Genomic DNA, 140,513 nt, shown 5'->3' with positions numbered 1-140,513 from the left:
ACGATTGGGATAGCCCTGACACACACTTCCCACAGTGAGGAGCCTGGAGTCACTGTGGAGAGAAGGGCATGGGAATTGTTTGGGTTCCAAGCTGGCTGTGCTTTCCCAGAACAGCAACTCGCTGCCAGGGTCTCCTGAGGCCAAGGGTAGAAAAACAATCCCAGGCTCCCAGGGTCAGGTGGAGGAGTGTGTGGAGCTTGGGAGGCTACAGCCATTCTCCAGGAGACTTTAATTTGTTCAGAGTCTCACTATGTAGTCCTGGTGGCCTGAATCTGCTACATAGCCCAGGCTGGCTTACAACAGTGCCTTTTAAGTTTATAAGCAACATAATTAACTATACTTTAATTCTGAGCTAGGACTATGTAGCCCAGGCTGATTTCACCTTTGTGGTGATCCTCCTGCCTCCCCACTGCTGAATGCTGTGAATATAGGAGTGTGCTACCATACAAGACTAAAACCAACCATTTTATTTTGTGTCTTTTTCCTTTTTATTTTTAGTACTGGGGATAAGACTTAGGTCCATGTGCATGCTAGGCACATTTTTCTTTGACTGAACCCTCCCCCCAAGCCACAGAGCCTCCCTCTTTATGCTGAACTAAGCCCTGGGACAGAAAGATGAGCAAGACAGATCTGACTTGAAGGCCCTTCTGGGCTGCAGTGGGGGTGAAATCCAAAAATAACATCTTTGAGAATCAAGACCAAATGAGCTACAAGGGGGGAGAACGACGGAGGGCAGAATAACCCAGAGGCCAGTTCTGCAGGTGGAGTGAGAGGTAGAAGGAAGGCCCTTCTACTCAATAGAGCATAGGGAGCTATGCGTACAGATTGGCCTAGTGAGAACTGGGAGGAGGGGTTTCCAGGAGAGGTGAGCAAGGATAGAGGCTGGGGTGGAACAGAATCTTCCCTGGGGAAGAGGCCTAGTGTCACTAGAGTATGAGAGCAGTGTGGTGGACAATCCAGAAAGACAATAGCCAGGTCGCCTAGGGATCAGTTCAGAAAATACAGAACTGGGTGGAGCTGCTCATACCTTTAATCCCAGCACTTGGGAGGGAAAAGAAAGCAGATCTCTGTGAGTTTGAAGCCAGCCTGGTCCACATATTGAATTCCCATAGTCAAGGATACATAGAGAAACCCTGTCTCAAAAAAGAAAACAAACAAACAAATAACAACAACTGCAACAACAACAAAAACAAAGGAGAGGGTCTGGAGAGACAGCTCAGTGGTTAAAAGCATTGAGTGCTTTTCCAGAAGACCTGGGTTCAGTTCTCAGCACCCAGATGGCAGCTCACAACTGTCTGTAACTCCAAGATCTGACACCTTCAGATTTAATTTAATGAGATTGCAAAACAGCAATGCTCATTTAAAAAACAAACAAACAAGCAAACAAACAATAACAATAAAAAAACAAAAGTAGGCTGCCACTATACTGGTGTGTGTTATTTGTGTGTGTGTAATGTACTTAATATAGGAGAATAGCACTCAACAGTTTTCAAGATAGGTTCGCACTATGTAGCTCTGGCTACATGCTATGTAGACCAGGCTGGCCTTGAACTCACAGAGATCCACCAGTCTCTTCCTCCTTAGTCCTGTATGTGCCACCACATCCACACCAGTTACTTTTTTTTTTAAAGGTAGCCTAGGGTGGCCTTGAACTCAAGGCTGTTCTACTTCAGTCTTCTGAACACTGGAAATGTATAGGTATACATCACCAAATCTGTCTTGTACAGTTGTGTTTACATTTTACTTAAGCATTTCTCAAATTTGAATGTATAGGAGTCTTTTTTTTTTTAACATTTATTTATTTATTACATGTAAGTACACTGTAGCTGTCTTCAGACACTCCAGAAGAGGGAGTCAGATCTCATTACAGGTGGTTGTGAGCCACCATGTGGTTGCTGGGATTTGAACTTTGGACCTTCGGAAAAGCAGTAGGGTGCTATTACCCACTGAGCCATCTCACCAGCCCTGTATAGGAGTCTTACTGAAACAAGATTAGGGGTTAGGCTGGGCTTGATGGCATACACCTTTAATCCTAGATCTTGGGAGGAAGAGGAAGGTGGATTTGTAGCTCAAGACCAGCTTGAACTACAGAGAAAGTTCCAGGTCAGCCACAGTTACATAGTAAGACCCTGTCATAAAACAAACAAAATGTCAGGTGATGGTGACACACGCCTTTAATCCTAGCACCTAGCACTTGGGAGGCAGAAGCAGGAGGATCTCTGAGTTTGAGTCCAGCCTGGTCTACCGATTGAGTTCCAGAACTACCAGGGCTACACAGAGAGCTCCTGTCTTTAAAAAACAAAAATAAAACCAAACCAAAACCAAATCAAATCACACCAAACAAACAAACCAAATAACCAAACCAAACCTAGTCCGGGCTGGGAGAGCAGCTACTCAGTAGAGCATTGGCCAGGTATATGCAGGCCCTGGGTTTATACCCTAGCACCAGAAAACAACAAAACAAACAAAATTCTAGATGCAGGCCTGAGACTCTGCATTTCAAACAGGCTTTATCATGCTATTAAAGCTGGATCGATAGCTCAGAGGTTGCACTTCCAGAGGACACAGATTTTATTCCTAGTACATACTGGAAGCTCACAATCATTTGTAACTCCAGGTCTAGGATATCTGATGCCTTCTTCACGGGCCCCAGAAATGCATATAAGCAAAACCCACAGACATACCCATCCCTTTAGATCTTAATTACACTCACATATAAATTCTATGTGTGTCGGCTTGAGGACCACACTGAGTAGCAGGGCTTTAGCTAAGTCAGTGTAGAAAGGCAAGTCTTGTCGGCAGGCTTCTGTGAGAGGGAGGAGGTGTCCAGTAGCCCAAGAGAATTGTGGGAGTCTGGATACAGCAGGTGTCCTTACAAAGAAAGGAAGCCAAGCTGGTATCATACAGGATGGATGAGGGCAGCTACAGATGAGAGGCCAAGGCTAATCGCTCATTATTCTAGCCTGAACACTTTTGGGGGGGGGGGCAGGGGGGAGTCAAGATAGGGTTTTTCTGTGTAGACCTGGCACTTGTTCTGTAGACCAACCTGGCCTCGTACTCACAGAAATCTGCTTGCTTCTGCTTCTCTAGTGCTTTTAAAGTCATGTGTCACCACTGTCTGGCTCATATCTTTTGCAATCATATTTTAAAATACTTTTTGAGACACTTGGGCCCGGCTGGCCTCAAACTTGCCATGTAGCGAGGATGACCTTGAACTCCTGATCTTCCTTCTTCCAACTGGCAAGGGCTGGGATGGCAGACCTGTACTACCATGCAAGAACTGTATCACACTGGAGCTAGTTATGCACCTCTGGGCAGGTGCTAGGGATTGAACCCAGGTCCTCTAGAAAAGCAGCCAGTTAACGCTCTTAACTGCTGAACCATCAGCTACTTTCTTACTGCTCCTGTCTGGGTAGAGCTGGGGCAAGCATTCTGTGATTTGCAAGGTTTAAGATGGGGAAGCAAGAGGCCTGTATTCTGGGCTTAGACTGCTTTCACTATTTTGTGATGGAGCCAGCAGCCACACAGTGTGATCCAAAGACGCCTGGTGGAGGGAAACCAGAGGCGGCTTCAGGGGGAGTCTCCCCTGCTGCAGGCCCTGATCCGTGGCCATGACAGCAGCAGGACCAGTTCGACACAGGTTCCAGCTCTGCTTGTCAACTGCAAGGTAAGAAGACTCCCAGTGCACTTCTGACTGTCACTTACCTGCTGAGCCTGCTCACTTCACAAGCGTCCCCTTCTGCTGGGCTGTCGGCAAGAGATGGAGAGAAGGCGTTTCTCTCCTTTTCTGGACCAGCATCTACTTTTCTGTCTTGTCTGTCTCCTCTGTGTACTGCCAGATGTCCACACCGTTGTAGTACTATGCCCCCATGCTTTTTTTTTTTTTTTTTTCCTTTTTTCGAGATAGGGTTTCTCTTTATAGCTCTGGCTGTCCTGGAGCTCACTTTGTAGACCAGGCTGGCCTCGAACTCAGAAACCCGCCTGCCTCTGCCTCCCGAGTGCTGGGATTAAAGGCGTGAGCCACCACGCCCGGCTTGCCCCCCTGCTTTTATCAAATTATATTTAAATGTTCCTTTTTGGTACTGTACACATTGGAAAGGTATGCCTGTGTACAAAAGGCTCACGTTCCAAGGTGAAGAAAAATCTCAGGCTATGTATGTTTGTAATGTCATGTGCCTGTGTGTACATGTGTGCGTACAGTGGCCAAAAGAGGCTGCTGTATCCTTTGGTATTGTGAGCTGCCCAATCTAGGGACTGAACTCAGGTACTCTTGAAGAGTGGCAGATGTTGTTAACCACTGAGCCATCTCTGTGGTCCCTGGGCTCCTCATCTCTAGAGCCACTAGAGCACCCACTTGCTGGTGGACAATCCCAGTAAATGCCCACTGCCTCTTTGCCCAGAAATCTTACTTCCTAATCTCCAACCATCCCTTGTCCACATTCTATTTTTTAAGGCCCACCTCTGATGCGGCCTCCTCCTTGAGCTTTCCTCTGTCCAGCGAGAACAGCTCCCTGTCCCCCCAGGCGCACTATTCATGGTCCTTTTATAGACCTTACAATGTTCTACCATGGAGTGAAGTCACACTTCATCTCCAACACTGCTAAGGAATGGTACTCATTGAAGTATCTACTAGCCATTCACCTTACATAGTAGATACTCAATAAATGTTTGGAACAGGAAAACTGATTTTTGTGTGTGTGTGTGTATGTATCTAGGTGTTTACCTTGATGCCTATCAATATCCCAAGGCATTCTTCCCTGTCTTCCTGTTTCCATTCTTGGTCACCCACATCTGAGTGTCCACAGAAGAGGTTTGTCTTTTTAGCCCTCTCCTTAGATTGCAGCTCTTTGACTAGAAGGCCTCAAGGTTCCTCTAAACAAGTAGCTCTGGCCCTGAGCTTTCTCAATGGACTCACCATGTGGAAATGTGGAGTATGACTTCCTTGATTGGTTTCTGAAAACTCATTCATCCCCTTCATCTCTTAAGGAGGCCAGCATGTTGAGAGTTCCAGCCCAGTCCTCCTGGGGACTTATTAACTCATCACAATCCTTCTTTCTTAGTGCCAGGACCAGATGCTTCGAGTGGCTGTGGACACAGGGACCCAGCACAACCAGATATCTGCTGGATGCCTCAGGCGCTTGGGGTAAGAGCGCAGCCTAAGCCAGTGCACAGTGGACGCGTTTCCTCCCCTCCCCCACCCCCTCTTTGTTTTTTGATATAGAGTTTCCCTGTGTAGCCCATGTTGGCCTCAAATTCAACGACCTTTTGATCTCAGCCTCCTGCATGTGGTCTTGACACTACAGGCCATATTGGGTTTGGGGGGGGGGTTTCCTTTGGGGGTGATGAAATATCTTCAAAGTATCTATTGAAGATGGCTGTCAGTGGCTCCTGTCTGGAAACCTAGCATCTCAGGGTAAAGAGCTAGGAATCCAAGGTCAGCCAAGGTCAGCCTTGGCTACCTAAGATATCTGAGACAGCCTAGGCTCCACAAGACTGTTTCAAAAACCACAGCCTCCCGGCACCAACCCAAACAAAACCAACAACTGAGTGAACCTGATGGCACAAGCTATATCTCAGCACAGCTATTGTGTCGTCTTTAACTGGGGGGAGGTTGGTTGGGCAGCTCTGGCAGGAAACAGCCGGACCTTACCTGGCTCAAGGACTGGAAAGACAGCCTAGATCAGTATTAGCATTTTGTTTTTGAGACAGGGTTTCTCTGTGTAATAGCCCTGGACTCATTTTGTAGACTGGCCTGGCTTCCAAAGCAAGTGATCTGTCTGTTTCCCAAGTGCTGGAATTAAAGGCCCACACCACTATACCTGGACTTTTTTTTTTTTTTTTTTTTTGGTTACATTGGCTTTGTAACTTGGGGTTGTGGGGGAAGGGGCTGGAATTGGAGACTGTTGTGGCTATAACCCTTGCTTTCATTTCTAACCACAGGTTAGGAAAGAGGGTCCCAAAAGCCCCCGGTAGGGATGTGGCACCTGAGCCACCAAGTCAGGTAGAACAGCTGGAGTTAGAGCTGGGGCAGGAGACTGTGGAATGCTCGGCCCAGGTGGTGGGTAAGTCCCCTCACCTCTTCTACCTCTCTTCTGAGTGGTTTCGGCTCCTGTCAGCGCATGCTCCCAGGACTCGCATATTGTTACCCATTCTGCTGATCTCAGCTGCAAGGGGGGGGGGGGGGTGAGTGGGAGGGAGGGGTGGACTGGACCGGAGAGGGGCTAGTGCTCAGAGGAGGGTGGCAGTGGTCATACAGCCGACCTTGTTTTCCAATGGTTCCTGCAGATGTGGACAGCCCTGAATTTTGCCTGGGACTGCAGACCCTGCTCTCCCTCAAGGTAAGACTTGGGCCTGACCCAAAAATGCTAGGACAGGTAGAAGGCTCAGGGTGGAAGCCCGGATCAGGCTGGCAAGACTGAGAGAGTTGTTGAAAACTCAAAACTTGCTTAATTATCCCCCAAAGGAAAACGAAATGGGTTCCCTCCCTGAAGGGGCAGGGGCATGGGAGCAGCGGGAGGCAGAAAGAAGGGAGCAGGTATGAGCTGGCAGGGAGGTGACCACACATTCACGGTCCCCACGGCAGTGCTGCATTGACCTGGACCGTGGAGTGCTTCGGCTGAAAGCCCCCTTCTCGGAGCTGCCCTTCCTGCCTCTGTACCAAGAGCCTGGCCAGTGACCACTGTCTCAGCCAGTCCCTAGGGTGACACCGTGCCTTAGGGAAGAATGTGTGGAGTGGGTATTACCTGAGCAGGGCATCTGGAGACCACTGCATTAATTTCTTTTCTCACCACCCTGACCCCGCAGTTGTCCACCCCCTCTCTGCTTCTCCATTGCTGCCCTCTACCCTAGGAATTCCTACCGAGAGTATCTGTGACTCTGAGGTCCTGGCTCCCCCATTCTCTCTTATCTCTTCCCAAGTGCACAACCAAGTCACTTACAGAAAAGGACCTCCAGCAAATGGGCTCTAGACTTCACCCTGGCTGTAGAGGTCAAAGTTACCTGCTGCCTCCACCGGCCTAAAGCCCACTCCAACCTGGCCTTCCTCACACATGCCCCTTTAATCCTGTACCCATCTGCTTACAGCTGGGTGGGGGTGACTTGCTCTACAAGGTACAGCCCCTGAGCTGAGGGCCTGCGGTCAGTAACCTTTCTGGGTGGCAGATGTCTGGGTGTCTTTCTGACTGGTCAGCCTCTCAAATCGTGGTTAGGGGAAGAGAGACAATGATATGTCTAACCCAAACCAGGGAACTTAATACAAGTCCCTTACATGGGAACTAAATACAAAGCCTATAAGCCTATGGTAGACCAAAGAGGAACCAGCATACAAAGTGTCACTTTCTTCACTTTCAAGAGACTCTGGGTGTGGGGTTCCTGGTCTCAATCCTGACTCCTCCCTCACTGCAGCGCTTTGAGACAAGCTCCCTCCCAGTCTGCCTCCTACTGCTCCATTAATGGCGGACCAGCCCAGGGCAGGCCCTTAGCCTGCTTCTGCATTTGAATAAACACAGTTTCTATGCAGGTGTTCTGCCTTGGTCTCTTCCTCCTTACCCCCAGGAGCTCACAGTGCCGCTGCCCTCAGGGGCATAGGACACCCAAGCTGGAACACAGGCCTGTGAAGTACACTTTACACTGTTGTGCTGTACAGATATACAAGCAGTTGTAACAAGTAAGCGTTACCTCCACTGTGAGGTAAATCCTGGACTCTGACATTCTTTGTTCCTTTACTCTATTCATTTAGTTCAAAGCCCCGAGGGCTGGGGAGACAGCTTAGTGGGTTGGAGCATTTGCCATGCAAGCGTGAGAGCCTGAATCTGAGACTTAACACCCAGCATCACACCTGTCTGTCTGTAACTCCAGTTCCAGGGCTTCGACACCCTTACACAGTCATAAATACAGTCAACACACACAGGTGTGCGCACACTATGGTTGGTCTGAAACTACACAGACCCACCTACCTTGAACTCAGAGATCCAGCCGCCTGCCTCACTTACAGTCCAGATTGGAGAGCTGCACCAGATTGTTAACGCCTTTTTGTTTTGTTTATTTGAGATCAGATCTCCAAATGTGACCCACGCTGGTCTCAAACTTGCTATGGAGCCTTGGCTGGCTTTGGACTCATGATCTTTCTCTCAAGAACTGGGAGTACATTGGTGCACCATCATGTAAGACAAACTGTGAGTGCCTAGTTTCCGATAGGCAGTCATGTTTGGGAAGCAGGTGGGTGAGGCTCTCAAGCAGCATGGTACTTTAGAGCACGGCAGTGCTGGGTGCAGCTGAATGGCAGAGCGCTTGGCTGATGTGTGAAAGGCCCGGGTTCCACCTCTGCACACAGAGACATTCAGAACAAAACCAACAAACAAAAACAAAACCAGAGCAGATTATGACAAAATGAGAAAGCCCTGACCTAGTTGCTTCGGTAAATAGAAGAACACAGGAAGAGGAGACAGGAAAATACCCTAAAAGAATAAATACTCTGCCGTTCCTGCAATAACTGCGAGTGTCTGCTGCCTGGAGCTCTGCTGTGAAAGTTGGCACTCAGCAGGGGGGAGGGGGGATCACCCCATGCTCCCTCAGTTCCTCAGGCCTGAAGCCTTTCCGGTGTTGGAACATGGCAAAGGTTTGCTGCCTTGTCTCACACACAAGTTGGTTTCCTGCAATGAGAGCAGGGAGCATGAGAAGGAGCCACGAGCAGAGGGGCAACCGATAGATCTCTTCATCCCAGGCTCTCAGGGGGCCACATCCACCCTCGCTGAGAACCCAGTCCTACTCCTTCCTCTGTAATACACACTCCCCATCCTGCCAAGGTCATGGATCACTCTGGGGTAGGGTTGGGGGTTCAGAAGGATCCTTCAGCAGCTAAGTGGTCGAGCCTAGCTAGGTGGGGTCCTGGAAGCTTGAGGGGGTACACTGTAGTGGCTGGTCCGGATGGTAGAGAGTCTGATGAAGCAGGGTACAGACTGCAGGGAGATCTTCAGGATCTGCAGGCCAAGCAGAGACTGGTGAGAGGCTGTCAGGCCCCCAGGCGCAGGCCCGCTGGCTCTGTTGACACTCACCCACACGCAGCTCCTGCAGTAGGCGGTGGTACTCGGGCTCAGCCTCCAGCAGCTTCAGAAGGTTAGTGGACTCCATGCGCTCCAGCTGCACCTCCCAGTACACGTAGATCTTCTGATTGAAGGTGACATATACCAAGCAGGGACTGTTGCGGCCCTCTTTGCAGGCGTACTGGCCTGGGAGACGGGGGCAAGAAGAGAAAGACCAAGGCTTAGTCCTGGTGTCAGGAGGAGGCCAGGAAGAAGACATCAAAGTCTTCTCATCTTAGTGATGCTCTGGAATAAAGGAGGCAGCTATGTGAAGGCACGGGGTAGGTAACAGAGTGATCAGAGAGGAAGGCTGTTCCTGGCCTGTTCCTTTCTCCCAAGGCACACATCAACCTTTCAGGTAACTGCCTGTTTTCCAACTCCTTCCATGTATTGTGGGGTCCTGGGGTCCGAGCCCACAGCTTTGTACATGCCAGCTCTACCACCGAGCAACACCCTCAGCCCATCGTCACTTTAGTGGCCAGATACACCCAAATAGCCACTGCTGCTTTTCAAAGTCCGAAGCTGAGGACTGCGGGGAATACACTGGAAGCGTTTTCCTCAGCTTGGCATGCTCGGGTGGAAATGTTTTCCCAGTCATCCCATTCTCTATGTATTTAAAGATGGAGGCCACACTGCGCTTTACTTCGTATTCCAAACTACCATGCTAGGGCTGGAGAGATGGCTCTGTACACTGGCTGCTCTTCCAGAGACTGGGGTTCAATTCCTAACTAGCATCTACATGGTAGCTAGCCATTGTCTGTAATTCTAGTCTTGGGATATGGTGCCCTCTTCTGGCCTCTGTGGGTACTGCACAGACACGGCACATATACATTCAGGCAAATACTCATACAGGTAAGAATAAATAAAAATTTCCTCCTAACAAACTGTCAAGATGGCAGCACGGCACCCACCCATCCCCACTAGTGGCAGCTAAGGAGCCCATTCATGTGTGAAGACATCTATCAAGGGCGACACTGAACAGGAGCGAGTCAACCACTTTCTGGCACATTTACTAAGCCGGAGTAGCTGAGCTTAGAGGCCACCATCCCACCTGCACAGAAGGCACGGATATTTTCATCCACTTGGAAGCGCACGACGGTGCGGTTGTGATCGATGATATATGTCTGTCCATCCCAGGCACACGCTACCACCTCCTCAAGCCCGTTGCCCTGAAAAAGGTCAAAGACAGGATGCCATTTTAATGAGAGACTAGTCAGATGTAGTGTCATACACCTGTAATGACAGTGCTGCAGAGGCCAGAGGCAGAAGCCAGCTTGTGCTACATAGCACATAGCAAGATCCTGTGTCAGAAAAAAAAAAGAAACGAGAAAAAAGATCTGATGGTGGAGTGGAAGCCATGAGACGTAAAGGACCATGAACTTGACGCTGGGTGGCAAACTATAAATTAGGGTATTTCTCCATGTGCCAAGGGGGCAACAGGCAAACAATGACTTACTCTGCCTAATATTCAAAGCAACGCTATGATGATGTCAACATTATTCTCAGTTTTATCTGGGAAATTTCTGCTAAGAGGGATAAAGTCACGTGTCAGGATCATAACCCAAGTACAGGTCTGTTCTGGTCAAAGCCACCCAGCTTGCACCATGGTAGTATAATCAGTGTGGGCCCATCTGGCAAACGAGGGGCCACAGTGATATCACACAGACTCATGGACAAGGAGAAACAGCACAGACCACGCAGCTGTATTCATGACTAATAACCCACGGCTAGACCAAGTGCCTGTTCTCTGTTAGCGCTGCTATTTGGGCTGATAGGCCTGGAAATGATTTTCTAGTAGTCTCGTAGAGAAGAACTAAATTGTGTGCTATGAGGGCACACTAGAGAGTAACAGACGCACTCATCTCAGGTCCGAGAAAAAGGCTCAGTGTTGGCTGGGATGTGAGAAGAGCTGATTTAAATGTCTACTCCTGGGGTAGGCTGGAATGATGGCTCAGCGATTAAGAACACTGGCTTTTCTCCCAGAGCACCAGGGTTTGACTCCCGGCACCCACAAGGTGGCCAACAACTATCTGTAAATCCACTTCTAGGGGGTCTGATGGTCTCTTCTGGCCTCCATGGGTACTAGGCACACATGTGGCACACAGACATATATGCAGGCAAAACCTCCACATACATGAACATAATTAAACGAATGAATCTCAAAAAACGGCAGAAGTCCACTCACCGTGACATCCAGCTTCTCTAGGGCAAAAAGCTGGTGATCCACCTGCACAGACCACAGCAACTTGTCTGCTTCCTGCATCAGCTTCAGTGTCCCTAGAGGAAGAGAGGTGAGGTGTGTGTGTGTGTGTGTGTGTGTGTGTGTGACAGTATGTAAATGTCGCTGAGAGTATGTGTGTGAGTGTGTGTGTGTGTGTGCATGTGTAAGTGTGCGTGTGTGCAGACCCCTCGGCAGATCCCCACCTCACCCAGCCGAGGACCGCTCACCATCCAGGGTACAAAGGGCGAAGAGGCCTGCGTTACCGCCTTCAGGGTTATGACCTACGTGGGGAATGGAGGCAGGAATGAGGGCAGGTCCTGGGTCTCCTTTCTCCCAGCACTGCTTGGTTCCCTCAGCTCTTCCCTCCTTTACCTTGTCGGATGTTGCCGATTAGGTGAGTGGACACGTTCTTGTTGTGGATCCGGCCAGATGTCTGGTGCAGGACGACATCTCGGGCGGCTGGGGTCTCCCTGTGGGTGAAAGAGAGACTAGGCCAACAGAAAGCCAAGGGAGCCGAGCTCCTCTCTGCAGGAGCTTCCCCAACTCCAGAAGCCCACCCGACTCTTTCAGACCCATGGAGCAAATGGATGGGGCTGCCGGAAGGAGTCCTGAGACCTGACTGAATGGTTCAAGATGCTCGCATGCTCTAAGGTTAAAGGCCAGGACTCCTGCTCCTAAACAGCCTTTTCTAATGGGCTGGGCTGGGGACTTAGATGGTGGAGCCCTGGCACCTACAGATCTGTTTTACCACCACGTCCTTATACTGACTTACCAGCCACCCATCCCCTTACCTACTATCTCCTGTGGCCTCCTCAGAGGCAGGAGGGGAGCCAGTGTCCTTGTTCCAGGTGCACAGCAGAACTGCATAAGCACACCCTGGCTGCGACACAACCAACTCAGGCACACCCAGAGGCCCTGGGGTCACAGAGAGACTGTCTACCTGCACCAGAGAACAAAGTCTTAATGGGAACAAAGCAGGAAGGAAGGAAGGGAGGGAGGGAGGGAGGGAGGGAGGGAGGGAGAGAGAGAGAGAGAGAGACTCGGCCACCAGGAACAGGGGAGACAAAGGCAGGGCTTCTCAGAATTGCCCCCCAGCTTTGACAGGGACAGGAGTTCTACGGTTCATGAATGCCTGCCTGGTACCATCCCCTCCACAGTCAATCTGCTTTCCGCTGGGTACCCAGTGGCTCTGACCTGGTTCACACCATACACCTCACACACTGAATTCTCAGTCCACCATTCCTTGCACTCTAGACCTGTCACTAGAACCCCACTGGGACCTTGTCAAAAATGACGGGGATCTCTCTCAGCAAGGACATCTTCCTTGCTTCCCTGATGGCCCCGCTTCCCGTAAGCCTTTTCTGTTCACCGTTCTCACCTGACCCTCCAGCATCCATTTCTTGAGGGACACCAACTGCCCTGCCAGGTGTTCAGGCCCCTCAGCCAGTTCTTCCCAGCGGAAGGCCCGCACCACACGGTCTGTGTATCCTACCACCAGCTCGTAACACCCATCTCCATCTGTAAGCACAGAAACACAAAGGGTTTGGAGCCAAACCTCAACTGGTCAGCTTCAGCCCATGGCTGCCTTTACACAGCCTGCATGCACTCCTGGCACTTTCAATTGAGAGCAGCTTCATGTCCAGACTTCTGAGCCATTCGCCATACCTTAGGGCTGCTATGGTTGCTGCCCACCCCCGCCTGGCCTTGGGCTCATGCAGCTTCTCATTGAACCGCTCTGCGGGCCCCATCATCTCAGCCCCCAGCTTCTAGATCCATGCCACGGCCCCTTGGCCCATTCCGCACACCTCCTCCCTACACAGCATCTGGCCCATCAGCAGCCCCATGTCTCCACCACTCACTCTCCTGCCACTTTCAGCTCTTTATCAAATGCTACCTTCCAGCAAGAATGTCTGAGGTGGGCTGGAGAGATGGCTCAGTGGTTAAGAGCACCCACTGCTCTTCCAGAGGTCCTGAGTTCAATTCCCAGCAACCACATGGTGGCTCACAACCATCTGTAATGGGATCCATTGCCCTCTTCTGCTTTGAGGAGTGCAAAGGCGTACTCATATACATTAAATAAATAAATAAATAAATAAATAAATAAATAAATAAATCTTTAAGGAAAAAAAAAAGAAGTATTAAGAATGTCTGTGGCAACTCCATTTAAGTTTGCCACTTTTCAGGCCTGGCTCAGAAGTCAGGAGTACTGTTGTCCTTCCAGAGGACCCCAGTTGGGGTCCTAATACCCATGTCAAGTGGCCTACAACCTCCTGAAACTCCAGCTACAGGAGATTTGACTTTTCACTTATGTCTGCATAATTAAATACAAACAAATCTTTAAAATTGCTGTCTCGGGCTGGAGAGATGGCTCAGCAGGTAAGAGCACCGACTGCTCTTCCAAAGGTCCTGAGTTCAAATCCCAGCAAGCACATGGTGGCTCACAACCATCTGCAATGAGATCTGACACCCTCTTCTGGTACATCTGAAGCTACAGTGTACTTATTTACAATACTAAATAAATCTTTGGGCCGGAGCAAGCAGGGTTTACCAGAGCAAGCAGGATTGATCTGAGTGGGTGGGGCTGACTGGAGCGAGCAGAGGTCCTAAAGTCAATTCCCAACAGATGATGAAGGCTCACAACTAGCCATACAGCTACAGCGCACTCATATACATAAAATAAACAAATAAATCTTTAAAAAGTTGCTGTCTCTATCTTGACACCTTTAGTCCTGTGATCTATTTTGTCCACAGCACTTACTACCCTCTAATATAGTATTGATTTTTTTGGCAGTGTTCTAATCCTGAGCCAAATTCCCAGCCTCATTATTTAATTTTCTTACAGAATTTGTTCTGTCTATTCTTAGATATTGTGATTTTTTTTGCTTGCTTCATTCATTTTTGTAATTCTAGAACCTAGAACAGTTCCTGGCTTGTAACAGGAGCTCAGTAGCTATGCATTAAACATACAAGTGAGGAGAAAGTAAAACAAAATTCAAAGAGAGAAGGTAAACACTGTACATGTGCACGATGGTGCCAACTCTCCACACCCTAGGGTTGCTATGGCAACAACTCTCCATCTTGGCCCAGTCCCCTGGGGTCTGCCCGGGAACCTGCTTGCCCCTGTGCCTTGGCTGCTCATGCCCACCGATGTCGCTGATCAGCATGACCTTTGTGTTGGCCGGGATGTGCTGCTTGAAGACAGGTCGCTGCTCCTCTCCAAGTGTCTCGTGGTGCCCAGAGGCATCCAGAGCCTTGGTGGGTGTCAGGTCAAACAAGTGCAGCCAGCCTTCTGCGCTGACTGCTACTACCAGGTTCTGGGAGAGAGAGAGGCACAGGAGAGACACTCGGGTTGGGGAGAGCTTATCAGAGGCTGACTCTGGGAGTCCCTGGGAGTCCCAATGGAGGCAAGGGCCCGGAGCTCCACCCTTACTGGCGTGCTTACCTTCCCTTTATTACAGACATCTCCGACCCCAACACAAGTCAACTGCAAGAGAGAAAGGGAACCTGAGAGAGGTACCAAGAGAGAACATTCATCTCGAAACTTCCAAAGCATTCATGAAAGCTTGTGTCATGTGACCTCCATAAATTGTCTTTATTAATAAACAGACACACTGAGCTGTACAGTTTGGTTTGTCCATACAGCAAAATGGATACTTAAGGAGGTAAAAATCTCAGATTTAGGGAAAGAAATTAAAAAAGAAAAAATTTTCCAATGTATGGTGCACACCTGTACCCCCTCTAACACTCATAAGGCCGAGGCAGAAGGACTGGTGTGAATCTTAGGCCAACCAGGGTCATATGGCAGGAACCTGTCTTATAAGCCACCACCCCCACAAAAAAAAAAAAAAAACAAACACCCAATTATCACATTTCTAGATTATTCCACATTTCTAGATTATTCCAATTATTACTCTCATTTTTTATTATATAGTCACATACTATATGAGGACATTTTAGTTAACAGCCTATCGCATATATGGTGATGGACCTATAAGTTCCTATCACATAGCTGGGTGTCAATGAAAAGGCTGAGGCAGGAGGACTGAGAGCTTGAAGCCAGCCTGAGCTACGAAGCAAGACCCTGCCTCACAAAACTAAGGTAACACAGTAGCTGTCTTAGTTTATATAAATGCTGCCGTCACCTGATGATCAAAGAACCCAGCAATGCATTTCTCAGACCATGTCCTTGCTGTTAAGCAATGCATGGCTGCACTGCCTACTATCAGACAATAATCAGGCAGCCTCCATACAGTAGCAAGCTCACTCTACAACATAAGGACAATTTAGTTATTTATTTATTTTTCTGTCAAATTGAGGCAAGCTAGAGTTATATGGGAAGAGAAAGCTCAACTAAGAACATGCCTCCATCAGAGTGCTTGTAGGTAACTTCTGGATTAATGACTCATGTCGGCAGGCAGAGCCCTGGGCAGGTGGTTCTGGGTGCTATAAGAAAACAGGCCAGTAAGTACCCCAATGTTTTCTACATGAATTGGTGCTTCCAGGTTCCTGCCTTGAGATCCTGCCCTGTTTTCAGATTTTGCAACAGACTATAAACCGTGAGCTGTAATATACCCCTTCCTTCCTGAGTTGTTTTTGGTCATGGCCTTTATCCTGGCAACAGAAAGCCAACTCCCACAGACTAGTCTTGTGGGAGAGTTGAAAGGGGAGCAGAGCAAGTGAGAACAATCCCCAGAGTTAAGCCCCCTCACTCCCAGTGAGACAAACCCTGAAGCAGTGGTCTAGTGAGTCGCCTGGGGATTCACTGTGGAATCACCTTGGCATCCAACACAAAGGCATCCTCTCTCCTCCCCAAGACCAGCAGGGATGAGTACTGACCATTCCCTGGCACATGCAGGTAAGCCATGGCCGGCTGTCGTCATTCTTATACACAGACAGTTTCCCGCTGGTGTCTCCCACAACTAGCTCATTTAACTGCAAATGGAGAGAGGGGCGTTAGGAAGGGATCTCAGCTCAGCCATCTCTGGAAAAACCATAACAGTTACATTTGAATATGAGTAACTTTATTAAACAGCCTTTGATGGGCTGCAGGTGTAGCTCAGTTGGTAGTGTGCTTTGCCAAATGTGCATGAGGGTGCATGAGGCCCGGGGCTCCATCTCTAGCCCCACAGGAGCCAGGCATGGTTGCTGGGTATGGTGGTAACCCTTTAATCCCCACCACTCCAAAAGACAAGGCAGGAAGATCACTGTGAGTTCAAGGCCAGTCTGGTCTACAGACTGTTTCAGGACAGTTAGGGATATACAGTGTCGCAAAAAAACCAAAACACCAACAAGGAAAAATAGGCTCCAAGATACATACCAGTCATCTCAGCACTGGAGGTGAGGGCAAGGTGTCAGAAGTGCAAGGACATTTAAAGTTACATAGCAAATTTAAGCCAGCCTTTACATTAAGGCTTTGAGAGCTACAGCAGATCCGCCTGCGATCCCAGCACTCAGAAGACCGAGGCCAGAGGATAGCAAGTTCAAGGCCAGACTGAGTTACACAGCAAGAACAAGCCTGTGGCTCAGTAGCAGGGCACTTGTCTGGCACAGGTGAAGAAGGAAAGGGAGACAACAACAAACAGATCTTTTGGAAGCAACTCGGACATAGTTTTCCAGAACTTACTTGTCTGTGTGAGTGTGTGTGTGTGTGTGTGTGTGTGTGTGTAAGCAGTGATTCAGGTAAGGCAGCCGTCCGCACAGCTCTGCCCACGTGCCTAGCCTCGGCTATTCTCACTTACTCATTACAAATGGGGAACATTTTGAAAACAGCGCAATAGTGAACTTCTGAAGAATATCACCTCAGATGTCATATTTTGTCAGAGGTCAAAGTACAACGCCAGTTCCCAGTCTCTTCCTACAAGATCCCTCCGTTTTAATGATTTTCATGTGTACAGGAACACAGAGGAAGGGCCTCGCCTGTGGGACAAGGCCTGAAGGTATTGTTGGCATCAGCATCCTGGCTCTGGGCCTGGGAGGGCCCCTTAGGGAGCTTCTCCCCCACCATCCACCATGAATCCAACAGCTATCCATCTGAGGAGCTCTCATGATAATTGGGTGGCTCCAAACCCTACAGTTTCTACAGTTTCCTGGTCTTCTCTGGAAAAGAAGACAATGTTTCCCATAAAGAGAGGAAATGAAAGTTAGATTATTTATTTATTTATTTATTTTGGTTTTTCCGAGACAGGGTTTCCCTGTATAGCCCTGGATGTCCTGGAACTCACTCTGTAGACCAGGCTGGCCTCGAACTCAGAAATTCACCTGCCTCTGCCTCCTGAGTGCTGGGATTAAAAGCTTATGCCACCACTGCCCGACTGAGGAAAGCCTTAAAGACAAATGTAAGGAATCCTGAAAATACTTTTTATAAGCCCAAAGTGTTGAAGAAAGCTTAGAGCTTAGAGCAGACTGAAATGGACATTTCTGGAAAGCAATGAAAAGTTGCACTTTTCTGAATAATCCAGAAAAGAAGGAAGATTTACAACCCTACATGGATATGGCCCATAAGTTTCTGCCTTAACATTTTTAGGAAAAATGTAATCAAGGTTGGAGATATCGCTTGGTGCTTTAGAGTGTTGGCTGCTCTTCTAGAGGACTCCAGTTTGATTCTTAGCACCCAGGGCCTCACAATTGTCTCTAACTCCAGTTCCAGGGCTCTGAGGACACCAGGCATGCACATGGTGCACAGACATACACGCAGGCAAAACACTCTCATAGAGAAAATAAAGATAAGTCATCTCTTTTGAGGGGGAAGGGGGTCCAGTGTGGTGGCGCACGCCTTTAATCCCAGCACTCGGGAGGCAGAGGCATATATATGCTGCATGGTTTGTGTGTGTGTGTGTGTGTGTGTACAGGACAATTGTAAGAATCAGCTCTCTTCTTCCATCCTGTGGATCCTAAGAGACCAACTCAGATCCCCAGGCTCGGTGATAAGCCCTTTTATCTGCTGTACCTGCTTGTTTTTTTTAAGTATAAAATGCTGAAAGGACCCTGCAAGAGTGTACATGCCTACAATCCCAGCACCCTGAGGTTGAGGAAGGACTCGAGGGCTACAAATTCCAGCTCAGCCTGGGGTAAGTACATTGTGAGACTTTATCAAAGAAAGAAAGATTAGAAATGAAAGAAAATGCTCAGCCAGTCCTCCAGTTTCCAGGCAGCTGTCTTGTTGAGAAGGATTTCTCAGCTTTGCAGAGCCACAGAAACAGGAAAAGAATCATAAAACACTATGGGATGTACACTGAGCAAGCAGATATGACTCAGCTAGGCAGTTTGAGGCAACAATGTGGGAGCGGACATTTCAAGGCAGCCTTCTAGCACTTGAATGCTTCTTATCAGACCTGCTGCTCTGACAGAGCTTGGCTCTGGTCTCACCCCGTCACACAGTGATGGTAAGGACCCTCACAGAGAAGGTGAGCCATGTTTAAGGAGTGCTGAAGGAGAAAGGCGCCCTCTTTCTGTGATCTGCTTCAGTCTCTGGAAGACTTGCGGTGCTGCATCCAGCCAGGGTTCTGTGGGCAGTCCGAAAGCAAGTTTCATTCCTGGCTTCTCCCTCTGCCTCAGCAGGAAGTAAATCACCTTCAAAGAACTTTAGGCTAAGGGTTTATCAAATTGAAAACAGTCTTTGTCTCCATTCCCAAAGCTCCAATTGTCTGGGGACTACTAATCATGTTTTATTGGTAGGGTTGAGACAGTGTTTCACTCTGTAGCCTTGGGTGGCTTAGAATCTGCTGTGTAGAGCAGGCTGAACTCACAGTGACACTCCTGCCTCTGCCTCTTTAGTGCTGGGATTACAGACATGTACCACCATGCTTAGCTACAATCCCCACAACAACCCCTCTTTGAGAATGGCTGTGGGGAAAGAAGGCAAGGCCGCACACATTCTAGATTAGTGCCCTTCCACTGGGCTACACTCTCAGACTATAACTGCAGTCATATGGACCATGTGGTACAACTGATCACTTGTTAACTAGTCAATTTTCTCAACCTCTTCCATGCCCCCAACCCCATGCAAAGCTCTTCAGGTGGCTTTGAAACAATCACATTTGCTTTGTCTTTTAAAATAGCACTGGATCGACACCTCAACTATACCATATTTTGCTTTTCACACTTGCCTTTAATAACAAGTTTAAATTAAAAGCCCAAGTTTGATCCCTGGACAGAATCCATGTGGTTGGTGGATGAGAGAACCAACTCCTGCAAATTGTCCTTTGACCTCTACACCTGTCCCGTGGCTGTGTGCGTGTGTATGCATGTGTGTGTGCTTGCCCTGTCACTTTAACATGCAAATAAAGCAAGTGTAATTTACAAATTATTGAGTATGGGGGACGAAGCGGTTTAGAGGGGGGCTTAGTGGTTTAGAACTCTTACTAGTTTGCTTCCCAGCATCCACATGACAGCTCACAGCCATGTGTGCCTTCAGAGTTCCCAATTAGACAAGCAAAATAAGGACAGCACACATGACAGTTGAACCTCTCTCTCTATCTGTGGGGCATTGATCATAGGAACTCTGTGAATACTCAAATCAAGTGTCTTATATCAAACCATACAGTAGCATTTACACATTATCTCAACTACATTTTAGTTCTTTTTTTTTTCTTTTTTGTTTTTTCAAGACATGGTTTCTGGGTAGCTCTGGCTGTCCTAGAACTGGCTCTGTAGATGAGGCTAGACTAGAACTCAGATGTCTGCCTGCCCTTGCTTTCCGAATGCTGGGACAAAAGACATGCATCATCCTATCCAGCTTAATTCTAATTACTTTATTTATTTTTGTGGTACTGAGAATTCAATCCAGGGCTTTGTTCATGGTCAGGCAAGTGCTTGGTAGCTACATCCCCAGGCTGCTACCATATACTTTAAATCGTCTCAAGGGCTAAATACAGACCCATACTGCATATACTTTGGTCAGTAGTGGGCTCCATATATCAGGATAAATACAAAAGTAACCCAATAATGCATTCCTCAAAGTATCCACTCCGTTAGGTTATGCAGGACTGAAGCTGCTGTGCTGTACTGTTTAGGTAATGGTGTCAAGAAATGAAATCTGAAAGCCAGGTGTGGTGGCACACACCTTTAATCCCAGCACTTGGGAGGCAGAGGCAGGCGGATTTCTGAGTACAAGGCCAGCCTGATCTACATACAAAATGAGTTCCAGGACAGCCAGGGCCATACAGAGAAACCCTGTCTTGAAAAACCAAAAAAAAAAAAAAAAAAAGAAATCTGAACATACTAGGTACAGTCCTTTTTTTTTTAAAATATTTCCTATGGTAGGCCTGGTGGCGGGAGGGGGGGTGGGGTGGGGGGTGGGTGGCTAATACTGTTAACACTAACAGTTTCAGAGCCTTAACTGTGTGCCTGTCATCGTTCTACCTGCTTAATGTGCATTTATTTATTTGAATGATGAGAAAAGCATCAACTGCCTAGGAAAGAAAAAAAGTAGGTAGAAATTGCTTTTTATTTCAACGAAGAGGTAGCACTACAAAGTCGCCAGACACCTGAGTCAATTCTGGGTAGGCACAGTAGAAGCCCGGCATGGTCAACACTGATTATGGAGTATCTGCGGTAGGTTGGAGGCAGCAGAGATATCTACCGGTTGATTCCAGTGCAGGAGCAATACAACAGTGTAGCAATAGCAGCCAAGATTGTGGGTAAGCATGGTAGCATGGGGGGCGGGGGGGGGGGCAAAGGCAGAGGTAGAGGGATATTATTAAATGCAATTTACAGGTTAAAAAAAAATGGGCTTTGAAATGTAAAGATGTTTGCAAGGGAATTGAGGCTACGAAAGGAAATAACGCAGGAAACAGGCTTTTACAACCTCCTATCCTGACAAGTCACTGAACTGTGCAAGAGAACCAACAACCTATCCTCTTAAAATTAATGATAATAAAAATAAAATATGGCTGGAGAGATGACTCAGCGATAGGACATTGGCTTTTCCAGAGGAATAGGGTTTAATCCCCAGCAGTGGCAGCTCACAAGTGTCTCTACCTCCCAGCGTTCCTCTTCTGGCTTCTACGGGCACTGCTCACACTCGGTATATAGACACACATGCAAGCAAAACACTCTACACATAAATTTTAAAGTTAAAACAAAAAATAACTACTAGAGGCTCTGGCCCAACTAAGCCGCCTGCAGTGACGGTCTGAGAGCGATAGTGTCAATCAAAATTTTCTGTTCCGTACGCCATGTTGACTCCAGTGCGCAAGCGCACAACACGCCATCGTCTCCCCCCTCCCCCATCTCGCCCCGCCCAAATGCAGTAGTTTGCACTGCGCATGCACTCACCGCGTCGTTATCCACGTCTCCGAGGCAGATGGCGTGCGGGAAGAGACTCCCGCTGAAATCCAGCGCCACGCGCTGCACATAACTAACCGACCTCATGGCACTTTGGAGGGCTGAGGTGCCGGGCCACCGCACCAAAACGACCCCCGAGCCCTCAGGACAGCCGTGCACGCGTGTCAGGCCACCGAACCGGAAGTCTACGTCACCGCTTAAGCCTTGAGTTCCGGCTTTCTTCCCCTAACCTTTGGTGAGGAGGCGGGCCTTCCGTCCCAGGAGCTGACTTGATACCTGGGGCTTGACCTTTTTCTCTGAGGGGGATTCAGACCATCCCTCGGGTCATAGTAATAGCTGTCTTAATTAACAGCTTTGTTTTCCAACAATTTTTATGAAATTCCCTAATGGAGTTGTCAACGCAATGTAGTGGATTACAACCCACGTTAAAAAAACAAAAACAAAACTTAAATTGGCCAAAAATAGAGCTCAGCAATTAAGAGCATTGGCTGCTTGCTCTTGTAGAGAAGGGGGGGGGGGGGAGGAGATTCCTATCCCCGACATGGTGCTCAACCCATCCATCTGTAATTCCAGTTCTAAGAAATCCGACGCCAGACAACCTCTTCTGGCTTCCCAGGCACCTAGGTGATGCACAGGAAAGCCACCACAAAGATTTTAAAAATATGAAAACAGACAAAGAGAAAAAGATCTAAGTAGTAAATAGTGTTATTTTGTTAATGCCTGCCTTGTTTTGGATATATATATATATATCCTGGATTATAATGAAAAAAATTATGCTGTGTACTTTATGGGCAGCAGTTTGAAAAATACCTATTGCAAAGCACACCTTACATGTATTATTTAACCAGCAAAATTATGTAAGCTTTATTGTTTCTTCAGATGAGGAAAACATGTTCATCAAGATTGAGTAACTTTGCAGAAAGTGGTAGACGTGAGATTCAAACCAAGATGTCTGATGTAAAATGTTAGAGCTCTTTTGTCACTATTGCAGTTCCCATGGAAGTGAAGGCTGCTGGGATTCTGGACCTGAGGCATGATGTAGCCCCACCCCAGCACAAAGAGACCTGTTTCTAGTGGCCTTACTCTAGTTTAGGTGGGGCCATTACTCTCATGACTGGGGCTGCTTGGGATACTTTCCCTATGAACCAGGTTCTGCCTTTCTTCTGAGATGTGACATCAAGGCAATAGGAGTGTTAGTGAAGCTACATGTGGTAGTGCTCGCCTGTAATTCCAGCACCTGGGAGGCAGAGGCAGGAGGATCAAGAAATCAGTATCAGCCTTGGCTGTGTAATTCTATGTCAGCTTTGGTTACATGAGACCCCATCTCCAACAAAAAGCCAATAAAAACAAAAGGCACTCGATAGAAATTCCTGTAGTCCTGGCGCTAGGGAGGCAGAGGCAGGAGTTCAGGATTATCGTCAATCACATGCAGTCTGAGGGAAGCCTGAAACACACTGAGACTCTCTTAAGGAGGAAAACCCTTTAGTTTTAAATGTGCAAGCTAATCTACACTTGGCTTCTCAGGGGATGCTGGACCAGAGATGTCCTACGTTCTACGTCAAAGGTGGTGGAGGAAGACTGAGATGAGAGACCTTTCTACCCTAGAGGAGAGGAAAGGATGGATTTGGTCTTTGTGGCTCTGACAGCTCAAAGTAGAAAGGAAAAGGCACTGCAGATCCATTCCCAGTTACCAGTCCCTGTTACTGGTGGTGAGCTGTGGGGATGGCTACATTCTGTGGGGATGGTGACTTAGAAGGTCTAAGTCACCTGGGTATACCCGGTGCTATAAATTCACCTGCTGTCATCTCGTTGTCCTATTTGGGAGAAAACAGAACCAAACTTAAAAGTGTTTGTGCTTGAATATAACCAGCAATTTGTTTCGTTGTACTTAGCTGCTTTCTCTTTTTAGCTTTCTGAATACAGCTGTAAGATAAATACTTAATTCTTTGGAGTAGAGAATAGCCACTTCTCTCACTGTCCACTCTGCTCTGACCCAAGTCTTTGAAATCACATCCTGACCCAGAACTCCACAATGCCTTTCTTTCTTTTCTTTTTTTTTTTTTTTTTTTTTTTTGGTTCGTCTTTTGAGACAGGGTTTCTCTGTGTAATCCTGGAATTAGCTCTGGGGAACAGGCTGGCCTTGAACTCACAAAGATCTGCCTGCCTCTGCTTCCCAGGCTCTGGACATACACCACCACTGCCCTGCACAGTACTTTAATCAATCTTCATCACTTGGGGTCCTTGTTCTGGAATTTTCAGGGGCAGTGTCCGGTTTTGTTTCGTACAGTTGTGTATCTCGAAGGCTGTGTCACTTCAATCACAACTTCTGTCAGTCAAGAGAGCCAAATAACGTTAAAAAGAAGACCCAATAGGGCATAAACTAAGTATTATGTGTGTTGTCTGCACACTTGTGTGAGTGTGCTTATGTGAAAATCAGAGGTTGATGTTATGTCTTCTACAACTGCTTCTCCATCTCATTGAGACATGGCTTCTCCCTGAACCTGGAGCACCATTTCAGCTGGTCTGCTTGGCCAGTGAGTGAACTGTTGAACTGTGTTGCCTCCTTGCTCCCTGCTTTCATGTTATTAAAAAAAAAAAAAAAAAAAAAAAAAAAAAAAGACTGCTCCTCGCATAGCTATATGGCTGGATCTCTTTTTCTAGCAATGATTACTTGTAAGAATATTTTCTCTAAGCCAGGCAGTGGTGGCCCATGCCTTTAATCCTAGCACTTGGGAGACAGAGGCAAATGGATCTGAGTTTGAGGCCAGCCTGGTCTACAGAGTGAACTCCAGGACAGCCAGGGCTACACAGAGAAACCCTGTCCAAAAAGAAAGGAAGGAAGGAAGGAAGGAAGGAAGGAAGGAAGGAAGGAAGGAAAAGAGAGAGAGAGAGAAAGAGAAAATTTTCTCTAGTTCTTAGTGTTGTTGCTATACACACAACTCATCTGCAGGTGCCCTGAAGTATGCACTGAAGTAGGCATGGTAAGTGGCATCAGACCTTGCAGGCTTTGTGGGACAATGTGTTTAAGTGGGATCTAAGTGCCTGTGGTAAGAGGTCAGAGGTGAACAGTGATGTGGGAACTGGTGGAGGTGGGTATGTAGGGGGAGAAACATCTCATAGGTTGAAGAGATTGGAAGTATTTTAGTGGCATAATATACAGAAGAAGCCGGATGGTGGCGGTGCACTCCTTTGATCCCAGCACTTGGGGGGCAGAGGCAGGATTTCTGAGTTCGAGGCCAGCCTGGTCTACAGAGTGAGTTCCAGGACAGCCAGGGCTATACAGAGAAACCCTGTGTCGAAAAACAAACAAACAAATAATAATACTATACAGAAGAAACCTACATTAATAGCCCAGAACACCTGTTGCTGGACTTTCTCATCTGAGCACGTTCCCTCCATAAATGCTCAAGTGTGGCCGAGCAAGGTGCAAGTGCCTAAAACAACGTAAGCAGAGACACAGCAGAGTTCAGTATGTGGCAGGAGTATTTTTAGCCATGAAGATCTAGCGACTTTATGAAAGGATCTTCACTAGATAGTTTTAATGTTACAATAAACTAGGACCTTTCCATCTCCAGGGCTCTATAAAGAGTTGTCAAATTTAAGTTCTTAGAATCCCAAGGAGAACTCAAGAGATGAACAAGATTTTAGGATGCTTTTTATCCATGCATCATAGATGAAAAGAGGCTTAAGACTTGCTGCGAATCACATGGCCTCATAGTAGTTTGGGTTAGTTCATAGACCTTCAAGGAGAAATTTGTTTGACATTTACAAACTGTTGTTGTTTGAAATAGGGCATTACATAAGCTCAGGCTGACCTTGAACCTTTAACTTTGGTAGCTGAGGATAACTCTGGATCCCACTGCCTATACCTCCTGAATGCTGAGATTACAAACACGCACCACCATGTATCTACTGTTCATGTGGTGACTGGAACCTGACCCAGTGCTTCATGCTTCATCAAGATTTACTCATGTGTAACGTCTGAGTGTGGGCAATGGGTGACAATGAAAACCAGAAGAGGGCATTGGATGTCCTGGAGCTGGCGGCTGGGAGTACTTGCTCTTAAGAGAGGACCTGGGTTCAGTTCCTGGGCAACAAGGGTGGCTCACAATTAACTCCAACTCTAGTTCCTGGGACTAACACCCTCTCCTGCCACCCACGGGCACTGTACACAGATACATGCAAGTAATTCACATCTACACTTGGCTTTTAAAAGTCTGTGTCACTGAGTAGCCCTAGAATCTCTATGTAGACCAGGCTGGACTTGAACTCAGGGACTCCCCTTGCCTTTGACTTCTGAGTGTTGGGTTACAAGTATGTGCTACTATGCTTGGCATAAAAATAACTCTTTAAAAGAAAATAAAGATGTGTGTGAATACCTGAGTCTTCATATGTGCACCATGTGCAGTGCCTGTGGAGAACACAAGAGGTTACAGGATCCTTTGGGACTAATTACATAGACTTGAGCTGCCTGGTTGGGGCTTGGGAACCAACTGAAGGGCTTCTCTAAGAGCAAGTGTTGCTAACTAAGATGCTGTCTCTCCAGGCCCAGCACCCAGCTTTTGACATGGTGCTGGGGATCTGAACCAGGCCCACACTTGGGCAGTAAGTAGTCTAGTGACTGAGCGGTTTCTCAAGCTTTGGTTGTTTCATTTGTAAAATGGCCATGCCTTTCTTAGGAATGGTTGGATCAACATTGTATCATGAATCCTTGGTACAGGTCAAAGCTTACACTGTTAATTGCTTAGCAATTTAGCAAGGGCTTGGTATTATCACTGAGAGCAAAAGCAAGAATCTAAGTTAGAAACTACATAAAACTCAAGCCCAAGCCTGGACTTAACACACCCAATAAGGGAACTAGCAGATACAGTGCTAGTCATGTTGAAGAACTGAGACTTTTTCCATAGAAACCCATCCTCTACAATGTCAAGAGCTATAGAGGAATGCAGACTGCCCCACTCCCATTTGGGGAGTATGGACACAGTGACCTCTGACCTGTAGGATAATCAGGAGTGAGTGTAATTAACAAGGCCCCCCCCCCCCTGGCTTCTTGTAAAGGTCAAAGGTTGGGTGTGACCAGTTCTCTTCACCAGTACATTATGTAAAAGATATCTGACCTAACAAGAGCCAGCAGCACTGGAGGCTTTTCTTTCTTTTTTGGTTTGAGACAGGGTTCTCTGTGCAGCAGATCCCTGGCTGTCCTGGACTCATTCTGTAGACCAGACCTGACCCTAACTCCAGTGTGCTGGTATTAAAGATGGGTGATACAGGTCCAGCCTAGGCTGGGGTTTTTCTTTGATTGAGGACCTAGGTGTGATTCCAGGCATCCAACTTGTGACTCACAATTCTTTTTTTTTTTTTTTTTTTTTGGTTTTTTCGAGACAGTGTTTCTCTGTATAGCCCTGGCTGTCCAGGAACTCTGTAGACCAGGCTGTCCTGGAACTCAGAAATCCACCTACCTCTGCCTCCCAAGTGCTGGGACTAAAGGCATGCACCTTTCCTCTTCTTGTTTGGGGGAAACCACCCCAGTATTCTGCTGGGCTGCTGCAGTCTACAATGGAGCTCAGGGTGTTTGAGCAGAGGGACTGTTTCCTGCCTTGCCATAGTCTGCATCATACACCACACTTAGGTTGGACCAAAACAGGACCTCATTCATCCTGCTCCACCCACATTCTCTACATGCCCCACCTGAGAACTCAACATAAAGGGTTGCCTGACACCCAGGTTTTGTTGTTTCCACTTTATTGCTCAAGCACAGGACTTGAGGTGTGCCTGGACCTTCAGCGTGCATTAAAGAGGCTGAGGGGATGGGGACAGGACAGGAACAACCTGGATGAGAGGAGCAGAGGTACTGGTAGGGGCTGTCTAGAGGTGATCACTGTGATACCAGAGGGCGTTATCAGGAATACCAACTCAGGAGAGCAAGGTAAGAGAGGCAATGGACGCAACAGCAATGTTCCCATGCCCCTAGCACCTGCACGGAGACACAGGCTTGGAAACCACCGAGGGAAGAGATGGGAAAATGGCTGCCCAGGAGTTTTCTTCTCCACCCTGGCTCATCAGACCCCATCCCTATCACGTACCCCCTTCTACCATGTGAAAATGGAGCTAACAGAGGGAGCAAAATAAATTAACATTCTGATGTATGTGTGAAAGGATATACACTTGTGTGTAATGGGGGAAGGAAAGTAGGGTTGACACCATCTAAAACTACCCCCCATTTCACCCTCAGCCTTCTCTTCTCCCTTCTCCCCCAAAGCCATCATCCAAACAGATAGAAAAATAAAGGTCTAATTCACTCAAAATTCTTCAGTTTTTACAAAACTAACAGGGTGGAGTAAGAAGGGAGCAGGGAGCAGCTGCAGAGGTGGGCAGCGGAGAGGCAGGCTATGCTTCTGTCTCCACCTGAGACTGGTTCTCGGCCACATTGTTCCGCTCACCCTTCATCTCAGCATCAGTAGGATGGTCTCCTGCTGCCACTTCTGCCTTCACCTGTAAGATGAGCAAGAGGCAGAGGCTGAATTCCTAAGCAAGACAATTCCCAACACAAGAAATTGCATCGGCACAGCAATCCTGCACCTGTTTACAGCACCTGTACACACATGCACATTCTGAACTGACGAGTCCATTCAACACACTTCTGCTGAATGCCAGAGATTTCAGATGTCCTAAACTATTTTCTCTTTGTGCTTCTGGGACTGACCTGAGGGTCTTGAGCGTGCTTGGCAAGCACTCTACTATTGTGCTATATCCTAGAGCAATCAACCATGTTCTTTAATGTTGACCCCATGTTTCTACAGTGGTACTGAAACTTAAGGATTTATCAGCACAGCCCTGCCCAGCAAGGACACAGAGCACAAAGTTCTGAGGTTTTCTGTACCCATTTCTTTATATGCTAACCAAAATCTTTTTTTCTTTTTGGTTTTTCGAGACAGGGTTTTTCTGTGTAGCCCTGGCTATCCTGGAACTCACTCTGTAGACCAGGCTGGCCTCAAACTCAGAAATCCGCCTGCCTCTGCCTCCCAAGTGCTGGGATTAAAGGCGTGCGCCACCACCGCCCGGCCAAAATCTTTTAAAAAACTATAAAGAACATATTAAATCACTATTCAATTTCACCTTTTTTATGTGGCTACAAAAAGTTCGTATGCTTTGTAACCTATTTCTCTTGGACGGCATTAGGGACACTGAAGCAATGGGTACTGTAAGATATGCTATGTATGTGAGGCAGCAATGCACAACAGCAAGACTTTGACAGCTCTCTTAAGTAGTATGTAAAATAAACCTCCACACATTAACACGCCGGGAAAATGCACAACAGCACGGTGAGACAGAACTGGCAGGATCCTGTGCCTCTGCATGCTCAGTATACACTCTGTTAGTTCTGAGTATGGGTGAGAGACAGGCAGATATCTGAGTTCCAGGCCAGCCCGGTCTGCTTTGTGAATTTTAGGCAAGTTGTCTTGAACACAACGCACATCAGAACTGTGGCCTGGTGTGTCGGAGCACTTCTGGTGATGTCAGCCCCATTGGTGGGGTAGATACTGAGAACTTACACTCCTTTACTGGAAGAGACTAACCTTTGGCTCATTCAACTGCCATGGGCAAGCACAGGCAGTGGCCACACCTGAGGTGCTCAAGAGGTTAAGAAACCCACTGCAGCCACTTCCACCCTGTGGTGGTTAGAATGAGAATGGCCCGAGGCTCATATATTTGGATGCTTGGTTCCTGGTTGGTGGAACTCTTTGGGGAAGGACTAGGAGGTATGGCCTTATGGAGGAGGTGTGTCTGCTAAGGGGCTTTGGGGTACCAAAAGCCCTGTGCTGACTCTGCCTTGTGCTTACAGTCCCTGCCATGGTGGTCTCAGACTCCAACCCTCTAGAGTGGTGATCCCTCCATCAACTCTCCTGTGAGCTCTCTTGGTTGTAGTGTCTCTTCCCACAGCCATGGAGAAGTAGGTAGGACACCCCGCCCCCGCCCCCAACCCTTACCTTGTGCTCTTCCTCAGCCAGCCTCTCAAACATGTTGGCATAGAGCTTCTTTTCCCGGGCGAGCTGCCTGCGGGTCCGCTGCTGGCACACAGCCAGCTGGGTCTTGGCGGCTTTGTTGCTGGGATAGAGCTGCAGGACCTTTTGGAAGTCAGCTCGTGCCAGGTCAAAGTCATTCACGGCCAGGTGTGCCTCTCCCCGGCGAAACAGGCCCTTCTCATTGTTGCTGTCCAGCTCCAAGGCCTAAGAGCACAAGAAAGGAAGCAGCGGGGACATCAGACTCTGCAGCATCAGCTGCATTCCCAAGGGACCCCTCAGGAGGATAAGGCTCAGTGGAAATGGCTGATGCCAAGTCAGAAAAAAAGTAGACAAAGACATTAAATGGGAAGGGTCATGGCCCAGGAAGAAATTCATGCAATGTGAGAAGAAAAAAGGAAATTCAGGTCTTCAGATGCAGGAAGAACACGATATTACTTTCCCAGATACAGAAAAGGACAAAACCCAAACCCCAGCCCTTCTGCCTCCCCCCAAGCAAGGCCTGCTCAGAGTCTGTATCTATTTTCCCACCATCAAAGCATTTGCTCCTTCCAACCTCAAGGCCTGGAACTCAGGATTCTCACGGATACATCCTACTAACTCCACCCAACAACTGCCTGTAAATGCTGTTCTGTCCTCTGAGGGATCTTACCTTGTTGCAGCTTTCGATGGCAGCTGAGAAGGCCTGCAGTTTCAGGTGACACATGGCCAGATTGAGGTGTGAGGCCAGTCGGAGTGCATGGACCTTTTGCATTTCCTCACTGGAGAAGCTAGACTCGTATTCTAGCCAAGACACGATCTTCTTGTACTGCAGTAACGCCTGCTTGTACTTGCCTTCCTAGAATGGGAGGGAAGCTGAGGCACCAGTGCAGGTTCAGCAGCCCAGGCTGTCTTACCTGGTAGGCACGAGTGACTCCTAGATAGAGCCTCCCACTCCTTCCCGTCCCAGACCAAATGTACTAAGACACACTAGGTAACAACCTCAGGGGATGTCCACACTGGGGCAGAGCGTCATCTGGACAGCCCTCCCTGGGGTGTCAGCCCTCCCTGGGGTGTCAGCCCTCCCTGGGGTGTCAGCCCTCCCTGGGACGCCTTGTCTGTGGCTCACCTTGAAGTACGCAGTGCCCCTCTCTTTCACTATGTTGCTCTGCTCCAGCTTCTCCGCGGAGCTCATCTCCCAAGACTCCTTGGCCTGTTGTACCCCAAAGGAGAGACACAGTGGACACCTTCCCCAGAGTCACCTGCAGACCAGGCACCAGGGGAGGAGGAGCGCCTCAGGCAGACTCCGACGCCAGGGGAGGCGTGCCTGAGGCAGACTCACCTTCTCAAAACTCTTCAGATGCACTTCATACCTCAGCTCAGCATGCGGTGGGATCTGGAACCTTTCCTTCCCCACACTGCCAAAAGCATAGCTGCAGGGGTGAAGAACGCACGCCTAGGTCACCTCACAGCCCTGACTGAAAGGCTTCCTGTTTGTTTCCTGGAAAGTACCCTCCCATCTCGAGACCTGGTTCAAATACTTCCCGTCGGGCAAACATTTCCCTAACCTCTTCATGACACATTTAGGTGGTCCTTCAGCACTCACGACTTCTGGCTCCTAACCCTTAACTATACACTCTTCAGACGAACTCAAAGAGACAATGAAGCAAGAACCAGGGGGAAGCCCTAGAGACTCCAGCATGTGTGGCACACAGGAGGTGTCTCAACAAATGTTAGTGACTGAATAAATTAATGGCATATGAAAAATCTTGATGTTGGCAGGTAAGGGATCTGAATAAGGCGTGAATGCAAGGAAATGTGGACAACTGCGGGCCACACTTCAGATCCAATCAAGAGCTCAAGATGCTCTCAGCATCCTTAGGGCAGTGCAGGGGCGTGGCTCCGGTTCGCTTTCAGTCGTGCCCGCGTCTCACCTAGGTTTGAGGTACACGATGGACCGCTCCCCTTTCTCCATGCGCTGAATGGCCTCCTCCAGCCCACAGGGCAGATCTAGAGTTTCCCCTTCCCCGATCTCAAAGCAGAGCTCCCGCTGGTCAAAGAGGCGGTCCTTATGGTAGCCTTCCAGCGCCACTGACATGAAAGAGAAGGATTGCCTGGGCGGGCAGGCGGGCGTGAGAGGGCAGCACACCGAGGAAGCTGCCACAGGTCCTCACATCTCCACATTATGGCTTAGACCCAAGATAACCACTGTGGCTCAGACGTGAAAGGATGCTAAGGCTGTGTGGTCTAACTCCTCATTTTAAGGATGAGACAAAAGGCTTATAGAAAGGAAGTGACTTGGTCCACACTGCCCAAGGCCCTAAGTCTCTGAGCCAGGAATCAAAGGCAACTCTAGATTTTTCTTCCCACACCAGACTGTACTTTCTCACCTTCCACCATAGCACCATCGTTGGGCCTGGCATAGCCTTCACCCCGAGTCCGTATTCTGCGGATGATCCCACCATCTTCTTCTTCTGTAAGGTCTTCTCCTTTGAACTCAAACAGCTCCACCTGCGTGATGAGACATAAGGTGACCAACTCCCTTCTCCATGATGAGACATAAGGTGACCAACTCCCTTCTCCATCAACTTTGTTTGTTTGTTTGTTTTGAGACAGGGTTTCTCTGTGTAGCCCTGGCTGACCTCGAACTCAGAAATCTGCCAGCCTCTGCCTCCCAAGTGCTGGGATTAAAGGCGTGCGCCACCACCGCCTGCTTCATCAACTTAACAGTTGAAACTGCCTCTTTTCTACTCAGAAAAGTCACCAGTCAAGGGCAGACCTTATCTAGCAAGAAGGATACATAGACTTTACTTGGCTTCAGAAAGATGAGCCTTCTATCATCCTGTTCCATTTTATAAGGACACAAGATTGTTCCATCCGGCAGGCATCGTAAGTGACCTACCATCTCAATGGCCTTGTGAATATTCTCCCTATGTCCACTGATTGGTTTTCTGCTTTCAGACTCAACAGCCTTAGTTCTTTCCCTCAGTGGGTTCTGCCTCAACCACTGACATCATATAGGAAGGTATCTCCCCCTCCTGAGCTCCAGGGTGCCAATATGCTAAATTGCACTTTACAACCCAGACGCTTCCTGACCCCAGACCCCCTTCAGTTGAGAAGGGCAGTTGGAATCCCTCTTCTAACCTGAAGCCTCTATTCCTGGTCACTCTGGTGGCAGCAGAGCCAGCTAACCTTTCCACCTTGCCTCCTAAAAGCTAGGCCCTCAGGCTTAGCTACATTGTCTTCAAGAGACAGGAAGGGCTGAAGGGCAGCCAAGCACTGGGGTGAGATAAAGGCTGGCTCTCTGCCCAGGAGATCTGTGGCCAGCACTCACCTCAAATACAAGTGTGGCGTTGGGGGGGATCTTTGGAGGGCTGCCTGCTGCACCATAGGCATATTCTGGCTTGCAGGTGATGTGGCACACTTCCCCCGCTTTCATGGTTGCCACAGCAATATCCCAAGCCTTGATGACCTCCCCTGTAGATAGAGGAAAAAAAGACCCACTTAGCAGGGGTGTCACTCTAGGCTCAGTGTCCCCAAAGATAGGCGCTGCACTACATCCAGGCAGAATCTGAACACCTCTACAAATAGGACCAGGAGACAAGCAGGGCAGTGTTGTTCTCAGGACATTAAAAGATCGCTCAACCCTGCAACACAGTTCAAGAAGCAAGACTATCCATCCCAGAGCAAGGGAAGCGCTGGCTCCATGAGGTGGTTAAAGAGGAACTGGCCTGTCCCACAAAAGTAGAAGGAAACACGGAATGGGTAACATATGGGTTCTTGGCCATTCCTTCTTGGTTTTTTTTTTTTTTTTTTTTTTTTGGTTTTTCGAGACAGGGTTTCTCTGTATAGCCCTGGCTGTCCTGGAACTCACTCTGTAGACCAGGCTGACCTCGAACTCAGAAATCTGCCTGCCTCTGCCTCCTGAGTGCTGGGATAAAAGGCATGCGCCACCACGCCTGGCTTTGGCCATTCCTTCTTAAGCTTCCTTCTGGTAGCCTTTTCTTTTGTGAGGGCTAGTTTGTGCTATTTTGCCAAGGCTGGCTTGAACTACTGGCTCAAGGCTTGCCTCAGCCTCTGGTTGCTGGAAACATAGGTAAGCAGTGCTGAGCCCAGCTCCAGCTTGGCTGGGAACGTCACTTTTGCTTGTGACAGCTGCTATCAACTTTGGAGCCTATCTATCCTGCCAACCCGCTAACCAAGCCTACCTTTTCCCAGGTCAAAGGAGAATTTGTCCTTGCGGTCCAGACTGGAGTCAAACTTTGTGCCATCTAGCAGCCAGCCAGTGTAGTGGACAAAGACCCGGTCCCCAATCATGGGTGTCTCTGTGCCTGTACCCTCTCTCTTGATGACCTGGGGGTAGGGTGGGGGGAGAAGGTGAGTACCTAAGAATGTGGGCAGAAGGGCCCCAACTGCCCATAAGCCCCCCAAAGACACATACTGGATGGACTCAGCTGCACCCACTGCCCCCTGCTTCTTTTCCGCAGGTCCAAGAGCTTGGTCTTCAAATGACGGATACCAGTGATTAGCTTATATTCAACTAACCTCCCCAGCCATCTCACTCCAGGTCTTGCTTTGGAGAACTGCATATAATATAATTTGGGTTCAAGTTTTGTCTATAGTTTTGGACAAGTTGCTAAACTATCCAGAACTTGTCGGTCAGGCATTGAGGACAACCCCTATCCTCCAGAGGTGTTTGGGGGGAAAAACAAAACAAAACAAAAAACCTGATAGGAAGTAGTGGGTCACCAGATCAGGGTCTGGTTTGAATAGAAAGGAACAGGAGTAATGAAAAGAACAGATCCGCTCAAAACTGGGAAAAGGAAGGACTAGATTACAGCCGAGCACAAAGGCTCTGTATCAGGCGCTGGGAATTAGACGTGGGAAGGGAAACTACCTGACTGGCAAGCCAAAGAGTCTTTTTATCTCTTCTGCGTGTATAGGCAGGCATCTATTTCTGTTTAACATTTTTATATATGGTGACCCCATGGGAGAGCCAATAGGTAGATATGGAACCCATCCTCTACGGCTTCCTTGATAAGAATGTACAGGGCCCGGCGAAGGAATGGAGGATAAAAGAGGAACAGACCCCGTCTGGGAATCAGAACCTAGCGCAAAGGAGAAAGGGCCACATGTTCACGGGGAGCAGCAAGAGCTGAGGTAAAAAGCCAGGAGCATTTCTGGACCAACGAGGCTCCCAAAGGTCTCTGGTTTGTACAAGCCACACACACTAGAAGCTGAGCAATGGGACTCACGGAAGAGAAACAATGGATGCAGGGAGACATGCAATGCAGGTTAGGATTTCACCGTCCTGGACTGCTGGCAGAACCTGCTCTGAAACAGCGTCCATTGTCCCGACCCGGGTCAGGGCGCCCTCCCCCTCGCTCCTCCGGCTATTTGCAATCAGGAGATTAGTGAGCCGCTGACTCTAAGGCAGTGCACCTCCCCCCCATGGCCAGCACCCAGGACCCCCAACTCAGAAAGACTCAGGAGGGGCAGGCGAGGAACTACAGGTCCCGGCATGCATCGCTCTCGCTCTCCCCGGGCCGAGAAAGGGGGCACAGCATGGCCGAGCCCGTGACCTCGCTGGATCTCGGCGATTGCAAAAGGGGCGCAGAAAGGCACAAAGGGCTTTGGGCCAGGAACCTGCTCCCGGGAGCCGTTTCAGGTCTTAGCTAATGTTTAACTTTCAAGTGGGCGAGCCCTGGCGCACCTTCGTCCAGGTGGACGGCGCACGCTGCAGCCGAGGGGTTCCCGGGAGGCGAGGCCTGAGTCCCTCGGCGCGCCCGGGCCTCGTGCACCCCGCCCGGGCCCCCCGGCAGCGGCTCTCGCGCTCCGCTCCGCCCCTCTCAGCCGCACAGTGCAGCCGGATCGAGTTGGCGTTGCAGTGGGGGCTCCTTCCCGGACCCGGGCCGCACCCTCCGGAGCGTGCAGCCGCCGTGCCGTTTTCAGGGCTGCAGCCCGCGCAGGGAAGACGAATCCCCCCCATCCTCCGGCCGCAGTACCCCCAAGGCCCATGAGCCTGCAGCCGAGGACTCCGCGGCCCCTCACCTTGAGCACGCCCTCGTCCTGTTTGGGGCTGATGTCCACTCCTTCGAGAGGCAGGGGCGCCGACTGCGCCCCGTTCTCCGCCGCCTTCATCTCCTCGGCGGTCATGGCCGCTGGGCGCACCGTTGGCTGCGAGAGTGGGGCGGCAAGCGCGAGCACGGCACTCTGGCCGCCGACCGGGGTGAGCGACGGGGTGGCGTGCGGCGGAAGGCGGCGCTGCCCACCTCGAACCGCGCTCCAGGCTCGCGCACCCGGCTCGCGCACCCGGCTATCCGCGCGCTCGCCGCCGGCGGCCGAGTGGGGTGACGCCGAGGGGCGGGCCCGGCGCGGCCCGGCCCGCAATTGGTCCCATCCGCCTCGGGGGCGGGGCAGGGAGGAGCGGCACGAGCGGGCTGCAAAGGGGCGGGAGCGGAGAACTTTCTAGAGAAGCGGTTAAACGGGTTGAGGCTCTTGGACTGAGGGTACTGGAGTGGTTTGGTTTTTTTGTTTGTGTCGTTTTTGTTAAGATTTGCTTTTCTGGTTGATGGCCCCTAGGAGTGCCCTCCTCTCCTACACCAGGACCTCTGGGATCACAATCTTCCCTATGTCGTCCCGCCCCACCCCCACCCCCTCCCTTACCCCACCCCTCCGCCCGCGTCTAAGCGATTTTTCCAGATCCTTCTCTATCCTCAGGACTCCCAAGTCCGGGCCTGCCTGGTGGCCGGCCCTGCTCACCCAGGCCCACAGAGTAATAGCTGGAGACAGGCAGTCGGATGTGAAGTGGCAAAGATCGGCCTCCCGTGATTGTGCCACAGATGCCCATGGTCCCAGGTGTGGGCACCTGAGCAGTGTGGGAAAGAGAGGTCGAGGGAGTGAAAGTGTGGGCCCAGGGGGGACAGTTTCAGCCCAGGTGTACAGATCGGACACAACTTTGCCCTCCCTGCAGCCTGGCAGGCCCACCGCAAAAATGCCATGAGCAGATTTATAAGAGCCAAAGACTTATAAGTGGAGGTACATGTATTAAAACACCTTTTCTCCCACCATACTAATCAGCCTTTTTTGGTTAGTACTGGCACACAAAATGGTTTCAGCTCACGCGAAAAAAAAATTTTTTCCCCTTCCCCCTCTTTACTAAAGGTGAATACGCAGGAAGGTTTTCTCAACCCGCTCGCTGCTCCTATGAGATGCCTGTGGAGTTCCGAGTCTGTGTGGCTAAAACCATGAAGTTCTAATTACTGGAACAGTGCTGGCTTGATCTGCTGCTGGTTTGATGGAAGATCTGTCTGGAGAGGTCCTGACTCTGCCCAACAGATTAGATTAGTACTCCAGTTATACAGTCTGGTGAGTGCTATCAGATCTACCTATTGTATTATTGGCTTTTCAAGTTTTCATTCCAGTGTAATGAACTTTTTGTCTCAGTGTGCTCAGCATGGTGCTGTTCGTGGTCCTACGCCAGTGATGGCGTTTAAGTAGGCAATAGGCTATTTATTATATGGTGCCTGCGAGATGGCTCAGTGGATGTTGGTGCTTTTGAAAGTCTTCAGACTTGGGTTTGATCCCTAACATCCTAACAGCAGTATTGAGAAAACCCCTTCAAAGTTGTCTTTTGACATCCACACTTGTACCCTATTATCCCTCCTAAAGAAGTGAAATAATAATCACCCTTATTATGATGGTTTAAGTATATTAGGTATTTTATTGTAGTCCCTTCTGATGGAACCAAACAAACAGGTTGTAGAAGTAAGCTACTCTTTCCAGCAATTTATAGTCTCATGAGTTTAACCATGGTCTGACTTCTTAGGTGGCTAGAGACACTGCCAGAGAATATGGGGGCGGGGGGCGGGGGTGGGGGGGAGGTGTGTGGCTACTCTGGTAGTGAAGGCTCTTGGTAGTGAATGGAGGCTTTGTATACCACTGCCTTGCACGTGGTACTTATCTTTCTGGTGCTCACAAAGGTACCTGCTGATTGTGCGAGAGACTCTGGTAGGCCTTTGGGTGTTATCTGGCACAGCAAGTTGTGATGGAGAAAGTATTAGCAGTGAGTTTATTGTGTCTCTTCCCTGAGAATAGCGCTGTTGGAGGCCTAACTCCTTTGATCTCATGCAGCACCTCCCAGCGGAGCACTTGGCACCAGCACTCAGTGCCTGCAGACTGCGGGCACAAAGTTACCTAAGGTTATGATAGACAGTGCTTATTGGTTAGCAATAAGCAAAGGGTTGGCTCACCTTACAGTATAGCTCTCAAAACTGGGGCAGGTTTTGTCTGTGAGTCCTGTCAATTGGGTGACCCAGTGGTTACAAAGGAGGGAATGTTCCGGTGTGTCTAGTGCAGCGCTTGGCTTCCAGTGGTAAGTGGATAGGTGATGGCCACTGCTATAATGTGATGTGTGTGGGGATGGCGGGGAGCATGAAACACTGTAATAAGAGCATGGAGCACTGCAGTAAGAGCATGGAGCACTGCAGTAAGGGCATGGAGCACTGCAATAAGGGCATGGAGCACTGCAGTAGGAGCATGGAGCACTGCAGTAGGAGCATGGAGCACTGCAGTAAGCGCATGGAGCACTGCAGTAAGGGCATGGAGCACTGCAGTAGGAGCATGGAGCACTGCAGTAGGAGCATGGAGCACTGCAGTAGGAGCATGGAGCACTGCAGTAGGAGCATGGAGCACTGCAGTAGGAGCATGGAGCACTGCAGTAGGAGCATGGAGCACTGCAGTAGGAGCATGGAGCACTGCAGTAGGAGCATGGAACACTGCACTAAGAGGGAAGGTGTCCTGCAAGGACATGAGGACAGGTCTCCAGTGAGAGGGCTCACCCTCAGTGATGCAGCTGTGGATGGAGGCCAACAGACAGGGACTGAGGTCTGGAATCTCAGCGCAGGGCTATGTGCATCTGGAATTTTTCCTTGTTGTGTATGTCACTTTTTTTTTTCTTGAAAAAAATTTTAAGTTTTTTTTTCCTAACCTTTTTACATGTATGGGTTTTTTGCCTGTATGTTTGTCTGGGCACTATGTGCATTGCCCATGAGGCCTAGAGAGGGCACTGGATCCCCCAGGGTGGCATTAGATCAGTCAGTGTGCTATCATGTAAAGCTGGGAATTGAACCCAGGTCTTCTGGAGGAATGACCAGCCTGAACCTTCCTTATGTGCACTCCTTAGGAGGTATCTTGGTCTCCTCCTCCTCCACCCTACTCATTTAAATAATACTGTCACTGTGCCAGTAAGTGTGCACCCATCCGTATATGGTATTCTTCTCTAGCTCTTTCTACCTAAAAGAACGTATTTTCTGTTATGGTACTGTATGGTTGGTGTGTGTGTGCGTGTGCGTGTGCGTGTTTCAGCATGGACATTCCACAGCATGACTGGAGGTCAGAAAACAACTTTGTGGAGTCAGCTCTTACCTTCCACCTTGTCGTGGACTCCTGAGAGAGAACTCAGGACATCAGGTTTGCACTGCAAAGTGCTCTCAGTGGATGAGTCCGCCACCCTCCCCCCAGGCAGTGTTTCTCTCGAAACCCCTAAGACACCTCCACCTCAAGACAGGGTCTCTCTATGTAGTCCTGGCTGTCTGCTGTCCTGGAGCTCACTCTGTAGACCTCTGTAGGCATCGAACTCACAGAGACCCACTTGCCTCTGCCTCCCCAGGGCTGGGATTAAAGGCAAGCGCCTGGTTCTCAGTCCATCCACCTTTTGAGACAAGGTTTGACATCGAGCCCAGCACTTGCTGATTGGCTGGTTGGAGAGCTCTTAATCCTCTGGTTTCTTCTCAAACAAGAAGTCCCTACCCTTTAAAGCAACAGGTTTCTTGTTTTCCTCCCCCAACCCTGTTTTCTCGATAGGATTTTTGTCTGTTGTAGATTTCTTACTTAGAGGATGATGCTTTTTAAATGTCTTGCATTAAAATTGTAATTTTATGTTTTTGAAGAACGGCGGAGGCACAGGAGAGAGAGGAACAATTGAAAACAAAAGAAAAGGATTCTTCAGAGAAGAAACAGGCCGGGCAGTGGTGGCGCACGCCATTAATTCCAGCACTTGGGAGGCAGAGGCAGGCGGATTTCTGAGTTCGAGGCCAGCCTGGTCTACAGAGTGAGTTCCAGGACAGCCAGGAGCTGTCCAGTTCAGTGAGCTGTCCAGTTCAGCTGTCCAGTGGCTGTGAAGCCTACACAGAGAAACCCTTTTTCGAAAACCAAAAAAAAAACAAAAAAACAAAAAAACAAAAAAACCCAGAGATGAAACAGAAATGGAAACTAGAACATGTAGGACAGATTTTTCCCAGAACGCAAACAAAGATACTGCTAAAGATGATGAAAACAAACAAACAATGAAGCACATGCAGGGTCGGCTGGGAGGACCGGCCTGCTGTGCCGCCTGCTGCTGCAACACTGAGCAGTGGGTTTTGTACTTTCCAGGTTGGAAGTCCTGCTTGCCTTCGGGTTTTTCAGTCCTCATGCAAAGTGATGGGTTTCATTATGGCCTTTCATATATAGATGTCACTCTCCTTTGTTCTTGTCCCCTGTTCTCTCCTACCCCTCTCCCCATTCTGTTTGCCCAAGTGATCTCCCTTTCCCCAAGTGGTCTCTCTTTCTGTTTTCATCTCCGATATACACATTTGATGCATTTAGATCCCACACGTGAGGAAACATATTTATTCAAGTCTGGCTTATTTTGCTTAGCATGATCTTTGGTTCTATCCTTTCTGTGTGGCTGAGTAGCATTTCACTGGGCATATATACCACATTTTAAAACTCACTTGTCGCTGGACTCCTCAGCTTCTCCACAGTCAGTGGCTGTGAAGCCTGCAGCAGTGGGGCAGAAGCCCCATGGCCACTTCATGAGACTTAGCCCTAGGTCCTTTTGTTTGCTGTTGCTTTAAATGTCTCCAAAGCTCTTCTGTTACTGCTGGTACATAGCATGCATTTTACAAATTGGAGAGATGTTTCAGCCCTTAGTTAGGCTCACAACCAAAACGTCAAAATGCATTTTGCTTGCTATTTTCATAGCTAGACTTCCTGTGTAACCCTTATTGCTGTTTTTATGTTTTGGAAGTGAGATCTCACCATGTATCCCACAGTGGCCTCAGTCCTTGAGCCTCTGCTTTCCAAATGCTTGGATTAAAAGCCTGGCCGGGCAGTGGTGGCGCTCGCCTTTAATCCCAGCACTTGGGAGGCAGAGGCAGAGGCAGAGGCAGAGGCCGGCGGATTTCTGAGTTCGAGGCCAGCCTGGTCTAAAGGGTGAGTTCCAGGACAGCCAGGGCTTCACAGAGAAACCCTGTCTCGAAAAAAACAAAAAACAAACAAAAAAGCCTGTGCTACCATGGCAAGCTCCCCACCCCCCGCCCCCGCCCCCGGCCCTTTCCAACTGGGCAGTTCAGTGGCTTTAAATATAATGTAATGTTGTGCAACCACACAACGTTGATTTTGTGTTTGTTTTGTTACAGTCTCCTATAGCCTAGGCTGGCCTTGACTGCTATGTGGCCAAGGGTGACCTTGAATTCTGATTCCCCTGCTTCTACCTCCCAGCTTCTGGGATTATGATTCTGCATCATCATAGTTGGCTTCTTGTTGTTTTGCCATAGAGTCTTGTTGATCTCAAAATCATGACCCCCCTCCCTTCACCCGCTAATGCTGGTATTCTGAGCACCCGGTACCACATTTCTTGTTCTAAGCAACAAGTTTGTCGTAATTTGCTGTACCTGTTGTATGTCCAGTGCTCAGTGTTCAGCAAAGAATGTAGACTGAGTTCTTGCGATTTAGTCCATGTTGATTAGTTCTACCATAGAGTCTGCAGCAGAAGGGAGCCGGGGTGTTGCAAGTGCTGGGACAGCAGGAAAGTCACCCCAGGATGTACTGAGCATCTGTGTACATCTGTGGAAGAGGCATAGATGAATCCAGTCCTGGCCGGGCAGTGGTGGCACATGCCTTTAATCCCAGTACTTGGGAGGCAGAGGCAGGTGAATTTCTAAGTTCCAGGTCAGCCTGGTATACAGAGTGAGTTCCAGGACATCCAGGGCTACACAGAGAAACCCTGTCACGAAAAAACCAGAGAGAGAGAGAGAGAGAGAGAGAAAGAGAAAGAAAGAGAGAAAGAAAGCGAGAAAGCAAGAAAGCAAGCAAGCAAGCAAGCAAGCAAGAAAGAAAGAAAGAAAGAAAGAAAGGAAAGAAAAAGAATATCCAGTCCTGTAAGAGTTGTAGGCGTGAGAATCTTGAGGTGGAGCCTGATGAATTCTGGGAGCCAAGAAACTGGCCTCCAAGACACTTAGGTTATATCAAGTGGCTGGATGGGGAGGAAAGGGACACTGAGGAAGATTCTCGTTCCCCCTTCAGCTCCTTCTCCTCAGTTGTGCAGGGCAAGCAAATGGTCCCACCTGTTCCAAATGAGCCACACTGATGCTGTCAGCAAGGGAGTGGGAATCTGGTAGGCCAAAGCCACCACCTTCCTGGGCTCTCCAGCTCATTTGATTGCTCAGTGTGTTCACCTCCCACCCCTAGGGCTTGCTCACTGGTACTATAAGAAGATGGCGTGGGTAAGCGTGTGACTTAGTCTTATCAATATTTTACCTTATGCTGTATCCTGAAACGACAGGGACCTAGTGTTGGAGTGAGATTGGGGTCAGGACTGTAGCACAAGATTCCAGAATACACTGCTGTGCAGAACCTGGAACAGTATACAGTTGTCCTCTATATCACCCCAGTCCTGGTGGCACACTGCCCGACAGTGGGGCTGTGGGCTGCATGGTTGGTTACTCATGTCCTTTTGCTTCAGCACCAGGACTTCAAGATGCCTCTAGGCCAGTGGTGACTTTCCTGTTTTTTTCCTTCTATCTTCCTTTGGGTAGCTCAGAATCAAGTCTTTGAGGACTGCTTCCCTGATCGCTCCTCCTGAGTGAGAAGAGTTCTTTTCTTCATTGCATTTGTCTGCTGTTCAGTGACTGTCACTGCATTTCAGTTTATCCTGGGGACCCGTCTCACAGTTCTTCAATTGTCGTAGTTATAGGTGGGGCGCATGTCTTGCTTTGGAATAAAATTACCAACTTCTGGGCTCAAACTGGAGATGCCTGGGGCTTGGGACAGTTAGGATCCTCTGCTATGTGGAGCAGGCTTTCTGTGGAGCAGGGAGGGTTGCTGCGTGTAAGTGACCCATCCCATCAGCAGGCGCTCCTCTGCTCATCACTTGTTCTCCCTTCATCTGTCTGGCCACTTAGCAAACATCTACTGTTTACTGAACTCCCCATGTGAGCGGTAGAGCATTCAAAGGTAGCTGGGGGTCTCCCTGTTATGGTTGTCCTGAGCATTTAGTTGTTCAGGCTCTTTCCCTGCCTCCTTGAACTTCTTTTGAGTTTGGTTTCAAACCAAACTCATTAGGCTGAGATGCCTATTAACATCCTATTAACATAATAAAAGCAGATGCTGGCGGCCAGGTTCTCCTAGCGTCCCTCAGTCCCTACCTGTTTGAGGTCCTCCTGGCTGGCATACCCCACCTCCTACCCTGAGTTCTCCAGCCCAAGTACTGGTCTGGGCTCCCCACCTCCCAGCTCCTCTGGTCCCTGTATAAATCACCAATTTTGGTTACACCTGTCTCTTGACCCCGGCCGACCCTCTAGGTCTTCGGCTCCTCTCTTCCTGTCCTTCTCCACTTCTTGTCACATGGCCCGGCTCAGTCTGGCCACTTTCACTCTGGACTCTCACAGATGTCTCCATCTCTACCTGTTTTCTCCCTTATATCTATAATAAAGGCCTCAGCCCCTTAGGAGCAGTCATGTTCTCCTTTTATTTCTTTTTTTTTTCATTCAGTTTACAGATGTGCCTCCAATCACAAGCTTCTCCCTAATCCATTGTCTCTGTTAGATGTTAGGCAAATTTCTAGACAATTAGACCTGCCCTAGGAGCTGAGGCTTTGCTGCTTCTTACCAGAAGGGGGCATGTGACATCACATGACTTGCTGAGGCTGGGAGATCCTAATTGGAATCTGGATTTCAGTCAAAAGGCTGAAAACCCAGAAGACTAAAGACTCCCCATCTTACCAGAGGGGGTGAGTTTAAATTAAAAGTTGCTAGTGGTTAAGGTTGGGGTCTTAATGTATGAGCAAAAATCACAGTGAACAGTGACTGCCTTCCTTGTTAAAGCAGTAGAGGCAGTAACAGTGACAACAGGGAAGAGAGAGGAACAAGGAATTCAAAGTCTGCTCTTTCCTTGGACAGGGTCTCCAACAATTGCTGACACCCTAAACACAGGAACAGTGATCTGACAAAACTGGGAGGCCAACCACTTAGCCCAACTTGTCTCCAACAGTTGCTCCAATACCGATGTCACAAGCTGAGGGAAAACCCAAACATTCCTAAATGGCTCTTGGATCTCTCCACAGCTGCTCTTCTTTAGTCCAAAGGTAGACAGTGTGCAGGCTGAGAGGCAGAGACGAGGAGGCGGGGTAGTACTTGAGTCTAGAAGGACAGAGAGATGCTCTGCCCCGTCTTCACCTAATTTTTGAGTTAGTTGCTTAGTATGATAGGTTTCCTCTTTCAAATTTGTCTTAAAAATATATTCAATGTTCTGCTTTCAAAAGAACAAAACCAGCCGGGCGTGGTGGCACACGCCTTTAATCCCAGCACTCGGGAGGCAGAGGCAGGCGGATTTCTGAGTTCAAGGCCAGCCTGGTCTACAAAGTGAGCTCCAGGACAGCCAGGGCTATACAGAGAAACCCTGTCTCGGAAAAAAAAAAAAAAAAAAAAAAAAGAGAGAACAAAACCAAAAATATTCAGTCTTTCTTTGCCATTGATACCCCTATTTGTTGTCTCCAAATCTTGTTGGAAAGCTTAAATTTAAGTGCAATAGTAAACTGAGTAGGGTTTGTAGCTCTTAGGAGGTTGAGACTCATTTATGGTAGTCACTGCCTAGTCCTAGTCCTTAACAGCCACGTGACCACAGTGTGCTTTTGTTGTATGAACGCCTTTGTAAGAACAGAAGGAAACCTCCTGTGTCTGTGGTCAGTTGGTTTAGATGGCCTTGTTTCCTTGAACCTGGGGGCCGTGGGGCAGACAGCAGCTGCTGACTCTTGTCGACATCATCTGCTAACAGCAGTGAATGTCAACACTAGAAAGGAAGGCTGACTATGTGAGGGGAGTGTAAATCCACCCAAGTATGAGCATTCCTAGTTCCTGTGGGAAGAAATTGCCTTCTTCATTCTCTATGTTGCAATAATCAGACCCAGCGTTTCGTCGGGGATGATAACCTGTATGATGGTGACGTCTTCGCTCATCAGTTTCCCACAGAGTACTGCACGTATGTCACAGGTGGTATTATTGTCAGTGAACTGGGAAAACTCGGTGTAGATCAAGGTACCATACACTGAGTGTGATCCACTTCTGTTGCTCAGCACTCAAGGTCTCAAAGGCCTGTCCGCCATTGCTGACTTAGCTAGCCTTCTGGCTGTGTTACAGTCTGAAGCTGGTAGATAGCACATGGGTTGTGAATATTCATTGGAGGCTTTTCTGAGTTAGGCCCCAGCAGCCTCTGGGTCTGGTCCCACCTTGTTAAACTCTTGCACAATTTTTAATCACTCTTTTTCCAGCTCCTGGTTCTGGATCATCTCCTCAAAGGCATAGAACTGTTTCTGTGTCACCAGTGTGGCTTTTGCTCTCTGTCCCCGGTGCTTGCAGGATGGCCATGTGCTAGGAGCATTCCGACTCTCCCATCTTCTCTTTATAGTTTCCTTCTTCTTTCATATGTTTCTCCAAACCTGCCTTGGGCTAGTTTCGTTCTTTCATATGTTTCTCTAAACCGGGCTCGGGGCCCTCTGCCTAGGAACAGCAAGTCCAGTAACTTGTTGACTGTTGGGAACGACGGCTACTTTTGATCCTGCTCTCCAGGGACTTGGCTCATGAAGGACTTGATGTACTTGCTGTAGAGGATAAAGGCATGTTCAAGGTTGCTTGCTCGAGTAAGCAGATGCCGTGTAGATGACTTGCTCCGGAGTGGGTGTACTGACAGGGTGGAGTATTGAATTCCACTGCCTTCTCAAGCTGGGGAAGGAACTTTACCCTGTCTTTGGGTGGAAGGGTGATATTTCCATGGTTAGGCATGAGACCCAAAAGCCTCTGATTCAGAAATCTGCCTTCAGAATATAACCACATTGGAAGAATCTGTTGTTCTAAGATCCATCTTGTTTGAATACAGGCATCTTCTGACACAGAGAAGAGGTAGTAATGTCAGTCACAGCTACAGGGGATTAAGAATGCAGTAATATGGTTTGTCTGGGTTGCTGATGCTCAATACCATATGTATCCAATATGGAGACTAGTCACTGGTCACTTGGGATTATCCGATTTATTTATGGACGATTCCGTGGAAGCTCCCAACGTTCTAATGGGTGCTGGTAGATTTGGAGGGGGAATGGTGTCATAAAGCAGGCAGTAGCTTATAGGAAGGCCAGATATCTAGCCAGGAGATGGGGTTGGGTGGAGAGAATGGTGGGGAGAGCTACAGCAACCCTGGCTGGCTGAGTCTAGGCAGGGGAGAGCCTGTAAGGCAGGCATGACAATACTTTCCTCTGGCTCCTAACTTAGGGAGATCATCTCAGTGTGTCTTATAAGTGTTCATTAACAATGTTACCTATAATTTGCAGGTGATATTTTCATGTGGGTTCCCAAATAAGGAGGATCATAAGGAACAGCCATAGGAACCCAGTGCCAAGTGTGGGCTAAGGTGCTAAGGCAGGAGATCCTTCAGGGAACTGTGATACCCTAAGAAGAGTAGGAAAGGAGGTACTTGAACTGAGGCTTGGGAGATGATAGGTGTTTCCCAGTGCACAAGTGTCCTGCGCTTTTGTTTCTCGCCCGCGAAAAACATGCACAGAACACAAGACCTTTCCGTGGTTACACTTTATTCATAATCGTGAGGTAGAACAAAGAAGGCTCAGAAACGTGTGAGGCTTAAATACCCTAATGTGACATGTCTTAACTAAGGCTGATAGCATCACCCACGGTCTCATACACCCCAGGGATTGGTTAATGCCCCAGGGGATGGACTTGTGTCTTGGGAAGTGGACTGGTGACTTTGGCGGGCTTTTGCTCCTGTACATGCGCACAATGGAGCTTAGCGCCATCTAGTGACGGCAAATGTTATCACGGCTTCCCACACACAAGGCCAGGAAGGGCATCCCAGGTAAGCCAGAGCACAGCGTTATATATGCTTGGCTATTTAAAGAAACAGGAAAGTTTGTCCTGCTCCAAAGTGAAAAAATGTCTTCACTCTCCTCTCTCCTTTGAATCGGATTCTCTTTATTTTCAGAATCAAAGACTATTGCTCTTTTAAGTCTGAAACTTAGGAAGGCTTCTACAGGCTTCCTTCCACTTTCTGATTGGATTTGAGGCCCATTCCACAGAAGGGAATCCACATTTAATATTGCAAACCTGGCCCGAAACTCACGGCTGAGGAGATCATAGACATGAGTGGGGGAAGTTACTTCTGATGTTTGAATGTGATGTGCCCACCAAATGCTTTCCATATGTTGTGGCCTTGCCCGTGGCCCCATGCTGTTGTTTGCTCTGCTCCGAGAACCTTCTCCTTGCTCTGAGCAGCACTTAATAAAGAGGCTCTTACGTAACTAGTCAAGACTCAGAAATGATTTGAGGTGCTTGGTCTTAAATGGGACATCTCTATCACTCCTTCCAAGGCTCATGGAAGAGGGGGCAGGAAGAATGTGTGAGTCAGAGGAAGGGTTAGAGTGATGTGGGACACTGTTGCCTTCTGGGCATTACATGGCTGTTACCCTTTCTGACTTCCAGCAGCTTTGATTGCCTACACAAAACCAGTGTAAGATTTGGCTCACCAACATTCTGTCACAGAGCAAGGAGTGTCTCATGAGGCTCTGCCACTCTGGGAGGACTTGTAGGCAGTTAAAGGTTGCTAGGAGAGAGGGTCTCGAAGGCACAACCTTTCCCTGAGAATCTGTGGGCAGTTAGTGGGATCTGGGGAGAGTTAGAAATACTTTGTTTAGTGGTGTGGCTACTGGTAAGTTGTCCTGCTCCTTCAATCGATTCACCAAGGGGAAAAGTGGGAGGGGCCAAGAGGGGCCATGGGGATGAATGGGCCCAGCAGTGGGAGGGGCCAAGAGGGGGCCATGGGGATGAATGAGGTCAAAGTGTATTGTATGCATGAACAAAGTAGCAAAGTGAAACCCACTGCTTTGTTATTAGCATTTTAATAATATGTTACTAAGATGAAACTAAACTAGCAAGCAAACAACTTGGTGTATTAAGAGAGTACCTGTAGGGCTCAGTCCTTTCAATATTGGAGGAATCTATTAAAATAGGAATATGTTACTAGGGATGTAGCTCAGTGAGAGAATGTTTATCTAACATGTACAAACCTGAGGACGGCCTCAGAACTGTAAATAATTGCTTTAAGCGGCAGATCTGGTAACATGTTTCATCTAGACTAAAATGTACAGCAAAGTCCTTGGGAGAACATGAACATTGTCACATCGTCTGCTACACCGTCTGGATGTGTTATTTTTTGATGTCTCTCTTTATTTGCACATGTATGTATTCATTCACAGCGATAAATGAATGTATGTGTAATTTATATATATATATATATATATATATATATATACACACACACACACACTCTGTATATATTTATGTGACTGTGACTTTATGTACACATATATATCCACATGTGGTTAAGATGTATACAATTATATACATGTCTTACACTTTTATTTTTCAAATGCATGTTTTATTGTTACTTAAAATTTTTTTGAGTATTTTGCCTGCAAGAGTGTCTCTGTATCACATATATGCAGTGCCTGCAGGAGCCAGAAGAGCAATGGAGACCCTTGAACCGAAGTTATGAATGGTTGTGAGCCACCATGTGAGCGCTGAGAATTGACTTCAGTCCTTTACAAGAGCTGATAGTGCCATTAAACATCATGCCATTATCTCTGTAACCTTGTATGCGTTCTTTATTAACACACAATTAGGAGGTTCATTTAAAATAAGCAAGTTAATTAACCAACTTGGTATTTTCTAAAATAAAAAAAACAAACAAACAAGAATTATATCCCAAGTCTGAAACCCAAAGGAAAAATGATAGCACAGCCAACTCTGGTAGATGCCACTCCAGACATGGAACAAAGCTCTGGGCCTGGGCTCAGGGGCCAGTGGTTCTCCTTGAATAAAGGTTGTGTTGAGTTCCAAACTGTGAACAGAGTCTTGCAGCAGCAGTAGACCCAGGAGCAGGCTTTCTGCTTTCTGTAAACACTGCTGCCTGGCTTCATTTGGCTGCTCCTTAGGCTTCAGTGTTGTACATGGTAACTTAAATAAGATCTCCTCTGTAGTATTGGCATTCGAATTCTTAATCCCTAGCTGGTGGCACTGCTTGGGTAGGTTTGGGAGGTGTGGCCTTCTTGGAGGAAGTGTGTCACTGGGGGAAGGCTTTCAGAGCTTCAGACAGGATGCTGCATCCAGTGTACTTTCTACGTTTACGTTGAGCTTGTGATTCAAGATGTGAGCCTTCAGCTCCCTGCTCTTGCCATCACACCCTCCCTCACTCAGCCATCATGGACTCACTCTTGTAAACTGTCAGACTCTTCCTTCTGTAAGTCGCCATGCCCAGGGTGCTTATCACAGCTGTAGGAGGTAACTAGAACCCGACAGTAATGAGCTTGTACATTTTGTTTCCATTTTGGTGATGTATTCTCTTATTTTTGTGATTCTGCTTTATTTGAAGCTTGGAGGGGGTATTTAGAAAGTTCAGAGAGAATTGTGTGATTTTCTGTGGTATGCAGCCAGGTAACTGTTGGGCAGAGCCTAGAAGGGATGCTAACCACAGGTCCTCTGCTGGAAGAGCAGAGCAGCAAGTGGGCTTTTAACCACTGAGCCATCTCTTCAGCTGATGCTACCAAAAATTTCTTGAGTTTCTGCTGTTGTCTTTCCTCAGAGACAGTTCAGTACTAACTGGTCTGTTGCCCCCAAAGGTTATTAGGGTTTTGGGGTCCTTTTGTGGTTACCAGTCAATACTGGTAAAATCAGGCTCCCCTTTTGGAGTTCTTAGTCTCATTAATAGAAGAATTTAAGAGTGGACTCACATGGAAATTTGAGGACAATTTTATTACAGTTTAAAAGAAACCCATCCCACGGCAGTAGGGCAGGCAAGCCTTAACCTCATCTGCTGCTGGGGGAGGAAAGTGGAGGAGAGAGGAGAAAACCCAGGCTATGTAAGCCAGCATGGAGGTCAGGCGCCTGGCAGAGAGGCAGTCACGTGGTGGGAGGGGGCTTGAGGGAAAGAATAAGAATAAGCCCACAGTGTTAGGGAGAAGCCCAGAGAGTTTAAAACAAATGCTTAGAAAAGAGAAGAAAAGGAAAAGTTGTGCTTTCTGAATAATTCAGAAAAGAGGGGGTAGACTCAGGACTCCAATGGCTGCAGCTGCTTGTGAGCTTCTGATGCTTTGCTTTGCTTTTTTTAAAAAACACATTAATCTGTGTTTGTGTGAGTATATGCATGGGCTCACATGCCAGAGCGCACACGTGGAGGCCAGAGAAGAACCCACAGGACACAGTTCTCTTCTTCCATCACGTGGGTTCTGGGGATTTAACTCAAGCTGACAGGCTTGGAAGCGAGTTCCTTTACCTGCCGAGCCAACTTGTTTTGAGACAGGGTCCTATGTAGCCCAGGATGGACCTTACCTTGCTATGTAGCCAAGGATGTCTACATTTCTGAGTCTCCTGATTCCACCCTCCAAGCGCTGGAAGTCGAGGATGGACTAACACGCCCAGGTTATGTGGTGCTAGAGACCGAGTGCAGGGCCCTGTGCATGATACACCGACATTCTACCAGCTGACCTCACCTCCGGCCTCCTCTGCTCTTTAAAACCATAATGCAGCATCTATTCTTTCATGTTAATTAATACTATTTTACAAATTGTTCTTATTGGCTACACAGTGTCTTATATATCTGAACTATAAATAAGCATTTATGTATTGTTAAAAGTATTTTGAACTTTTTTATATGCAAATTTCACAATAAGCACTGGTGCATGTAAATGCTATGTACATTTCTGGTTAAAACAAATATATATATATTTTAAGATTTATTTATTTATTCATTATATGTAAGTACACTGTAGCTGTCTTCAGACACACCAGAAGAGGGAGTCAGATCTCGTTACGGATGGTTGTGAGCCACCATGTGGTTGCTGGGATTTGAACTCCGGACCTTCAGAAGAGCAGTCGGGTGCTCTTACCCACTGAGCCATCTCACCAGCCCAAAACAAATATTTTTTTAAAATATTTTTCCAAGTATTTAATGTTTTTAACTAAATCGAAGTACTGTCAATGAGCAAGGATGTTAAAGGTAGAAAGCTTGACATCCCATGCCCCAGAAGGACAGACAGACAAACAGACAGACAGACATTTTACCCTGAGCCTTGTGCACATTGATTCTGGACTCTATATTTTTTGTCTGCCTTTTATGCAGCTTCATCTTGCTCATCCTTAAAAAAGCATCTAGGATATGTGCATAAATGTGGGGGCATGCATGCCATGGCCCGTGTGTGGAGATCAGAAGACAACTTTTGGGGGGATGTTTTCTCTCTCTTCCTGTGGAACCCAGGGATTGAACTCAGATCTCCAGGTTCGCACCACTGGGTCAAGAGCCCACCTCGATCATCTTAGTGGTGTGATATATCTGATGTTTCAGGTGCAGCACAGCTTCCATCCCTCAGATTGTGCAGCAAGTGCTTAAATTTAACAGGCACTCAGAGACCTCACAGGAGACAAGTTACATACCAGGATTAGCATGGCTCACATCCTGTGCATAAATTAACTATGAAAGTCGTGAGTGGGATTTAGAAGTCCACAAGAGTGAACCATGCTGGAACTGGTCAAATCAGAGCTTGTCACTTATAGGCATAAGGGTTTTGGGTGGGTCCGGAGCAGACTTGGCACTTGGAAGGAACGTTGTGTATGGGAGCAGAGCAGAATGACAGCAGCTTTGGGGCTGTTTGTCCCATCAAGGTTCAGCTGACAGTGGGAACCAGGAGACTACTGTGTGTGCTCTGAACTCAGTATCTTCCCTGTCTGCAGTGAACTATTAGAGCTTCTCATGGGAAAGCCAAAGACCAGGGAATCCTGTGCTGGAATTCACACTCCCTGGCTTCCCAAGCCTTCTGTAGAGTGAAGAGGGTACAGGAAAGATCTGGGGAGACTCAGCACATTGCATATTTCACTCAGTGTGCATAGTGAGTGCTATTCCCCTTCCCTGTTTCCTGAGTCCTTTTTTGTTTGTTTGTTTTAAAGGCAGGCTCTCACTATGTATGTCTGCATAGCCTGGAACTTGCTATGTAGATTGGGCTGGCCTCAAACACAGAGATCCTCCTGTCAGTGTAGGCTTTAAATAATAAATTCCTCAGTAGATATGAAATCCTTTATTTCCCCCTCTTTTTAAGTCTTTTAAAATTATACTTATTTATAGTATGGGACGTACTCAATCTTGTTAATTTGCTGCAGTTTTTGCAGCGAGGAGACAAACATCAGCAACAACGAAGACAGAACTCTTCTTAACTTCTGTTGGTTTTTTTTTTTTTTTGTCACATCGATGAAAAGAATAATAGGTCAGAAAACGGATGCTGAGAACGGAGTCGCCGCCAAGCTCAGCACCATCATCATTTAGTTCTCAGGTCACTGGACCTGGTTTTCAGGAGGAATGTAGACAGTGGAAGCCTGGCTTATGCTGTTTCTGAGGGGGACTGAGAACTATTGAAACTGAGTCTGGAAGAATGTCGGAGCTGGAGAGCAGGGAGGAAGGGTGGGAAACGAGGCTCCACTTGTAACTGACGATCTAGTGGCAGTCGATGGATACTGGGGCAATGGGAATTGTTTTTCCCAGGTATGCCTGATGATGGGTTGCTCATACTGTGGTGGATGGCTCCACACAGAGGTGCATGCAGACAGCATTCAGTAGGCTCAGCGGGTTATTAAAAATGGAAAGAGGATGTGAGGGGCGAGCGGGGGATGGGTGGAGGGGTCTTGGAGGAGTGCCATGGGAGAGTTGGATATGGATATGTTGAAGATACATTGTATACATGCATGAAATTGTCAACAAGTATAAAAGTTATCATTATTAAAGAGAAAGCAACCCAGTGAAAACAGTCTGCAGAATGGAAGGAAACGTTTGATAAGTTCATGTGACAGGATTAAAGAACTCAAGAAACCCAAAATATCAATGGCTAATCAATACATAGGCTAACGAGATGAACACAGTTCTTAAAAGATCATGTACAGATGGCCAATAGACACATAGAGGAATGCTTAACATCACTACCCATCAGGGAAATACAAATAAAAACTACATTGAGATTACATTTCACCACAGTCAGAATAACAATCTTTTTTATGGTACAAATTTAAAAATTATATTTAGCTTTAAAAATTATTTATTTACATTCCAGCTGTTGCCCCCTGCCTCCAGTTCTCCCCTCTCACAGTTCCACATCCCACTCCTCCTCCCCCTGGCCTCCAAGAGGGTGATCTTAAGAAACAAAGATCAGGCATAGTGGTGAGTGCCTTCAATCCCTGCACCAGGGAGGTAGAGGCAGGCAGGTCTCTGAGGCCAGTGTCTACATACTGAGTTCCCAGCCTGTGAGGATGGCATAATGAGAAACCAAACAAAACACAAATGCTGGAGAGGATGTGGAGAAAGGGAACCCTTAGGTACTGATGACAGAAGAGCCATCAGCTTCAAGTAGCAGCAGCAGCAGCAGCAGCAGCAGCAGCATTGATCCACAATCCGACCCAGCTGGACCACTCCTGGGTGTTAACCTGGACTCTAAGTCAAGATAGCACCGATACTTGCACATAGGTGATTATTGTAGCACCTTTCACAAACAGTTAAGTTACAGAAACAACCTAGGTATCCACCATTAGAGGATGGTTAAAGAAAATGTGGCAGATGTGCACAGTGGAATATTATTCAGCCAAGAAGACTGTGGTGTTTTCTGGTAAATGGATGTAAATGGGAATAAAACATACTAAGTGCATAAGATCGGACTCAAAGGCAAATAGCTCATGTTTTCTCTCATTGGTGGAGCCTAGATTTTATCAAGCTACGTAAAATATGGGTGCATATATGACACAGAAGAATAGCAGAACCAAGGGAACCAATGAGAGAGGAGAGGAGAGGGCAGGTGAATCATGAATATCCTGTACTTGCAGGAAAATGTCCTGTAACCCAGCACTCTGTACAATAAATACCTGGCAACAAGGGCAGCAAAATGCTTTATAAACGTTGAAAGGGGAAGATGATGGGCTGGAGAGATGGCTCAGCAGTGAAGAGCACCCGGGTTTGGTTCCCAGCACCCAGTGCTGATTCACAGTTGTAACTCCATTTTTAAGGGGAATCCCGTGGCCTCGGCTCTGTGGGCAGCACGCAGCAAGCGCGGTGCACATGCGCACATGCAGCCAAAACAGTCATGCACATAAACGAAAAGTAAATCTTAAGAAAAATGGAGGGGCTGGGGAAATGGCTCAGCAGCTAAGAGTACTGGCTGCTCTTCCAGAGATCATGAGTTCAATTCCCAGCTACCACATGGTAGCTCACAACCATCTATAGGGAGATCTGATGCCCTCTTCAGGCAGGCAGATGTATGTGCTGCAGAGCACACAGATATTAAATAAATGAAGAAAAAAAAAAGAATAGAAAAAAATGGAGACGGTTATGAAAAGGAGCTGAGTGTCTTTGAACTGAAGTTCCTTGCGGACTTCTCTGGATAGTCAAGCCTTCTCTACTGTTTGGGCACAAGTTGGTTCCATCCACCTCTCCTCCACTGAATTTGACTACTGGGGGTAGGACTTGGGAGTCAGTTCACCTTAGGGATTTACATCCTTGTCCTTTACCTCTTCTTGGGATTGTGAACAGTCAGCACATTTGTCAATAGAATGTTTCAACCCAAGGCCAGCTTGCTTCCGTCCCAGTTGATTTAAAAAAAAAAAAAAAGATTTATTTATTTTATGTATGTGAGTACACTGTAGCTGTACAGATGGTTGTTAGCCTTGATGTGGTTGTTGGGTGTTGAATTTTTAGGACTTCTGCTTGCTCTCAACTCTGCTCCTTAGTCCCTGCTCACTTTGGTCCAAAGATTTATTTATTAAAATACATAAGTACACTGTAGCTGTCTTCAGACTTCATCATAGATGGTTGTGGGCCACCATGTGGTTGCTGTGATTTGAGCAGTCAGTGCTCGCTGAGCCATCTCGACAGCTCTAGTCATCATTTTTTTGACTCCTCTACCTATGTGGGATAGACACTCCTAGACCTGACATGCGCCCTTTCTGTCACTCAAGAGCGTGACCCCATTAACTGTTTTAGGGTTACCTGGTTTACCCCACTTAACTAGATGACTCAAGCGTTCTGACACAGCAAGAATGTCTTCTGGGCAGCCGTGACTCCTAGTGAGGCCTTGAGCATTCGGGGCACTGATAGAGGCAGTTAGGTTGTTGCTCAAACCTCTGAGAGAGTGAACACTAACTCTGAACTGAATTCCATAAACCTCACTAGGAGCTCCACTCCCACCTCCCCCCTTGCTGAGTCCATGTAGGCAGAAGGCCCGTCTCTTCCTGCCCACCCACAAGCTGCTGAGTCCCTCTGTGAGTAAACTCTTCTCGAAAATGTGTGTTTTCCTCACCCTGGCATCGACCGACCACTTCTTCTCTTTGAAGTACAGCCAGGCACATGCTGGAATGGTTTGAAGAACTCCTTATCAGAAGCATCTCTGATACTGCTTTGGGGGCAGCCTCCAGCTTCAGATTTGTCAGGGAGAAACCAAGGATTAAAATTTCTTTAGTGTTTCTGTGAGTCAGGAATCTGGACTCTGTGATGGCTTTTGGGGTGTGTCAGCGTGGTGTGGCTGAGACCTTTTCCTCAGAATTCCCTCCCTACACGTTTCCAGGCAGAGTGGGTGTCTACAGAACATGCTGTTGGAGAGAGCTGGAGGACCGGGGGGGGGGGGGGGGGCAGCAGCTCCTTTTTTCCCAAACGCCCACCATTCAGCAAACACAAACTTTGCTTAGTTCTGGGTTTCAGGAACCCACTTCCAGCTTCCTGTGGTGGTTTTCTTGTCTGCAATACTCCCTAACATCTGGGGCTGGAGAGATGATTCTGTGGCTAAGAATCACTGCTCTCGTAGAGAACCAAGTTCCATTCCTAGCACCCACATCTTACACCTCATAACTACCTGTAATTTGAGATCCTTGGGATCTGTCATCCTCTCTGACTCCCTCAGACACCTGCATGGATGCTGGATGTGGCACACATACATAAACTCAGGCACACACATACACATAAAATAAGAACAGCAAAATCTTTGACAACCATGTGTTTGTCTAGAATAGAGAATGTTTCCTGGGCTCCTTTACATCACCAGGTAGTAAGGTCCGACCAAGCAGATGTAAGACAAGATAAAGTCTGTGCAGAAAAATAATAATAATTTTTTTTTCAAGACAGGGCTTCTCTGTGTAGCCCTGGCTGTCCTGGAATTCGCTTTGTAGACTAGGCTGGCCTTGAGTTTACAGAGATCAGCAGGGATTACTGATGTTGCCGCCATGCCTGGCTATGCAGGAAAGTATTGATAAAGGGCATGGGAGCTTCCATCCTTGTCCCAGACATCTTGGTAACTAGGATGCTAACCAGTGGTTGCGGGGGGGGGGGGGGGAAGAAGTATCTTAGGCTGCTGAACAATGTCTCTCCATTGTCACTGGTCGGAGGGAGGGTGGGGGCGGAGCGGGGCTGGGCTATGTGGATTTCAGGTCACAGACACAGTCAGGCCTGGGGATTTACTTCATCTTTCAGGATTGCTAGGAAAAGTAGAGAAAAGTGATATGAAGCGCTGAGCGGATCAGTGTGAAGACAATGACCGTTTTTCCAAGTATTTAAGGCATTGGAACTTGGCTGTGAGAGCCCCACTCCCCAGCGCACACATGCACACAAAATTATTTACTTTGGCTCTGAGACAGAGTCTACTGTAGCTGGCGATGGCTTCCTTCTTGCTTCAGCTTCAACAAGTTCTGGGATTTCCATTTTGAAAATGGAATCTTACTGTTTATTTATTTTAATTAATTCGTTAATTAATTTTTTTACATTCCATATTTTATCCCCTCCTCCGTCCACTCTCCGACTGTCCACATCCCACCCCCACCCCCCATCTCCACGTGGATGTCCCCACCCCATCTGACCTTTAAACTCCTTGGGGCCTCCAATCTCTTGAGGGTTAGGTGCATCATCTCTGAATGAACACAGACCCAGAAGTCCTCTACTGTTTGTGTGTTTGGGGCCTCCTATCAGCTGGTGTATGCTGTCTGTTTGGTGGTCCAGTGTTTGAGAGATCTTGGGGTCCAGATTAATTGAGACTGCTGGTCCTCCTACAGGATCACCCTTCTCCTCAGCTTCTTTCAGTCTTCTCTAATTCAACAGGGGTCAGCTGCTTCTGTCCGTTGGTTGGGTGCAACTATCAGCCTCTGACTCTTTCAGCTGCTTGTTGGGTCTTTCGGAGGGCAGTCAAGATAGATCCCTTTTTGTGAGTGCTCCATAACCTCAGTAATAGTGTCAGGCCTTGGGACCTCCCCTTGAGTTGAATTCCAGTTTGGGCCTGTCGCTGGACCTTCTTTTCCTCGGGCTTCTCTCCAATTCCTTCCCTGCAGTTCTTTCAGACAGGAACAATTATAGGTTAGAGTTGTGACTGTGGGATGGCCCCCCTCTCCCTCATTTGATGCCCTGTCTCCCTGCTGCAGGTGGGTTCTATAAGTTCCCTCTCCCTACTGTTGGGCATTTCATCTAACTTCACTCCCTTTGAGTCCTGAGAGTTTCTCACCTCCCAGGTCTCTGGTACATTCTGGAGGGTCCCCCAACCTCCTATCTCCTGAGGTTGCCTATTTCCAGCTTCAGTCCTTTTCTCACCCAATACCAGATCAGGTTCTCCTCCCCCTGCTCCGACCCCCACACTCCCCCCATGTTTATTTTTAAAGCTGGTGTTCGACTATGTTTCTCCAGGGTGGTCTTGAACTCCAGAGCACCTGGCTTGGTTTTTGAGCACCTTGAGAAATGAGGGAGATGGGGGGATTGGTTTCCACTTGCTTAGAACTGTCTGAAGTTGGCAGTGATCCACATGCCCCTCCCCCAGGACAAGGTCTTACTGTGTTCCCTGGCTGGCCTGGAACTCATTATGTAGACCAGGCTGGCCTACAGAGAGATGCCTGCCTCTGTCCCCCAAGTTCTGGAATTAAAGGTGTCTGCCACCCTGCCTGGCCCAAGATTCTAGATTTGCACATTTTCAGATTAAATCATCCTGAATCATTGGTTTTGCATAGTTAAAAACGAGAATATTTACTTATGTTGTAGGGTTTACAAGATTAATTAAAATGGGCTGTGTATTGGGAGTGTATGTGGTGAATAGAGGGAAGGAACTATGTGCTGGTTATGTTGTCAGCCAGCTTGACAAAGCTGCAGTGCCCAGATAGTTGGTCCGATTTTTTTCCCTGGTTTCTGGGAAGGTGTTATTAAATGAGTGTAACACTAAACTTGGCTGATTTTAAGTAAAGCAAACGAAGGGGGGCATTTAATAGGACAAAGTCTGACAGAGAAGAAAAAGCCAGCAGTATTCATGAACTACAAATTCGATCCTCTGTGTTCTCCACCTGATAGCCTCACCTGAAGAAGTTAGACTATATACACATTTACATGCACATGTACACAAGCACGCATGCACCCAGCTGCTTCTGTTTTCCTGGAGAAGCCGGGCTGATGCTTGTGGTATGATAACTTGAGTGTTTATGATTTCAGAAATTCCTGGTGGGATTCCTAACACTCAAAGCAAGGGGATGAAGAGCTGCAAGCTTCAGGTGGCGATTGCTCTGTGAAGACACAGCACTCAGGAATGGACATCAAATCTGATTTGACTTTGGACTTGAGACCTGTGGAAACTTAATGCCAAGGACCAGCCTTGACTTGGAGAGGGGTTCTGAGAGAAGGGGTATCAGGGAGCAGCAAAAACAAAAGGTTCAAAGTCAAATCGTGGGTCCAAGCTGGTGGTGGCCTGGCCTGTTCTGCTGGAGGCAGCTGTTCTCTCTGTTCTGCATTCTCTCTCCCTCTTCCTCTCTCTCTCCCCCTCCCCCTCCCCATCTGCTCTTTCTCTATGATCTGCTCTCTCTGGAGATCTCTAGGCAGTTCTCTTACTATATTCTGCTTGAGACAGTTCTCCAAGCATCTCTCTATATATATTCTAAAAAATTCTCTGGATAGCTCATCTCCTGCAGATCATAAGCCCAGTCTTTTATTTTTCATATCAATCCAGTCATTTACTTCAGTTTTCCTTTAGATTATCCCATGAATCAGCATCCAGTGACCCCAGTCCCTTAACTCCTGGGAAACTGCAAGCACACATTTTCTTTTTAACTTTGCAAAAGAATTCAGAGATCTCCCTGCCTCTGTTAAACACAGGTAATAATAAACTAGCTGGGTGAGACCCCGCCCTGAAATTACCATTTCTACCACACCTGAGCCTAACCTGTCCAGGCTGACCTTGAACTCAGGAATCTGCCTGCCTTTTTATCTGCCTGCCTCTGTATCTTTCTAACAAGCTGGCTCGTTAATACTGCTGCCTTTGTTCTTTTAGATTCATGAAGCCCCTCATAATTCATATGCATCCTTATTTTTTGAATAGCTGAGAAATTATATATTTTAAAAATAGCGTTTTTAGAGTTCTTTCCACAGCTTTAAGGGCTGTCCTGAAGGTCCCAGAGTTTACCATTTTGCTGAGACATTAGCCACACTTTCGCCTCCTGGACTCACGTCTCTGATTATCATGGAGTCATTAACAGGGAAGACATTCCTTAAAGGAGGAATGCAAATTGACTTTGCCTGGGAACAAGCCTATGCACACGGCAACCATCAACGACGCTTATGGAGGCCCATGTCTGCCAGCCCTGTCCCAGCAGCAGGAACTATGTCATTCTGACACCAAGGCCATGCCGGAACCAGCAACTTAATATGTCATTGTTTATAAATCATCAAGTGTGTGATCATTTCTTTTCTTTTTGTTTTGTTTTTCTTTTTCTTTCTTTCTTTTCTTTTCTTTTCTTTTTTTTTTTTTTTTTTTTGGTTTTTTGAGACAGGGTTTCTCTGTGTAGCCCTGGCGGTCCTGGAACTCACTTTGGCCTCGAACTCAGAGATCCACCTGCCTCTGCCTCCCGAGTGCTGGGATTAAAGGCGTGGGCCATCACGCCCAGCTTGTTTTGTTTTTCAAGACAGGTTTTCTTTGCGTAGCCCTACAGAGTGGACCTCACTCTGTAGACGAGGCTGGATTTGAACTCAGATCCACCCTCCTCTCCCTCTTGACTCCTGGAGCACCACCACCATTCTATAGGATCTAGAATTACTAAGGAAGTCTGTGAAGAGGTTATTTAGGTTTAGTTGAAGTGGAAAGACCCGTCCTATGTACGGTATCATTCTGTGGGTTGTGAAGTCTTGGGATGAATAGCAAAGAGGAAGTAATGAATACTACCATTCCCCCATGCTTCCTGCTGTGGTCACAGTGTGACCAGCCACCTCAAGCTCCCCACACCATGGGTTCCCCGCCATGATGGATTGTGGCCTCAAACTGAGAGATAATATAAACCCTCTCTTCCTTAAGTTGGCTTTGCCTGGGAATCTTGCAACAGTAGAAACAAGTACTGCAGAAAATTGCCCCTGAGACATAATATTGTTCCAGTCCGTGTTACAGAGTGGAAGGAGCTAGGTGACGTTTTATGTACTCACTTATTTAGATAGTTTAATATGTGTACAATGAATTTTAGTTTTATATCTTTAAATAATGATTTTATATTTACATGCTTATGACTCTTGGATTTTTATTTATTTACATAATCAACTCATATAGTAAATTTTTTCATTTATACAATGAACTTCACCCTCCATCCCCCTTTTTAATTCCCTTGTGGCGGTTTGACTAGGTATGGCTCCCATAGACTCCTGTATTTGAATACTTGGCCCAGGGGGTGTGGCACTAATAGGAAATATGGCCTTGTTGAAGTAAGTGTGTCACTGTGGTAGGCTTTGAGGTCTCTTATGCTCACCTCACGCTCTGTCTAGTGTGGAATCCAGTATTCTGGCTTATGGGAGGCCTTCCCTAGCATGGAGAGGAGAGTCTGAGAGTCTTTGCTGATAGGGCAGCCCATAGGGGAGAGTGAGCCACACATGATGGTCAGGGGAATCTTGCTAGCAGCCAGGCCGTTCCTGCTGCTCTGCCTAATGACCAACCAGGAGCTTCTTTATTGATACAAGTCTCACAGAACAAAGACAGACAGTGATTATCTAAGTGGTACAGAATATATGTTTGATTTTTTCTTACATGCCCAGAGTTACAAGATCAGTTACAATTAGAAAATACAATCAGAAAGGATATTATCTTTTTATTATCAGCCCTATAACTCCAATTTAAAGAATATAAAGAATGTCTCCTTCAAAGCATACACAATTACTATATGGTGGCCTGCTTTTAGGGTGGCAGTGTGTGTAGTTTGAAAGCACTCCAGACAAACAGAAACTATCTGAACTGGGTTTTTTATGAATAGCAAATACTAATACCTAACTTCTACTGTATGTTTCATCATCTATGCTATAAAGTAGGAAAACTTTATTTTAGTTTATCTTATTTACTGAGTTTTACTCCTCCAGGAGTGTAACCTGTATGACCGACCCCCTCCCCCCTCTTTAAATTACATTTTCAGAGAGCTCTAAGCCTATAATAAAAAGAGACCTTGAATCTGTAACCTATGCTCCTGGCCTGTCAGAGTTTGTCAACTGTCTCTGTTTGTCCTTCATCAAATATGCAGTTTGAGTTATCTCAGGGGCAGACACCCCCCAAGCAGGTTCCTGGAGTAATGGCCTCATCTAGCTATGTGCTTATCTGTGCTTAAGGATCTCCAGGGCATACAGAAGACTTCCAAATAGTGACCAGATAAAGTTAATTTTAGGATTTTCCTAAAAAGACTGAGAAATAATTTTCTCAGGAAAAGGCACACAGTGCTTTACAGTGCAGAAAGTCCCCAAGGATGCAACACTCAGAGATCATAACCCAAAAGTTAGAGATAGACGGACAGCGACTGCAGCAATTGCTTAGCTTTGCTGGAATCGTGTCTAGCAGCTGTGCTGACGTCATGACTCTCGCTGCTTCTGGTGTGCCACTGGCTGCCTGCAGAAGACAGTCTCCTCCTGACTGCCTTCAGATCAGATGCAGAACTTCGCTGCCTTGCTTCCTGTCACAATGAGAATGGACTAAAACCTCCGAACTGTAAGCCAACCACCTTTGTAAGAGTTGCTGTGGTCATGGTGTCTTTTCACTGCACTAAAACCTTAACTGAGACATCCTTCCTCTCTCATTGGAACCTCTCTGCTCAGCAAGCCCTGTTCTGATTCTGATGCCTTTTGTGTGTGACCCACTGGATTTAGAGCAGTGTAGGGGAGGTTATTGACTGGCTTAAGGGCAGCTTGCCAGAGGCTACACCACTGAAGAAAGTGACGCCCCTCCCTCAGCAAGCATTTACTGTCCTGCATGCCCCCCCCCACCATGCAGAAATGGCCATGGCCCCAGTCTTATGCACATACGCACAGCTGCAGTGAATACAGGTGGAGTGGCAGCGTCACGCCCAGAAGTTGTCTTTCTGCAGCACAGTTTTGTGTTGTTTTTTTTTTTTCCACTCTATCTTCCATGAAGCTCACTTACTTTGGGTAGGAATGATACCATTGTCCCCATTCAGGTCGGGCATTCAACCCTGATGGGTTCTCAACTCTTTGGGTAGTTATGAGTTTCTGTTGAAGGGCCTCAACTTGACAAGACAGACTCCATCTTGTAACCAGGCCTCCATTTTATACACTTAAGGCCTGTCCTCAGGTTAAATTTGAATTTCTGGGAAAACCACAAACTGTTCCAGGAAGGAAGCACCCTGGACATGGGCCACCAGCAGGAAAATACCAAACGTTCCAGAGCCTATAGATAGATTGTAAGAGTTGCTGTGGTCATGGTGTCTTTTCACTGCACTAAAACCTTAACTGAGACATCCTTCCTCTCTCATTGGAACCTCTCTGCTCAGCAAGCCCTGTTCTGATTCTGATGCATTTTGTGTGTATAGATAGATTGCTTAAGCCGACTAAAATCATTGTTAACCAGTCATGTAACTGACAAGTTGATAAGCCCCTTCCTGCTGTAACCGAAATAAAAAGGCAGAACCTTAGGGCCTTCTGCACTACCCTGCTTCGTCAGAGGGGTCTGAGGGCCAAGCTTGAGCTTGAATAAAGACTCGTTGCTTTTGCACCTGAGTTCGTCTCCAGGTGGTCTTTGGGGACCCTCAGATCTGGGGAATAACACTGTTTTGTTTTTTTTTTTTTTTTGTTTTGTTTTTTTTTGTTTTGTTTTGTTTTTTGGTTTTTTGAGATAGGGTTTCTCTGTGTAGCCCTGGCTGTCCTGGAACTCACTCTGTAGACCAGGCTGGCCTCGAACTCAGAAATCTGCCTGCCTCTGCCTCCCAAGTGCTGGGATTAAAGGCCTAAGGCACCACGCCCGGCTGGGATAACACTGTTAACTGCTGCCCACTGCATTGAGAAGCCTCTCTGAGGAAGGCTGTATGGTAGTGGTAGTGGCAGTGGCAGTGGCAGTGGCAGCAGTGAGGTAGACCAAGTCTCAAACAAGGTAGACGAACTTGTTAGTGAGAGATGAGAAGCCAGAGACGCAGAAGAAGCTGGAGCCTCCCCTTGGATCTCTTTTCATCTGGATTGGTTGCTGGAAGTCTGCTCATAGACATCTCAGTCAACTTGATTGCAGATGCAGTCAAGTTGACAACCAAGATTAGCCATTACAGGATAGCCTCTAGGTATCTCTATGAAGGATTATCTAAATTAGGTCAATTGAAATGGAAAGATTTTTCTTTTGAGACAAGGTCTCACTATATAGTTTTGGTTGGCCTGAAACTCACTCTGTAGACCAGGCTGACCTCAGACACATAAAGATCCACTTTCCTGTCTCCCGAGCGCCGGGATTGAAGTTCTGTACCACAGTGCCTGTCCCACCAGCCTGGAGTCCTAGGCTGAATAAGAAGGTTACAGTGATCTGAGCTTTGGCATCCATGACTCTGTTTCCTGGCTGCAGATGCAAGCGTGAGCAGCTGCCTTAGGCTCCTGCTACTGTGATGTTCCTGTCTTTTCTTGCCTGGACTTGTGAGCTGAAACAAAAACCCCAAACAAAGCCCCAACCCCCCAAACCTCCACTTCCTTCCTTAATTTGCTTCTGTCACATATTTTGTCATGGTGATGAGTCAAGCAGCCAATAGAGTCACTGAGCCCCATTTATAATTTTTGAAAGCCAGGAATGGTAACTATATATGCCTCGTTTATGCTCGCCCGAATAAAATGCTTATTTGTGGCCATGCTTTATATGAATGGCTGGTTTACCTTTCTAAGTTTCTGTGGTGGGAACACAGTTACTATTGCCTGTTTTATAGTCTAAGAAGTCGCAGAGATCCTTAAAGCATGAATTCAAATACAGACGGTGGCTCAGACCACCATCCCTAAGATATCCTAGTGAGGCGCATGCCTATGAACGTAGCTCCGCGACAGTTCCAGGCTTTCCTGTTTGATTTCTTGGAGAACAATAATCTGGTTCACGCCTCGTCTCCTAACGGGATGCACAAGGAAGAGCATGATTCAGAAATTCTGTGTGTGTGCTGGCAGAGGGGTGGTGAACATAACTTGCCCCTCCAGTCAGGTGGCCAGCCTTGTTTCTGAGACTCTTGGTCTTAGAGCTTCTCTCTTTATTGCCCCTGTACTTTTCCTATCATCGTCTTTCTGTGTAGTGAGGGTTTGCAGACTCCCAAGGCCACGGGGTCTCACATTCTTTCTGAGGTTACATCTAGGTTAAAGGTTAACTCACAACAAACAAACTGCTGCTGAAGTGTATGCCCTGGGCTGTTTACAGTGTGTCTACGCTGGTTCTTCTCTACACTATATACAAATGAGCTCTTATAACACAGAATAAAGGACCCCCTACAACAATGATCCCCCGCAGTCCAGACTCCAGTAGATCTTCTGGGCGGAGGCTGATGCTGTTTCTATGTTGGAGGAGGGTCTTGGGCACTGTGTGTTCAGATGCTGATTTCTGTACCCCCCTCCCCCATCTAATTACAGATCAGACATGGGCATTGTCATGGATATTGAAGAAGCTCTGCGTCAACACCAGTGTAAAGAATGCTCCCCAATTATCTCTGATTGGTTAATAAAGAGCTGAACTCGAAGAAAAAGTGACTGGGCAGAGGAGATAGGAAGGCTGGACTTCTGATCCCAGCCAGGGATACAGGGAGAAGAGTTGGGGAGAACGGCGGCCACAAGACAGGTGGAGGAGGAAGAGGAGGTGGAGGAAGAAGAAAAAAAGGAGAAAGAGGAGAAGAGGAAGAGGAGGAGGAGGAGGAGGGTAAAAGAAAAAGGTCACCATGAGGTCAAGCATGAGGAGGAGATGCTGAAGGCGTTCTCCATGAGGACAGATCGTTACAGCAGAGTGAGCCAAGGGGAGACTGAATGCAAGTAACCCAGGCATGTGGCTGGGAAGTAGCTAGCACGCAGAGAATTAGAAATATCTGCTCAGTGATTGTGCTTATCTGTCTCTTCCACACCCTACCCCTCCACTCCCCGCTAGAGTAGACCGGGAACCCTGAGGATAGAAATGAAGTAAGTCTCTCCACCCTAAGTAGTGCTCCAAATGTCACACAGACGCACAAGGGTAACGGGGATGCATTCAACTAGTGACCTAGATAGAAAAAACCGAAGGCTTTGCTACTCTTTGACATCTGAAGCCTTCATCAATATTCTCATGTTTCATCAATTACCCTAAAGTTATTTTTCAAATCATGTGCAGCACAGCTAAGAGGAAGCCTAGAAATGACTTCTGAATTAGTTGCTTTTCTCATTGACATGATCAAATACCTAAACAGAAGCAACTTAAGGAGGAGAGCCTTCTCTTGGTTTGTTCAGGTGACACAGTCCATCCTAGTGGGACCAGATTTAACATCTGGAGTGGGCCAATATGTAGCAATGGTGGCTTATAGTAGGGACTTTTCACATGGGCGGAACAGAGAGGACCTTACAGCAGGACAGAGCTGTTAACCTTCAAAAGTTTACTCTTGGTGATTCACTTGCCCCAGCTGTGTCTCCCAACACTTTAGAACAGCGCCACCAACTGGAGGCCAGTTGTTAAAACACACAAGTCTGTAAGGAAATTTTCTAAGCCAAATAAATCATTAGAAATGATTTTCTAGCAATGGAGGAGTGTTCCTCTTTCTCCTCATCCTCACACTCCTCCATTGTTGGTGGGATTGCAAGCTTGTACAACCACTCTGGAAATCAGTTTGGCGGTTCCTCAGAAAATTGGACATTGTACTACCGGAGGATCCTGCGATACCTCTCCTGGGCATATATCCAGAAGATGTTCCAACCGGTAAGAAGGACACATGCTCCATTATGTTCATAGCAGCCTTATTTATAATAGCCAGAAGCTGGAAAGAACCCAGATGCCCCTCAATAGAGGAATGGATACAGAAAATGTGGTACATTTACACAATGGAGTACTACTCAGCTATTTAAAAACAATGAATTTATGAAATTCCTAGGCAAATGGATGGACCTGGAGGGTATCATCCTGAGTGAGGTAACCCAATCACAAAAGAACTCACATCATATGTACTCACTGATAAGTGGATATTAGCCCAGAAACTTAGGATACCCAACATATAAGATACAATTTGCTAAACGTATCAAACTCAAGAAGAACCAAGACCAAAGTGTGGACACTTTGCCCCTTCTTAGAATTGGGAACAAAACACCCATGGAAGGAGTTACAGAGACAAAGTTTGGAGCTGTGTCAAAAGGATGGACCATCTAGAACCTGCCATATCCAGGGTTCCATCCCATAATCAGCTTCCAAACGCTGACACCATTGCATATACTAGCAAGATTTTGCTGAAAGGACCCAGATATAGCTGTCTCTTGTGAGACTATGCCGGGGCCTAGCAAACACAGACGTGGATGCTCACAGTCAGCTATTGGGTGGATCACAGGGCCCCCAATGGAGGAGCTAGAGAAAGTACCCAAGGAGCTAAAGGGATCTGCAACCCTATAGGTAGAACAACATTATGAACTAACCAGTACCCCGGAGCTCTTGACTCTAGCTGCATATGTATCAAAAGATGGCCTAGTCGGCCATCACTGGAAAGAGAGGCCCATTGGACTTGCAAACTTTATATGCCCCAGTACAGGGGAACGCCAGGGCCAAAAAGTGGGAGTGGGTGGGTAGGGGAGTGGGTGGGAGGGTATGGGGGACTTTTGGGATAGCATTGGAAATGTAAATGAGGAAAATACCTAATAAAAAGTATATATATAAAAAAAGAAGCCGGGTGTGGTGGCACACGCCTTTAATCCCAGCACTTGGGAGGCAGAGGCAGGCGGATTTGTGAGTTCGAGGCCAGCCTGGTCTACAAAGTGAGCTCCAGGACAGCCAGAGCTATAAAGAGAAACCCTGTCTCGAAAAAACCAAAAAAAAAAAAAAAAAAAAAGAAATGATTTTCTAGAAATCTAAATCATGAGACATTTTATTTTCAACTCTCTCTCTCTCTCTCTCTCTATATATATATATATATATATACACACACACACGTATATACAGATATATATATATATACACATATATACATATATATGAAAATACATTCTATCAGGTTATATACCTGATACATAATGCAGATATGTATGTATAAACACAGCTACCTGTGTGTGTGTGTATGTGCTCCCTGTCCTCTGCCTTCTGTATATCAACAGTCACCTATTTTTTCATTGAGCACACTGTTTGAACACTCACTGTGCTCAAGGTCACGGGTTTGGTACTGAGAGGGAACTCTGGTTCATACAGCATTCATAAAGAGTTTATAGTCTAGGGGGTTGTTCTAGTTAGGTCATTCTCCAGGTCTGTAGTGAGCAATAGCATATCAGCTGTGTCAGGAGGAGATGAGAATGCTCCACTCGGCAGGGTGATGGAGAATGCAGAACGGCAGACAAGGAGGCCGAGGACGAAGTTATAATTGGAACTCTGTACTGGGAGGGTGGGAAAGGTGCCCCGAGGACAAGAAGCACCCATTAAAGCTTCCATCTTGAGGAAATGTAAATTCATCTAAAAGCTGAGAGCCTAAACTGAGAATACTGCTGAAGGGGTTCCCTGCTTCAAGCGATGCCTAGGCACAGAGGCCACTGTAGCTTTAGCTCAAAGGCAGAAGGCTGTGTCTTGAGCTAACTGCAGCACTCAGCAGTAGCATCCACACAGGAGTGCTCTTTTTGGCTTCTCTGGGCCACTCTGGATAAAGCAGCGTTGTCTTGGGCTACACATTAAACACACAGTCAGGGTTTCTATTCCCGCACAAACATTATGACCAGGAAACAAGTTGAGGAGGAAAGGGTTTATTCTGCTTACATTTCCACACTGCTGTTCATCACCAAAGGAAGTCAGAACTGGAACTCAAGCAGCTCAGGAAGCAGGAGCTGATGCAGAGGTCATGGAGGGATGTTCTTTACTGGCTTGCTTCCTCTGGCTTGCTCAGCCTGCTCTCTTATAGAACCAAGACTACCAGCCCAGAGATGGTCCCACCCACAAGGGGCCTTTCCCCCTTGAGCGCTAATTGAGAAAATGCCTTACAGTTGGATCTCATGGAGGCATTTCCTCAACTGAAGCTCCTTTCTCTGTGATAACTCCAGCTGTGTCAAGTTGACACGAAACTAGCCAGTACACACAGATACGGGGGCTGGAGAGATGGTTCTGCAGTTGCATACACTTGTTGCTTTTGCAGAGGATGTAGTCTTGATTCCTAGCACCCACATGATCGTTCACAACCGTCCATAGCTCCAGTTCCAGGGGATTAGACACTCTCTTCCGACCCCTGTGGGTACCAGGCATATACATGGTGCACACACACACACACACACACACACACACACACACTCAGACAAAATATTAATACATGCACACACACTAAGTAAATCTAAAATTTAAAAAAATACACAAGCAAGCAAACAAACAAAAAGTCTCCATATAATTTTGATATTTACCACCACAGTTAAACAAATTTTCTTACATCGTGATCCTAATTATGCAGCACTCCATTCAGACATTCAGAGTATTACAGTCATCAAGCAGGTCCTGAGCTGGCAATCATCAATGCAGAAAATGAACATATCTATGTAATAAAACTTCACTGATTTAACATTTAAAAAAGTTATAAAACTGGGCTGGAGAGATGGTTCCATGGTAAGGGCTGCTCTTCTAGAGGACCCGGGTTCAATTCGCAGCACCCACTTGGCAGCTCACAGCTGTATGTAACTCCAGTATCTGAGCCCCTTACACAGACTACATGCAGACAAAATACCAATGCAAGTAAATAAATAAATAAATAAATGACCCGTCCAGCAGGTCCAGTTATTTGAGGGTCTCAAGGGGACCTTCTCCTAAGAACCAAATGGGGGGTAGAGAGAGATGAGGGTCTTGTGCGAATAACGACATGGAAATGTTCTGAATTGCATCAAGACCCCAATGTATTAGCCAGGCCCAAGGTTTAAATGCACAAGCAAAAGGGGAAGTACAGATACTTATCAGCGGGAGGGGTGGGGCAATACAAGCAAAAGGAGAAGTACTTATCAGTGGGAGGGGGGCAGTAGAATTTTTTTCTTTTGGCAGCTACACGGGGAAGCAGGAACTTGGTGGTATCAGGGTGTGGTCAGGACATCAGCGATGACTTAGGGTTGGAACATTCTGTGGTTGTTCTCAGAATTGGTGTGTCAGTGGCCTGCTTTTGACCCCCTTTTCTTCTCGGGGGGAGAGGCCCAATTCAGAGATCAGGACAATTGTGTTGTCTTAATGGCTCCCAACAAATAAATAAATAAATAATATGCAAAATGTATAAATCTAAAAGACCTGCAGAATGCTTGACACTTTACTTCAGAAACTAGCCATTGGGTGTTTTCACATCTCAGCTGCCAATGCAGTACAGGGCAGCATGCTGGTTACCAAGCATAGCATGTGATGAATGAGGCACAGCCAAGATATGAAAGTAGATTAAACAATCAAATGAAAACACTTATCCATCTTCTAAATAGCATTCACAGGCCTGGGAAGATGGCTCAAGCACTTGTCCACTCATGAGTACCTGAGTTTAGATATCCAGTACCCACCTGTCTTAGGGTTTTACTGCTGTGAACAGATGCCACGACTTAGGCAACTCATTTAAGGACAACATTGAATTGTGGCTGGCTTGCAGGTTCACAGGTTCATTATCATCAAGGCAGGAACATAGCAGCATCTAGGGAGGCATGGTTCAGGAGGAGCGTTCTACATCTTAGAGTTCTACATCTTCATCTGAAGGCTGCTAGCAGAATACTGGCAATCAGTAGGATAGGATTCTTTTCTAGGATAAGGGACTTAAAGCCCACACCCACTGTGACACACCTACTCCAACATGGCCACACCCACTCCAACAGGGCCACACCTAATAGTGCCACTCCCTGGGCAGAGCATATGCAAACCATTATACCACCTAACTCTAGATGTGGTAGCCCATCTCTGTAATTCTAGTGCTGGGGGTGTGAAAAGACCTCATCTCAAAAAATAAGGTGGCGAGCAATAGAGAACTATGTTTGACATAACCTATGGCCTTTATATACATGCATACACATATGAATATGTATGCTTACATACATTAGAACACACATACACAACACACACAGATGACATCACATTGTTAACTGTCTGATCTGACAGAATCCCTGTCCTCTGGCTATGCCTGTGAGGAGCTATCTTAATTGGGTTAATTGAGATGGAAAGACCCATTCTAAAACTAGATGGTACTATTTCTTGGTTTGGGGTTCCCAATCGGAAGTCAGTGTTTACTAATTATGAATGCTTCCTTAAATGTCAAGTAGAATGGTCATTCCAGAAGGTTCTGGAAGCCTCAGTCACAAGGAGACTATTTAGTTCCTCAAGAGCTTTCTGGAGTCCGTGAAGGCTCATGGTTCTGCACTTCAGGACATCAGCTGTTAAAGGCTAGGCTCAAAAGAGGCAGGTGTGCCACCCCCTCCTTCCCCCAATCAGAAGGTCTTGAAGGTAGGTTTCAGTTTCTGAGATAGCTGGACATAGGAAAAAAATTAGTAACTTTTTGTTTGTTTGCTTGTTTTGTTTTTTGTTGTTGTTGTTGGGTTTTTTTTGGTTGTTGTTGTTGTTTTTGTTTGTTTTTGAGACAGGGTTTCTCTGTGTAGCCCTGGCTGACCTGGAACTCACTCTGTAGATCAGGCTGGCCTCGAACTCAGAAATTTGCCTGCCTCTGCCTCCCAAGTACTGGGATTAAAGGCGTGCACCACCACACCCGGCTGCTTGTTTTTTTGAAACAGGGTTTGTCTGTGTAAAATAGCCTTGGCTGTCCCAGACTCGCTTTGTAGACCAGCATGGCCTTGAATTCACAGAGGTCCTCCTGTCTCAGCACCCTGAGTGCTGAGATTAAAGGGGTGCACCACCATGCCCAGTGAATTAGTGACATTTCAGAATCCCTGTTCCCCCTCCCTTGTCCCCTTCTCTGCCTTCCCTCCTCATTTCTGCCTTCTCCCTTCCATTTTTGCTTTCTCTTTCATCCTCTCTCCTTTTTCTCTTGGCCATCCGGCTTTCAAGGACTTCTGCTTCTCAATCTTTTCCTGATCGTCGTTTCCCTTTGTCTCATGTGGTCATATAAAGTACGTGGGTGGGTAGCAGAGGCTTCATGGAAACCTAGTGGAGTAAGATGTCTCCCCGCGGGGTTGAGCTGCAGGGGCCGGCCCAAGAGCTGTCCGTGGTGCTGAATAGCGACTCCGGCTCAGGTGCTGAGGTCAGGAACTGTCTATGTGAGCTCCATTCCTCTCACCAGCACCAGGTGGCACCTAAGGGCCATTGCCAAAGTGAAGGAGCGTTCCCCGAGTGTTGCTCTATTGCTGGAGCCCTCCTTCAGTACATATTCCCTCCTCCCTCTGCTGGGTGTCCTGAGCAGGAGATACAAGTGAATTGGGGGAAGAGGAAATGGGGAAGTAAAGAGGTGTAAGGATGTGCTGACTTGAGCAAGAATGGCCTCCATAGGCTCATAAATTTGTACGCTTGGTCTCCAGTTGGTGGAGCTGTTTTGGAAGAATTAGGAGGCAAGTCACTGACTGGGGGTGGGCTTTGAAGTTTCAAAAGCCCATGCTATTTCCAGAGAGCTCTCTTTCTCTGTCTCTCTGCCTCTCTGCCTCTCTGCCTGTGTCTGTCTCTATGTCGCTCTGTCTCTCTGTGTCTGTCTGTCTGTCTGTCTGTCTGTCTGTCTGTCTGTCTCTGCCTCATGGCTGCTGTCTCAACATGTAAGCCCTAAGCTACTGCTTAAGTGCCAAACCAGCCTGCATGCTGTCATGCTCCCCACCATGATGGTGGTGGAATCCCCTATGAAACTGTAAGCAGGCCCACAATTACATTTTTTGAAAAATTAATTTCCTTGGTCATGGTGTCTCTTTGCAACAATACAAAGGTAGCTAAGACAGAGGAGCTAAGGAGAAATCACAGAGGATGGAAGTGAAGGGAATTAGAGCTGGGAGAGGACGTCTGTATCGAGGAGACTCTGACAATGAAGAAGGCTCTGTGGATGTTGGAGCAGAAAGGATGAACCCAAGATTGTCTTAGTAGAGAAGAAATAGGCTTTGTGTGATTAGGGATGTTAGGAACTGGTACGGTTTAAAGGAGACAACACTGGCAGGAAGTTGGGGGCGAAGATTAAACTGAAGAAGAGAGCACTGTTGAAGGATTTACATTTGGGAAGCTGCATAGTAAAATGATTTAAATGGATGGTGAGATATGAGAAAGCCAGGCTTGGCCAAGAGGCTTCAAAAGGCTGGGTCCAGCAGCAGGACCAGGTAGAGGGTCTGAGAGTCTAAAGCTGAGGGGCGGGAGAGTTGTGAACAGACCCTGGAGCTGGAGACAGGAAGGCAAATGGTGGGAGACAGCACTACCCAGGCAGAGAACCTGGCTCTTCTGGTGCAGTGGGAGCCAAAGCAAGAGTGGCTCACCTGAGGAAACTCTGTTCTGATTTGAAAGGGCACCTTTCTTCCGAATCCCTGTAGTGCACATGCCAGTAACCCACCAGATCCACAGAGGGCTCTGACCTGGCTTGAGGACTGGGTCTGGCTAGAATTCTTTTCTCCAACTTAAGAGCATATCTGTGTGCAGGGTGGTTGGTGATCATGGGAGGGTACCGATGGCCAGGGAAGACTGCTAGGAAACTGTTCTTTAGAGGTAACATTCCTTTAAATCTCTGTTTTGGCTAGTGACGGTCAAATCTATCTCCTCTTGGTCGTTTATCGGATTCCAGGAGAAATGTTAAGAAGCCCTAGGAGAGTCTGGGATCACAAGGTTTGTTTCTGCTGTCAGCGGTTTTTTCTCTGGTTGAACAGGAGCTGGAAATACAGACCCAGGCAATTGGTACCCAGTACCTGCCCCCTGATGATGGAAAGGGAAGGGAAGGGAAGGGAAGGGAAGGGAAGGGAAGGGAAGGGAAGGGAAGGGAAGGGAAGGGAAGGGAAGGGAAGGGAAGGGAAGGGAAGGGAAGGGAAGGGAAGGGAAGGGAAGGGAAGGGAAGGGAAGGGAAGGGAAGGGAAGGGAAGGGAAGGGAAGGGAAGGGAAGGGAAGGGAAGGGAAGGGAAGGGAAGGGAAGGGAAGGGAAGGGAAGGGAAGGGAAGGGAAGGGAAGGGAAGGGAAGGGAAGGGAAGGGAAGGGAAGGGAAGGGAAGGGAAGGGAAGGGAAGGGAAGGGAAGGGGAAGGGAAGAGGGAAGGGAAGAGGGAAGGGAAGAGGGAAGGGAAGAGGGAAGGGAAGAGGGAAGGGAAGAGGGAAGGGAAGAGGGAAGGGAAGAGGGAAGGGAAGAGGGAAGGGAAGAGGGAAGGGAAGAGGGAAGGGAAGAGGGAAGGGAAGAGGGAAGGGAAGAGGGAAGGGAAGAGGGAAGGGAAGAGGGAAGGGAAGAGGGAAGGGAAGAGGGAAGGGAAGAGGGAAGGGAAGAGGGAAGGGAAGAGGGAAGGGAAGAGGGAAGGGAAGAGGGAAGGGAAGAGGGAAGGGAAGAGGGAAGGGAAGAGGGAAGGGAAGAGGGAAGGGAAGAGGGAAGGGAAGAGGGAAGGGAAGAGGGAAGGGAAGAGGGAAGGGAAGAGGGAAGGGAAGAGGGAAGGGAAGAGGGAAGGGAAGAGGGAAGGGAAGAGGGAAGGGAAGAGGGAAGGGAAGAGGGAAGGGAAGAGGGAAGGGAAGAGGGAAGGGAAGAGGGAAGGGAAGAGGGAAGGGAAGAGGGAAGGGAAGAGGGAAGGGAAGAGGGAAGGGAAGAGGGAAGGGAAGAGGGAAGGGAAGAGGGAAGGGAAGAGGGAAGGGAAGAGGGAAGGGAAGAGGGAAGGGAAGAGGGAAGGGAAGAGGGAAGGGAAGAGGGAAGGGAAGAGGGAAGGGAAGAGGGAAGGGAAGAGGGAAGGGAAGAGGGAAGGGAAGAGGGAAGGGAAGAGGGAAGGGAAGAGGGAAGGGAAGAGGGAAGGGAAGAGGGAAGGGAAGAGGGAAGGGAAGAGGGAAGGGAAGAGGGAAGGGAAGAGGGAAGGGAAGAGGGAAGGGAAGAGGGAAGGGAAGAGGGAAGGGAAGAGGGAAGGGAAGAGGGAAGGGAAGAGGGAAGGGAAGAGGGAAGGGAAGAGGGAAGGGAAGAAGGGAAGGGAAGGGAAGGGAAGGGAAGAGGGAAGGGAAGGGAAGGGAAGAGGGAAGGGAAGGGAAGGGAAGAGGGAAGGGAAGGGGGAAGGGAAGAGGGAAGGGAAGGGGGAAGGGAAGAGGGAAGGGAAGGGGGAAGGGAAGAGGGAAGGGAAGGGGGAAGGGAAGAGGGAAGGGAAGGGGGAAGGGAAGAGGGAAGGGAAGGGGGAAGGGAAGAGGGAAGGGAAGGGGGAAGGGAAGAGGGAAGGGAAGGGGGAAGGGAAGAGGGAAGGGAAGGGGGAAGGGAAGAGGGAAGGGAAGGGGGAAGGGAAGAGGGAAGGGAAGGGAAGGGAAGAGGGAAGGGAAGGGAAGGGAAGAGGGAAGGGAAGGGAAGGGAAGAGGGAAGGGAAGGGAAGGGAAGAGGGAAGGGAAGGGAAGGGAAGAGGGAAGGGAAGGGAAGGGAAGAGGGAAGGGAAGGGAAGGGAAGAGGGAAGGGAAGGGAAGGGAAGAGGGAAGGGAAGGGGGAAGGGAAGAGGGAAGGGAAGGGGGAAGGGAAGAGGGAAGGGAAGGGGGAAGGGAAGAGGGAAGGGAAGGGGGAAGGGAAGAGGGAAGGGAAGGGGGAAGGGAAGAGGGAAGGGAAGGGAAGGGAAGAGGGAAGGGAAGGGAAGGGAAGAGGGAAGGGAAGGGAAGGGAAGAGGGAAGGGAAGGGAAGGGAAGAGGGAAGGGAAGGGAAGGGAAGAGGGAAGGGAAGGGAAGGGAAGAGGGAAGGGAAGGGAAGGGAAGGGAAGAGGGAAGGGAAGGGAAGGGAAGAGGGAAGGGAAGGGAAGGGAAGAGGGAAGGGAAGGGAAGGGAAGAGGGAAGGGAAGGGAAGGGAAGAGGGAAGGGAAGGGAAGGGAAGAGGGAAGGGAAGGGAAGGGAAGAGGGAAGGGAAGGGAAGGGAAGAGGGAAGGGAAGGGAAGGGAAGAGGGAAGGGAAGGGAAGGGAAGAGGGAAGGGAAGGGAAGGGAAGAGGGAAGGGAAGGGAAGGGAAGAGGGAAGGGAAGGGAAGGGAAGAGGGAAGGGAAGAGGGAAGGGAAGAGGGAAGGGAAGAGGGAAGGGAAGAGGGAAGGGAAGAGGGAAGGGAAGAGGGAAGGGAAGGGAAGGGAAGAGGGAAGGGAAGGGAAGGGAAGAGGGAAGGGAAGGGAAGGGAAGAGGGAAGGGAAGGGAAGGGAAGAGGGAAGGGAAGGGAAGGGAAGAGGGAAGGGAAGGGAAGGGAAGAGGGAAGGGAAGGGAAGGGAAGAGGGAAGGGAAGGGAAGGGAAGAGGGAAGGGAAGGGAAGGGAAGAGGGAAGGGAAGGGAAGGGAAGAGGGAAGGGAAGGGAAGGGAAGAGGGAAGGGAAGGAAGGGAAGAGGGAAGGGAAGGGAAGGGAAGAGGGAAGGGAAGGGAAGGGAAGAGGGAAGGGAAGGGAAGGGAAGAGGGAAGGGAAGGGAAGGGAAGAGGGAAGGGAAGGGAAGGGAAGAAAAGGAAGGGAAGGGAAGGGAAGAAAAGGAAGGGAAGGGAAGGGAAGAAAAGGAAGGGAAGGGAAGGGAAGAAAAGGAAGGGAAAGAGGGAAAAAGGGAAAGAGGGAAAAAGGGAAAGAGGGAAAAAGGGAAAGAGGGAAAAAGGGAAAGAGGGAAAAAGGGAAAGAGGGAAAAAGGGAAAGAGGGAAAAAGGGAAAGAGGGAAAAAGGGAAAGAGGGAAAAAGGGAAAGAGGGAAAAAGGGAAAGAGGGAAAAAGGGAAAGAGGGAAAAAGGGAAAGAGGGAAAAAGGGAAAGAGGGAAAAAGGGAAAGAGGGAAAAAGGGAAAGAGGGAAAAAGGGAAAGAGGGAAAAAGGGAAAGAGGGAAAAAGGGAAAGAGGGAAAAAGGGAAAAAAAAGGGAAAAAGGGAAAAAAAAGGGAAAAAGGGAAAAAAAAGGGAAAAAGGGAAAAAAAAGGGAAAAAGGGAAAAAAAAGGGAAAAAGGGAAAAAAAAGGGAAAAAGGGAAAAAAAAAGGGAAAAAGGGAAAAAAAAGGGAAAAAGGGAAAAAAAAGGGAAAAAGGGAAAAAAAAGGGAAAAAGGGAAAAAAAAGGGAAAAAGGGAAAAAAAAGGGAAAAAGGGAAAAAAAAGGGAAAAAGGGAAAAAAAAGGGAAAAAGGGAAAAAAAAGGGAAAAAGGGAAAAAAAAGGGAAAAAGGGAAAAAAGGAAAAAGGGAAAAAAGGAAAAAGGGAAAAAGGGAGGAAAGGAAAGGAAAGGAAAGGAAAGGAAAGGAAAGGAAAGGAAAGGAAAGGAGGAACATCAAGAGGGAAGGGTGATGAGAGCTGAGTACTTCTTTTCCACTTCTTGGTCTCATGTGTTTTATGTCTGTGAAGCTTGGTCATTTTAATTAATGCTAATTAAATAAAACTCACCTCTGGCCAACCTCACTTGCTTCTTCCATCTGTGTGGAGCTGGAGAGTGTGGGTTAGGGCAATGCTCCCTCACTGGGTAGATTTGACCAGAAGTATGGGACATTAGTGATAGAGATCCAACAGAATTTGGCTTGATAGATCTGAGACATCTGAGCCTTAAGAAGACCCACCACAGTGGCTATTGTTCTCTCAGTTTTGTGGCTTTTCTTTCTGGCATAAAATACAGAGTATTGGTTTTCTGCCCAAATCTCAGCTAGAGGCAACATTCTTTCAAGATACCCTGTGGCCCTTTCCTCTAAAAATGGAAACAGTCTCATCGTGGAGGGTTTCCTAGTGAGTGGCAGCAGCATCATAGTCCTTAGGGTCCGAGGGCAGGAGAGGTTACACCCTGGTAACCGTCCTCACACGAGGCTCTTTGGCTCCAGATGTGTCTGTCTTTCCTGTGTCTCTGTCTAGCATTTAGCAGGCTATGCATACTTAGATCTGAGTGGACAGGGCTTTGCTGAGTTGGGTGTGTTATGTGGTCTCAGTGGTTCTGTGGGGGCAGCTGCAAATAGGTGTCTTTTGCAAGGTAATAGTGTGGAATGACTTTTTTTCCCTAATCCAACGGTATTTTATCTGCAAACCCATATGGGGTGTTTCCTCGGGTATATTATTATTTTTCATTTCCCAAAGTGTTGCTTTCTTCTGGCTTTGGTAAAGTGGAGGAGGGGTCTGTTTTGGCTCACGGTTTGAAGGGACCCAGTGCTTCATGGTGGTGATGGCAGTGGGGAATTCCTAGAGGCAGCTGTGTGGCTGGGACCACAAAACAGGCGGAGATGAGTGAGTGCTTGTGTTCAACTGGCCTTTACATTTTTTTTTTAGAAAAAGAGGCCCACCATGTCCAGATTTTATTTATAAAGCTTTTTCCCCCCTTGCTGTTATACAGAGAATAAAAATGTTGCTAGAGCCACAGTGTAACAACTAGTAGGCACAGATGGCCGACACACCCATCACAGCTGTCCACACTACAGCAAGTCTCACATGAAAATATTTACAGCGCCCCCATCTCTGTTGAGAATAAAGTCTTCTCTTATACAGTACATCCTGAACACCGCCCTTTCCTCCCTCCACTCCTCGGAGCTCCCTTTCCCCCAGATCCACTCCCTGCCTCTTTCCCTAAGTCAGAGCTTGTTTTCATTTCATTGGATACATTTCATTTCATTCATTAAAGATGTATTTATTTTATTTATAATGAGTACACTGTAGCTGTCTTCACATACCAGAAGAGTGCATTGGATCCCATTACAGATGGCTGTGAGTGAAAACGTAAAATGTAAAAACAAAATTCTAGGCCTTTAAGCCCAGGCTTGGGAATGTGACCTTTGTGACTCAATGCTCCAAGGTATGCTAATCATAAAACAGATAGCGACATTTCTCCACGCACTCGCTTCCTGGGTTCAAAGAGTGTTAATTCAAAGAATGTGCTATTGTTAGGGGCTCTTAGAAACTGTCTTCAGAGATAACCTGAACAATTACCAGGTATTCCTTGTGACACTTGTGACTTTGCACTTCCTTGTGACTCTTAACTGGTATCTTTAGTATTTTCTAACAATGCCCTCCCCACTTCCTTGAGTTGTGGTTTCTTCCTTTAAATACCCCCTTACCCAGCTACTCCAGGTGCCACGATCCTCTACCCCTGCGTGGTGTATGACCGTGGGTCCGAGAGCGCTCTTGAATAAAAATCCTCTTGCAGTTTGCAGCAAGACCATTTCTTGTTGGTGATTTTGGGATGTCGTCTCTCCTGAGTCAGAACGTGGGGGAGTCCTCACATTGTGGGTCTTTCATGAGCCACCATGTGGTTGTTGGAAATTGAACTCAGGACCTCTGGAAGAGCAGTCAGTGCTCTTAACCTGCTGAGCCATCTCACCATCCCTCAGAGCTTGTTTTCAGTAACCTCTGGGGAATAACAATGACATTGGGCTTTGGCAAACTCCTTAGGAGGACTGCAGGAAACTAGTTTTTCTGGTCCTCTGCCTGTTGGTGTAGGTCACTCAAGACTCCAACAGCTAATCCCTACTAATCTGATTTCCTGGTGTGAACTCAAAAGCTTCTTTGTTTCTGATAGTGATTAACTTTACAGACCACCCTGGAAACCCCACTAAAAACTACCTTTACTCTTTTTTTGCCTTCCCACGAACTCCTCTAACCCATCTCAGAAGCAGCCTGACTCCTTGTTTTGAACAAATCAGAAAAAGTCCAACAGAGTAACAAATGTATCTTTTTGGAAGCTGAGTAAAATCTTGGGTGTTGCTTCCTGCTGCTTCCGTTGATGTGCCGGTTTACTTGGTAACTCCTGTAATTATCCTTGTTCATTTATTCCAGAATTCAACAAATCCAACTCCAAATGGTTTCACAAGTTGACAATGTCCCCGTGTCCTCCTGGTATGTGAATTCAAATACCAGTCTCTGACCCAAGGACTGTCTCCTGACTACCCACTACCAAACAAGGAGACCTTCTAACCCAATGATGCCCTAATTCAGCCGGAAGCCGACTGCTTCCTGACTTGAGACCCCAAGTCTTCCAGTTTACCAGGCCATAAGCAGAGAAGATTACAAGAGAGCAAGGACACACGGAGGTTGCCCCACCCCATCCTTATTCCCCCTTCCCCCACCCCGCTACACAGAGATCAGTGGCAGGATCAGCCTAACTACTGTCCCGGAAATGGCTCACACATTAACTAGGCCCCATCGCCTTACCCAGACAGATGACCCCTGTTATTTAACCCAAGTATGACCTATTCCCCTACCTTGGCCATGCAGCATAGGTCACATATTAACTAAGCCTGCTTCTCTTCCCTCTGTCTGAAATCTTAAACAGCAGACACCCTGCTCTGCTTGCTTTGAGGTACCCCGCTGTGCCGCCTGAGGCCCTGTTGCTGCTGTTAAAAGAGGTTGAACCTCTTTTCCTTTCCCACCCTAAAGCTAAACAGTAGCGTTTTGAGGAAGTGATGCTAACTCAATTTGGGGGAACCGTGTTTAGAACAAAGAATACAAAAACAAGCAGACAAATAAAAACCGTAAAAACAAAGTCAGACACAAAACTGTGTAATTGACCAACGGGTGGTGGACAGTTGAGGGGCCTAGGCCATCGGACTCACTGGCCTCAGGTGACTCCACTTGAGGTTTCAGGGCGACAGGAAATTCCCAGGGTCTTCACCCATCTGAAGCAGGGGGTGGCTGAGTAGTGATTTCTGGGGTGGGGAAGGGGGCAGTCTTTCTTCAAGCCGTGTCTGAGAATCTCTCCTTGACTTTGGGTCGCCATTGTCCTGTCCCAGGTGAGAGGCACAGTCTTCAGTGACTGTCCCTTCCTTTGCACACCGTCAGTGTACCAACCTCCCCCCCACCCCTCCCAACTCATGCATGTAACTGAAGCAGCCACACACTAACGTGATTCTCACCCAGTTTTGCCCAGAGTATAGGTAAGAGGGTTTAAAGCAGGCAGAGGAGGAACTGGGTATTGAAAAAAGACATCTTGTTTAATGCTACAGAGCTCTTTCACTGGAGGTTTTATTTGAAGTTGTAGCCTGCATCCATAGTACCTCAGCACAGACAATATTTCACCGGGTCCTGATGACTTGGGTTATTGCTTTTTAATTCTAGCAAAGACATTTTAAACAAACACATGAATACAGAGAGAGAAGATCCTGGGGAATGCCCCAGCACCCCACGTACCGCTACAGCTATCAAATTGAAACCACCCTCTTCATCCGCAAGCTTCATTCACACTTTTTTTTTTTTTTTTTCGAGACAGGGTTTCTCTCTATAGCCCTGGCTGTCCTGGAACTCACTTTGTAGACCAGGCTGTCCTCGAACTCAGAAATCCTCCTGCCTCTGCCTCCCGAGTTCTGGGATTAAAGGTGTGCGCCACCACGCCTGGCTTTCATTCACACTTTTTGCAATGAATCCCAGAGAGTAGGTTTTCCTCCTGCCCCTGACCCCCCTCTTCCTCCCTCCCTCTCTCCCACTACCAGCTTCCTTAAGGAGAAAGTGAAATAAGAGTGCCGGGGAGGGGAGGCAATTACAAAAGGAAAAGATGTTTTAAGGAAAAAGACCCCAAAGACGCCAGTGCGGATTTTACGTCAATCCCTCCGAATTTCTAGACATTCGGTGAAATGAAGATCAGCTCCGGGCTGAGAAGTCAGGGAAGGAGGGAGGAACTGGTCTATTATAAATTTGTCAGGGCTCTGTGTTTCTGATCTGAATTGAATCTCCTGCAAAGACTGTGCTGAGGACAGCAGTCTCCCTCTAGCTCCCCCTTGCGGCTGATTTCCTCTTGGTCGAAGGGGAGGGAGTCAGGGACAGAATGGTTCTTGCCCCCCCCTGCTGGCTGCCCGCGTGGACGACAGGAAAGGCCCACAGCAGGGGTGCACCTGGGAGGACGTTTCTTGGTTTGCCTTTCCTTCAGGAACCACCCCTCCCCCCCAGCAGCCAGGCAAACGATGGGAACACGGTGTGAAGAAGGGTCTCTTCAAAGTTTTAGCCCCCGTCTTATCTACAGGTCTGCAGGGCTCCAGGGATGGCAAGGCTTCCAGCGGGCCACAGCGGGCCGCAGTAGGCCAATGCCCACGAGGGCTAGCACTGCACGATGCCAGGAGGAGCAGACTCCTGCTGTGTGTTTCTGGCATCCTGCATGAAGACACCAGTGATCCTATCATCCCTTTAAATGGAAACTCAATGGCAGAGGCTAGTTGTCTCACCGTGGATGCAACTGCAGGACAGAAGAGCCTCTGTCGGGGCTGGAGAGATGGCTCAGCAGTTAAGGGCACTGACTGCTCTTTCAAAGGTCCTGAGTTCAATTCCCAGCAACCACAGGTGGCTCACAACCATCTGTAATGAGATCCGATGCCCTCTTCTGGTGTGTCTGAAGACAGCTACAGTGTACTCATATAAATAAAATAAAATAAAATAAATCTTTAAAAAAAGAGCAAAAAAAAAAAAAGAGAAGAGCCTTTGTCACTGGCTGTGGCAACACATGCTGGTGACCATGTCCTCTTCTTTCCCCCACCCCCCACTCTCCTAGTAGCTGTTGAACTATTGGGTTTGTCTTTATTAGAGAGACTGTCTCTGATTTATCAGACTTCACAGCAGAGGAGAGAGAGCTGCGGAAGGAGGCAGCTGTGTAAATAGAGCCTGGATGAGACTGGCCTGGATCACCCTAGGCACTGTGGTTGACGGTCTCCCAGTGGGATCTCAGAGATGGCACCATGGTGGGGACGTCCTCCCAGCCTTGTCACAGAGCTGCCTGGGATTTGAAGGCAAGAGGTATCTTCCTTTTCAGTATTTGCCTTCCTTATGTTGACTCTGACAAGTACTGTGGGGCATTTGAACAGGTTTCCCCCGCGGTCCGCTCTCTGTAGGGGACTCCCCTGAGTCAGCTCATTTTCAGATACGGAACGGAAAAGCTGACATGTCAGTTTGTGAACACAGAGGATCTGGAACGAACTTTGCAGTGCCACACTCTGTACCCTCAGTTAGAGATGGGAGGTGACAGATGATAACTGTCACGAAAAGGCATTCTTGAAGCCAGCTGAAGACCATGAAGCGTGGCAAGCCTGACACTGACATCCGAATCTCTTCCCAGACCACAATGGGATTCATTTCTTCCTAGCTCTCAGGTGTCCATGATTTGAAGGCAGTACCGCCCCTTACCCACTCCAAGATTCTCGGATACAGTACATAGCCTCTCTCCTGATTTCTGTATGCACTGCTCCTCCTTCAGGCTCCTCCAAGGCCACAGGGAGTGGAGAAAGGCGGGGTCTTTGGGCTCTGTCCTTTCATTCCTACGCTTCCCTGTCAGTTGTCATCTGAGTATCCCACTCTTCTGCTAACAGGGTCCTCATGATGGCAAAGCACGCCCAGGCTAAAGCAGGACCCACTTTCCACCTGAGGTCTGGCTATAGTTCCTCAGCTTCCAGTCACTGTGTGGGGCCCAAGAGCATCACCCAGATTCTCTTAGAAAGGCACCGCAATTGTGGAACTCTCCAGAACAGTCTCTAAATGAGAAAGTCAGGATTGATGTGATTCAGCTGTCTACGACCTGAGTTGATATCACCCAAGCAGGTTTCAAATGTTGTTACAGTATAGATATGATACAAAGGGAGAAGCAATTCCGGACTAGGCTAGGTTAGATGGCAGCAGGGCACCACCAGAGTCTCTGGTTATCTGATGCTTGGAGATGTGACTTCATCAGACTGTTCCTGAATCAATTTGTAGATCTATGGTTTGTGCTTGGTGCCCTGTCGCACTGTGAAGGAAGTGCCTGATCTACACACCAGAGCTTAAAACGCATTTAGAACTTTTCATGTCTTGATTTCCATTCTCAGGTCAGGCTGAGCTCACCAATCATGAGCTCTGCTCGTCTGCATCTGCTCGTCCGACACTTACAACTTTGTGGCATGTCAGAGGATGAGCAGACCCACTCAGACATGTCTCTGCATGTTCCTGCTGTCCGTCTGTGGGACTTTGTAACCCACCAGCGTGGGTTTCTTTGGAATTAAGTGTCTATCCAAGCCTCGGGCTGAGTAGCTATGCATGATGGTCCCTGAGAGGTAGGCAGTAACTTCTGGGAGTGAACAGTAACGAGACAAGATGCTTGAGAACCAAAAGTTCAGCATGAGGGCTTGGGTGTAGATTCTTTTATCACTAAACACATCCAGCTGAACAAAGCATCCAGGATGGCCATTAGCCTACAAGTGAGCTCCCCTGCCTCGCTACACGAAGACAGTCCACACTGAAAACAAACAAGTTGTTCCAAAGACAGAACACAAGGCTGTTCAGAAGAAAAGATATTCTAGAAGCAACCACAGCAACAACAACTTCTGACATGGGAACACATTCAGCATGAAAATATGTAAATAAAATAAAGTTCTAGTCTTAGTTAGGGTTTTACTGCTGTGAACAGACACCATGACCAAGGCAACTCTTATAAGGACAATATTTAATTGGGACTGGCTTACAGGTTCAGAGGTTCAGTCTATTATCATCAAGGTGGGAACACAGCAGCATCAAGGCAGGCATGGTGCAGGGGGAGCTGAGAGTTCTACATCTTCATCTGAAGGCTGCTAAGATGAGGGTCTTAAAGTCCACACCTACGGCCCACACCTACTCCAACAAGGCCACACCTCCAAATAGTGCCATTCCCTGGGCCAAGCATATACAAATCACCACAGTTCTGTTGGTTGTTTTCATTTGTAAGTATTTTAAGTGTCCTCATGAGATACATCAAGTGAAATTAATATATTAAAGTTAGAAACAGTTTTAAGAGTGAATTGGAAAAGAAAAAAACCAATTGTGTCACCCTCACTTCTGACACCATCTCTTTCTTTATTCATCTGGAACTTTTTTTTTTTTTTTTTTTTTTTTTTTTTTTGGTTTTTCGAGACAGGGTTTCTCTGTGTAGCCCTGGCCGTCCTGGAACTCACTTTGTAGACCAGGCTGGCCTCGAACTCAGAAATCCGCCTGCCTCTGCCTCCCGAGTGCTGGGATTAAAGGCGTGCGCCACCACGCCCGGCTCCATCTGGAACTTTTTTAGTTTATTGAAAAACAACCATAGGCAGGTGAGATTATAGATTGTGTGCACCATCTAATATTGTGCAACAGCGCCCTGGTATGATCATGTCACAGTTTGTGTGACCACCAATGGCCTTATTGATGAGCATTGGGGCCATTTTCCAATGTTAGAAAACAGAGGCTCATTTTCCCCATGTCCTTGTGGGCTAACAAACATTTTTTTTTTTTAATTTCCCAGTCTCTCTCTCTCTCTTTTTTTTTTTAAAGATTTATTTATTTTATGTATATGAATACACTGTAGCTGTTATCAGACACACCAGAAGAGGGCACCAGACCCCATTACAGATGGTTGTGAGCCACCATGTGGTTGCTGGGAATTGAACTCAGTACCTCTGGAAGATCAGTCGGTGCTCTTAACCACTGAGCCACCTCTCCAGCCCAGTGTCTCTCTTTTTACAATTTCGTTAGGTATTGTTAAAAGTGCCACAGAGAATAAAAACCTTATTTCAGAAAATAAATATAAAGATAAAAGTACAAAAGGAAAAAAAAACACAGATGTAAATGTCATAACTTTATTCAACATATAAATTTTATGGGTTTTTAATTCCCTTCCATTTATCTTGCTGTCGTTCTTCTTGGTTCTTCATGTGTGGAGGAGCCCTTCTGAGGAGATCTACAGGTTCCTACTTCTAAGCATTTCCTTGTTCAGAGCCTAAATAGAAGAATAGTTAGAAATATCAAGGGAAGTTGCACACCTACTGAAAGAATTAATTTTAATATTCAATTATAAATCTTTAATTTTAACTGTCTTTAACAACGAAACAGCTCTCAGGTCTTCTTCAAAGTTTAAAAATGAGAACCAAAGGTATTGTGGAAGATGATTGGTTGTGAAAGAGTGACCCTGTCAATCAACCTAAAGGAATCTTTTATGTATGAGACCTGCCCTGCTGTGCTGTGTGGCTAAATGCAGTGACATTGAACTTATCCAGTGTACATTTAAGTGTCTTAGAAAAATGTGTGTTAATAGAATGTAAACATTAGATGATTTAATTTTTTTGTTTTTTGAGACAGGGTTTCTCTTTTAGCCCTGGCTGTCCTGGAACTCACTCTGTAGACCAGGCTGGCCTCGAACTCAGAGATCTGCCTGCCTCTGCCTCCCAAGTGCTGGGAAGATGATTTAATTTTTATGTGTCACAAACTATATATATATATATATATATATATATATATATATATATAGTCATTTGAAGAATTTTATGTATTTTGACCATATTCTTTCTCCTCTCCAACTCCTCCCAGGTCTTTTCCACCTTCTCTCTATCCAACTTCATGTTCTCTCTCAAATACATTTCTCAAATTCATAAATTTAATTAAAAACAAATTACTCCGGTACTAGTAATTATAATTCACTAGCATTTGTTTTTCTGTTAAATTCTACAGTGTATCTGATACAGTCCAATTAATAATACAGAACATTAAGCTATAAAAACAGTCTAGCATGGAGACTCAAGCAGGTGCTCATTTGCTTCCTTTAAGTTGGCATTAGATTCGAGCATACTGTACCATCACTGAAAGGGGCACTGTATTCTTCAACGGTGAATTCATCTAGAACACAGAAATGATTGAGCAGGAAGTGGTTAATTGTGGGAAAACCCCTGAAAATACAAGCTAGACTAAATTATTCTGATTGGGGGTGGAGCCTAAGAGACCCAGGGCTGAGGCACAGAAGCAAGGAGTGGACTCCAGACTTGCTCTGACTGTGTGCTCATTGTGTGTGCTCAGATAAGGAGGAGACATCATTAACACTGTTAGCATAGCATAATCAAGTTCAGAGTTGGGGCTAAAGGGAAGAATTTCCTACTATGTACTGTCCCCCCAACCCCATTGGGGAGATTATCTACAGCACATAAAAAAAAATAGAACAAATGGTAGGTTTTATGTCACATACCCGTAGCAAGATGTGATCTTAAAAAAATATTGCTATTCTACCTTTCTAGAATAATCCAGCTCTGAGCAAGCCACTTTAAAGGGAAATTTTAGAACTCATGACCAATTTTTCCATGATGTCTTCATCAGAATGGCCCTAAGGCTTGTTTAAGGTGCTCCCAAGAGATCAATATACAAAAACATAATTATAAGTGACCATAGACTCACTTTTTTTCGGGTGAAAAGTTGTGGTGTTTTGTTTAAGGTAACCTTTTCATTAAACTAGGCAGTGTCTCCTATCAAAACTCAGCGTGCCTGGATCCCACTCACCTGTCTCATAATAATCATAGACTTTTATGGGGGCTGGTTTTAAGTTCTTTACTGGGATGTCTTGTTCCACCGCGAAGGAGAAACCGAGGGTTTGATTGGTTAGCTGCAGAGAGGAGAGGAGAGAAATGGACTCAGTGGTAAATTTAGTCATCAGTCACAATCTTGTTAAGATACATCAAGCTATATGAGCGCGCTGCCTCCCACTTCATAGACTGGAATAGAACAGGATGCTTCCATCCGTATAACATAGCTAACAAAAGACGATGTGCAAAAAGTCTCGTGCCAGAAATTTAGCTTTGCAGATCAGTCCTGGTCCCATTTCCCTTTGTAGCTATTTTGTCCTTGCGTGTGTGTGTGTGTGTGTGTGTGTGTGTGTGTGTGTGTGTGCACGTGTGTGATAAAGGAGTGGCAGCAAGACTGGTTCTGAACTCTTGATGGTCTTTTACTGTTATTGTCGTTTTTCCGAGACAGTTTTCCAGGGTTTCCCTATGTATCCCTGGCTGCCCTGGAGCTCGCTCTGTAGACAAGGTTAGCCTGGAACTCACAAGGATCTGCCTGCCACTGCCTCTCAAATACTGGGATTAAAGTGCGTGTGCCACTGTCACCTGGCTCTTGATGGTCTTGTTAGACCCTCCATCACTTCTTACATACCCCACAGAGTCACAGCGTCTCACCTTTTCTTTTTTTTTTTCTTTCTTTTTTTTTTAATTAGGTATTTTCCTCAATTACATTTCCAATGCTATCCAAAAAGTCCCCAATACACTCCCCCCCAGTCCCCCACCCACCCACCCCCACCCCTTGGCCCTGGCATTCCCCTGTACTGGGGCATATAAAGTTGGCAAGTCCAATGGGCCTCTCTTTCCAGTGATGGCCGACTAGGCCATCTTTTGATACATATGCAGCTAGAGTCAAGAGCTCCGGGGTACTGGTTAGTTCATAATAATGTTCCACCTATGGGGTTGCAGTTCCCTTTAGCTCCTTGGGTACTTTCTCTAGCTCCTCCATTGGGGGCCCTGTGATCCATCCAATAGCTGACTGTGAGCATCCACTTCTGTGTTTGCTATGCCCGTCTCACCTTTTCAATGTAGATTAGAACATGGTTGGTGTTCACTTCAGTCCTCTGAATGTTAGGCTGGTCTTGGAGCTGTTGATGGAATGAGGAAGGTTTATGGTAGGAGCAGTTTGCAGGTATTTATCATAGAAAAGGCTTCTATGGAGAGTACAAACTATTGATTTTTATTTCTTTTTGTTGTTGTTTGTTTGTCTGTTTTTTGAGACAGGGTTTCTCTGTATAGCCCTGGCTGTCCTGGAACTCACTTTGTAGATCAGGCTGGCCTCGAACTCAGAAATCCGCCTGCCTCTGCCTCCCGAGTGCTGGGATTAAAGGTGTGCTCCACCACACCCAGTGATTTTTATTTCTTTAGGAATACTAGTCATAATGATGGTACTTATCAAATCCTTTCTACTCATGTGTATGTGTATAGATACATATATGTGATATATACACATCCTAGGGATGTATAAGGAGATTCATATATATGTGTGCATATACATCTGTTTTGAAAGTGAGTCCACATACCTGATAGCTAATGTTTTGCTAGTACACTGAGTGTGAAGCTAGAAAGTAGACACCCTAGCCAGTATAAACCGTAGTAAATGACAGAATTATAATCTGGAGAGGCAGGTTTGTGGAGTAAGCTCTGTAAAAACCACATCAATAAAATTAAATCAATAAGGTTAGTCCTTTCTACCAATGGTTTAAGGTTAGCCCTTTCTACCAATGGTTTAAGGTTAGCCCTTTCTACCAATGGTTTAGGCTAGCCCTTTTCACCAATGGTTTAGCAGTAGATCTTTTTCTACTGATGGTCTAGGCTTACCTTTTTCACGGATGGCTTCATAGGTATGAAGCCTGATACCATCTTCACATCAACAATGACCATGTTGGAGCTGGGTCGTTCTCCAGTGTAGCTGTGTAGATAACACACAGAGTTCAGCCCTTCCTACAGCATCCCTCAGGACTCACTGAAGCCAGAAGCCTAAACCTTACCACTCAGTTTTTCTTTCTATCATATCTGTGTACTTGTTTGGAAATCTCACCATTTTTCTCTCCCCTTTTCAGATGGAGTATACATAATATGTGTGTGTGTATATTTGCGTGGATGTGTGTGAAGGTGAAGGTTTATGTCTATGTGTATAGTCCTGAGATATATCCTCAATGCTAAGGCCTTTCAGTAAGCGTTAAGAAAATGTCCTTGTTAACAAATACAAGAGCCCATTTTTTTTTTTTTTTGTTTTTGTTTTTCGAGACAGGGTTTCTCTGTGTAGCCCTGGCTGTCCTGGAACTCACTTTGTAGACCAGGCTGGCCTCGAACTCAGAAATCCGCCTGCCTCTGCCTCCCGAGTGCTGGGATTAAAGGCGTGCGCCACCACGCCCCGCTGCCCATTTTTTTTTTTTTTAAAGCATAACTTTGCACAATGCATTCCTTTGACAGAGGTTAACGCCCCCTCCCCCGCATTTTTTTATATGTTCTATAAGCGGACCAGGTTGCAATTTAGGATTTACCTTATGTTGATGCGAATCTGGAATGATCTGTGATCTCCTGCCTTGTCAAAGTTTAGGGGGAGAGTGTTGACTTGCAGAGCGAAGGGTGCTTTTCCATCTGCCTCTGGGAGGATGTTGTACTTTAGAGATGTCTGAAAACAACAACAGCAAAATTCTTTATCTCAGCGCCAGAACGCCTCACAGCCTCTTTTAAGTAAGTCAACTATTCCCTTAGCACAGATTTCCATTTTGATTGTGCAATGAAACGGAAGCCTCAACATTTCCTCTCCCACATGCCAATTCTCTGGGCCCCGGAGGCCTCACCTGGAGGTACACACATCCTGATCCTGACCCTTTGGTGACGTAATTTCCGGGCAGATCTGGCAGCCTGACTTCCTGCAGCAGCAGGCGATTGCCATGGTTAACATGGAAAGTCTTAGAGAAGGTCCCTAAAGACTTGATGGTGACCAACACTTCTTTCTGACTTCTGGTAAAAGTGGCAGCTCCATATTTGGAGAGGGCTTGAAGAGCCACCACTGTATCCTGAGAAAAAGAAAGATGCAGAAATGTCAGCAAAAGCAGCCATGGCAAGGCCACACCGAATGTACAGTGTTAGCTTCCCTTCAGGGTTCATGCCTGCATACCAATGGGGACCCAATCTAGCTACTTCAGGAGGAATACGTTTTATCATTTACACAAATTACAACATATACAGAAATATGACCCCAGGAATTGTTGCAAGTTAGAAATGGAGAAGAAGAAAATGTAGGTTAAGAGAAAAAGAAGACTAAAAGTGAGAAATAAGATAATTCTTGAACAATGAAAAATATTTATATAGAAGGGAAAAGGAGCCTCGTGGAGGAGCTGGAATGTTTCAAGTGGTCTCAGAAATGGCAGCAAGTCTGTTCCAGAAACAGCGTAAGGACCACGCAGCATATTTCCTGTGATGACTGTGGACAGGAAGTAGCTTAGGTAGAATATTAGAGAATTTTAGTCTGTGAATGAAAATCAAGTAATTTTTTTCTCATGGAAGTAGGTTTTTTTGTTTTGTTTTGTTTTTTAATAAAAAACAGTACTTTGGGAAACTGACTCATGGTGATGTTGAGGACCCGTGTGAGGAGAAGGTGAGGGGAGTGTAAGGAGGACCGGGCAGCGCTCCATATGTGAGTTAGGTGGGACTTGGTGATGGAGGAATGGAGAAAATATAAGTTAGAAGCATCCATGACTCAGCTATCTAACTCCCAGAATATGTCTGTGTTTATATACAGGTCAATTGATTTCTCTTTCCCTCGTAGGGTCTCTCCACAGACCTGAGTGGAGGAGAAGCCCCCGTGGGAGTTCTGTTGCTTGATGATCCACTTCACAATCTTGGATGCTGTGGACAGGTCTGATGAAGACAGGTCCCGTGTGGGCCGGGAAGACTCAGAGGTTAGATAGGCAAGAAGCACGTAAGCGGTCATCTCCACTTCGGCAGAAGGGGCCCGAGGTGTATATAAAGATAAGGCCTTCATTTTCTGAACATCCCCAGGGCGTTGCCAGTGCAGTGAATCCTCTTTCAAACAGAAAGGATGGAATTTTAAGCTTAAAACACAGTTTTAAAACCTAGCCTATGAATGACAGCTCAGCTAATGAATTGGCACAAATGAAATGCATAAATGCTTTAAACAGTTGCCAGCACCCCCCCCCCTTTTTTTTTTTTGTTTTGAGACACCCTCGCACGATCCTAGACCCATGCTGGCCTTGAACTTGAACTCAGAGATCTACCTGTTTCTGCTTTTTTTTTTTTTTTAAAGATTTATTTATTATATGTGAGTACACTGTAGCTGTCTTAAGACACACCAGAAGAGGGCGTCAGATCTCGATACGGATGGTTGTGAGCCACCATGTGGTTGCTGGGATTTGAACTCCGGACCTTTGGAAGAGCAGTCGGGTGCTCTTACCCACTGAGCCATCTCACCAGCCCTGTTTCTGCTTTTTAAGGCTGGGATTAAAGCTGTGAGTGAGCCACCTTGCCTGGCAATGAGCAGGTCTTTAGCAAGGAAGTACACCAAGCTCCCAGATGATCACAGGGGGAGTCTTTGGATCTTTTAAGTGTTTGTATAGCACCAGCAGCTGGATTATATAAAATCAGTAATGTGCGTGTCAATAAACTGGTTCCTATCACTTAGGTGTTGGATCAATGACAGTTTCTCTTGTTTTCTTTCTGGTTAAGGTTGGACAAAAGGGACTCTGCCTTTGTATCACTGGTGACATCTAGCTAAGTATACTCTGTAGTAGAAGTGCCTACCTTCCTTCACAGCATCTTTGTTTAGGGATTCAAGCAGTTCGCTTCTCTTGGCCTTGTTTCCTGCCAGGGCGAAGGCATAGGCCAGCAATGCCTTGGTATAGACATGACTTTCCTGGCTCTGTGAGATGGAGGCCCAGGCCGTTTCCAGGCAAAACAGAGCATTGCGCACAACACTGTGCTGTAAAAGAAGATGAAAGCCAGTTTCAGAATTATAGGACCAAGCTTAGGAGCTACCCACCAGGCTCACCCCAGGTTGAGAGCCACTCTGTTACCGCCAGGGAGGAGTTTCCTCTCGATCTTTTATGTGAAGGAGGTATAGGGATGGATATATACTTACCGTGACAGGCAGGTGCATCTCCAGCAGAGCAATGGAGATGTAGGCAGAGAGAGTCACTTCATCATCCACACCACCCTGGAAGGGACAGAGGGAGAACCCTCACACACCACAGTATTCACTGGTCAGAGTCGGCTAAGTGTGTTTTAAAAGCGTTAGACCCTCCGAGTTATGTCATCAGGACTGGAGAACTCTTTTCTTTTTCTTTTAAGATTTTAAAATCATGTGTATATGTGTGTATCTATGTGTGAGTTTGTGCATGAGTACCCACTGATGTACCCAGTGCAGTACCCACTGATGTCAGAAGAAGGGGGCATTGGGTCATCTGGAGCTGTAGTTACAAGTGGTTGTGATCGCTAGAGGAGGATGCTGGGAACCAAACAGGTCCTCCTCAATAGCACCAACCACTCTTAAGAGCAGACTCATCTCTCCAGCCTGATGGACCAGAGAACTTTTACAGAAGCCCCCCCTTCCTATAGATGGCGACCTTGAGACTCTAGCGGAGAACCAGGGCCTCACCTTCATCGCGTTGTTAAGCAGATATCCAGACTGTTGGAAACAGCCATTCTCCTTTTGTTTCATGGAGAGCCAGTTGAAAGCGTTTGTGATGTGTGTCTTCTCTATAAAGATGTGCGACTGAGCTTGAGCAAAGGCCTTGAGCACAAACGCAGTGAGCCTGGCCAACAGAAAAAAGATGGAGACAGCAGGGCAACGTTACTTTTAAAGCTCACTACGTGCTGCCTGCGGACACGGTTCAGCAGGGCTCATTTTGGGGGTATCAGTTGATAGTGTCATTCCTTTGGTCTTTAGTAGAATAACAGTTTTTGAACTGTTATAGCACCCTCCCATCAAAACTTCAGGCCCTCTCTTTCCCTGACTTTTTCAAAGGGCAATGAGAACTCTTTCCCATCGCTGTGGATAACTGCACTTCCTGCCTTACACCTCTGCCTCTTTGATTTCACTGTTATCAGTTTTGCTGGTGGAGTAGGCTTTGTAGGAATCACTAGGGTTGACATTTAGAGTTTTAATAATGATGACATCTTCTGGGAAAGAATCCCAGGTGCAAGAGAACAGCGATTTCTAGACTCCTGAAGCAGCCTCGGATCAGCAGAGCAGGAAGACGCAGCTTCATCTTACCAAGTATTTCCCGGAGTGTTGCCACCACCATGGTCCCCGAATGTGCTGTACGAGCCATCACTGTGCTGATAGTTCAGCTGCCTCTGGTACCCTGGAGAGGGAATTTCAGTCATGTATGAACTGCAGTGACATTAGTCAATTATTATTTGTTTGTCTTAACCCTATAAAAGAACCATCGAGTAAAGATGTTTTAATCACATGCTTCTAAGGTTATGGACACTATTGAGCCTCCTTATCCTCAGGAGGGGCGTTTGATTGGAAATACAGCAACAATCATGACCACATCTTAACCAAACAGAAGGCGTTGATTGGGAAATGTTGGTAAAGTTGCTTACCATTGATGAGGTAGCTAATGGCTTTGGACTTGATCGCCTCTGTCAGCTGCTGTGTCTCATTCAGATAGTTCAGAACATAGATGTTAGGGACAAAAAGGACCATGTTTTGTTCCCCACAGCCGTAGGGCATCTGGAGAAGATTCTGGAGGTTTTGCATGGCAGAGCCTAGTATATCACCTGAGGTATATAGAGAAATTTAATGAGATATAGAGATGGCTTGTATTGTAGTAAGAAAATATAACCAAGAGACCATGTTATGAAGAAGGAAAGACAAAAAAAAATTACACAAGAAATGAGAAAAACAGATGGCTCCAGGACACACAGCAAGCAGGAAAGAAACTGAATGGCAAGAGACGACATCTTTTCTGATGGGCCATGATGTCTGGGAAAATGGAATTATGATTTCCATATCCTCTAGACTATGCTTTCCGTCCATGGATCACTGGGACATGAGAACATAGCCCTTCTCAGCTGTCAGAGTTGACCAAAGCACATCGCTGCCTACAGTATCAGTTCAACCCATTGTCTCATTCATGCACAGGGTAGCCCTGTACTTGCCGCTCCTTTTCTTAGTCTAACATCTGGTGCTTCGTGGCATCATTAGTCACACACAGTATTACAGCGAGGAACAGCTGCTATAGCTTGGGCTGAGAGACTTACCCAAAACGGAATGTGTAGCCCTGGCAGATCCTTCAACCACATTGGGTGGAAGCTCCAGTGACCAATTATCTTGTAACTCAGTATCTAATGAAAGAAGACAGTAGACAATAACACTATGTGTGTGTGCGTGTGTGCGGTGAGAGAAATGTCCTATGTTTGTCAAATATTTTTCCTTATCATTAGATGCAACATTTTCATATCTCTTGGACTTTAGGCAATTTCTTGATGCAATTCAGTTTCTCCCAAAGCCACCATTTGTTTTATGGCAACATTCTTACTGAAGATATGATTTCCTCCCTTACAGAGGACTTCCTCTCTCTTATGGATTATATTAATTCCGTGTGTGTGTGTGTGTGTGTGTGTGTATACCTATGTAGAGTCCTCTGGGGTTCTCCTGCCCTGTTCCTCAGTCCCCTAGTGTTGACTGGGGTTATAGGTGTACACTGTCTTGTTCAGCTTTTATACAAGGACTGGGGATCCAAATTCAGCTCCTCATACTTTCACAGCAAACGCTTGGCCTACTGAGCCATCTCCCTAGCTGCAATTCCCGTGGTTGTTAACATTTTACACAGGCATTCATCTCACGAATATGTATTAAGTGTGTGGTATGTGCTAGTTCCCTCTTAAGTGTTGTGAGTGGAGGTTTTCAAAACGAATTTCCTGATTTCTCAGGTTGTTTACTCCTACAGGAAGTGTAAACAAGTTAACGACGTATTTAGTGAGATTGACAGTGGTGGGTGCTGGAGAAAATTAAAAGAGGCTGTTTATGGGCTGAACTAGTAAAGTGTGGGCAATCAGGAAGTGGGAGGCTGGAGAGGGAGGTCACTCACTATGGAAAGACTTATCGATAAAGTCATTTGTGTTCAGAGACCATCAGTAAGTCATGGAGCAAGATTTGTAGATATTGTTGGAAAGATACTTCCAGGAAAAGTGAACCAAACGTAAAAAGACTTCAGAGACTGAAGCAGGATCAATGTATTCCAAGATGAAGGAGAAGGCTGTGGTGACTGGCACAAAGTCAGAGCACCCTAAAGGGCTGGGGAGGGCTTGATGATGGTGACGTTAAGGGTTCTAGCTCTGTGGAGCATAGGAAAGCCGTGAAAGGAGCGTGTGGAGGAAGGGCATTTTCCGACGGATTTGGCACATTCTTGAAGGGAACCATCTTTCTGTAGGGGGGGTGAGGGGATGGTTGGGAGGTCAGTTGGGAAATTACTGAATTCACTTTTTTTTTTTTTTGAGATGTGTTCTTAATGTCTAGCTTAAGTTGGCCTCAAACTTGTGATGTTCCTGCCTCTACTTATTGATGGATGGTGTTTCGAGAATGTACCACCGCATGCAGCTCCGTTAGGAAATCGTTTACATAGTCCAGCCAGAGAAAAGATGACGGCAGAGGAAGATATGGCAAGCAGTGGGTAAACTTTGATCTAACTTGATAGTGGCGTCAACTAGATTTGTGAATGGATTGGGGTTGAGTACAAGAGAAATAACGTGATGAAGGCAGATTCAAGTGTTTTTTTATACTTGACATGTAAATGACTGAAATTACCACAGAGGCTGTGGGTAGCTTAGCAACACTTCCCTCTGCTAGCAGGATGCTTCCGGGGTGTCTGTTAGACCTGCAAGCCTGTAAGTGCAGCTGAGGCTCAACGCAGGAGTCTGAGCCCAGAAAGGAGATGTGTACCAACGATGTGTGGATCTGGGACCTAGCTGCCATTAAAGCATGTCCTAGGGCTGGGAAGGTAGCTTAGTCAGGAGAATGTTCACCCCGAGGTCCTGAGTTTGGTACTCAGAACCCATGACGGGTGGGGGGGGGGGAGAGGGAAACCAGACATGGTAGTGTATATTTGTAATCTCAGCTCTGGGAAGGCAGAGACAGGGGAATCCCTCAGGTTTGCTGTCCAGCAGAGTCATCTTTCTAGGTGTGGTAAACGTATTTGACTCCTACTATTCCAATTTGTGATGGATTTGTGAGTTGGAAGGCATCTCTACAGGGAACAGACTTGTAGACAAAGCCTCACTTTGAGGAACATTCTAGATGGTGCACAACTTTTTAGATGGAGATTTTTATATGATCATACTAACAGTGTCAGTCAAATACTGTTTTGGCGTCTGTGACGGTGCTCTAGAGATACTGTCAATCAAAGCACAAGTATGGATTTAAATTATTCATGTAACAGTGCAGCAGACCAGTGCCACACAGAGGAGGAGTTTTACAGATATGATATATTAGAAGGAATCCTGCCCGGTGAAGGGTTTTAATTCCCATCACTAAGCAGGAACATTCTGGCAATGTCTCTCACCATGCCTCTTCTTTATCCTTAAAATATGATGATCATAACAACAATAATGATAATCCTCAATAGTGCTTGTCCTTATTACCCTGGGGAAAATGAGGCCACCCTGGGAGATTTTCAACCAAGAAAGGGCTTCTCTCCATGAGAGATCTTTAGGTTTGCAAGGAAGGAGCATACAAGTTTTTATTTTTTTCTTCAGAGTAATCCATATCCCAGAGATGTTCTTTTCCCACAGTTAGAAATTCTAGTACATGGCTTAATCTGAGAATTTTGTTTTGTTACACTTACCTTGTGGGCATAACAGTGTGTTGTACGTTTGCTCCTTCTCAATTCCTTCAGGCTTAGCATTGAAAGTTAAAAAAAAAGGTAAAATGGTATGTCACATGCAAGTAAGAAAAAAAGTCACATGCAAGATACATCACATAGAAGTAAAAAAAGGCCCCAGAACAGTCACTTTTAAGTATTAAAAACAATTGATCTGTAGGCCTATACACAAACTTGGAAATGCGATACAGTCACCCAGATTACAAACACGATGTCAAATGTTAGACTCAGTACTCACACACCTCAACTATTACGGGCTTCACCACAGTGTCCTTGTGTACAAGGGCTGGCACTTCTGTCAACTTATTGCCACATAATTCTGGAGACTGCAAGGCTTCTGCAGTAGCTGTGAAGTTCACCTCCCCTGGGAGATAAAATTTTGATGGCTTTAAATGGTAATGCCCAGGCCAGTGAGATAACTCAGCTGCCAACACCCTGGGCTCGATCCCTGGGACCCACGTGGTAGAATTAGACAACCACTCCCCACAAGTTGTCATCTGACCTCCACACGTGCATCGGGGCACACATACAGCAAATAAGCGTATTTGAAAATCCCGAGAACCACAGTTATTCTGTGTTAAATGTTATCCTCCCCGACAGTGTACAGTTTCCGGCTTAGTTGATCAATTAAACTCAAGAGGAGTAGCATGCACGGGAATCAGAGCCAGGACAAACCATTGCCACACAAAGCATGAAACCAGTCGACGGCTTCGCCACTCACCCAGCGACTTCGGGGTCACAGCCCAGGACACGGTTTTCCTTTCATTTCCACAGATGCAATGAGAGTTTTCATGGCCCCCGACTGGGACTGCCAGGAAATCAGGAGAAATCTCTAGGTCCACTCGGATCTGTTCCCAAACCCAGACAGGCAGAAAGAATCAGGAGGAGGGGGTAAATCACAGCACATACTTTGAAGTTTAGATGTTTGCAACATGGGACTTGAGGGTTATTTGGAATGGTGTGAATGCCTGGGAGTTCTGTGTGAACAGAGGAAGAGCCGTTTCTTTACACAGACTTTACATATGAAGTTGGTTAGTTGGGCATGGCTACACACTGTAGAATTCTACATACTGCTAGTTGAGACAGGAAGGTGGGAGTTTTTAGGTCAGTGGACTGTGCGCATAGTGAGTCAGTCTCTCTCTCTCTCTCTCACACAGTAATCACCAGGAAACCATATCTGAATTTAGCAACATTTACAGACTCCTGAATGAAAATAGTTTGTTGTCAGAGAATTTTTCTCTGAGTACTTGTTTCCTTCCAAAGTCAGAACACATCTCACATAGCATTAGGAGGGGCCTGAGGACCCCCAGGTACTGAGAGGTGTTGCGGCTTCCATTCACTTGCAGAGAAGTACCCTTACCTGAATGCAGTGAGACATGTAATTGAGCACGGTGGCTTTGAGGGTAAAGGCTTCTCCTCGCACGACAGAGTAGGGGAGAGTGAGCTCCAGGAAGAAGGGCTGGAAGGCTTGAAGGGAGATGGTGGAGGAGAGGCCAAGGCCAGTGGTTCCAGACAAGCAGAATGCACTGGCCTTCCACTCAGTGATGGTGTCGGGGACCTTTACCGCCAATTCACCGTCCCCTGATACGCTGGTATGGAGGAAAAAGAACAGGAAAAACAACAAACAAACAAACAAACAACAAACCAGAAAGCTATAGTTCAGAAACCAAGCACAGAAAACATGGAACTAAATCTAGGGGTCTGATGCTTCTGTTAGTCTCTGGAAGTTCTCTCCTCCCCTCTTCTGCCCTCCTTCTCTGTCCCTCCCAGTTTTATTTTCTTTCTCCCTCTTTCTCTCTTTTTCTTGCTCCCTTTCTTTTTCCCTGGGGGAGAAGACAGCTTCCTATTTTTTTTTTTTTTTTTGCTCTGAGATTGTAGAAGGGAAAGAAAGGAGCAGGACCCAAAGTCCCAGAGCAGGGACTCACACCTTCACCTATGCTAAATCCCAGAGGACACTCGACTCACTCCAGTGGCACCAGGTCCCAGATCCAGGTCTCAGGGAAGTACTTCCGCACTGTCTCTCTTACTTCCACCACCTGATTCATCTCCTCAGAGTAGTCCATCCCCATCATGGGCATGCTCATTGTTCTGAAGCTGGATCCTGGGGCTGCAGCAGCCACAGCTAAGGCTTGAGGCGCCACTGTCATGAGAAGACAATTGATGAGCCCCATTCTCCTAACTGATTTTGGTTTTGTTTTTTGTTTTTTGTTTTTCGAGACAGGGTTTCTCTGTGTAGCACTGGCTGTCCTGGAACTCGCTCTGTAGACCAGGCTGGCCTCAAACTCAGAAATCCACCTGCCTCTGCCTCCCTAGTGCTGGGATTAAAGGCGTGCACCACCACGCCTGGCTCTTTTTTATTATTATTTTTATTTTTAATAGTTTATGTATTTTATACATTTGTTCTACTGCTTCATTGAATAGAGATGGGTATATTGTTCTTTATAAATAAGGTGAATATAGTTTTCTTTAGGATGGCTCTTCCCCTGAAATGATAGCTATGTCTCCCATGGGCACTGGCAGTGAACAACAAAGAACAAGGAAATAAGCTGGAGCAAGAGTTCAGAAATCTGACTTAAAACCGATCCATAATCAAAGATGAAATGAAACGCAGGTGTGCTCTCAGTGTGCAGTGTCCATTTCTCTGTAACCTTGGACCTCAGCACGCAACATGTGTACTTCACACTGCCCTTGAAACACCCTGACTCAGATTCCAGGCTGTCATGTGCTATGAGCTACAGCCATTTGTTCTCTGTATAAAGGTTTCTGCTCTAATAGAAGCAACGTAAGGAGTTTTAGTATTTTCTTTCTATCACAAAGGTATCAAGCTAGTCTATCTTTAGGTTGTATCACTTAGAATGTCTGAGTTTAAAAAACGTCTGTTGTTTGAGTCCTTGCCATGAGTTTGACAAAAACATATGAGTTTTAGCATGGCATTGGCGTAGAATGTCCAATGATGTCTGAAATGGCCGTAAACATGCATCTACTGTTTTTTACTGTGTATTTATGTGACGTGTCACTCTCAGCATTGATGAGTATAAAGTCAACATATCAATCAAGGCTGAGAAACACTGCAGATACTTCAGATCCTTAAGTATCCAATATACATCTAAAACTTAATTCTTTATGCAAATATAGACAAGCACATTTATCATATGCAAATTTGCTTTCCCCTTTAGTAAATGGCAAATGCATAGGCATACCAAGGAATTGTTTTAAAATAAATTTCTTTGTGATTCACTCTCATTGAACATTTTATATTCGTAACTATGTGATGCAGGTACATGCCAAGGTTACATTTGAAAAGAGGTTCTAAGTGTGCCACGTTTAAGAAGTCCGTTATCCACCGCTGATCAGCTGTAACCTGATCAGGAGATTTCATGATCATGTGGAACTTAAGGTGGTTATTGGTTGATGGGAAGCCAGGGATGGGGAGAAAATTCCAGGGCAATGGCTGTGCAAATGTACTTACTCACTACGATGGGAAGGCATCTTCAGAAGTTATCAAAAAGCCCTTCTAGAGTAGAGTGTCTCTTTCAGGAGTATGCTTACCATAATCAGGCAAATTTTAAGTGTAATTATAGAATAAAACACCATGGAATTAGGATAAAGAGGTCTTTTGAGGCAAGACCCAGGGAGAGCAAAGAAATGCGCACAGAAGTAGCTTCTGTGTGAGTGTAACTTGGAAAAAGCCCAGGAAAGCTCTCAGCCTCTGACATGGGTGCGATTCTCCCCCCTCCCTCGCTCCGACGGAAGCCTTGGCTGCTGACTTAGGTGTGTTGTTTACAGAGGACAGGAGGAAGAGGAAGAAGCAAGATGATTGACGTCTAGGCTAAAAAGGCCAATTTGGACAAGGGAAAGGAGAGAGGAGAGGGGATCGAGGAAGAAAGAAGTCTGGGAGAGGAGAGGCCATATAGAGAGAAACAGTAATTACGCAGATGTGACTTGTGAATACGTTGGCACAGGAGCTGTTGAGGAGCCAGCCTAAGATTCAGTATGTATAAAAATGCTCTTTAAACACCCACCCTCCTCAAGAGAATCATCATTTTTTTTTTTTTTGGTTCCTATTATTCTAGAAGACAAACAAAGCACACTCTTACCTCCTCCCATTCCCGGATAGTGTTGAAACTCTTGACAAAAGTGTGGTTTGTGGATTTTGGAGTTGGTAAAAATATTTATTCCTATAGACTGGAAAAACATTACATGTTAAAGGTGTTAGAAAGCCCAGATCTTTTTGGGGGGTTCATGCTGTGATTTCATTACTGTTTGACACATGGATCCTAGGATCAATGTAAAGATTCTGTATTGAATTGGGACAAGCTATAACGTTGTCCCAGAACAGCAAGTTCATGTGGCTAATGAGTGTGAGATGGGATTCAAGTCCATTTCTCTTTCCCTTCTTTAAAATATTGTGTCTGTGATGGCTTGTATGTCCTCGGCCCAGGGAGTGGCACTATTAGAAGGTGTGGCCCTGTTGGAATAGGTGTGTCACCGTGGGTGTGAGTTATAAGACTCTCATGCTAGCTGGCTGGAAGTCAGTATTCTGCTAGCAGCCTTCAGATGAAGATATAGAACTCTCAGCTCTGCCTGCACCATACCTGCCTAGATACGGTTGTGTTCCCACCTTGATAATAATGGACTGAACCTCTGAACCTGTAAGCCAGCCCCAAATGTAGTCCTTATAAGAGTTGCCTTGATCATGGTGTCTTTTCACAGCAGTAAAACCCTAACTAAGTTTCCTATGCCTAATGCCTCTGCAATGGTTCTTTCTTTCTTTCTTTCTTTCTTTCTTTCTTTCTTTCTTTCTTTCTTTCTTTCTTTCTTTCTTTCTTTCTTTCTTTCTTTCTTTCTTCTTGTCTTATGTTACTTTCCTTTTTAAAAAGATTTATTATTCTTATTATTATTATATCTAAGTACGCTGTAGCTGTCTTCAGATGCACCAGAAGAGGGTGTCAGATCTCATTACAGATGGTTGTGAGCCATCTGATTTGAACTCAGGACCTTCAGAAGAGCAGTTGGTGCCCTTACTCACTGAGCCATCTCTCCAGCCCTACTTTCCTTTTCCTTATAAAATACCTGTGCCTATGTGTTTGTGCAAATGGGTGCATGGACAGACCGAACTTATGGACTTCATGTTGAAAGACTTTGTTCTTTCCCTGCCTTTTCTCTTGAAACCATAGGTTGCATTGGTTACCCGTTTCCTGAGTTTCTGTACTCACCCTCTGAGGATTCTCTCCCTCTCTTTTCTTTCTCAGTTTATTGTCACCGAGATCTGCTCCCAAGTACCCACACTGGGATCACCTGAACCCTCAAGTCACCTGTTCTCAAAGTTCACTTTTAATGGTAGTCACAAATAAACACCTCTCAATATCTTATCTCACAGCATGTGGGGAATGGTGGGACTCTGGGTGGGGCACAGCTATGAGTGGTAGGACAGCATGTGGGGAATGGTGGGACTCTGGGTGGGGCACAGCTATGAGTGGTAGGACAGCATGTGGGGAATGGTGGGACTCTGGGTGGGGCACAGCTATGAGTGGTAGGACAGCATGTGGGGAATGGTGGGACTCTGGGTGGGGCACAGCTATGAGTGGTAGGACAGCATGTGGGAAATGGTGGGACTCTGGGTGGGGCACAGCTATGAGTGGTAGTTGTGTGAAATAGGAAGAAAGAAATCATGAAAGAAAGGTTAAACAGCTATGATTTTGGAAAGTTGCAGAGAGGTGATTTAAATTGTTCTCTGTTAAGCTGTGGACCACTAGAGGAAGACTTATATATGTTTTTAATGCAAAACCAAGAGTTTTAGCCTATTTTGGTAGGATACAATTGAGTTCACCATTTGGATATACTTTAGTATCATAGCTCTGCTTAGCTGTAGTTAATCTTAAAAATATACCTTGAAAACAGACTGATACTTCTTAATTGGACTTTATTAATAAGATCAAGCATCGAAAGATAGGACCTTGTAAAATTAAAAAACTTTGCAAAGCAAACAAACCAGTGAACTGATTTTTGAAGGAATTGTCTACAGAAGAGGAGAATATCTTGGCCAAATGCACACCTGACAGAGGATTACTATCTATAATATACAAAAAACTCAAAACACCCTAAACAGCAAGAAATCAACCCAATATAAAACAGGTTAATACAATGAACAGATAGATCACTCTCAAAAGATGAAATATAGGTGGTCAATAAACACATGAGACATGTTTAACTTCCTTAACTATTAGAAATATATAAATTGAAGCCATGTTGAGAGTCTGTATTAGTCCAGTCAGAATAGCAATCATTAAGGAAAAAAAAACCATGACAGCAAATACTGACAAAGAAATGAACAAAAGAAATCACTCAAATCCTGCTGGCAGCAGTGTAGACTAGTCCAGCCACTGTGGAAATGTGGAGGATTCTCAAAAACCTAAAAGGAGGTAAATATTCCATAGGAATGTATTACCTCTTTACCCAAAGTACTGCAAGTCAGACCGTCACAGAGTCACTTGCATTTCGGTTTTTATGAAATCACTGTTTGCAATAGCTAACGGATAGAACCAACTTAGCTGCCAAAAAATAGAGGCATAGATAGGGAAAGTGATACACACACACACACACACACACACACACACACACAGCATGTATCATATATACAAGTGTATGTATGTATGTATGTATGTATGTGAGTTTTTTCAGTCATAAAGAAAAATGAAGGGGGCTGGCGAGATGGCTCAGTGGGTAAGAGCACTGACTACTCTTCTGAAGGTCCTGAGTTCAAATCCCAGCAACCACATGGTGGCTCACAACCACCGCTAATGAGATCTGATGCCCTCTTCTGGTGTGTCTGAAGACAGCTACAGTGTACTTATAATGATAAATAAATCTTAAAAAAAATGAAGTCATGTTATTTGCAGGAAAATATATGCAACTGGAGATAATCATATGAAGTGAGCTAAACCAGTCTCAGAAATAAAATTACCACATTTTCAATGATTCTATGTTTTCTCTCATTTGTGGTTCCTAGACTTTATATAGATATATAAAGTCCTGCCTGGGTATATTAATGAAAGTAGAAGTGAAGCAGTCTATGGGGACAAAGCGGCTCATGGAAATTGGAAGGGTGAGGAGACGGAGTATGGGACGTTACCAGAGAGATATGATCAACCAACCATGTGTACACAGATGCTTTACAACATTTAAAGAATTTATCGTGCAAATAGCTTATATTATGGCTGCCAAGAGTGACTTATCTTATAATTAATGACATATATTAATCTCTAATACACACACACACACACACACACACACACACACAACCACTTGCTACTTAAGGTGTCCTGGAAATTATCCTGATAGATACGTTTGTGTACAAATTAACCCCTGCCTCTGAGACTCTTTTCTCTTACTTATCATTTTGTTAGAGAAAGGGAAGGGTTAGATTGTGGTGCATAGAAGCATTGGAGTTTTGCATCTTAACATAGAGTTAGAACTCAGCTCTGCTGTGTTTCAGGAGCCATTACCTGAAAAATGCTGTGTGCATCACTATCGCCCAGAGGGTGCTTTGGCGAGTACACGATCCCATTGCGAGTGATGTCTTCTCCACTGATGCAGTTCTCATGGTCTCTGTACACTGGGACACCAAAGAAGGCACCCTGGACAGTCTTTCCTGGCAGCAAACTGTAGATCTGTGCATTGGAGGAGAACAAAGGGAAACTGTTTCTTGTTCTACTGCTTAAAGAATTTTAACGTTCGATATGGAATTTAAGTCACCATGGTTTTAGTTACCTTTGCCATGTGTATTATACAAGGATTGAAGCAGGGAGTCACAGAAAGAGCTAGAATGTCAAAGTTTCTAGCCCTCATGGGAAAATGTAATACTTGAAGAGATAGGAGATTGGAGATGTAGCTCAGTTGGTAGAATGCTTGTCTAACTAACATGCAGGAAGCCTTGGATCTCATCTCCAGCACTACCTAAACTAGCATGCCCTTGCAGGTGTGTAATCCCCGCACTTGGGAGGTAGAGGCATGAGGACCGGAAAACTCAAGGTCATCCTTAGCCTATGAGTTCAATGACAGTCTAGACCTTTATGTGATTCTTTCTGAAAAACAAAAACAAAAACAAAAACAAAAAACAAAAAAAACAAAAAACTGAAGTGAATTTATCAAAGTTGATCTGAAAGTAGAAGGATATGAAGACCAGAGTTAGTGGCTGGCAGTGTTCAGGTTCATGGTGCAGAGAGAAAGGATAGATAATAGGTACTGAGAGACAACAAGGTCACTTCTGAACCATTTGTCTCTACAGGGCTGGACCTGGAGGCAAGATGCAGAGGCTAACCATAAAACCCGTGAAGCATCCATGAAGCCTGTAAATGAAGACGCTTCTGTGGAAATACAAAGGCATTTTAAAGACATGTTTGAGAAGAAACTGTTCTTGCCCACTCTTGAGACAAGTAAGTGTCTGATTTCAGGGACAGCACCAAAGACTTAGCACCTTACACAATCACCTTGAGTTGTGGCCGGCTAGCAAATGGTCCGGACGAAATTTAACTTCTCTAAAACGTATTGTAGCAAAATAAACCCATCCTATTTGTGTGTTATCATTCGTAAAATGAAGTGATAAGACAGACCCCAAATTATTATTCACTTGTTAAGAAACACCAGGGTAAAATGAGACTCTGTAAAGCACTCTGGTCAGTGACTGTGGTGGGTGATGTCATGCTCTTCTCTGTGAGGATCTTGTCCTTTGTGGTTATGGTTTACAAAAAACAGTCTGGGCATGTCAGCATCTTTTGATACTCAAGACGGCAGTGGGACTTACTGACTGAGGTGAGAGCTTGGCTTCGGGCTTCAGTAGCAGCACACTCTGGTCTACTGCAGTGAGGGCGCAGAGGGACAGAGGCGCCGCTTTGACCTTCAGGTGGGTGTCAGAGGCTGGCAGGCTCTGTGCTGATGGGAAACTCAAATTTACCTGTAAAGAGCACATGATTATAGCAGTATCTTAGAAAAAGAAAGAGTATTAATTACAGTCTTGACACTCTCCTCCAGCCAATGCTGAGGGTTTTTGTTGTTGTTGTTTTGTTTTGTTTTTTAAACTTTCTTTTTCTTTTGCCATTTTAGAGCAGGGTTATTTTCCTAGGAGCTTTCCATCCAACATCCTCAGAATGACTTGGAAATATGGCACTGACTTACCTGATTTTCTTTCTGTAACTGGCAGAAAGCAGGTTGTGTTGCTTTTGATCCCACTGAGCTAGAATCTGGTATGGTATTGGAAACACTCTTAAGGAGGGCAATAAGGAACTTCATATGCCACTTTTTTTTTTAAGATTTATTTATTTATTATATGTAAGTATACTGTAGCTGTCTTCAGACACTCCAGAAGAGGGTGCCAGATCTCGTTACGGATGGTTGCGAGCCACCATGTGGTTGCTGGGATTTGAACTCTGGACCTTCAGAAGAGCAGTCGGGTGCTCTTACCCACTGAGCCATCTCACCAGCCCCCATATGCCACTTTTAAAAAAAGATTTATTTATTATTATTTCTGAGTACACTGTAGCTGTCTTCAGAAGAGGGCATTAGATCGCATTACAGATGGTTGTGAGCCACCATGTGGTTGCTGGGATTTGAACTCAGGACCTTTGGAAAGTGCTCTTAACTGCTGAGCCAGCCATCTCTCCAGCCCCATATGCCACTTTCATTCCACCTCAGCCATATGAAAAATCAACTCATGTGGGGGGTCTGTGACCCCACAGTAGTGAGAGATGGAAGCTATAGCCTGTCAGCTCTTCATCACAGCGACAGAGCGACTGCACTCAAAACCAGTTTCCTTTTTTATCATTTGGTTTATTTTTATATTAATTTGAGACAGGACCTTGCACGTATCCCAGCTTGGCTTTGAACTCACAGTGTAACCCAGACTCCTGATGCCTCCTGAGGGCTGAAGTCAGAGGTATGTATCCACCATGCCTGACTTCTTATCTCTCCTTTGCCTTTCAACTATATGCAAACAGGCATTCATGGGGCTAGCCGCCAGAAATACCATTTAAACTAATACATATTTAATGTGTACACACTGTCTTAAAGGAAAGATGTTTTAAAATAGAAAACAGTTTCCTTTGTCCGATAAAAGACAGAAAACAAAATTCTGGATTGAAGAGACATGTCCCTGTCTGACCCCAGTCTTTCTTCACTTCTCAGGCTCCTCTTTGAGCACCATCAGATCAGGGGCGTAAATTAGCAACTGTATCAAATCTTTGCATGGCTGCCAGCCTTCTCCTGAGTGGTGCACCAATTTTCATTTCAGCTACTGTTAATGCTTTCTTCTACCTTAGGTCAACGGTTAAGTGAAAGGATGTTTGATCTGAAGTGAACATAGCTTTGAATGGAGTTTGGCTTCTATCAAGAATTTTTGTACTGTTACACAGAGATTTCCAGAATCAGAGAGATTATTTTCAGTCAGGCATTGATTCTGAGTAGAAAGTAATTTTTTTTCCTGTCAATTATATGCTGTCAGATAGCATCATGTCTGGAGTGTGAATAAACTAACTCACCAGGCTAAGGACTGCTGCCCATTGCTAGAGTGGAGTGGCTCTCCCAGGATTTCCCCTCATAACGACACACAACTCAGAGTGAAGACCCTGGAGGCTGGCGCAGGAGACTCACTAAACAGGAAGTTCATAGGGGAACCAGCATGATGCTTCTGAACACAATGCCCAGCTTTAACAGTGCTCCTTAGATGGAGGTGAGGATTTACGCAGGGATCCATGTCCTCTTTTGCTTAGATCGCTGCACACTTACTATATGTGACTATGTAATGTGAATACAGAAATGCCCGCTTGCTGTAAATAGACATTATCCTCATAGTTATAGTTTTGAAGAAAAAAAAAAGTGGCTGAAGTTGACAGAGCTCATCTACTAGAATAGTAAAAAAAAAAAAAAAAAAAAAAAAAAAATCAGACAAGTGCCAATTCTGCTTGGGAAAACTTATTTATAGCTTAGTGGAGTTCACATGACAGCTTTCAAGTCTTTAAAAATAACAAAAGATCTCACTGACAGTTTTTTATATTTTAATCCTTATTGGCTCGCCAAAGGCCTGTACACTTTTCTGTCTATGTTGAGGAGCTAACTTTAAACTCACACTAGTGCACTCTCTTGCAGTGTATGGAATGGAGCTTTGCTAAGGAATTGGTGGTATGAGACAGACCCATTTGGTGAAAAAGCATTTTCAATGCCAAATTTGGTATCAAAATATTTCAAAATAATTTAAAAGTTTGCTATGGGGCCCGGAGAGATGGTTAAGCATTAATAGTAGTGGGCGCTTTCCCAGAGGACTCGGTTCATGTCCCAGTACCCATGGCTGTTCACACCATCTGACTTCAGTTCCTGGAGATCCTCTGTCCTCTTCTAGCCTTTATAAGCACACACAAGGTGCACAGGCATATATCCAGGCAAAACAAAAGACAATATACACACACACACACACACACATATATATCACACACACACACAGTATACACACACACACACATACACACACACACACACACACACACACACATATATCAAAGTTTGTTGTAGAATAGATTTTGAAATCCACATGAATCTTCTAAATGAAAAAGACCTCTGCCTGTGGCCACCTCCTTTGGGCACTGCCATTAGACTGCTAAGGTGTATATGGCTCTTTTCACTAACTTGAGAGATACTCGGGGGTAATGTTTAAGAGTTCTGTGTTGTGGTTTTAAAATAAATATTAAGCCAGGTGTGTGACTTTAGTCCTAACACTTGGAAGGCAGAGGCAGGAGGATCTCTGTGAGTTCTAGACCAACCTGGTCAATATTAAGTTCCCGGACAGCCAGTGCTACATAGAGAGAAAGAAAGAAAGAAAGAAAGAAAGAAAGAAAGAAAGAAAGAAAGAAAGAAAGAAAAGAAAAGAAAGAAAAGAAGGAAGGAAGGAAGGAAGGAAGGAAGGAAGGAAGAGAAAGGAAGAGAAATAGATAGTACTTCTTTATTGCCCACACATATAAAGGAGAGAATAAAAGGATCAGGCTTAGACACAAACACCCACCTTGTTGGCAAAACACTTCTCGATTTCAAAATTCTGAGCATCAGCGACAAGTTCTTCATTAGGTAAAATAGCATAAACAAGCAGCTGAGCCTTGGGAGCCATGCCTGGCTCCACTTGAATTGGGAGGGAAAAGACTCCTTTCACTGGAAAATAAAGAAGATTCAGAATTGTGGATTTGGAGTGGATTCTTAATTTCATATCATAACAGTTTTTAGAATATTTTAAGAATTCATATTTGTATTACATAAAAAAGAGTTGCACCTTTACCGCTGTGCATGCAGTGGTGCTTCATAAATGCATGCTGAATGAACGACGTTTTAAAATTCTTTAATATTTATTTATTTTATTTACGAGTGTTCTATCTGCATGTAGACTTGCATACCAGAAGTAGGCAGCACATGCCAGTGTAGATGGTTGTAAGTCACCATGTGGTTGCTGGGAATTGAACTCAGGACCTTTGGAAGAGCAGTCGGTGTTCTTACCTCTGAGCCATCTCTCCAGCCCCCACCCCCTTATAAATTTCAAGCACACTGATAACACAACTATAGTGAGACTGCAGAGGCTGAAGAGATGCTATAGACCTAAGGACCCCATGGTGAAGGCTCACCATGCCTTTAGAGAAGGGGATCCTGTATCTTTATTAGACTGGTAGAACCGCGATGATAAAAGTCTCCTAGGAAGAATGCTGAGTGAGGGTCCTAGGGTAGTAGACATCTTAGAGAAGACTTAACAGGATATAAACAGACAGGAAAAACACAGAGATGAGAAGTAATGTCAGCTGTTTGGCAATTCAAGATGGCGGGTTAGAGGCAGCCAACAGCCACTACTCTTCATGAGGAAAGTCAAATCAACTAGAGAGCAGTTGCTTTCAGAGGTGGGTGACTGTGGGAACATGCTAAAAACTCAGAAGGGAAAATACTACCTACTCAGTGGGGGTTATCTTCTGCAGCTAATCATGGAACAGAGCATTGAGATACAGAATATATATATGTATAAAATGAGAAACGGAAAAAAGAACAAACAACTAAATCACAAAATGGGCGAGTGACGTGTATAAGGTGTATAAGACGTGGAGAAGCTCATAGTCGGTGAACATGAACAGCATTCAGTGTCTGTAGCCACCAGGGAAATGCAAATCATATTTACACTGACAGCTCAAATGCTAGAGAAGCTATGGAGAAGAAGCACTGTTAATGCAGATGCTGAGACTGTAAATTAGTGCAGTCACTGAGGTATACAACGTGGAGGATTCCAAACAAGCTAAAAATAGTATTAACATATGCACCACACCAGCTATGCCACTCTGGAGTGTTTATCAGAAGGACATGAAATAAGACACAGAGATAGCCACGCTTACTGTAGCTCTGCTCATAACTACCAATATATGGAGTCAACTTAAGCATCCATCACCACATGAGTGGGCAAGAAAAGGTGGTGCGTATGGACAATGGAATATTATTCAGTCATAAAGAAGAATGAAATCATGTCATCTTCAGGAAAATGGGAGGGACTGGGGGACATTGTGTTAAACAAAACAAGCCAGAAAAAGAGATTAGCATTGTATGATTTCTCTTATAGGAGGAAAAATAATGACTCGAATCTACTAGAAGAGTCCAGGAAAGGGAAGGGGTTGGGGAAGAGAACAAGATAATGGACATCTCCAATGCATAGAGACGTCACCGTGAAACCCATTATCTGCATGACTAATAAGTATTGATAATTATAATAATTAAAAAACAAAAAACAAAAAACTGCAGCCAGTGAGGACTGTGGAGGAGGGGGATTTTTATCCCACAAGGACAGAAGATCTCGCTGAACTGCGTACTGAAGCTCTGTGGGAAGCAAAAGTAAAGAAGGGTTGGAGAAGATTAAAGAGAAGCATTGGTGTCCAGCCTGGTTTCTTCCTGCTATGTGGAGTAAGATTTGGTAGGAGTGAAAACCGAGGCTCCTTCACCACGAAGCAAGAAGGATTCTTTGAGAAAAAATAATTTCAGAAAACTCCCATTATGCAGCTTCTAAGGGACACAGAGCACTTCTTGGTCGAGAGAGAGAGAGAGAGAGAGAGAGAGAGAGAGAGAGAGAGAGAGAGAGAGAGAGAGAGGGGGGGGGGGAGGGAGAGGGAGAGGGAGAGGGAGAGAGGGAGGGAGAGGGGAGGGAGAGGAAGGAGAGACCCCTCCAGCTAACAGCATCGAAAAGTGAAAGTGCCACCATGCGCAGCCACAAAGCTTTCTCTTCAAGTCTGTTTGAAGAGGCTCTGTGTATGACGCACAGATCTCCCCTTCACCTCAGCAAAGGCCAAACCAGCAGGTGAAATTATCTAGGAAACATCGACAGAGAAACTTTTGTCTAGTAGGATATATAAAATCTTTGTGGCACACAGGTAGATGACACGATTCCTGAGGAATTTATCCTAAAAGAGATATTATCTTTTTAAATGGACAGAGAGGGTAGAAAAAGAGAGACTGTTTGATCCCTCTAAGTACCGGACACAAAACCAGCTGCATGCACATGCAATGCTTTGTGGGAAGGGAAGCAGGGTTGCAAGTGGTGTTGAGCTAGGAGGACAGAGACTCCAACCAGAGAGGCCGGATGGTCCCTGTTGGAATCTGGGGCTGTTTGTCTGCGTGGATTTCATCTCTCTCACCGTGGCGTCGATTGTATCCAAGGCCTCGCTGCCTAATCTATATGATTTTAAATTATTTAATTTGGGACTGTTTTTCAGCATATGATATATGAGTTTTGGGGGCCTGAGGAAAGGCTGTGATAGACTGAGGTGTTTGTTGATGAGAGACTGAATTTGACTTGTTGGATGGGCCCATGGATTTTGAAATGCTTGTGGTAAGCAGGATTCTAATCCTGGATATCTAGACCTGGAAATCATTAAGTCTGTTATTTTATATGGCAATAAAGCCTTTGCAGATGTTAAACCAGGACCATGAGATGTGAAAATTGTTTTGAGTTATCCAGGTGGAGTCAATGTCATTATAAGGATGGTTATAAAAGGGAGACAGGCAGGTGAGGTTTGAAGATGGAGTGCTGCATGCTAGCTTTGAAGGTAAAGGAAGGGGGTGGCAGAGGTGTTTAGGCAAAGCAAGAACATTGGGTCTTCTCCGGAGTTCAAGATCTAAGGTAGTCCTGCCAAGAACTTGACTTGAGCCCAGTGAGACTTCTGGACAGAAATATAAGATAAGAAATCTGTGTTGTTATGTGCCTGGAAATGTGTACTAAGCCATCGGGGCAGCAGTAGGGATCCAACACACAAATTCATGAAGAAAAATGTCTTCCATCATTTTTTTTTTTACATTTTTGATTTTTTTCTTTTTGAAAATAATTATGAAGTTAGTATACTTTACTTCAGAAATAAAACCCTAAAATCCAGAAAAGTTCTGACAGCTTCCTCACTGGACAACAGAGGGCTGCCATGCACTCCCACTTTGCTCGGATGTTGAGGTTTGACAAGATGAGAATACATTAAAAAGAAAGAAAGAGGCTGGTGAGATGGCTCAGTGGGTAAGAGCACCCGACTGCTCTTCTGAAGGTCCAGAGTTCAAATCCCAGCAACCACATGGTGGCTCACAACCATCCGTAATGAGATCTGACTCTCTCTTCTGGAGTGTCTGAAGACAGCTACAGTGTACTTACATATAATAATAAATAAATCTTTAAAAAAGAAAGAAAGAAAGAAAAGCAAGAGACGCTTACTGTTTCCTGGTTCAAGCGACAACACATGGCTTCCTAAGTTGAAGATGCTTCCCCTTGCTTTGATCTGAAGACAGAAGGAAATACACCCATTAGCATTGTGAGGCCTGTCTGCCCAGACAGGTTAAGGTATGTCTGTTAGCATACTCATGATATATAAATAGCTCTCATGCTGCTCCAACTCAGAAGTAATTTTTATTACCATATTTCCTTTCCATCATTTTCATATGTGTGTGTGTTTCAAATAACAAGTACATAATGAACACACACGGTACGAACTCACTAATAAGTGGATATTAGCCCAAAAGCTTGGAATACCCAAGATACAATTCCCAGCCCACATGAATCTCAAGAAGGAAAACTAAAGTGTGGGTGCTCCAGTCCTTCTTAGAAGGGGGAACAAAATACTCACAGGAGTAAATAGGGAGATAAAGTGTGGAACAGAGACTGAAGAAAAGGCCATCCAGAGACTGCCCCACCTGGGGATCCATCCCATACACAGACACCAAACCCAGACACTATTGTGGATGCCAAGAAGTGCATGCTGATTGGAGCCTGATATAGCAGTATCCTGAGAGACTCTGCCAGAGCCTGACATGGATGCTTGCAGTCATCCATTGGACTGAGCACTGGGTTTCCAATGGAGCAGTTAGAGAAAAGACTGAAGGAGCTGAACGGGTTTGCAACCCATAGGAAGAACAACAATATCAAGCAACCAGACCCTTCCCACCACAGGTACTAAACCACCAACCAAAGAGTATACATGGAAGGACGCATGGCTCCTGCCGTATATACAGTAGAGAATGGCCCATCAATGGGAGGAGAAGCCCTTGGTCCTGGGAAGGCTCAATGCCCAGTGTTGGGGAATTCCAGGGTGGGGAGGCAGGAGTGGGTGGGTGGGTGGGTGAGAGGTGGAGCACCCTCATAGAAGCAGGGAGAGGGAGGATGGGATAGGGAGTTTCTGAAGCAGAAACAGGGAAACAAGATAACATTTGAATTGTAAATAAATAAAATATCCAATGAAAAATAGCAAGTATATAATTTTATGTTTTATTTTCTTTAGTATTTGTTATTCCTAGTAGTGTATGAAAAGTATGTACACACATATTTTTAGCACCTGTATGTGAAATATACTGTGGAGACAAATGTACAATACAAGTATCTTCTATTGTTACTTCATTTTTTTTAACATTTTTATATATTTATGTATGAATGCACACCAGAAGAGGGCATTAGATTCCATTACAGATAGTTTTGAGCCACCATGTAGTTGCAGGGAATTGAACTCAGGACCTCTGGAAGAATATCCAGTGCTCTTAACCACTGAACCATCTCTCCAGCCCCTGGTTACTTTTATTTAAAAATAAACAAAATGTATTTCTCATTCTCTGTGTGGCCAACTCTGAGATGAGGTAATTTGAACAATTCACTTTGTTTAATAATTGCGTTGATTATTGTCTCAAGTATTTAGGTAAGCTAACTGATACTTGTTTTTGAGGTAGAAACCTAGTAAATTATCCAAGGTCTTAAGACTAAAAAGAGATGAAATGGAAACTATAACTATTGTAAACGTGGTACTTTTTTTTTAAATATAGAAATAAAGAAATGTTATCTAGAGCCAATATTTCAGTAGTGAACAAGACAAACAGTGAATTAAAGCATGAATAATTTCATAGTAAGCAGTTTGTCTTCCAGTGTATAAAATAAAAACCTAAATATTAACACTAATTTTCTATAAAACTCATTATTTTGAGAGGAACCTAGGAAATTTGGAGCCTATACAATTAGAAAGAGATGCAGTGACTTTCATTCTTACCAGATAGTAAAAGGTTAAGTCTTTTTCATTCTTCATGATATCTTCATTCAAGAGGTAGTGTATCCGAATCTCCTGAGTTTGCCCGCAGGCCAAAGTACCAAAAACAAGTTCAAGTTGAACATAACTCTGGCTTGGAGAAAAGACTAGAGTTGCAGAATGGTCTGCCTGTGTGTGAATTTCATCAAGCCACCAGTTATCATAGCAGACATGGTTCTGCTTGTAGGTGACCTAATAGGAAAATGAACAAGACATTTGTATTTAGTGTTTGTCTGTTTATCATCCATCCATCCATCCATCCATCCATCCATCCATCCATCCATCCATTTACCCACCTACCCACTCACCCTATATCTATCTATCTATCTATCTATCTATCTATCTATCTATCTATCTATCTATCTATCTATCTATCCATCTCTATCTATCTATCTATCTATCTATCTATCTATCTATCTATCTATCTATCATTCATCTATCTATCTATCTATCTATCTATCTATCTATCTATCTATCTATCTATCTATCTATCTATCCATCTCTATCTATCCATCTATCTATCATCTATCTATCCATCTCTATCTATCTATCTATCTATCTATCTATCTATCTATCTATCTATCTATCTATCTATCCATATCTATCTATCTATCTATCTATCTATCTATCTATCTATCTATCCATATCTATCTATCTATCTATCTATCTATCTATCTATCTATCTATCATCTATCTATCTATCTATCTATCTATCTATCTATCTATCTATCTATCCATCCATCTATCTATCATCTATCTATCCATCTCTATCTATCCATCTCTATCTATCTATCTATCTATCTATCTATCTATCTATCTATCTATCCATCTATCTATCTATCTATCTATCTATCTATCTATCTATCTATCCATCTCTATCTATCTATCTATCTATCTATCTATCTATCTATCTATCCATTGATCACTTACTTATATATCTTTTTGTAAAAAGGTTGTTTTCTTAAATTTATACCCACTTTCCCACCTTTCTATTAAGATTATTTAAACTTTTGTATCTCAGGGTGGCTTTAAAACTCACAGTCTTCTTGCTTCTGCCTCCTGAGTGCTGGGATTAAGAAATGCTCACTATGAGCCGGGCGTGGTGGCGCACGCCTTTAATCCCAGCACTCGGGAGGCAGAGGCAGGCGGATTTCTGAGTTCGAGGCCAGCTTGGTCTACAAAGTGAGCGCCAGGACAGCCAGAGCTATAAAGAGAAACCCTGTCTCGAAAAACCAAAAAAAAAAAAAAAAAAAGAAATGCTCACTACACTTGCAAAGCCCATGTACACGTTTTCTGTTCAGATTTATTTCATTAATTGCGCATATGAGCAATTATTTTACTTACCATATTTCTCTCCTATTGTGTCTTTTTTGGTGTGTGAGCCATTGCATTTAATTAGGGTTGTTTCATGAGTATGTGTTGTGGGTCGTTTGATTGAGTGGGGGCAATGTACCCATGGCTACATCACTGAGGAACATGACTTACCTCTCCCCTGACAGCTCAGTGTTTTGTAACTTGTGGGTTGCAACCCCTTTGGGGGGGGTGTCAGACAACTCTTCCACAGGGGTTTCATATCAGATATCTGCCAGGGGTGGGGCCTTCTGAGTTCCTCTCCTCTCCTTCTCTCTCTCTCTTTTCCAGAGCTGAGACCGAACCCAGGGCCTTACGCTTGCTAGGCAAGCGCTCTACCACTGAGCTAAATCCCCAACCCCACTTTCCCATCTCTTATGCTAGGTCCAGCCTTGTAGACAGGTCTTGTGAAGGTAGCTACTGCCATATCTTTTTACAGCTTTATTGCATAAGATTATTTGACTGTTCAAGCACAAACATCAATTGTATTATGCTAAAAGAATTAGGTATAATCTAACTGGTAATAGAACTATGGAAATACCAAAAACTTCCAGGCAATCCCAGGAGAATCTTTCCAGTGTCTCAGAAGGCAGAGCATTCTGTAAGTGTTCCTGACACAGAACTTTCTGCCTTCCCTTCCCTGTTCCCACATTGCTCAGTTTGACTTATTTCCTATCACATTTTCTTCTGCGCCTGGAGTTCATGTACCTCCCCTCACACATCCTTAAGTTGCGTAGTCCTGTGACCTAAGCCTTTTCAGCCGTGCATGCCCATTTCTACTTACCACAACTCTCAAAAATGGAGCTGTGAAGTTGGAAGTGTCAATGGAAATGTTGGCCAAGCCATGCTCATCTGTAGTAAAAATGGACAGGTACCCAAGTGGAGACACAACGGAAGTTATGTTTTTGTTGGGGATTGGTTTATTCTTCTCATCAACAAGAAGAACCTAGAAACAGGAAAGTGACAGCCAGTTACAAATGGCAGCTAGCCACTCCATTTTCTGTTCAGTTTACATCTTTGTCTCTTCAGTAAAGTCCCTGTCCTTTCCTGAAGATCTTCACATCTGCAAATGAGACTTATTTTGTGAGCTTTAAATTGTGATATTTCTTTTAAATATTTCCTGTGGTTCTGAAAACAGATGGTTTATTTTTATTTTCTTTTAAATGGTGTTATTTACATTTTATTTCACGTGTATGGGTGTTTGGTCTGCACGGATGTCTGTGCATCATGTGTGTGCCTGGTGTCATTGGGTTCAGAAGAGGGCATCAGATCCTCTGGAATTGGAATTTCACATGGTTGTGAGCTGCCATGTAGGTGCTGAGAACTGAACGTAGGTCTTCTGAAAGTTCAGTACTTAGCCACTAAGACATTTCCCCAGCTCCTTATTTTATTATTTTTAATTTAAAAAACATTAACACTGTACAATTTTAGAGTATAGTGTCACATGTTGATAATTGCATCTAATGTGGAATGAATACATCCAGTTAATGAACCTCTCCACTACAGCTTGTGCCTTTTTAAAAACAAATATTTTTAATGAAACAGGTTCTCAGCTGGTTAGCTTTATGTCAATGTGGCACAAGCTGGAGTTCTTTTAGAAGAGGAGAACATGAACTGAGAGAATTTTCCCCACCAAATTGGCATGTGGTACATTTTCTTGACTGATGACATGGGAAGGCCTGGCCCATTGTGGGTGGCCCTACTACCTGGGCAGGTGGCGCTGGGTTGCATGAAAAAGTAAACCATGAGGAGCAAGCAAGTTAGCAGCACACTTCCATGGCCTTTGCCTCAGTTTCTGTCTCCAGGCTCCTGCCTCCAGGCTCCTGCCTCCAGGCTCCTGCCTCCAGGCTCCTGCCTCCAGGTTCCTGCCTCCAGGTTCCTGCTCTGACTTCCCCACCTGGTGTGCTACCATCTCTCTTTCTATGTTCAACTTCTTGTGAACTCACATCTTACAGTTTTCTCGTGATCTTCTTTCTACCTGTGGTGACCTTGTCAAACCACAACATTCTTATTAGTGTCTTTCCAACTTGATATGAAATACCAAAGTGAATGAAAAAAGTGTGAAAGTCAAATTCAGATATAAAATTAAAATATATATATGAGGAAATTACCCATACATTTAGCCCAACGATTATTTACTGTAAAAGCAAACTTGAAAAAAAATGCCTAAAACCTTAGCTATGCTATATAAATGTAAATGAGCAGTTTGCTTAATTGTATCATGTTTTACATTTATCAACATTACATCGTTTTAGTACTGAAAAAGAAGTCTAAAATTTTTTCAGTAATTAAAATTTTTATCATCTAGGTGACATGTTATTGATACCACTTGGATGTTGTCTTGCAAAGTCCCTAAAGTCTATGCCTCCACTGTAGTTAGTGATGTCACCACACACACAACTCATAATACATAGAGACTTCCAAGACTCCAGGCTAAAATAAACCTTTATAAATTAATGGCCTCATGTATCTTGTTATAGTAATGGAAAGCTGACTAATGCAATTACTTTTTAAAAAATTATTTCTAATTGCATCAGAAAGGCTTTGTTTACAAAGAGGAAATCAAAGAGAATACAGCCAAACACCATATATATATATATATATATATATATATATATATATATATATATATATATATAATACAGAGGCATGGAAGGGAATTGATTAAAAACGTGCTTTGTTTTTCAACATTTCACTATACTTGATAAATGCAAAATTTGCTATAATTTCTTTTTCTAAATAATTGTTGTAATATATTTTGACTTTGCAATTAAATTCTTTTTTTTTTTTTTCAAAAGATCTCATGCCTGGGGGTTGGGAAAATGGGTCAGTGGGTCAAATGCGTCTTGTGCTGCATGAGGGTTCAATTCCCAGCACTACATAAATGCTGGTGGGTGTGGCAGCTTGCCTATGGTTCCACAGCTTGGAATGTAAAGATGGGGATGTTTAGAGCAAGCTGGCTAGCTAAACTAGCCAGAATTGTCAAGCTCCAAGTTCAAGTGAGAGATCCTGCCTCAATGAATAAGGTAGAGAATGCCTGAGGAGAACCCCTGACACCAACCTTGAGTCTCCCTTCATACATGCACATGACATGCACACATGTACATGTGTGCCCATGCTCATGTCAAGATGTATACATGTATATATGTACACCCCCCCCCACAAGAATATTTCATGTCCCTAAGTATGATTACAGGGGAGAATATTTTACCTGTCCAGAGAAAGGTAGCCCAGGCCTGTAATTTGTATTTGCTTTAGTAAATTTCAGTTTGCTTAAGGCATTTGCTATTTCACATGATCCAATACCAGTTAGTTCTATTCCTGAAAAACAAAACAAAACAAAAAAATCAAAAACCACAAATTCAGTATTGTGGATTCAAAACTTACCTTCTACTTCCACCTCAGCTCTCCTCCGTTATTATAGGATGCTACAATAATCTGTGAATACTTTATGAGGTATCATATCCAACACATATTTAATTTTTCCTGTATATCTTTTGTTAGCATTATTTTAAAGTATCTGTTCGTTTAGGTCATTATCACATACATCTGAAGCTAGCCATGCTGTTCAGAATTCTCCATCCTGGGAATGAGTGTGCTCGCCTGCTTTTCTCTGCCCATCACTCATCTTTCCACACGTCACTCTCCCTCCACAAAGCACATCAAGTGCAAGCTTAAGAATCTCTCTTCCACCTCTGCATTAGAATTAATCACTTCCCTTTACACCCACTCTCCCCTTACATTTTATATTTCTTATGGAAAATTTATCACAGTTACACACATACACACAAACACACCCACACATCTTCTGTTGTTAAATATTTCATTTCTTGACGTTGGCAACCTGCCACTTTTACAAGATGCAGACACCATGAAGTACTCAAAATGGAATGGAAGTTTGATAAGTTTCCACTTAATTGACATTTATTTAAAAAACAATACAAACCTGTTCCCTCCTCTTTGATTTTGGCTTCCACCTCTATCTTCATGTCATGGCCTTTTTGTCTGAGCTGGAATACTTTGGTTTTTACAACTTGTCTGAAACATCCTTTATCATCTGCCTGAAGAGAAGGGGAGAGTTCCCGAGTTCTTTGATTTGCCATGAAAATGTTGGTTATAAGTTTACAAAAAGGTTTTAAGCATTCAGGTACCTTTGTCTGTTTTATTCTTCCGGGCTCCAAGGCTGACCCCGTTACTTTGTTAATCTCTGGATTATTTACAGCCAACCCTCGCCTTCCCTCTCTTCCGAAAATGGGTACTATGTGTATTATGTCAGTTATCCTAGAGTTTCCAAGGGTGCCATCATATATTGTAATTATAGATCTTTGCAGGTGTTACTCCTCAGGTGATAACATTCCCTCCATTCTTCCCACTCAACTTGGGCATACCAGTTTCTAAGAGGCTTCTATAATCACCTCGAACTAAATGTTGACTATTGGCTTTGTGCTCTTTTTTATATGAAATATTTAAACATATTGGTGTACATTTCTTGTATATGGTACTGGGATTCAGTACTTCAATGCATGAAAGTATATGGTTTACTTTAACACATTTCTTCCCTCTTTTCTTCTCATTCTGCTCCTTACCCCTAGTTCCTGTGTTCACCTAGGTCCATAGTTCTCAACCTGTGGGTCGTGACCCCTTTGGGGGTGTGTGGAATGCCCATTATACAGGGGTCACCTAAGACCATTGGGAAACACAGGTATTTATATTACTATTCATAACAGTAGCAAAATTACAGTTATGAAGTAGGGACAAAAATAATTTTCTGGTTGGGGTCACCATAACACGAGGCACTGTAGGAATGGGTTGTGGTATTAAGAAGGTTGAGGACCACTAGCCTGTGTAGTTTTCTTTTTACTTTCTTTCCCATCATACATAAACACATGCATGATTTTATATATCTCTCTATAAAAGACAGGAGCGACAAACAAGAGTACAATGTGCGATGCTTGCTCTTCTGAGGTTGACTTGACTCACCACGGTTTTCTCTAGCTGTGTCCGTTTTCTTACGCAGTCACACAGCCCGCTTCTGTTCATGGCTAAAACATTTCCCTCTGAAGATCACACCATAGTTTCTTTATCCACTCCTCTACTGACAGACACCTCAGCTGGTTTATAACATAGCTGTTGAGAACACTGCTGTAATAACTGTGGATGTGCCGGCGTGGCATGTTGACTATGTGGTGTGTGAATCCTTTGGGCAAATACCCAGGTATTTCATATGATAGATCTATTTTTATTTTTTTTGAACTTCCCTTCTGAGTTTCTTAGTGGCTGGAGTAGCTTACATCCCCACTGCACTTGGGTTCCGTTTTCTCTGTGTACTTGCCAGCATTTGTCACTTTCTGTATTCTCTTTCTTTGTGTCTAAGACATTGGTATATTCATAGCCATTGACTAGGCAAATCCTTATAGCAGTCAGGTTTCTGAATTAAATGTGGTGACCTATGTTTTAATAAAGATTTGTTTCCTATTTGTACATACTTACATGCAAATATTCATTCCATATTCCAAATTTAGTTATATCATAGTTGTACATGTTGACAAACATTTGTAATCCCGCATTTGGGAGGTTGGAGCATGAGAATTATTTGAGGTCAGTTTGGAAAACATAGTTAATTTAAGGCTAGTCTGGGCTATAAAATTTGTCTCAGTGCATGTGCGCGCACACACACACATATGCACACACATACACACACACACACGCACACACACACACACACACTTCCTCCAAACTCCATCATAATTAATGGATTTATAGACATCATGAGTCATTTTCTAAACAGTCAGAGTGTGAACTGATGTTACTTATCAGTGTTTGCCCCATTTATCCACACACCTTCCACTTTGGCCTCTGACTGATTGGCTCCCTGAAGCTTTGGTAACTTTCCTGCAGTTTCTATACAGTGCCGGCTCTAATAGCCATCCCTGCACTTTTACCTATCCTTCCTCTGAAATCAGAACACATGCATACAACTTTAAGACTCTTTAATTTTATGTTTGTGGGTGTTTTGCCTGTGTGTGTGTCTATGTAGCATGTGCATGCAAAGCCCACGGAGGCTAGAAGAGGGTACTGGACACTCCTGGGACTGGAGTTACAGAAGGTTGTGTGTTGCTGTGTGTTTGTGTTGGGAATTGAACCTAGGCCCTCAGCAGGAGCAACAAGTGTTCTTAGCTACTGAGATGTCTCTCCAGGGCCACTAGCTCTTTTTGAGCCTAGTTCTCATTCAGCCCACATCAGCTTCGACCTCATTTTACTGTGACAAAAGCCAGCTTTGAACACGACTTTATTCTTTTAGAATGTGGCATGTTGATGGCTGTTGGCAAGAAAATTACAAAATTTGCCAAATGGGTGCAGTTATAGATTCATAATCTCTGCCTTCATCTGGGCCCCTAATACCACCAACCATTCTCATATTTCTTCTCCCTACTCCTCATCTTGCTTGGTGACACTTCAAGTGTATGTCCTATTGCATTGCACTTAGCACTGTAGCTCATGCCAGAGTAAGAACTAGGGAGTGGCTACTACATACCTGTTGGCTGAATTCTTCACAGATACTCATTGAATTTTGGTTATGGCAGGTGGAGCGGAATCGTGAATATTTTCTGCACACTCTCAATGTCACCAGACCGGGAACGGGCTTTCCATACGTGTATCTAGAACAGTAACATGATTGAATGTGAGTGTCATGGATGGTTTCTTTCCCTGACTGGACCCAGTCACTGTTCAACCGTATTTGTTTATCGCTCTAGTGTTTGCACTCCAGTAAGGCTCGTGATTCCAGGCTTCATCCTAAGTGTGAATGAGAAATAATTTTAAGACAAAGTAGTCAGTGAACCTTTTGAAAAAGTCTCTAAATGGAAAGATACGATTTAGTATTTTTCCAAGGTTCTTTCCTTTCTTTCTTTCTTTCTTTCTTTCTTTCTTTCTTTCTTTCTTTCTTTCTTTCTTTCTTTCTTTCTTTCTTTCTTTCTGTCTGTCTGTCTGTCTGTCTGTCTGTCTTTCTTTCTTTCTTTCTTTCTTTCTTTCTTTCTGTCTGTCTGTCTGTCTGTCTGTCTGTCTGTCTGTCTTTCTGTCTGTCTGTCTGTCTTTCTTTCTTTCTTTCTTTCTTTCTTTCTTTCTTTCTTTCTTTCTGTCTGTCTGTCTGTCTGTCTGTCTGTCTGTCTGTCTTTCTTTCTTTCTTTCTTTCTTTCTTTCTTTCTTTCTTTCTGTCCATCTTTCTTTCTTTCTTTCTTTCTTTCTTTCTTTCTTTCTTTCTTTCTTTCTTTCTTTCTTTCTTTCTTTCTCTCTCTCTCTTTCTCATTCTCCCTTCCTTCCTTCCTTCCTTTTCTTTTCTTTTTTTTTTAAACTTTGGAGACAAGGTCTCAATATGTATCCTGGGCTGGCTTAGAACTTGCTACCTATATCAGGCTGATGTATATTCAGAGATCTGCTTGCCTCTGTCTCCTGATTACTGGGATTAAAGGTTACCACACACAGCTCTTTCTCTCCTTTTAGTTGACGTTTTGCTATAAGACTGTCCTGTTCACTGGAAAGATGGTAGACAAGAGAGCACTTGCTGCTCTTCCAGAGGACCCAGGTTCAATTCCCAGCACCCAACTGATGGTTCAGAATTATCTGCAACTTCCAGGGACTCTGATGCCCTTTTCTGCTCTCTGCAGGCACCAGGCATGCATGTGGGACACAGACACATGTGTGGGCACAACACCCATACACATAAAATAAGAGTGCTTCCCGCTCTTCCAAACGACCTGAGTTTTTTTCCCAGCACCCGTGTCGGGTGGCTCACAGCTGCCTGCAATTCCAGCTTTAGTGCTTCAGTGGATCTACTACCTCTAGGCTTCTTGGGCATCTGCTAATGTATGTAGCACATATGTATATACCCACAGAATTAGTTAAAAAATGATTGTCTCTGATGTCAGATTGCCAATGTTATTTTAACTAAAAAAGAAAAAGAACGAGATAAAGACTATATTTCTAGGTATTTTAAAATAATAAGTGAGAAATTATTTGGGAAAGCAGTGGCTACAAAATAAAAATATAATTTGTAAATAATATCGTGATGGCTCAGTCTGTTTCTGCTGAATATGGTGGAAGGGCACCAGGCAAGGGTGGAACTAGTTTCCTGTTTGAGAATGCCCTGTGACCCATGTTGTGGTAGAGGGTTTGTGATTCTTGCCTTAGATTTGTAACTAGAATTTCTGAAGGTGGAGGCAGGGATTCTAATTTTCATTAAGCTCTTCCTGTAGAGCCGATATAGGAATCTTCCGTTAGGCCAGTTGTGAGGTTGTTTCTTTAGCCTCATGGCCATAGATTTCTGCTTGTACTCCCTGTCCAGTGCCTGTAAGTGCTGATAAGAAATGCCTTACTAAATATTATTTAAAATACCATCTCTAATAGGATATGGAGACCAAAAATAAGATGAAAAAAAAAAAAGTAACTCACACGCCACAAGCAGTTATAGGAAGTTCCTCTTCCAGGAAAGCCATAGTCTTCTGCATTTTTATCATCACCTCAAATTTGGGTAAAACTGTTTGGAATAGAGGAAAAAAGGAGGTGAGAGTAGGTAGGAGACCTCATAAATATCACCAGTGGACTTTATTAGAGGAATCTATGACATAGAATCACACAGAAGGAGCTCTAGTGTCAATACTAGGAAAGAGATATTGTCATTCATTACTGTGAGCAGTTTGTACATGCCACTTGGTGAAATCAGACTACATTTCCCAGACTCCTCTGATTTTGTGCAAGATTTCAAAGGCCGGTGAACCATCACTGAGTCTGAAGACCACCACAGTTAGTTGACGGAACAGTAGGGCAAGTGGGTTCAAGTTTGATGTTTTGCTCCCTCTCCCTCCCCCATCTCTCATTTTAACCAAATGCTAGCTCTTCTAGCTGACTGACATCCTCAGCCCCATTATCAGACACGTGGTTATAGGTCCACTGAACTGAAGGGCTGCAGACTCATACACTGACTCCCAAGAATCTTCCACTCTGACTGAAGTTGCACACCCTCCTCTCTTATGCTCTGAGTAGCCCGTGCCCACTTCAGAACTTGCTAGTCATGTTCTGTGATTTGCCACTTCCTCCAGTTGAGGAGGTTCCTTCCTTTTCCAAATTCTCCCATAGGTGTGAAAGGTATTTATCTTATTATGTGACTGTCATCGAAGCTCTGGGGAGCTTTGAGAATCATGTTTTATGATTGGTTTCCTGATGTCAACTTCTCCCATCTACGTATGCACACACGGAGTGAGAACATACCACATCCCCAACATGCACACACATGTGTAGACCACAGACAAATACAGAGAAGTAACCTTGAGGATCCCACCATCATAAATGCCTTACACTTGCACAATTCATACCATATTCCTTCACCTCAAAGGAGTGTTCTATTTTCTTCCCTGAGTCCTTCTGCACTACAACCTTGTAGATACCCAGAGCTGGCTCAACAGACAGTGGGAAAGAGAGCTGGTGGAGTCCTCCTGCCAGATGGATATTTTGCCATTGAAAAATTCGGTTCCTCTTGGGAGTCTATGGAAAGATATTATGAGTTGTGTAAACAATTGAGACAATTGTGTAAATAATTTGATTAGAGGTCAGCTTATCAGGTAATAATAACACTGGGAGTTTAATAGGCAGTTGGTGAATTAGTGCTAATGTCGTTAACCAACTAAACAAAGAAATAAAGAAACAAACAAACACACTGTAGACCTGAGTAAGGGACAGTGAGGTCACCAGCGATGGGATCCTTTGACCCCTACAGCTGTGCCACCCCAGATGCTACAGTCTTGTCTGATCTTAGAAGCCAACCAGGTTAGTACTTAGAAGGGAGACCCTGCATATGTGTGTCACAATGGACTTCCTTCTGATATATATGTCCGTTTTAGCCAGAGATATTTGAAAAGCCACAAAATCACACCATCATAAAGTACTGCGGTCCTTTTCTTTTCCTTTCCCAAAGAACTTGAGGGAGGCAGAGAAGATAGGATTTGCTTAGTGGAGAGGAACTGGAGTCTGAAAGGAGACACAAGATCTTGCAGAACTTGTAGGGCATCGTCATTCTGACCGAGATGTGCAGTTTGGTACTTACCTCAATATAAACGACAGGGAACTGAAAAGAAAAGAAAAGAAAAGAAAAAGCAGCATGAGTGTGCAGTGAAGTTTAAAAAAAGAGCATCTTTGTAAAATTTACAGTCTTTAAACTTTACCGAGCTTATTGCTTCCTTTTTCATACAAAGACTTATTTCCTTGTTCTGTACCAGATGTCCTTTTTAATTAGTTCTTTGAGAATTTTGTAAAATGAGTTTGGACCATATTCAGTCCCCCCACACTCCCTTCTCTACCCACCCGCCTTCGTGTCCCCCTCCCCCTATCAGGTCCAATGGTGCTGCACTCATAGTCATGGATGTCAGAGATGACCATGACATCAGGTGACAGAGCCTATATGGCAGAGAGACAAAGTCGTGTTTCTTGTCTAGAGTAGGAGACGTCCTCTGTTTGGTCCATTACCTTTTTACATGTCTAGTTTGGAACATAAATCTCTTAAGAAGTCATGGCTTTCCTTTTATGACTAGCATACATTTGAGGAAATCTAATGATTTCTAAGAGAAACCAAATGTGCTTCTAGAAGTGGCTGGACAGGGGAACGCCAGGGCCAAGAAGTGGGAGCGAGTGGGTGGTGGGGGGGGAGAGGGTATGGGGGACTTTTGGGATAGCATTGGAAATGTAAATGAGGAAAATACCTAATAAAAAAATTAAAAAATAAAAGAGGACAATTTCAACTGAATATCCTTTGTGTTGTTATATTTTAGACAGCATCTTACTATGTGGTCCAGGCAGGCTAGGGCCTTGTGATTCTTCTTCTCAGCTTCTCACCTCCTGGGATTAGAAGCATGCATAACCAGACCCAGGTTTATTTTTAAACGCATTATCTACTCTAAGAATGCAGTTGGTGAACTGTCTCAGTGCTACCATTACATATGCTTCTGGCGTGGACGCTCTCAGGCAATGTTCTGTGGTAGTCAGGTGCCTTTTATATGAGCTCAGGTTTCCTAAAAAAATCAGACTTAGCTATTTGTTTACTTTTCTCATTGTAAACACTCATTCTCATTTCTCACCCACCAACAGGAGACTCACCGTTTCATTCAACGGGCGAAAACTGATGTCCACAGAAACAACTCGGAATTTCACTGAAACAGAGATTTTTCTGTGAGACCTCCCCACAGTGGGAAGCCAAGGCCAGAGTTCCCATGACTGCAGATTAATCGTAAAGAACACCACCACCCCTCCTCACCCCCTGTGTTGTTTTTGCCCAGTGAATTCTTTATACCTATCTGTCCTGGTTTGTATATGGGTTTGTCTGTCTGGACAAAGACTGGGCTCTCAGCTTTTATTATTTGTATTGACTTCTTCTTTATGAAGCGCTGCGTTGGTCCTTTTATCTCCACAGTAATGAATGTGTAGGGTAAAGGTAAACCTGAGATCTGCAGAAAACCGTAGAGAGTAAGTTCAGATTCACTTCTGGGTGCTCAGAGTCTACAGGGATCTGTTTTCTTTGTGAATCCTTGAGAACTGGTAAGGGGGTGTCAAGGACTCAATTTCCTGTGACTGTGTAACATGATTTTAGGAGAAAACATTGTGAAACAACAGACCGTTCTTCAGTGCAGTCAGGGCAGTGACTAAGATGGTGTCCTTGTATTTTCACAGCGAAGTCTTGCTATTAAAAATAATTTTCCTATTCCACCTTCCAAGGCCAGCATCTGCCATCTATCTTACATGAATAATTTGGGTTTTAAGAAGATCAGTATTCAAAGGCTGGAGAGATGGTTTAGCACTTAAGGACACACACTGCTTTGGAGAGGACCTAAATTAGGGTACCACATCCATGTCAGGAGGCTCACAACTGCCCACAGTTCTAGCTCCATGGTGCCCTCTTCTGGCCTCAATGGTTACCTGCACTCATGTGCACATACACAGAGACACAATCTGAAAATAAATCTTAAAAAAGAATCTCAAGGGGCTGGAGAGACAGCTCAGTGGCTAAGAGCACTAACTGTTCTTTCAGAAGTCCTGAGTTCAATTCCCAGCAACCACATGGTGGCTCACAACCATCTGTATCCCATTACCCTCTTCTGGTGCGTCTGAAGACAGCTGCAGTGTACTCATATACATAAAGAATAAATCTTTAAAAAAGAGAATCTCAATATTTATATTTGTAAAAGTATAAATATTGTTTATCACAAAAGTTTATTTTAAGGTAAAAATTAAGTCTTTCTTATGGTTATGATAACCTTCATTAGACCAGTTTGTAAGTATCATAAAGGAGTTAGAAGTGTACTTTGTATTCATTATTTTTCCTTAATTTAAATATTTCTTTTGGATGAATGAGAATATAACATTCAACTCGATTACTCTTTTTTTTTTTTTTTTTTACCAGTACCGCACATCCCAGGCAGGACACTGACCGTGAAGGGGCTGCAGTAGAAGGAGTCCTTATCCACAGCCTGGTCTGTGAGGAGCTTCGTTTGCTGCATTGCATACTCTAGAGTTAAGCTGAGCATCACAGTCTCATTCACATGGTTGAGGCTGACACAGGCCTTTTCAGGGACTCCTGAATAGACCTCTGACGGGACCAGCACCACATATTGTCTGCGGGGGAAGAGGACCAACCAGGAAGAATTCAGAAGACGTCATTATTGCGATTGTTTTCTAGTATTTTTCATATTGCCATCAATCATAGGTTTCAGGAAGATTGGGTTTCCCAGAGGTCAACATAAAACCTAAGATGAGACACTGTTGTGATTCTCTGGAGTTCAGGGAAAGTTCACCCACAGAATATCAGAAACACCGGCAACCAATTCAAGTTATTGCCATGTAGCAATTTCCTCCAAATTGAAACATTCCTTCCTGGAGGGAGGAGAGAGGTTTGAGATACAAGAGGTAAATTTTATGAGCTGAGGCTAACAGGATTGATGTAGTTTCTCCATGGTTACAGAGGCAGCAAAAAACTGTTAGACAGAGGAGAGGAGGCAGAGCTGCTTCTAAGAGACTCCTGAACCAGCCAAGTCACCTGGAGGAGACTCTCCTACCAGCTGAGCTACCTTCAGGTCAAGCAGGGAGTCCCAGGAATGTGCCTTTTAGTGACAGTTGTCTTTGAATCATCTGTGTTTCTGTAAGCAACCCCCCTGTCTCATTCCTATAGGTCACCCCACAAACACACTGGTTTATTAAGTTGGACTTTGGAAGAATCACTAATGTTCGTTCCCTATCCTCCAGGCTGGGTAAATGTTTGTGTCAGGTTGTGTCACCTCACACACACACACACACACACACAGTCCGATGCAACAGCTATGATGTGTCTCAGTTAGAAATTCCGAATTTCCAAACCATGAGCCTTAAAAACCCAACTGCATGTGGCCTTGGGTTCCATGTGAGCATTACAAATCGTATCCAGGAAGCACTAGAAACTAAAGCACAACACACGGGGAGAAGCTGAATTGCTTTTCAATCCAACAACTAGTCCTTCCAAGTTTTTTGACAATAGATTACTGCTTAGGAAACCAGAAAAGAGATAGTATTGTGGGAAGGAAGGAAGGACACAATAGAATTTTTTGGAAAGAAGAATAGCTTATAGACCAGGCAGTGGTGGCACAAGCCTTTAATCCTAGCACTTCGGAGGCAGAGGCAGAGGCAGGCGGATTTCTGAGTTCGAGGCCAGCCTGGTCTACAGAGTGAGTTCCAGGACAGCCAGAGCTACACAGAGAAACCCTGTCTTGAAAAACCAAAAAAAAAAGATTAGCTTACGGTTTTGCAGTAGCTGTGGTGGCATCTCTGGGAAGAAGCAGGAACAGCAAAAGAAAAGCTGGTATGGGCAGCTGGTTTCTCCTCATGGTGGAGAGGGGCAGAGAAGAACGGGTCTGAGCCCTCAGCCCCTGAACTCTGATCCTTGTCCAGATCCGCTGGTTTTTATTTTACCTGATGGGCAGTGAAAGTAAACTGCCAACCATTTATTTTTGTAACATATTAACTATTAAAAAATCAATTCCAGATCATTTCTAGGACTATCTATGTTCTTTTATCCACTTCTAAAAGTTACCCAAATGTTTGAAAGATGGTGCTTGCAGGCTGCCACTAGCTCACGTTAATAATACACAGGACTTTAGACATTTTTACAAGAAAAATGAAAGAAATCACATGGTTTGATGAAGTCAATCAATACACCTTTCCATTTTTTAAAAAAAGGACAATGAATGCAAATATACAATATCATTCTCCTCTTCGTAACTTGGAGAATTGCATTCACTGAAGGACATAATGAAATTTACCACTGAATGTTAGAAAAGGTAAGTTTGGAGGTATGTGCTTCAATTTTATTTTTTATTTTTATTTTTTAGAAATTGAAAAAAGTAAAACCAAGTTAGACTTTGGTAGAATCATTACTTTGTTTTGTCATTACATCCTTATCTGGGGTGAATAGATGTTTGTGTCAGGCCTTCCTAGGAGAAGTGTGACGCAACAGGAGTGTGTGTGTCTGAGGGTGCATGTGGGTGTGGCAGTCAGAGATTGTCATCAGATAACTTCCCTATTTTCCTTCCCTCTCCTCCTTTTCCTCTCCTTCCCTCCCCTCCTCCTCCTCCTTCCTCTTCCTCCTCTTTTTTGTTTTTTGAGATAGGGTTTCTTTGTGTAGCCCTGGATATCCTGGAATTAGCTCTGTAGATGCCTTGAACATATTTTTTGAGGCTCTCACTGATTCTAGAGCTCGCCAATTGGCTAGACTGCTTGGCTAGCAAGGTGTTGGGCTCTTCCTGTCTCTGCCCCATAGGACTAGGACTAGGGCCACCTGCTTGCCTGGTCTTTTTATGTGAATCCTATGATGCAAACGTAGGTCCTCAGTAAGCCTGAACTACCTCAGCCCAACCTCCACTGTATGAGTTTGGCTTTTAGTGTTTTTGTTGTTGTTGTTTGTTTGTTTGTTTTTCGAGACAGGGTTTCTCTGTGTAGCCTTGGCTGTCCTGGAACTCACTTGGTAGACCAGGCTGGCCTTGAAGGCTTTTAGTTTTGTATGGTTCTTCTTATCTTTGTTTATTATAAAGTAAATGACAGTTCATTTGGATTTACGTTATACAATACATATTTAATAAATCACTAAAGATTAAGGAAATAAAGAAGATTGATTATTCTCTAAGAAAATAATTCCTTTTTGATGAGCAGCCCTGTTTAATTTTTCTGTAATGAAATTAAGTATTCTTTTAAATCAGTGTTCATTCATTGTCCTATTTGCTTTTCAAGACAGGAGTGTTAGAATCTACTTTACAGAATCATGAAAATAAGAAAAATCCCACGATTACATTAATATAAAGTCATCACAAGATTAAAGTTTGTGTCTTTTGCTGGCTATGATGGTGCATGACTGTCACCCTGGCATTCATGGGACTGAGGCAGGAGGACATAACTTTAAGGTTGGCCTGGGAGCAGGAGTGAGATTAAGCTAAGCCTGAGCATTTTAACAACCCTGCCTCAAAATAAATGAAGAGCTGGGTGGGGCGGGGTGTGGTGGCACATGCCTGTAATCCCAGCACTTGTGCGGCAGAGGCGAGAACAGACCAGTTCAAGACAAGGTTCGCCTATATAGTGAGTTCTAGGCCAGCCAGGAAGCCAGGAAGTCCTCTCTTAGATTAAAAGAAAAAGGGACTGAAATATTACTACTCATTGATCATGTTTTTCCTTTCCTGTGGAGGTTCAGGAGAAATTTTTATTTGAAAATTCTTTCTTTTTTTTTTTCCCCAGATAGAAATAGTTTCTTTTTAATTGAGTACTTTGTTTAGACATTCCTCAGTTGGCTTCGGCTCTGGAAGCTGCTAGGTCCCCACCTCAATATCACAACTGAGTGAACATGAGCCCCAAGTCAGGGCTCTCAGAACAGCAACACAAGAAATTGCAAACCCAGCCTCTCCTTTCCCTTAGGAAGGACCGGGAGTCACAGGATCCAATCCCACTCTGCAGCTGTAGGCACTGGAGCCTGGACTGCAAACCCAGACACTTAGCTGTCAGGAATGAGGCAACAGCCACATGCATTCAGACAAGCACCTGCCCACCAGCCTCTTCCAGTAGGAATGGACCCACTCTTAAAGGAGTTTGACATCTATTTACTTAATTTCCCAAAGAGGTGTAAAATCTACCAAAAGGAATACAATGAATCAGAACAGATCAGCTTTCTCACGATAAACTTTCCTGAGTGACAACTTTTGGTTGCTGAGAAGCCTCAGCATATTATATTCAAAGGGGCAAAATCCAGGGCAATCACGGAGTAGTACATCCAGGAGTGGCCTAACATTTAAGGACAGGTTTATGCAGGACACAGGTGCACACATCCCCTTTTCTTCAGGCCAAGACCCCTGATCATTAAAATAAGTTATTTTGTACATTACAGTGCACAGAGGGAAAGGACTTTCACAGAGGTGACCAAAAGGCATTGCCTAGTAAGTCTCATGTTGAGTGGCAGCCATGTGGCCTTCAAGAACTTGCCCCCTGCTCTTTGGCTGCAGAGACCTTAGTGTTCGCTGTCTCCTCCACCGGCTCCACTGGCTTTGCCTCCTCTTCCTCCTCCTCATCTTGGGGATAGAGGTCCCGGTATTTCTGCATGCACTTTTGCATGGCCCGGAACTGGTCTATACAGCCTGATCCCTTGATATCCTCTGTGCTGTAGTGGAAGCAGAAAAAGGCAGACTTGAACTGCTCCTCACAGGGGTCGCTGGCCCGAGACATGGGCAATTCCGGTTAATATCTCCATTAGGGCAGTATCAACCCGTGCTCTTCATAGGGATCGTTGGGGTCATCAGCCACCAGCTCTGCACTACTAGGAGTTTCATGGTCTTCTCTGGTCACAAATATGATCCGATCCTTCCCTTCCTGATGGCAGTAGGATGTGTTTGTTCCAGATGCTCACAGCTCGCAGAGGCTGCGGGCGCAGCTGTAGTGGAGACACCTTCCTTGCCTCTCCTCAGGCCTGGCGAGTGGTACCTGCTGAAAATTCTTTCTTTCTTTTTTCTTATTTTTTCTTTTTTCGAGACAGGGTTTCTTTGTGTAGCCTTGGCTGGCCTGGAACTCACTCTGTAGACCAGGCTGGCTTCGAACTCAGAAATCTGCCTGCCTCTGCCTCCCAAGCGCTGGGATTAAAGACCTGCACCACCACTGCTCGGCCAAAAATTATTTCTTAATGAAATTACATGCATATTGCATTTGGCTCCCTTGATAAGATTGTATATCTTTGGATAATATTGATTATTGGTAGCATGAGACAAATTTTTGACCACCTATTCTTTACCCTTTTTTTCTATTCTATTTCCTATTGTGTAGACAGATAGATGCAATAAGAAAACATGTTCATCTAAAATGATAGGAAAAAGGAGAGGCTCTGTCTAATCATTTACATGTCATTTAGTTATTTACATTTTAAGTTTGGAAGGCAGAGATCACATGATCTTCAATAAAATTAATTTTAAAATTTAATTTAGTATTAACTATGCTGTCAATCATCCTTTTGAAAGAAAGGCACTGAAAACCACTCAGTTGTAAAAGAGTCTGGAAATCTATCTGTTGAATCATTTTTACACCAATTCCCATGAGCTCACACCCAAGGCTCACTAGGACTTAGGGATAGCTACTGACTGCCTCTTTCTTTCTTTCTTTCTTTCTTTCTTTCTTTCTTTCTTTCTTTCTTTCTTTCTTTCTTTCTTTCTTTCTTTCTTTCTTTCCTTAAGGAGAACACTTTGCAGTCCTGGTATTTTATTTCTTTGTGTACATTAGGCCATGAATTCGTATGGAATGGGCTCCAACAGCTCAGGCTCTTTTCCGTTAGCCCTCACAAAGTGTGCTTCTCTGGGTGGCGCAGGCTGGCGCTTCAGCTGCACCCAGGTGCCCTTCTCTTTGGCTTCCTTTTTCTTCTGGTCGTTCTCCTTCACCCGCTTCAGGAAGCTGTCTCTGCTCTTTTGAGTGCTTGATGTGCTCAATCCGCACATTGATCCTCTTGGCCAGAATTTTGCCCTTAACCTGCTTGTTTACAATGATGCCCATGGCATGCTGGGTGACATTGTAGACTCTTCTGGTTTTGCTGTGGTAGCACTTATGGGGCATTCCTTTTTGAACAGTGCCCATTCCCTTGATGTCCACAATATCACCCTTCTTGTAGATTCGCATGTTTGTGGCCAAAGGAACAACGCCATGTTTCCTAAAAGGCCTAGAGAACATATACCGGGTGCCTCTCCTCTTTCCCTTTGTGTTCGTCATTTTGGCAAGTTACTGGAAGATGGCTCGACTGCCACTTAATTAATTAAAGACTCAGTTTTAAGCCCAATATACTTAGCAAATCTGAATAAACGGAAATATCAGCTTATTTATTTTTTGGTGGAACACAAGTATAAATAGACTTTTGATAATATAGCACTTCATGGAATGCTTTCATTTTATCAGAACCATGATCTATAGTTTAGCCTATTATCCGTCTATCTATCTACTATCTATCTATCTATCTATCTATCTATCTATCTATCTATCTATCTATCTATCATCTATCTACCTATCATCTATCTATCTATCTATCTATCTATCTATCTATCTATCTATCTATGCCACATATCCTAATAATCTAGATTTAAGTTAGTACTTGTTAAATTAGTTTTTCTTTTAATGAACTTACTGTACTCTTGCACTTCTCAGTTCTAGGGTAAGCAATCAGGATGAGGACCTACTGTCTACAAATGTAAGACATCTCCCCTGGAGTTTCCTCCCACACTCTCTGATTTACTACTGTGTAGTTCTCAGCAGCAAATGAATGTCAGTTGGAAAAAGGCAAAAGATGGACTTTTAAGCAAGAATAGTCATTTAGACACAACTACAGGAAACTTCAGAATGAACCAGAAGAACTATTTTTATGTCACGATTTTCTCATACCAGAAGTAAATTTGAGTAAAATGGGTATTTGAAGCTCAAGTCAAACTGAAGATTCCTTGATTATAAGAGTTTCCACATATATTGATGTTTTAAATTGCCTTTTTGTAAGAAACTAGAACGAAGGTCTTCACTCGAGGGCACATGTAAAATACATGGACAACAGGAAGAGGTTTTCACATACTGAAATAACTCTCATGCCTAGGGCTAACTGTAGGGCAGTGATTGCTGCAACAATCATATGATTATGTACACGATTTCAAGGGTTCCAGAAATGATGTTGAAATAGATGGAGGCCAAAGTTGAATTTGCGTGGGAGGTTTTTGCCAAATGTCAAACATAAACCTCGTAGAGTCAGGGAGAGATAGCTCAGCAGACCACGGCTTCTGTCCGAACCCTGATGGCTTGATTTGGAGCCTCAGATCACGTAGTAAGAGGCAAGTGATCCTTGTACTCTGATCGCTACACGGGCACTATGGCAAGTGCCCCACCCCATAAAATAAACAAATAAGTGTGTAAGATGATAAACCTGGTGGCATTCCAACAACTAGCACGCATTTATCAAGATTAACAAATCTATACTCTACTAACCGTCGACACTTCAGTGACAATGGCCAAAAGAGGCTGTTGTAGAAAAAAAGCAACTCTGTGGCTGAATCGCAGTATTGAATATCTACACCGGTAAGGGTTGGTTTTTGTTTTTTGTTTTTTTTTTTTCATTGCTGATAATTGTGGTATGCTAATTAGACCACAGATTTTTGAAATTAGCAAATAAAACTACTAAAAAAAAAAAAAAACCATGGAAAACATCATCACCCTTGGACATTGTTCTAAGCCAATGTCATTTCCCGAGAAGTGTGTTTGCTGAGGGTTGAGCAATTGTGAGTGGGCTGAGAATGAACGTGTCCTCCCCGTATTAGTGTGTACACTGGGGGAGCTGCATTTTGAACGACTGAGGCAGAAATCTGGGCTACATTTGCATATATTGAGACAGAGACGGAAGCTGATATGAGTACACGTGGCTTTAGAAATGAGGGTTCTAGGGAAAGACAGAAGTGGGAAGACTCATTGAGATAGCCCAGCTAGCACCGAATCTGGGCTAGCTCTCTTCTGTAGTGAATCTTGTTCTGGCAGAGAACAGAATGGAAAAGGGGGAGGATTACACAGCCCTCAGTGTATGTTCCTGAGCAGACTCTGGGAGGGAGGAAGAAGGGCAGACAAAAAGGACATAAGGAATGCATGCATTATTTTTACTCTGCAAAGACACGTGCTTTATGCTGTACAGTATCAGCATTCAGAGATCAAGTCGGGGATCATCCAGGGAGACACTGTTCACCCATTCTGTCTTTTTTTTTTTTTTTCAAGATATCAGTGGCACTCCCTGACTCCATTACACTTGATGAAAATGTTCTTGTAGAAAATTAGCCTTCTAACTGGAGTAAGATAGTGTAGTCTGCATTTCTCTGATGACTAAGGATGCTGCATATGAAAAGAAAATGTTTCTCAGCTATTTTTATTTTATGTTTTAAGAACCTTATGTTTAGATCCACACCAAAATTTTAAATGGGATGTTTGTTTTCTTGGTGTTTACTTTTTCTTGTGTTCTTTGCATGTTCTAAATAATAACTCCCTGTCAGATATAGCTTATAAAGATTTAATTTTTCCTATTCAGTAGCCTGTCTCTTCACTCAGATGGCAGCATCCTTTGCTGTTCAGAAACTTTGGGTCCCATTTATCGTTTGGTCTAAACTTTGATGCTTCCAGGGTCCATATGGACCAAGAACCTCAACATAAGACCTGGAACCTCAATGCTAATTAACATAGAAGATAGGCGATACAATTGAACTTACTGGTACAGGAAAGGGCTTTCTGAACAAGACTGGTACAAAATGGAGGACTCTGTTTTCTTAGTGAACTTTTTCTTCTCTGCCTGTTCTGGGAATCCCAACCCATGCTCTGCCTGGGGAGTGTCACGTAATCCCTGGCAAAATCACAGGTTCAACTTCCTGAAACACTTCTCTGTGCAAATAAGACCTTAACCAAGACCAACACCTTAAGCCTCAGCAATGGAAACTTCATTCTGAGAAGAACCTTTTCCAGTCTGTACATATGTACATATACATACACACACACATATACATACACACACATACACACACATACATATACATGCACACACATACATACACACACACACACACACACACACACACACACACACACACATATATCCCTGGTTCACCCCAAATAAACTGTATGTGTACAAGCCAGAATTAAGTACAGCCTGGTGTGCAGTGGCATCTGGACACACTGAGAGGGAGGGAACAGAAGACTCTAAATCAAAGCTGGACCCAACATTCATCCGACACTGGCCCCCTTAGGTTTGTAGCCATATTATAATGCAAAAATGCATTCAGTCCAACTTCAAAAGTCGTCATAGTCTATTACAGTCTCAACACTGTTTAGAAGTCCAAAGTTCAAAGTCTCTGAGACTCATGGCAGTCTCTCAGCTGTAACTCTCTGCAAAATCAACATCAAAAAGCAGATCCCTTACTTCCAGCATACAGTGGCACAGGACACGCGTTACTATTTCAAAAAGAAGGAAAGGGAGCATAATTAGGAAATACTGGACCAAAGCAAGACCTAAAACCAGCAGGGCAAACTTCAAATTCTGAAGCTCCATGTTTTATGTCAAAGTACTTTTCAGATCCCCAACTCCTTTTTTTTTTTGTTTTGTTTTTTCGAGACAGGGTTTCTCTGTATAGCCCTGGCTGTCCTGGAACTCACTCTGTAGACCAGGCTGGCCTCGAACTCAGAAATCCGCTTGCCTCTGCCTCCCGAGTGCTGGGATTAAAGGCGTGCGCCACCACGCCCGGCTGTAGATCCCCAACTCCTTTGAGCTTCGTAAACTGCAACATCTCTCTCTTAGGCTGTATGTAGCTCCTCTTGGCAGGTGTTTCATGACTGGCATCTCCAACATATTGGACTCTCGAAAGAAATCTAGGCTTCTGCTTCATAGCTTCACAAAGTGACCTCTCTAGGCCTCCATGCAGAGACAACCTTGACACATAACTGGCCTCAGTGGCTTTTCTTAGCTGAGGAGAGAGATTCCACAACCCTTTTCTTGACTTTAAAGTGAAACCACTTCTTCCAAACTCTGGCTGAAACTACCAAGTTCTGCTGCTTGCTAGGGCTCCCTCCTTGAATTAAATTTGCATCAAGGAATATTTATTGATGGTTGTTGTGGTGGTTTGAATATTCTTGGCCCAGGAGGTGGTGCAATTAGAAGGTGTGGCCTTGTTGGAGTAGGTGTGGCCTTGTTGGAGGAAGTGTGTCACTTTGGGGGTGGGCTTTGAGACCTCCTCCTAGCTGCCCATGAGATAATCTTCTCCTGTTTGCCTTTGGAACAGCATGTAGAACTCTCAGCTCCTCAAGCACCATGCCTGCCTGGATGCTGCCATGCTTCTGGCCTTGATGATAATGGACCTAACCTTTGAACTTGTAAGCCAGCTCCAATTAAATGTTGCTCTTTATAAGAATTGCCTCTTCTCAGCCATGGAAATCCTAACTAAGACAGTTGTGTTGACTAGTTTTTAATGTCAGTTTGAAAAAAGCTAGAGTTATCTGAAAGGAAGGAACCTTAATTGAGAAAATGCCTCCAAAAGATCTGGCTACAGAGCATTTTCTAAATTAGTGATTGATGGGGGAGGGCCTAATCCCTTGTGGGTGATGCTATTCTTGGTCTGGTGGTCCTGGGTTCTATAAGAAAGCAGGCTGAACAAACCATGAAGAGCAAGCCAGGAAGCAGCACCCCTCCATGACCTGTGCATCAGCTCCGTCCTTCAGGTTCCTGAAAACATCCTTAGAACTATCTCTGCCACCTGCAGGCAGCCCCACAGCCTTGACATTTTGTCTTTCCGCAGCTGCTCTGAACCTCTTCACCCTCCAGGAATTGTTTGTTCCTTTTTATATTGTTGGGTAGGGTATGTGACTTTTCTGTTTTCCTTCTGAAGGTTATGAGCCTTCCTTTCTATCCTGAAAGGAATGTGTTAGTTTGGAGGAAGAAAATGTCATGTACTACATTGTCTTAAAGTTTTCATTGTACATGTCTTTTACTCTTTTGGTTAGATTTGTTCATATGTATGTACACACACACACACACTCTACTATGTAGGTAACATTCCCTCCAAATTATTGTGGTCCTTCAGATTCTCCTCAATAACTGTAGTCAGGTGGTCATGTTGGAACAACCAGTCAGGTACCTACTTATCTACCTACCTAAAAGTCTGCAATGAGTTACAGGGTGAAAGCTAAAGTCCTAGTCGGACCCTCAGTCCCCACCTGGTCTGGCATCTGGTGTCCAACCTAGATTTCTTCTGCTGTTCTAATCACACTTAGCTACTCCTCCTTGATTGTACAGCACACCTCTACTTTATGAGTGTGTTTCTTTTCCTTGCTGATATTACAACAGGAATGGTCTTTCCTGAGATATCCATATCATGAACTCTCTTTCCTACCTCAGGCCTTTGCCTAAATGCCATTGCTGCATGAGATTATCCTTAAAAGCCATATCTCATTTTTCAGTCTTTCCTGCTCCCGACTCTCGTGTTCTTCTGACCCTCCTCTACACATTATAGCTCCTATAACCTTTATCGCCTTCCCATTGCTCATATTCTGTTTATCTATTGTGTCTATATACGTAGCCAATCAGAAGGTAAGACCACAAGGATGGCTATTTGTTCATTGTTATTCCCTAAACACCAAGGGAATGTCAGCAAATGTCAAGACTTAAGCCTAGGGCTCTGTACTAGGTCAACATGACATGGTAGACAAATACAGGAGCCTTCCATGAGTCTATCAGAAGGCAGATCAACAATTGGTAGTTGTCTATTGTTATCAGCATGCCCTTCTTCCTTGCCTATAATTTGAGAAGCCATCTTATTATCTATATAATGTAACTACTGAATAGACAAATAAACTGAGAGTTGATCATTTGTTTAGGAAAAAAAAAGAAGTTTCCTATAAACATATCAAAACAACAGAAAAGCAAAATGTCTCAGTGTTATGTTATTAGGGGCATATTTTCCTTGAGTGGAATCTTTGACTACTCTGCCAGGCTGTGTGTGTTTGTGTGGTTTATTTTATTTTAATATTTTTAGTAGTGCTGATGACCTGCTTACATGTTTGAATTGCTGTGTTTGATAAAATCGAAGAACAGAATCTTAACTAAATGGCGTAAGCCTAGTCACCCACACAGATGGAGGCAAGTGCTCACTGCAATGTCAATCAATAATTGGCTTATTGGTTAAATGTGCTTAGGTACTATGAACCTGCTTCCCTGAACAGAGCAACTACACGGATGAACACATCTAACTACCCCAGTGCTTTATAATTTCAAATATTGTTGTATCCTGATGGCTTAGGGCAGCGTTCCTCAACCCATGGATCAAGACTCTTTTGCAGAGGGGTTGAATGGCCCTTTTGTAGGGATCACCCAAGACTATTTGGGAAATACAGATATTTATATTATGATTCATAACAGCAGCAGAATTACAGTTATGAAATAGTGATGAAATAATTTTATGGTTGGGGGGTCACCATAGCATGAGGAACTAAAGGGTCACAGCATCAGGAAGGTCTAGGAGATCTTGGTTCCAAACCCTTTAGCTGCATGACTGGAGAATGTGTGCTTTGCCTTTCCCTGTCTGTAAAAGAACCTTAGTGAATCCAGAAGCCTGTGTTAAAGCTGATACAGAAACTTTTCATGTCTATCATTTTTTTTCCAGGTCCCTCCCACTTTTCTGTCCTCAATGTAAATTCATTACCACGGCAGGAATGTTAAGTCAGACAAAGAGTAGATTACAGTAGTGCTCTCCAGTTACAAGTGACAAGCTTGAAACAGTAATATACATATACATATATACATATACATATATACATATATATATATATATTTGTAAATGGGCACCTTTTAAATTTAATTTATTTTTTAATACATTATTTCATTTATTTACATTCCAAATGTTGCCCCCCCCTTCCTGGTCCCGCCTCCTGGAGTTCTTCATCCCATCCTC

The 140,513-nt window shown here is 45.2% G+C and overlaps 4 protein-coding genes, 2 long non-coding RNA genes and 1 pseudogene across 8 annotated transcripts in view; 3 read left to right on the top strand and 4 right to left on the bottom strand.

Moving 5' to 3' along the window:
* The window catches only part of Nrip2 (nuclear receptor interacting protein 2), a 9,427-nt gene extending 1,810 nt beyond the window's left edge, over positions 1–7,617 (top strand). The window contains exons 2-6 of the mRNA XM_021165548.3: positions 3,518–3,667; positions 5,061–5,143; positions 5,941–6,062; positions 6,286–6,338; positions 6,584–7,617. Coding sequence (XP_021021207.1) covers positions 3,518–3,667; positions 5,061–5,143; positions 5,941–6,062; positions 6,286–6,338; positions 6,584–6,676 — 501 coding nt within the window. The 3' untranslated portion in view covers positions 6,677–7,617. The remainder of the gene's footprint in view (positions 1–3,517; positions 3,668–5,060; positions 5,144–5,940; positions 6,063–6,285; positions 6,339–6,583) is intronic.
* Positions 7,618–8,017: 400 nt separating this feature from the next.
* Itfg2 (integrin alpha FG-GAP repeat containing 2) lies at positions 8,018–21,769 on the bottom strand. 3 transcript variants are annotated; one of them, XM_021164795.3, is made up of 12 exons: positions 21,577–21,768; positions 16,138–16,233; positions 14,744–14,785; positions 14,447–14,615; positions 12,680–12,819; positions 12,093–12,241; positions 11,674–11,771; positions 11,529–11,582; positions 11,266–11,357; positions 10,132–10,249; positions 9,054–9,227; positions 8,018–8,978 (listed from the first exon to the last, which is right to left on the bottom strand). In XM_021164795.3, exons 1-12 carry the CDS (start codon positions 21,670–21,672, stop codon positions 8,875–8,877), a joined length of 1,332 nt encoding a protein of 443 aa, XP_021020454.1. In that variant the 5' UTR covers positions 21,673–21,768; the 3' UTR covers positions 8,018–8,874. The 3 variants fall into 3 exon arrangements, with proteins under 3 accessions (XP_021020454.1, XP_029334458.1, XP_029334457.1); XM_029478598.2 differs by lacking the exon at positions 21,577–21,768 and adding an exon at positions 21,280–21,484; XM_029478597.2 differs by lacking the exon at positions 16,138–16,233 and having other exon boundaries at positions 21,577–21,769.
* Positions 21,770–27,860: 6,091 nt separating this feature from the next.
* Fkbp4 (FKBP prolyl isomerase 4) lies at positions 27,861–35,930 on the bottom strand. Its single transcript, XM_021165017.3, has 10 exons — positions 35,637–35,930; positions 33,794–33,938; positions 32,920–33,062; positions 31,976–32,096; positions 31,520–31,676; positions 30,928–31,018; positions 30,715–30,798; positions 30,259–30,444; positions 29,574–29,813; positions 27,861–28,077 (listed from the first exon to the last, which is right to left on the bottom strand). The coding sequence occupies exons 1-10, from the start codon at positions 35,739–35,741 to the stop codon at positions 27,973–27,975; spliced, it is 1,377 nt and encodes a 458-aa protein (XP_021020676.1). The 5' UTR covers positions 35,742–35,930; the 3' UTR covers positions 27,861–27,972.
* Positions 35,931–36,000: 70 nt separating this feature from the next.
* LOC110297116 (uncharacterized) lies at positions 36,001–40,940 on the top strand. The gene is made up of 3 exons (XR_015047552.1): positions 36,001–36,094; positions 36,750–36,953; positions 39,536–40,940. It is a non-coding gene; the product is annotated as an uncharacterized LOC110297116 (long non-coding RNA).
* Positions 40,941–84,930: 43,990 nt separating this feature from the next.
* On the bottom strand, positions 84,931–129,451 carry LOC110295880 (pregnancy zone protein). Its single transcript, XM_021164248.3, has 36 exons — positions 129,298–129,451; positions 127,959–128,142; positions 126,824–126,977; positions 126,631–126,683; positions 125,585–125,605; positions 124,857–125,025; positions 123,937–124,021; positions 122,024–122,147; positions 119,435–119,549; positions 118,700–118,809; positions 116,273–116,434; positions 114,103–114,330; positions 112,290–112,353; positions 108,588–108,730; positions 105,345–105,494; positions 104,047–104,211; positions 100,639–100,726; positions 98,507–98,681; positions 97,902–98,130; positions 97,263–97,389; positions 96,784–96,905; positions 96,506–96,557; positions 93,924–94,007; positions 93,264–93,440; positions 92,929–93,019; positions 92,311–92,467; positions 91,795–91,869; positions 91,458–91,635; positions 90,481–90,722; positions 89,495–89,713; positions 89,192–89,322; positions 88,506–88,596; positions 87,704–87,772; positions 86,629–86,731; positions 85,936–85,977; positions 84,931–85,084 (listed from the first exon to the last, which is right to left on the bottom strand). Exons 1-36 carry the CDS (start codon positions 129,381–129,383, stop codon positions 85,062–85,064), a joined length of 4,488 nt encoding a protein of 1,495 aa, XP_021019907.1. The 5' UTR covers positions 129,384–129,451; the 3' UTR covers positions 84,931–85,061.
* Positions 129,452–132,006: 2,555 nt separating this feature from the next.
* On the bottom strand, positions 132,007–132,930 carry LOC110295810 (mitochondrial intermembrane space import and assembly protein 40 pseudogene; annotated as a pseudogene).
* A 372-nt stretch (positions 132,931–133,302) lies between these two features.
* Positions 133,303–138,545, top strand: LOC147003794 (uncharacterized). The gene is made up of 2 exons (XR_015047551.1): positions 133,303–135,120; positions 137,850–138,545. It is a non-coding gene; the product is annotated as an uncharacterized LOC147003794 (long non-coding RNA).
* Positions 138,546–140,513: the final 1,968 nt, after the last annotated feature.

The sequence above is a fragment of the Mus caroli genome, unplaced genomic scaffold, assembly GCF_978045245.1.
Source record: "Mus caroli unplaced genomic scaffold, Mus_caroli_1 scaffold_7, whole genome shotgun sequence".
Classification (NCBI taxonomy): domain Eukaryota; kingdom Metazoa; phylum Chordata; class Mammalia; order Rodentia; family Muridae; genus Mus; species Mus caroli.
Note: the sequence above shows the minus strand (reverse complement) of the source record. Positions and strands in the feature narration are given on the sequence as shown.

What these genes read in the sequence shown, in the direction of transcription:
- Itfg2 (XM_021164795.3), bottom strand. Translation starts at nt 21,672, where the DNA reads ATGAGGTCGGTTAGTTATGTGCAGCGCGTGGCGCTGGATTTCAGCGGG. An exon ending in CCTGCATGTGCCAGGGAATG is followed by an intron (nt 14,786 to 16,137) that starts GTCAGTACTCAT and finishes TCTCTCTTGCAG; the next exon opens with TTGACTTGTGTTGGGGTCGG. An exon ending in CGCCCTTTGTACCCTGGATG is followed by an intron (nt 11,358 to 11,528) that starts GTGAGCGGTCCT and finishes CTCTTCCTCTAG; the next exon opens with GGACACTGAAGCTGATGCAG.
- Fkbp4 (XM_021165017.3), bottom strand. Translation starts at nt 35,741, where the DNA reads ATGACCGCCGAGGAGATGAAGGCGGCGGAGAACGGGGCGCAGTCGGCG. An exon ending in CGATGGTGCTATGGTGGAAG is followed by an intron (nt 31,677 to 31,975) that starts GTGAGAAAGTAC and finishes CTTTCATGTCAG; the next exon opens with TGGCGCTGGAAGGCTACCAT. An exon ending in CCATCGAAAGCTGCAACAAG is followed by an intron (nt 29,814 to 30,258) that starts GTAAGATCCCTC and finishes TTGTGCTCTTAG; the next exon opens with GCCTTGGAGCTGGACAGCAA.
- LOC110295880 (XM_021164248.3), bottom strand. Translation starts at nt 129,383, where the DNA reads ATGAGGAGAAACCAGCTGCCCATACCAGCTTTTCTTTTGCTGTTCCTG. An exon ending in ATGCACACAGCATTTTTCAG is followed by an intron (nt 100,727 to 104,046) that starts GTAATGGCTCCT and finishes ATGTTTTTCCAG; the next exon opens with TCTATAGGAATAAATATTTT. An exon ending in TTCTAATCTACATTGAAAAG is followed by an intron (nt 86,732 to 87,703) that starts GTGAGACGGGCA and finishes TCCTCTCTGCAG; the next exon opens with CTAACCAATCAAACCCTCGG.